We start from the raw sequence: 125,983 nt of genomic DNA on the forward strand, positions 1-125,983 counted from the left end.
TAAACTTCAGTCGGTACGGTCTCTACGGGGGCCGCCCCTTCCTAGGGTTCACGAAATAGGAACTTCATACGCTTAAGAGGTTATAACGGTAGACGACTTGGCTGTGCCCCTGGCATTGCTGATGCCTATGAATGACGTAAGCTATTTACTATAGGAGTGGGCTGTATGATCACAATAGCAATAAGAAAATCGAAAAAGTGAATATTGTTTTTTTTTTAATTTAGGGATATATTTTCAGAATTGGAAAAAAGGTCTTGTTTACTACAATAAAATACATTTCTTAATTAAAATATCTTTTTTCGCATCAATATTCATATCCACTACACTAAAACCTATTTTATATCTGATACTTAATTAGACTTACTTTAATAATTCTAATATTTAAACATTTTCTAAACTTAGTCTTTCTTTCGATATTCTATCGTTTCTGTGTGCATCTGTAAGCTGAACCAGGATTCATAGATTTCCGTATCAGGGTCGCCAAATCTTTATGTATTCGTCGCTTTATTTTAATTATTAAATTCTAAAAAGATAAGTTAGTTATACCCCTAATTTTAAGGTTTTTTTAAGGCTTGTATATAAGAAGTAAGAATAGAAAAAGATACCGTCAACGAATATGACATTAATCTGATTAAATTATTTTCAATCATGGTATTAGGCGAATTTTATACAGACGTTTAAAATTTAGTCTAGTGCTCATTGAATAGACATTAGTACTGGACATATTACTGATATATTACCGATATCTAATACATGAGTACTTGTGAACCAGTTTCGCGTTGCAAAGTTTAGAAAAGACGACACAATTGCTCCCAATGCCGCAGATTCTATGAAGCCCTGCTCTTGCTAGGGCTAGTGTTAATAAATTCTCTCAGGTTGAACCTGTGAGCTCACCTCCCTCTCTGTGCCTAGTTGGAATAGCACTCAGAGTACCAACGAAGAGGTAGGGGAAAATCGAGAAGAGACAACTGTAGACGCTGTTACCGAATTTGAAAAATCTTAACATGAATGAATCTATATCTATATAATATATAAATCTACAGTGGTTTTTACGGATGTTCCGTTATAACTACAGAACCATGCATCCGATTGACTTGAAACTTGGTATCCATGTAGAAAATACATGAACTTAATGGATAGGCTAATATTTAAATGAGTGTTGGACTCCCTACGCCAGTTGCGGGGGCGTTAATGATGAGAATCTTTGTGGGGGTGAGAAATAATAATGTTAATTTTAAATGCCTAGCGAAGCGAACGGGTACAGCTAGTACAATATATGATGGTGATTGTTATTACAGCATTTAGTGACCAGTGTGCTTAATGCGAGTTTTAACCCACAGACACAGCCCACTGAGTTTCTCGCCGAATCTTCTCAGTGAGTCGCGTTTCCGATCCGGTGGTAGATTCTGCGAAGCACTGCCCTTACTAGGGCCAGTGTTAGCGCCACTCTGGTTTGAGTCCCGTGAGCTCACCTACATGTTAGAGCGAAGCTGATATAGCCTCTCAAGGCTATCAGCATAGGTAGGGAAAAAAACGGGCGAGTTTTTTAACGTCCTCGATCGCGTAAAAGTTAACTCAAGTTTGTATGGAGTTGGAACAGCGCCCCTAGCGGTAAACGTAGCACGCTGCTATGAAGGCGATGTCGGCTGGAAGTCGGCCCGCGCCCCTCGAGAGCACATCGCACGACAACCCATTTATATTTTGATAATGATTTATCGCGTGCCATACAAAGTACATCAGTTTTAATTATTGTAAATTTTTGAGCTATTTTCAAGAATCATTTTAACGTACCCACGTTTTGATCAACGTTTCCAATACACCCTGTATACTTTTTTTTTTAAATAGACAAATGAGCATACGGCAAATGGTTATCGTTGCTCATAAACGTTAGCAACACCAGAGGCACAGCCAGCTTACATCTAAACACCGGTTTTATATTATTTTGTGATGCAAAGATTCAGTAAGTGAAAAGATTCAATGACTATCTTCAGTTTTCACAGCTGTAATGTGTGCTTCACAGCTGTATTACTGGTGGTAGGACCTCTTGTGAGTCCGCACGGGTAGGTACCACCGCCCCGCCTACTTCTGCCGTGAAGCAGTAACGCGTTTCGGTTTGAAGGGCGTGGCAGCCGTTGTAACTATACTAAGACTTTAGCACTTATATCTCAAGGTGGGTGGCGGCACTTACATTGTATATAGGCTCCAGTAACCACTTAACACCAGGTGGGCTGTGACCTCGTCCACCCATCTAAGCAACAAAAAAAAAAACGCTCCAAGTTCTAAGTATCTAACACCAGCTTGGTCGACTGAGAACTCTTGCATTAGTGTTTCAACGGCAGAGTCAGGCGGTTGCGTGGTGCGGCGGCAGCATCGGAGCCGGTTCGTCATCAGAATCGTCCGATTGCACCCTCGTGAAGCGACGTCGTTCGAGCAGACGCCGCAACTTGAACTCTCCCGACCCGTACTCCCAGCGACGACGGGTCGTCCCCTTGGGACCTGTCAAATTATTACATTCGATGATCCTTTTGTTTCCATTAGCGTCGATGGTCAAATAAACTAACGCTCCGAGGTTTCATCAGCTGTAGGAGCTCGTAGACAAAGCTAACGACACCGGCTCACTGTCACGTTTCGGGGTCGATTCGAAGGGTAAGGTAGACCTTAATTGTTTCTTAGTTATTTTTAATGTGATCCAAATTTCCACCACGCGTCTCAGTGGCCGGTGCCGCTAACTTTGTCGTGTCTAGCTTCCACAGCCAACACTAACTGGAGATTTTAAAGCTTATCAAATAAATATATAGAGCATTATCTACACGATAAAAAAAAGGTACTTACACTGAACTAAAAAAGGTGCGAAAACAGGCTTAGGTGCAAAAATAAAAATGAAAACACAAAAAGCTGCTTCAAATAAAATATATTTCGAGTTAACGTTAGGTAATATATACAGCACGATCACGATCGAACAAAATGAATCTGAAAGTTAGAGCCATAACGTCGGATCTAGTTTTAGTTAAAATCGTGTTTATACGTATTTATATATAGATTTTTTTCTTCTTTGAGTCTCAATTATAAACTTAGATAAAATATTTCAACCATACTCACCCTAAAATGGTCGCTTAGACTATTTTAATGCATTTATTAAAAACACTGGAAATGTTTGAATCAGAACTGTATGTCCGACTTTACGTCTCTAACTTTGAAAACCATTTAACATTCACTATACTATCGGGAGACATCATTCATGTCAATTATTAATGCAACTAAAAAAAAAACTTTTACAGCCACTGTCCCATCTCCTATTATAGTCGACACATTTTAAACTGAGTCGTCGGGCAATAAATGTCACTGACAGTAGGGATGTGCACGCAATGCGACCCGTTATCGATACTTAGCTACTTGCGCACGAGGGGTCGATGCGTCATCGTGACCATTCACTATGATCACGTCGAAAAAAACATTTTATCTTAAAAATTAAAAACTTTCATTTTCAGATAGCGTAAAATTATTCTTATTAATACTTAACATAATTTAGCGTATGGATAGTACCGATCTCTTTATCGATATGCATCTCTACAATTCTTACGCACGTCACTACAGCTCTCCGTAAGACCTGTAAGTGCGAGCGAGACAGACAGATAAATATGATTTATGACCCAAGGCCTCAGTTCATAATGCGTCGACTATAGTCTAGATATTACTGCGCTCTCTCATCGGTTCGTAAATTCATTAATACGTCTGCAAGCCTTATGATTAGAGACGACCACACTACGAACTCAAATTGAAATATGAAACTAATTATTATTTATGCTAATATTAAAATTGTATTAATTCAATCTGATCGACTACTAAATTGATAGTGTAAAAATTATCTTTGAGTAGTCAGTATATATTATATCCTTAAATTTTTTATCACCAACGGCTCTGAAACTTATACAACTTTAGCATTTACTTAAATCTCAATATAAATCACAACACAAGTTAAACAATAATAATAATCTCAGATCGATAGTTAATTTGAGATCAAAAACCAAAACTTCGATATATTGTAAATATTTGTAATAGAACTTAGCTAAAACAATAATAAATAAATTTTAGAAAAAATAAAAATTTACATAATTCAATTCGACACATTTTCAGGTGTATAAGAGACGTATAAAAAATTGTTTTATCAAATGCATTTTGGACCACATTTTATATCACATTTCTTTTATAATATAATCATTCATTCACAATAATTTTATTCTAGGAATGTTTATCAGCAACCGAAATCGTAGCAAACAAGCAAGAAGTTAAATGCAAATAAAAAAGAATAAGATAAGTAATTTGGATAACTTTGATAATTTAAATATGGGTAGTTCGAGTTTTAACAAAGTTAATGAAGACAGTGTTGGTCCCAATTTTGATATTAAATATATCATCATAATATAATATAAACAAGATTTTTAGTCTGTCTTTACATCAAATAATGGAAAATAATGTTTGTTGTGCTTGATGTAATAATCGACGGAAATTCACATCACTAAAATTTTTTTTAAGTGTTTTTCAGTTTAAATATTTTTTAATTAAATATGTATAAAAATTACCATAATTTCATAAATTAAATGCAAAATGTTTAAAATCAAAATGGAATAACCAGAAAAAATACCCTGATATATTCAACAAAACAAAGTTACCCAAATTAACTATACACTGCATTGTCTATAAATGATCAAATAAAAATAGGGTAAATTGATCTGTATGAAGGGAAGGTCAGCACTGTCTCGCGTGTAACTCGTTAGTGAACAGGCAAACATTCAGAAAATCTTAAAGACCTACAAGGATAATGTTTCAATATTTTAACTTCGTGTGATGTCAGCATCAGACTCAGGGTAATGTACTGCATGATTCTTTACATTCAAATGAAAATATTATATTTATTAAGAATAGAATTTCAATAATTAGTAGGCCGCCTATATCAATCAATAATTGGGTCGCCTTTGGATTTAATGCGCCGTATTATTATGATCTTTATATTTAGAAAAATAGTCATATATAGTTAGTTTATATTTAGGAGGTAATCTCTGGGATTGACTCTTTAAAGAGTGTTCTACTAAGCTAGACTAACGTTGGCACAGATGTAGTATATCTAATTATTTCGATGATCATTTTCCAGTTTGAAATCTCGTCATTTGTACAAGTGTATGTATAGCGCGGGTCAGTGGCGGGGCTCACCGCGCGCGCGACGCAGCGCCCCCCGCAGCAGCAGCGCGCCCGCACACAGCGCCGCGCCCGCGCCCGCCGCCGCGCCCGCCCAGCGCCCGCCGCGTGACGTCACCGCGCCCGCTGCACACACCACCGTACTTATCAACGCGGATGCCGTCATTGACCCCGAGACATGATGCCGTATCCCAAATTCACGATGCCATGACAACATCTATCTATATATAAAAAATTAATTGCTGTTCGTGAGTCTCGCTAAAACTCGAGAACGGCTGGACCGATTTGGCTAATTTTGGTCTTGAATTATTTGTGGAAGTCCAGAGAAGGTTTAAAAGGTAGAATATGAAAATTCTCGGGACTAAATAAAAATAACAATTTTGTTTTTCCTTTGATGTGTCCCCCGTCGGACGGATTTTTTTATGTTTGTTTTAAGTTTATTTTATACAAAAGTTTAGGTCTTAGTAGTACTCAATAGTATTTATCGATTGAGGCACTACGAAGTCTGCCGGGTCAGCTAGTTGCTTAAATAAAAACGTCACAAAGCATACAAACCTACTCACCGAGAGTGGCGGGCGTGGCGGGGGGCGCGGCGGGCGGCGCGGGGGGTGCGGGGGGTGCGGGCGGCGCCTCGTCGCGCAGGCGCTCGTCGACGAACTTGTAGACGGCGTGCGGGGCGAGCTGCGCGACGTAGACCGCGGAGCCGTCGGTCGCGGCCGCCACGTCGTGCGGGCTGGCGAGGCCGGCGGGCGCGTCGAACGTGCCCACGAGCCGCCCGGACGCCAGCTCCAGCACGTAGCCGCGCACCGGGACCACGCCGTTCGGCCCGTTCACCACGTACAGACGACCTCCTGTTCAACATAATAATATTAAACATTCATTAACAACGACAATGTCATCTATACTAATATTATAAAGAGGAAAGATTTGTTTGTTTGTTTGTATTGAATAGGCCCCGAAACTACTGAATCGATTTGTAAAATTTTTTCACTGTTTGGAAGCTACACTATTCCCGAGTGACATAGGCTATAATATTTTTTGAAAAAATTAGGGATCCTTACTAAAACTCCAATAATGTAACCCAAGGTGTAAAAAATTACCTAAAATATTATGTATAGTAATCGGCAAACTTCTTGAGCAAATGACCTTGACTGCGCAGAACCGAATTTTAGATCACTTTGGTGGTGAGGGTGAGGCGCGACGGCAGGGGAAATCGTATCGAGCGCGTTATTGGTAGATCAGTCGAACCTTGCGTCCCGCACCGCGCCCTCATTCCGCTTGCTCCCAAAAGTACGCTTGCGTACAGTGGAAAGTCTATCGTTATTAATCGTTAAGTTATTTGTTATAATTGCTTGTGGACTTTGTTGCCATTGCTATTTGTTGAGTGTTTGTTGATTTTTTATAAAACATACACTATACCGTGACAAACTGGTGTAGTACTTAAAAGAAAGGGTAGAAAATTTGTGTACGACGTATATTGCTTCATTATAAAACAGGGGAAGAATGATATGGAAAAATTAAAACAGACTTCGGAAGCAACAAAAACATCAGTGAGTACTGTTAGGTGCATTATTAACGAAGCTAAAGGCTCTGGCTTGCTCGCCGTGTTTCGGACTCCGGGTAAGAAAAGATCAGGGAAGAAAAAAAATTCCCGGAATGGATAGTTTCGTTCAATCTGTAATAAAAAGATGTAATCATAATAACTACATAACAAGCAGCGAAACTCCGTACCGTAGAAAGGCTTCGAACAATTTAAAGAAGATATAAATTTTAATGGCTCGGAATGAAGCTTACGACGAATTATGAAAGAGCTAGGCTTCAGATGGAAAAAAAGAACAGAAAATAATCGGAAGCTGGTAAATGAAAAAAGTAACATTCGATTACTACGAATCGAATATCTTCAAAAAATAATTAATTATAGACAAAAAAGAAGACCGAATCGACCGAGTTGTAAACTACGCCGATGAGCCCTATGTCGACTCATCACGATGATAGCGACTCGGGTGATGAAAACAGTGATGATGATGATGGTCAAGATTATGATAACGAAAAAAAAATTACAAATACCAGCTTCGCTTTAACTGAACCAAGACCTGGCAACAGCTCTAGTTTTGACTTAATAGAAGGAATATCTATTTTACCCCAAGATTAAATTATTACAATTATTAACCTATATGTTTTGTTGATGTTCTAATAAATATATAAATAAATACATATGTTGATTTTAATAATTTAATAGCATTATGACGCAGAGTAAGTAATGTTTTTGCACGTGAGTGTACCATGCGCAAACTTACCCCCACTACGTCAACAAATGCTCAAGAAGTTTGCCGGTTATTATACATCGCGTGCCCTGCGAAAACTATTGATGATAGAATAAAATAATGTACTACGGCTTTGTAGAACACAATATTATTTGCAAAAAGTGTCGCGACGGCATATGTCTAACTATTATAGTTATACCGCAATAAGTGTTCTTTTATTTAAAAATATAAAACAACGTCAAATATTGTTGAAATTTTTGTTAAAGATCCGAGCAGCGCCGGAGCGGGCCGCTTGTATTATACCTAGTCAGGTCATAAATTCTGTCACATGTTTAATGTAAAATAATTGAAACAAGTTTATTCATTATGTAACCATTCATATACCAAAATGAACTTAACAAAACATAGATTCTTATGACACTAAAGTTTATTCAAAATGACCTCCGTGATTTTGAATACAGGCCTTCAATCTGCGCGGCCAGTCGTCTATCGCAGCACGAACGAGGTCCATGTCAATATCGGCGGCTGCCTTAATGAAGGATGTCTTGAGTGACTCCAAATTGGGATGAGGCTTTGAGCACGCCTTTTCCTCCAAGTGTTGCCATATCTTGTAATCTAACGGATTCAAATCTGGACTGGAGGAGGGCCAGTCTTCGTGCCGGATGAAGTCGATTTCACGCGCCGCCAGCCAGTCTTGTGTGCTCTTCGCTCTATGAGCTGGTGCCGAATATTGTTGGAATACCCAGTGCCTGTTAGTGAACATGGTATGAGAAACAGGTTCCACAAGGTTCGTCAGGACTATATTTTGATACACAACTGCATTCGTTTTTACACCTTTCTCACAAAAATTTACCTCTGTTAAGCCCCAATAAGAAACTCCCAACCATACCATGAGCGAGGATGGAAAATGACCTCGTTGGACACGCGGAATACGGTTGCTCACTTCTTCACTACTGTGTGCGTACAACTTATCATTTTGTTTGTTGTAGCTCTCTTCTACGGTAAAAATTATTTCATCCGAAAAAATTATTTCCCGATATTTTTTTCCCGCGTACCGCTTCAACAAAGCGCGGCATCTCTTCAGTCTCAGGTCCATTAGACGAGCATTCAAACGATGTCCTGTTTTTCTTCGATATGCCCGAAGCCCTAAGTCTTCATTTAACACCCTTTTCACCGTGGTTCTGCTTAACCCCATCTGAAGGGCCAACAGTTTCTGCTTACGTTTGGGATTTCTTTGAATTCGCGCCTTCACAGCTTTTATCACTGCTGGAGTCCTAACAGACCGAGGGCGACCACTTCTTGACCTGTCATCTACAGTAAAGTCTTCATTGTATCGTTTGATGGTACGATAAATGAATCTTTTGGTTATATTCAAAATTTTCAGTATGTAAAAAATTTGAATTGGCGCGTAGCCGCAACGATGCAACGCAATAACTGCAACACGGTCTTCTTTAAGCGTCCACTCCATATTTAAAAATGAGTAAAATTCTAAAAGTATACATTTTTATTTTCATGAACAATTCGAAATTCGAATTCAATAAACTTTCTTGTGGCCAGCATTCTAAAAGAAAAGTTTTTACTGTGTGACAATACTTATGACCTGACTAGGTATATTACTAGCCGTACTCGCCCACTTCGCTGGGCATTTAAAATTAGCATTACTATTTATTGTCATTATTATTAGGAGTCCAACACTTCTATAAATATTAGCCTATCCATTAAGTACATGTATTTTCTACATGGATACCATGTTTCAAGTCAATCAGATGCATGGTTCAGTAGTTTTATCGGAACATCCGTAAAAACCACTGTAGATTTATATATTAGTATAGATAAATATTAACTATTTTTAAGGGATTTTATGACATGGTAACTAAGACCTTTAGGTCAAGTTTTATTTTAATTTTAATGAAAACTGCACTATATGAAAAATGATAATATGAAGTGAAATGAAGTTGATTAATATGAAACATGGCATGAAATTAAATTAAATGAGATGAGATGATATGAGATGAAATATAATCTCAGTAAAATGGTGGTAATTTACTGAGACTTTTTAGTGGACTATTTGGACTTCACTCCTCGCGTTCCCGCCAAAAAGTAAGTTCAAATATTCATTCCAAGTTTCTAGAATGATCTACCCACAAAATCTCTGCCAACATTTTTCTTAGTTTACCGGCAGACTTAGGGATTTGTAAGTCATTCTAGAAATTCAAGTTAATGATCTATCATATTGTCTGTACTCACCGGTATCAAAGGACACATGGTTTATAGTACAGTTGTTTTTTTTTATTGCTTAGATGGTTGGACGAGCTCACAGCCCACCTGGTGTTATTGTGTTAAGTGGTTACTGGAGCCCATAAACATCAACGTAAATGCACCACCCATCTTGAGATATAAGTTCTAAGGACTCAGTATAGTTACAACGGCTACCCCACCCTTTAAACCGAAACGCATTACTGCTTCACGGCAGAAATATAAATATCATGTCTCTAGATGACCGCAAACGTTCAGTAACACTCCATGTGGCCTCCGGTAACAAAGTAGTAAACAGTAGTAGTAGTGTAGCGGCATATTGTTAAATATAAGTGATCAGAAAAAATATTTTATCCAAAGCAAAAGTATTGTTTGTAATGACAAATATTAAAAAAATAAAAGTCAGATCTTAATGCTCCAGTGGCTCAGTGATAGGCGAGGTACTGTCACACATGCCTGTCGGTGATGGGCGTATCTGACTATTTAGATTCTCTCACAAGTATGTATGTACACGTATGTGAGGTAATTCGCATCCGGGGCTGCAATTAAATCAGCTGCAATTGTAAGCTAAATTAAAATGTCACAACAATATATCACCGTGAACCGGAGAATAGGCCACACTGAAGATCCTGGGTCCCATGAGCCAGCTGCTGTAGGAGGTGACGTAGGAGCCGTTGTCGTGCCTGAAGCTGGCGACCCTGCCCCTCTCCCGGTCCGCCACCAGCACCACCCCCGAGTTCTCAGCAAGCGCCAGCGCATGGGGCACGTTCAGAGAGAACGGCGAGTGTGAGTTATCTACAACAAATTATTATTATATGTGGCTTGTGGAGAGTATTAAGCGATAGGCAGCGGCTTGGGGCTCTGCCCCTGGCATTGCTGAAGTCCTTGGGTGACGGTAACCACTCACTATCAGATGCGTCGTGTGCTCGTCTGCCTACAGGGGCAATAAAAAAAAAACAAAATAGTTTTTCTTTTTTTTCTGATCTCAGATAAATCTATTTAACATGTCATCGAACTAATATTTTTAAATCAAAACAAGTAATTCAATATTAATCGAAAATCGCAGGACTATTTAACTAAATAAGATACTATGTTTGAAATAATGTTTGAAAATTCAGGAATGATACAAAATTTTCCATTCGTTATACAATTTTTATAATCGATGTGATAAAATCCAGAAATTATTTAATTAAATACACTCCTCAATTACTTTTTTAACCAATGTTAGCACTCCATATATAACAATACTACTCATATCCAATTTGTTAAAGTGGATGGAGAAGCCCAGTATACACCTAGCTTACGGATATACTTACGAGTACCCCACTGCAGTATGATTTGCCCTTTAGGGTTATATTTCAGGATCCTGTGGTTGCAGTAGCCGTCTGCTATGAAAAAGTCACCGGTCGACAACACGGCCACCGCGCTTGGCTTACAAAAATGATGGTCATCTGTTCCCGGTACAAACCTATTGAGGGTAACGAGTTGGGGTTTAGTTATTGTTCAAGAACATTTTATTTCCAACAAACTTTTTTTTTATTGCCTTTGTAGGCAGACGAGCGTAGGGCCCACCTGATGGTAAGTGGTTACCGTCGCCCATGGACTTCAGCAATGCCAGGAGCAGAGCCGAGCCGCTCCCTACCGAATTTAAATACAATTTTTCAATGCTCCCACAGGGAACATATTATACTAAGCGTAATTGGTATAATAGAAGACCTACATTTTAATATAAGCGCATACCATTTCTGATATAGTGTTTGTATTATAAACTAAAATAATTATTTATATATATTATAGATCAAGGTGATTTTTTATCAACAAATTTACTTCTGTGTATTGTCAGCATACTTAAATCATACCTCACAATACTGTTCATATTTTGTTCATTGATATTAACAATATTTGGACACGCGATATTGCCTGCCTGGACATTAAAATCAACTTTTTTGGTCCCTGTTCATTCTGTTTCTTTTAAGAAGCAAAAGTAATAAATATTGAAAATACCAGATATCACAAGAAAGCAACTACCAAAGATCTTTAACGTTTGTATATGTATATTCCCTACTTATGCTGATAGCCTCGAGAGGCTATTTCAGCTTCTCCTTGACGTGTAAGTGAGCTCATGGGGCTTAAACCGGAGTGTTGCTAACACTGGCCCTAACAAGAGCAGTGCTTTGCAGAATTAACCACAGGATTAGAAACGCGACCCCCTGAGAAGATCCGGCGAGAAACTCAGTGGGCTCTGTCTATGGGTTAATTCATTGTGACCAGTGCTTGTGGTACCTAAAAGCACCGTTAATGAATCGGGAGGATCCGTAATGACGTGTTTACCATTCGGTCCACAGGATCGGGTATGAAATTTGTGTAATAATTAGGATATTAACAAACCATTGCTTACGGTAGGGCCTGCTTGAATGTTTTTGTAATCTAAAATTGATAGCTGTAAATTAGGTGGTGGACAGCAGCTTGGCTGTGCCCCGAGCATTGCTGATGTTCATGAGTGACGGTATCCCCTCACCACCCGGTGGGTCCATGCCATGCCTACAAGGGCAATATATATTTATTGTTATACTTACTTTTCTCCCAGCACCATAGCAGGCACTCGTCGGTTGGTAGCATTAAATTTGAACACTTGATGTAGTGCCACATCAGTGGTCCAAACATTACCTTCAGAGTCCACCGTTATGCCATGGGGCATATAAAAACTGTTAAAGAAACATTCATTAGTGATATTAAAAATAACTATTTAAATAAAAAGGTTATTTGATGGGGAAAGATTAGGTTAATAAGTCTTAGTCTTATTCTCGTCCATGAGTTAATCATTAAAATGTGAAGTCGTCGTGGCCTAAAGGATTAGACAGCCAGTGCATTCGTATCAAGTGATGTGACGGTGTTTGAATCCCACTGGCAGGTACCAATTTTTCTAATGAAATACATACTTAACAAATGTTCACAATTGACTTCCACAGTGAACATCATGAATAACATCATGTAATAAAAATGAAACGCGCAAAGTTATAATTTTTGTGAAGACTGGGGTAGGACGTCTTGTGAGTCTGCACGGATAGGTACTGCCACCCTGCCTATTTCTGCCGTGAAGCAGTAATATGTTAAGGGTGGGGCAGCCATTGTATTATAAAAACTTGAAACCATATCTCAAGGTAGGTGGCAGCATTTACATTGTAGATATCTTTGGGCTCCATTAATCACTCAACACCAGTTGGGCCGTGAGCTCGTACCTAAGCAATAAAAAAAAGATATCCCACCCACATTGAGACATGAGGTCAAACTTTCAGACAGACAAACAAATCAATGTCAGATATATACATATGTAGACGCGAGATAAGCAAACTACGAAATATTTGAAATTTGGTCGTTGCAAATGAAGGACACAGACTGCGGGAAGAAACGATAAGAAGCGGCAGTTCTGCGTTAAAGGAAGGATGCACAATACCTTTATGTAGTCCTTGCTGCAGACTCGTACCACTTCGCGATGAGAAACACCAACGATTTCACTTATTTACGTATTTAACATAACAAAGACACGAAGCGCGCGCGCGGTTGTTCAGCCATATTTTTTCGTCTCGATGTCACCACACGATCTCGCTCGCACGCGTCCGTAGGTAAAGTGCCGGAGAGGGATGGGACAGGATTTGCAAAACCAAATTAAAATGTTGCTATTTTTCGAAACCTAAAACTAACTAAGTTTTAAACCAGCGCAACCATTCCCCCGGGCTTGAAGGGACGCCTTCAAAGTATTATCTAACTAAAACGTGTATTATCTAACTAAAAAACTAAAAAGTGTATTATCTAACAAACGAATAACAATAAATTCAAATAAGTACGCTACGTTTATCTACTATTACGCTATGTTCCTACAAGAATTAAGAATTTATACTATATCTATATACAACTAACCTAAATAATATGAAAAATCTAAATGTGCTACTGGTTGGGTAGTGGGCAGAGTCGCACCACGGGACGCAAATACGATCCGATCGCTGTCTTAACCCGTGCAATGCGTGTAACTCCCGTAGAGTCCGGAAACACTTCTTCCACGACACCCAAAGGCCAGTGTAGAGGAGGCGAATTATCGTTAATCAGAATCACCACCGAGCCGACGACGACTGGATCGACCGGCGTGTTCCATTTGCGGCGTGATTGCAACGTATGAAGGTATTCCCGTCTCCAGCGCTTCCAAAACGATTGAACTAATTTGTCTAGCAAATCGTGTCTAGCAAGAGTAGTTAAATTTTCATCGATTTCTTCCGCAGGCAAGCATTTCAAAGGCGTGAGATTCAAAAAATGCGCAGGAGTTAAGGCAAGCGGTTCTGAAGGATCACTAGAGAGTGTTCCACATAAAGGTCGTGTATTCATTACCGATTCGATCTGACTGAGAACAGTACATAGCTCTTCAAACGAAAGAATTGTATCACCTATAACGCGATATAGATGTGACTTTAAGCTTTTGATATTAGCCTCCCAATTCCCGCCAAAATGGCTAGCTGTCGGTACATTTAGGGACCAATCAATGCGATTTTCAGCTAAGACGTTACCAAACTCTGTATTATGATACTTTGAACTAAGAAATTCATGAAGTTCTGAAAGCTTGCGTTTAGCACCTATATAATTCGTTCCATTGTCCGAATAAATTCTACCCACCGGGCCTCGTCTAGATAGGAACCGCTTGAAGGCTCCCATGAAACTAGCTGTGCTTAAATCACCAGCCAGTTCTATATGTACTGCGCGCGTAGTCATGCAAACAAATAAACACACGTAAGCTTTGGTAGAACGAATACCACGCCCACGTGTTATGGTAACCTTGAAAGGGCCAGCATAATCTGTACCCGTGTGAATGAAGGGTTTAGCGGATTGAACGACACGACAAGAACGATGATCCGCCATTTCAGGGAATGTTGGCTTAGGACGAAGTCGAAAGCAAGGCATGCATTTGTGTATCCTATTCCTAATTAAATTACGAGCAGAAAGTATCCAATACTTCTGACGTAAGAGCGCCATCAGCAGGTCAGGACCGGCGTGACAATTTAATATATGATGATATTCGACAAGTAAATTCAAGATCGGATCTTTTCTCGGAAGCAAAATGGGATATTTCTCGTCGTAGCTCAAGTCAGAGTTTCTTAAACGTCCCCCTACTCTAATTAGTCCATCTTTAAGAAATGGTTTTAAGTGTCGAAATGCATGGCTACAAACTTGACCTTCCTCGAGCTTCGCGATCTCAGCGCGAAAATAAAACCGTTGAAGTTCACGAAGAATTAATAACTCAGCGAACTCATAATCCGATGCTGACATGCGATATCTGTGAGGTAACAATTTTACAAATCGACAAACGAAAACTACACTGCGCAATAGTTTAGACCAAGATGAGATACGATTTCCTAGTGATAATATAGGAGATTTTTCATTTAAAGTAGCGGCGAGAAAAGTCTGTTTCTTTTCTTCCGGCGGCTCCGGCTCTACGGAAGGATTAAAAGGAACAGCAGGCCACTGCGCGACATCCAAATGTGCCCAAAAGGGGCCACTAAACCAAAGCGGGTGATTAATTATTTGGGAAGGAGTGAGGCCACGCGACAAACAATCAGCGGGATTGTCTTTACCAGACACGTGATATAGATTTTGTGGAGATAAATAGCTTTGTATCTTCGTCACTCTGTTAGCCACAAAGGTGCTCCATCGATGAGGCGATGAATGTGTCCAACAAAGTGCGACTGTTGAGTCTGAAAACGCGAATATATTGCGAAAAACAATGCGATTTTGACAAGCGACTACTACATTTTTTATGAGCTGAGCGAGTATGAGAATCGCGCAAAGCTCAAGTCTGGCGAGCGACACAACCTTTTTAGGAGAAACCTTTGATTTTGCTGTTATCAAACGTATTGTACTATCATTGTTATTTTGAACGTGAAAATATATCACCCCCCCATATGCTTTCTCACTGGCGTCCGCGAAACCTAAGATAGTCACGATGCTGTCGACGTTCATACCTACGTGACGTGGGATCTTTATATGAGAAAGCAAAGGAAGTTCTTCTTTGAATCGGCTCCACATTTTTACTATATCTTCGGATGGAGTGTCATCCCAGTCACAATTGCTCAGCCACAACTGCTTAATAATAAGTTTAACGAACAGGACGACCGGTGCGACAAATCCCATGACGTCCCATATTTTAGCAACACATGACAGTATTGTACGTTTAGTACAAATTTCAATCGGAGTGTAAATTTTTATACAAAAACTATCCGACGTAGGAGACCAACACAAGCCGAGTACTTTATGCTGGTTCGACTCATCGAACTCCTTGACACCTGGCAGGCGATGCGACGGCGGGATCGAATCTAACACTACTTGTGAGTTACTCGTCCACTTCACCAGCTCGAACTGACCGGCCTTCATGAGACCTATCATATCAGAAGCGGTCGATATGCCGATGTCTTCAGTTGGAATTGAATAAACAAAATCGTCCATATATAGGCTAGTATCAATAATTTCTCTGGCCCGCGGGTAAGCGACACCTTCATCAGCTGCCAGCTGTTTAATAGTACGCAACGCATGAAAAGGACTAGACTTAAGCCCGAAAACTACACGATTAAATTCGTAAACTTGTAATGGTTGTTGAGGAGAAAAACGATATAGAATGCGTTGAAAACGCCTGTCAGATTCTCTGACTCCAATACTCAGAAACATCTGACGAATGTCAGCGGAAAGGGCAACCGGAAACAAACGAAAATTAATAATAATATTAAATAAATTTCCTTGGAAATTTTGTCCACGATATAACAGATCATTGAGCAAAACATTAGTAGTAGTCTTACAACTACCATCGAGTACGACTTTTAATTTGGTTGTGACCTTATCTTGTCTGATTACACCATGATGCGGAATAAAATAAGAAATATCTGAACTGTCACAATCTACAGCTGAGAGATAGTTCTTCTCTAAATATTCGAGAATGATGTTGTCGTACGCTAATTTTAGCTGCGGAGAAGCTTGCATCTTTCTTTCTAAGCAGTAAAATCGATTTTCACTTGCTTGACGCGAATTACCGAGAGTGTTAACATCATCTTTAAAGGGCAAAGCCACCACGTATCGTCCGTCACTATCTCGTGTGGTAGTACTGGTATAAAACTCCTCAGACATTTTGTCCTCGGGGCTGAGTACAGACGGCACGTCTACCTCCTCTAATTCCCAAAACTTCCGAATTGTGGAGTGTAACGGGTCTCCGGTACAGCAATATGAAAGGCTCTCGTTGCTAGCTACACGAACGGGAGCGTCACCAACAATAACATAACCGAGGATAGTCTCTAACGCGATCGGCGAGGCATGCGAAGGCCGTCCTTGAACCTTGTTCGATAAGAGCAGATGCGGGAAAATCGAAGCTCCAATCAACAGTTGGATCGGGCCTGGGTTAAAGTAAGTATCGTCTGCCAATGCTATGTCTTCGAAATTCGATAAAAGAGAGGCATCAACTGTGGTAGTCTGTAAACGTTCAGTAATTTTATCTACTACTAACGACTCCATAGTATAATTTACGTTACGATCGAAACGAGAATAAAATTTTATTTCTACAGAACCTTCAATTGTTTTGCTAGAACCTCCTATTCCCTTTACTACGGAACAAGCAGGTCTATTATTTATGTTCAAACCCAATCGTAGACAACAATCACGAGTGACAAAATTGCTTTGAGACGCGCTATCCAACAACGCGCGTACACAATGCTCCCTACCACGTGAATCAATAATAACTACACGTGCGGTCGCAATTAGTACCGTAGTAGGACTGCGTAAGATGCGGTTATAACCTTTCGATAAAGTGCACAGCGTTACGTCATCCGTGCTGACGCGAGCTGGAGCAATGCCCACATCATTAAAATTTAAGCCTACCGAAGAAGGCATGGAGGGCCGTGCGACAGCCGATGCTCGTGTACCCGGTGACTGCGTGCGTCTAGCATTCGAATGCGCTTTACTCGCGACGGGTTCATTTCCGAAACATAATAAAGTGTGATGCTTAGAATTACATTTTTTACATAAAGAGGACGACCTACACGCGGAAACACGATGACCGCTACTTAAACAATTTATACATAAATTGTTCGATTTGACGAATTGAAACCGCTCATTCGGTTTATAACTATTAAAAACCCTACATTTATAAATGTGATCATGTTTGTCACGACACAGACTACATACCGTTGACTCAGAACTTTTTTTTTTTTTTTTTTTTTTTTTTTTATTGCCTTTGTAGGCAGACGGGCATACGGCCCACCTGATGGTGAGTGGTTACCGTCGCCCATGGACTTCAGCAATGCCAGGGGCAGAGCCAAGCCGCTGCCTACCGCTAAACTAGATGTATAAGCCTGTGTAGATGACAACTTAGAGTCAAACTGCCTTTTGTTGGCAGCCTTGGGAACCGATGACGTGCGCTCTAATACTTTTATGTGATCACGAACAAAAGACACTAGATCTACAAACAATGGTATTTCGCATCCCTTATTATTTAAGCGCTGATAGGATTCAAACGCACGGGCAGTGTCTGTGTCTAATTTTTGAAGCGCTACATGCAAAAATGTAAAATCCGATAGGTCATTGACCTTCAAGTTTTTTAAAGCGGCTACTGACGATGCGAACTTGTCCAAAAATAATTCTAAATTACTAGGCTTTGCAGAAGAGATAGGTTTAAATTCAAATAATTGATCTAAATACGCAGTAGCAGATAGACGTTTATCTTCGTATTTGCTATTTAATAAATCAAAAATTAACGAATAGTTTTCGGCGCTTGGAGTAATTCCCGCGCATATGGAACGAGCCCTGCCGGTTAATTTGCCTATCAAATAATAAAGTTTCTCAGAGTCCGTTAACGATGTATTATTATGTACGACATTCCGAAAGCTAGAGATAAACAAAGGCCAGTTTTTTATATCGCCATTGAATTCGGGAATTTCTATTGGGGGTAGTTTCGGAATCCTATGATGACCAGCCAGCGTAACGTGATCCCCCGTTTGCGATTGCGATTGTAACCTTTTGGCAGCTCGTTTCACGCAGCCTAAGAGATCTTCAAACGCCGTAAGAGGTTGATAATTAACTAAATAATCGGGATTAGCCTTTAACTCCAACAAGATTATTTTATCGAGCACACCTTCAAAATCTTCACGCAATGAATCTACTGTTTCAAAGTCGCACAAAAAAGCGTCAGCGTTGAATGACTTTGAATCCATATCTCTAACTTGGCTAGAAATGCTTTGCATGCGGGAGAATATCCTATCTCTTTTGGCATATAACATCTTTAAATTAGTATCTGAAGGTGCCATTTTAAGATAAACGTAAAATAAATATTTCAAATTAACAAACTAACGATATTCGAAGCGGCGGGAAAGGTAAACACCTACCTACGAGTACAAATTTATGCGAATAGTACAAATGTTAATAAATATTTTATAGTAAAACTAAAGATCATATTCGAAGCGGCGGGTGTTATTAGCACACAGGAATACGCTACTACCCGTCGCCTGGCGTTTCCTATCTATCGCCTTTTACGATATCCCAGGAAGAGGCGGGAGTGGTGCTATTCTACGTAAGGTGCCCGACACCACACGGGGAACCTACACTGAATACCTAAAACTAATGTATGCGGCCGGCTCGAGGCGTACGCTCGACCGGTGATCTAACAAAGTAATAATATAAGAAACCAGAACGCGGGTTTTCTATCTAACTAATTTGATATTGTAAATAAGTGAATTAATTGTAAGAATGTAAACGAAAACGATATTTAAAACGAAAGCAGGAAAGCGATATTTTTTCGAAGTACCTACTTGGTACGCGGTTCTAATTATATTAAGTAAATTAGGTAACCTAGGCAATGGTTGGCGCTGATTTAATACGAATCCGGCTCGTTTGGACCAAAAAATGTAGACGCGAGATAAGCAAACTACGAAATATTTGAAATTTGGTCGTTGCAAATGAAGGACACAGACTGCGGGAAGAAACGATAAGAAGCGGCAGTTCTGCGTTAAAGGAAGGATGCACAATACCTTTATGTAGTCCTTGCTGCAGACTCGTACCACTTCGCGATGAGAAACACCAACGATTTCACTTATTTACGTATTTAACATAACAAAGACACGAAGCGCGCGCGCGGTTGTTCAGCCATATTTTTTCGTCTCGATGTCACCACACGATCTCGCTCGCACGCGTCCGTAGGTAAAGTGCCGGAGAGGGATGGGACAGGATTTGCAAAACCAAATTAAAATGTTGCTATTTTTCGAAACCTAAAACTAACTAAGTTTTAAACCAGCGCAACCAACATATTATATATAGAGATATTATATTGAGACCTACTAGAACTATAGATACTACATAGCTTATAGACCACTTTATTGGGCTTCCCCTCTTATTCCTAATCAGTGTTAATTCAAAATCTTTTTTGCTAGTTATTGAGGTTGAGTAATAGTGTGAAAAGAGTGAAAGAAACTTCTGAGAAACAGTAATTTGTAAGTACTCAGAAATTATTGTTCAATAAATAAATTCTCAATAGAATACTGATACTCTTGACAGTTTGATATATTATGAACCCTGTTACTTGAATTTATTTTAAAACAGCTACATATTTCTTAAAATCATATGATAGAAATAGCTGACTAATTAATTATTAAGAAATCTTACTCACAAATCATCACCCCACATATCAAGAAGTTCTCCTGTTTCATTGAAGATTAAAATAGTTTTGTGCTGTATGGCTGGTTTTCCAATTCCCAAGTATATATTTCCATTTGTAAATGTGTGCTCATCCCAAGTATGTTCACCTCGGTGGAAGACTAGCACCCTGCCTGCATTGTCTAATGTTACTCCGGAAACTTGGCCTAGTGTTATTGATATATTCGGCCAGTCTTTCACAAATTCTGGTGCTGCAAATCAGATTTACACGTTTTATGTGATGATACAATGATTTTGTTTAATTACTACACGAGGAAAAGTCCCAAAGTTTCTTATTACATTTAGCAAATCATGATATTGTGACCCTTGTTATGGATTAGATTGCATTACTCAATATTCATTTATAAACAATAAAAAAAAGTCCCAAAGTTCCTTATTACATTTAGCGAATCATGATATTGTGACCCTTGTTATGGATTAGATTTCATTACTCAATATTCATTTATAAGCGAAAAAAATTAAACTTTGAAGTTTAACATTGCTACTATAGACAGCCATTAATGTGTAATTTGACACTCCTTTGCCCATTTAATTTATTAAAGTAAACAAGAAACTCCTCTTCTAATTGTTTACAAGATAAGACACTTACAGCCAAGCTTGGGAGCAGTTATAGGACCTCATTAACAATTTAACTAAAATTTATTTAAAAGGTAACAGTGAAATTTGTAGTCAACTATGCTAACGCTAAGGACATGTCTAATTAAAAAAATATTTTTTTAAATAATTTATATTTTATAATAGACTAACCATGCTCTAGTTTTTGCAATGCAGGTGATATATAATATGCAGGATTATTGTCTTCTCGGTCTGAAAAATAGGCCCGCTCTCCAAACTAAAAAAAATATAATATCAAAGTACAGTACAATATTACACGAAGGAAAATTAATTTTAAAGGTGAGAACCTCCTTAAATATTTTTTTGAGGGATTTTCCCGCATCCTTATTTGTCGTTTTCGGTCGAATTTGATTCTTAATTTACAAAAGTTTGTGCGGAGATATCACGCAACCTGTTACGGGCCCACATCACATGCATTTTGTCTTTTAAACATCAATTTAATATTATAGACCTTCAAACATAATTTCAATAACTAGCTTGATGTTTACTTTTTAACTTATCAAATAAAATTCCACTTACTCCATTTACGTAAATTGATTCTCTTAAGCACAGTATCATAACGATCACTTTGAATAAGCATAATAAATTATTCATTGTAAAATTTAACTAAATAAAATTAACTAAGTAAATAGGTAGGTAGAGATTAATTTGTCTTATTTGTTGATTTACTAGTTTCACAGACAGCCTATAGATACGTGTGTGTTTTGTATTATTTTTTTAATCAACAAGTTCATAAGCAAGATTGATGGATAGCAGCTTTTTTTTTAAATGTTAGCGGCCATTGGCTACTCTATCTTTTCAACCAACTTAGTTGTGCATTATTCTCAGACTCAACAGACGTAATAATTACAATCCTCTTCTTGAATATGTAAGTGGGCATTCATTAAAACTTCAATACAACTTTTCGAAAAGCTCTAATGGCTTCTTGAAGTATCAACTTTCACGAATACCAATTTTAAAAAAATTGATCATTTTAATACTTTTAACTTATGATTTAGACAGTTTTAGATGTTTGTTCAGAAAAAATGATATGGACGAAATAAATCAACTTTACATGCCATGACTCTTTGCGTTCCGGTCAAAAAGCTATTGAACTTAGGGCCAGGTCAGAATATTATAAATCACCTAAGTAACATGCTTTGAAATTTATTGAAACATTAATCATCCCTGCCGGGAGGACTACTGACCGATGCCGATGCTTGTTCAAGTTAAGGGTTCCGCGAATGCTGTTGGGAAAGTTATCCTGCAGATAGCCACACTTTGATTTGATAAACAGGTGTAAGTAAACGTACTAGAGAGAATATCAGATAAATTATCACGAAATGTTTGTAGGAAAAAGTTACTCTCAAAATTACGTTACAAAGGAAATTTTTGGCTGAACATAGTTTTAAAATAATTAATCAAATAGCGAAATCGTCAGGAATTTAGTTTGTTTTGTTTGTTATTGTATTCCTCTGTATTTTGTTTAAACTATATAATATATTTGTGTTTAAAACATGTTTGAGTTTAACAAATTTCAATGCACCGTCCAATATTTACTCTGCACTACTTTTGGTTGACTGGTAGAGAATGCCTTAAAAATTAAGTCCGCCAATGTAAATAATACAGGTATTTGAAAAATAATGGGCGAATTAGGGAAACAGTGATTAGGTACCTACTCATTATTTTCCGAGATGTCAAATGGCCGACACACTTGTTCGTCGCGGTTTCCGGTGTGCTTAGTGCGAGTTTACTCAAATTAGAGTTAGCTTTTACGCTATCGAGAACGTTAAAAAACTCGCAAAAACTCGCAATAAGCGCACTGGACTCGACTTATTCGTAGTCACAGGGTGTCCACCGCAGCTCACTGGTCTAATAATTGTTTCCCGTCTGGCGTTCAAAGTAATAACAAAGGTAGTGATTGAAGGAACGTGAAATTTAGGATCCGTTGAAACTACTTTCCAAATTGATTAATTAGGCGTAAAGTTGCGTAAAACTCAGTATGCGTATATGATGTTAATCACATCAATGGAACTGTTGAAGTAGTTTGTAGATTATTAAATTAAGGAAATAAAACAAGATATATGCTTTAACACTAAAGAAGTTTATTAACTTCACACGCACAATTAAGTGCTTTAATACCAGACCGGCCAGTAGAAAAAAAAGTCAAATTGATCCCATAATGAGATTGGGACCAACTGCAATAAAATACTGCCGGCGGATGGCGCCATCCCGTCCCATTGCACGTTGGCGCCAATATTATTATCACCTAAACATTATTTTACACATTCTCCAAGAACACTTGCGCTTGATCTTGGGCCTTCTTCATTTTTTTCGCCATTTTTGAAGGTATCTTATCTTTTTGGTACGTTTTTGCAATGTACGCGTGTAGCCTTTGCACCAAATCGATACGCGTCTTCTTCAGTACTGTGTTTTCAGTTTTGGTATTTAGTAGTCTCTGATGGTAGAATACAAGTTTTTGCCTGAGCGGGCTCCTATTCCGGTCCCTCTTGCCTTTCAAATTCTCCCCGTTGTGGTGTATCTGCGCTGTTGGAATGCTGTTCACGTTTTTCTTAAAGTTTCTGCTTACGTTCGGACTAAATTTGAATTTATCCTTGTTCTTCTTTTTGAACTGCGACGGAGAGTGATAGAACTTTTTCAATAAATCTAAATAATCATTTCTGGGCATAGCAGCGAAAATCCTGCAATAGTGTTGCCCGATTTCTTTGCGCAACTCTATGGGTATGATCTTTTGGCTCGAATTCGTTAGTTTTTCTTGGATAGCGTAAAGCTCATTCAAATGTTGCGATCCGTCTGCAAGACCAGCTTGACCCAGAAGGACCATGTTCAGTTTCTTCAGCATTTCATTAATATGACATCTGTTATTGGACACTTGCTTAGGACTAACGGTTTTACGTTTCAAAAGCTGCTGGTGCCGACTTTGGAAGTAAGTTAACTCCTTATAAAGATATTTCGGGTCACCAATGTCTTTTTTTAATGAATTCAAAGCCTTCGTCAGCTGTTTCAGTAGATTAGTCCTATTTTTAGGTATGACACTAAAGTCACAGGGCGAACTATTATCCGCTGTCGTCAAATTATTCTCGTTAGTTTTGATAGATGAACTTTCATCGGGTAGAATAATTTTCGTCCAATCTCTAAGTTGGGATTGGAAAGCCTCTTGGTCAGCTACTTTTCCTTTTATACTCAAAAATGAGTTTATATCAGTGTATTGCACGGTTACGTTGTGTTTCTCTGTGGTCTCTTTCAACCACTCCTCGCCTTCCTTGGTCTTGAGTTGGTCTATCATTTCGTTAATGATATAGATCCTTGCGGAGGTGACGGCGTCGCTGGTGTCTGACACTTCATTGTCCTGTATAATGTGGCCCCTCTTGTCGTAGTTCGAGCTGATCGGAATGAAGTTAGGCGCTTTCTCAGCGCTCGGAGTCTTATTGGAGTCGGTATTGTTAGTTTTGTTTTGCTCTTTTTTATTCTTGGGATCTTCGATGCTTTGAGAGATCTTCCTTTGGGGAGTATTGGCAATGGGACTCTTCGTGTTACGTCGCATTTCTGTGTCATCAGACGCAGATAAATTGCGTTTCTTATTAACGTGACTCTCGTGAGCAGTAGGCGATTTGGATTGTCGTTTCCTGTCGTTCCTTGGAGTTCGTTCTGAAGACGCAGTCGAATCTTGGGATGTATTTTTATCTTGAATCTGTTTGTTCCTCAAATTGTTTTGTTTCCCCGGGGTCGGCGGATAGATGGCTCTGTACATGCACACATATGGTGAGTTTATCGGGAGACCGGAGAAGGGTATGGTGTTTCGACACGTGTGGATGAGGTGACCGCGGCGCGTGCACCCGCTGCAGAACAGCTGATAGTGTTTCTTTGTCTGCGTTGACTTCTCTAGAGGCGCGTCTTCATCGATCTGTTCAAAAAGATTTTTTGTGAGCATTTAACTTAATTTTGTTAAGTATTTGATTTTATGACCTGTTAACTAAGACGTTTAAGTCATGTCTTATTTTTATGAAAAATTATAATATGGAGGGAAATGAAATGAAGACGATTAATTTGAGACATTAATCAACTGGGATGAAATTAAATGAAATGAGATGAGATGATATGAGATAAAATATAATCTCAGTAAAATGGTGTTCATTTACTGAGATTTTTTAGCGGACTTTTTGGAGGATCTCGAGAAGTTACGTCCAGTGGCTTTGTTTCATTTTCCCACATTTGTGCACTTTCACAGATATTAAACAGTTAATAAACCACCATTATTACACATTTAAACCTGAAGAAACACTAAATAGACAAAATAAAACAAATCACACAATTTCACTCTTCGCGTTCCCGCCAAAAAGTCCCTTTTATGTTTTAGATTATGAAATGCCACAGATTATATTAATAATTAGAAACAATAGTAACATTCACTCACAGTGTTGTGGTATCTACGCCACATGTCAGGACAGTGGCTGGCCGGATGCCCAGACTGGCCGCACTCAGCACATTTGAGGCTATTCCATGAACTGCAGTTACGGCACATGGTCGAGTATATGTGATTCGGAGAGCCGCACTGTGAACAAAATATTTATTTCTTAATCGAAAATATTATTTTTAGGTTATTTAAAAACACTGACTTTCCAGACTGTGCTGGCTGTATTTTGACAAATGTTTTTTTTTATTGCTTAGATGGATGGACGAGCTCACAGCCCACCTGGTGTTTAGTGGTTACTGGAGCCCATAGACATCTACAACGTAAATGCGCCACCCACCTCGAGATATAAGTTCTAAGGTCTCAGTATAGTTACAACGGCTACCCCACCCTTCGAACCGAAACGCATTACTGCTTCACGGCGGAAATAGGCAAGGTGGTGGTACCTACCCGTGCGGACTCCCAAGAGGTCCTACCACCAGTGATTACGCAAATTATAATTTTGCAGGTTTGGTTTTAATTGCACGATGTTATTCCTTCACCGTGGAAGTCAATCGTGAACATTTTGTTAAGTACGTATTTCATTAGAAAAATTGGTACCCGCCTGCGGGATTCGAACACCGGTGCATCACTTCAACACGAATGCACCGGACGTCTTATCCTTTAGGCCACGACGACTTCAGACGTGTAAATGATGTGTAAATCATAATAAATAACGCTTATCGTAGTTGTTTTTAGTATCATTACAATCTGTCGTACAAACAGTCACAGCACAGTTAGTTTCTGTTTAATAATAATTGTTTAAGAAATTTTTTGTTTATCTAGTCATTAGCAGAAGTTTATGTGGGCTCCTGTATGCAATACTGATTTATATACTATACAACGACGTCTAAAGTCTGATGTCGGTATTCTCATATTAATTGATACCGGTAACCACAGCGAACAGTTGACAGTGGGCACCTCTGGTCATAAATAGCAATTAAATGGATGATTTTTATGACATAAATTATGTATAGGTTATTATTACTAATTATCTTTAGTACAATAATTAAGCAAATTAAGATTATAATTAGAATCTGAACACACAGTACAAACAGAATAATAATATATTTAATAAAATAAAGCAATTACTTAATCACTAAAACTGTAGGATAATTATATTTTAATTAGTTAATATAATAAAGCACTTATAACATAATTTGCCTAAAAGTATTGTGAATTTATTACTGCATTATTGATCTAACAGATGAAACTGTGAGGTGAATTCTGTCCCTCTTTGAGACACACATGAAATTAGTAGGGATACAAATTGCCCTATGGAGTGGAAGAAATGATTCACATAATATACCCTGCCGTTTCACTTAGAAAATATATCAAAAGTATTATAAAACCTGGAAATAAACTTACATTAACACAGATCTTGCGTGGGCAGCGAGGTTCAAAGTGTCCCATAGAACCGCACATGTGACAAATGGCTGGCTTCATGTGGCACGTGTCTTCCTTGTGCCCCGACCGGTTGCAATAGTTACAACTGAAACATTATAAGTTTGCGCATAAGGGACATTTTAAGCAGGTTTATTAAATTAAATAACCAGGTGATAATTTATGTTCATTAGATATTTGACATCACTATTTTAATATTTTTCATATCAAATGCTGATAAAAAATCAGTTCATAGAGACAATAGAACTAAATTCTATCTTGATAATTTTTATGTCATATATATATCTTGATTCAATTTAGTGTAGTGGTAGAAGACTGCATCCAGTTTGCTTTTGATTGCTGTGTAATAATAATACTGAAGCATTTGAGCTTGATGGGCAGGAAACTAGGCATTTTACAAAGTTTTTGACAACGCTATATAGAATTAATATTGATCACAATAATTAATTAAATGGTGAACTTTAAAGAATATGTTTGATAGATACTTACGTCATTTTCCTTCTGGCCATTGAAGGCATCTTGTCTTTTGGATCAATCGCCCACAAGCTCTTGTCACCTAAAACATTGTTCTACATTCAAAACTTCTACAAATAAAAATTGTTACGGATATTATGAAAACACTCGGAAATTTGTATTTGTATTCTTTTTTATAACCGAATTTAACATTGAAACTGATTGTGTACTCACGAGACATATTTTTTTGGATTTCACGATGATTGAAGTTCTCTCCGCCCCAGCTTTCATTGTAGAATTTTTCCATTTCAGCTCGTAAAGAGGTCAAGGAGTACCTTCGCTTCCTGCAAACTTTGTCTTTACCTTTCAAATTATCAAAATCTAGGTCCTCATTCAGAATAGGCGGTACTTTGGTTGAAACATACATGGATATGTCCTTGTTGGGTATATGCACATCTCCATAGTCATCAGAGACACTAAAGCCCGTGACATTGGCCATAACTATGTTCTCACAGATGGCATTTGCAACTGGCACATTTTTATCATTTATAGTCAAATCAATGACATCTATTTGGACTACGGTCTCACTGATTTCCTCCGTGCGATTGATTTCAGTCACATCAATGTTTTCAGTTTCCTCTAAAGGTTTCTCTAGAGAAGTGCTGCTGTCAGAACTGTCTAAATCAGTGTTTATCTTTGCAGGTTTCTCTTTCACATTCTCAGAGTGGCTTGAATCCGATTCATAAACATCAGCATTAGGTAAACTTTTTTCAGTGACGACATACGAAGTTTTGCTTTTGTTTGATTCAATCAATGAATGATTGCTGTCGGAATCGTAAACATCGGCTTTTTGAATGACTGCATTGGTTGCAGAGTTTGATTTCTTTTTCTTGTTTTTTGCTTTGCTCTTTGGTGTGGCAAAGCATTCATCAATAGTTGATTTCTCTTGTGCTGCAGCAGTAGGTGTTGATGTTACTGCATCCTTTGATTTTTTCTTTTTTTTCTTTTTCGATGGAGTGGCCTGATCAAGTAGGTCTGGACCGTGTAGGCTAAAATCAAAACTATGATCATCTCCGTGTCTCGAGGAGATGTTCAATGCTATGCAATCTCCACGGATAAACTCATCTGACACAGAAGAAACTACAGAAGGTACTGGACTGGCTGACACACATCTTTCTCCAGAGACAGGTTTGGTCAAGATCTTGGCGGGTGAGGGGGATTGAATGACTTCTAGTTCATCTTCATCAGAGCTTTCAATGGTTATAGTCGGCTTTGGTGGTAGAGCCACTTCCACAACCTCATCCTCATCGCTTGATTCCAGGATCACCTGTTTTTCAATTTCATGCTCGATTACCTCAATGGTTCTTTTTAAATTTTGGGGCGGAGATTGAAAAAAGGATAAGTCAACAGAAGGCTGGGGATTCTCAGCTTTTGGTACTGGTTTTTTGGCTGCAGTATTGTTGTTGGCAGGTGGCGACTCTTTCTGAATTATTTTAGTGTTGGAATCGGCACTGGTGCGCCAATAACGACGAACAGTGCTGCGCGGGGCATTTTCGATAATCTGAGCTGCATTTTGGTTATTTTCGTTTTTCTTGGTCTGTGTTTCGTCTGCATAATGCAGCATAGCATACAACCTGCCCTCCAAATCATGATCGTTAAGTTCCTAAAAGTTATTAAATAATTGATTTAATCAATACATGTTTGGTAAGATTCGATTACAGACAAATATTACACACAATCTGACACAATGTTAAACAGTAATAATAACCCTACCTCGTCCATGTTTCAGCTGCGAATTAAAGCAAAACAAAACATCACACGAACTTAACATAATAGCGAATGTTAATTTGATATACTGTTAAATTACTGAGAGCATTACGATAAAAATAAAAGGATATTTTTATTTGTTATGGACACGTCCAACACTCCATTGCGAAAGGTGACAGCTTTTTTCAATTTTTAATGCCCTAGATTCTGATCTTTTTGCCAGATTCGCAATAATATTATAAAATACTTTGTTACTAGAAAAAAATATCACAACTGAACCAAATAAATTAATTAGTCTGAAATAGTAATCGCTTGGTATGAAATTGAGTGAAATAAAATGAAACGAGGTAAGAAGAGATAAGACAGCACATATAGCTCCATTTACACCTAATACATTCACATCAAATCACTTGTTACGCTAGTGATATTTTCCCCGATCACCCTCTCCGGCCAACCAAAACTCTGGGCTGTTGGAGTTGATAGATATAGAAACAATTTATCAAAAAAAAAACATGTCGGTTCGTGAAGTAAAACAAAATAACAAAACTGTGATTTCAATAAAAAATTCTAAAACATTCGCGTAATTAATTCTAATTTATAAAAGTTGTGGCGTTTATGAACGCACATTTTTATGATGCGTAAGCCGGAACGCACGAGATGTGGGAAAAAGAATATACCATGACATGGGGTAAATTGGGATCCTGGGGTAAATTGGGACAAACCTGCGAAAGATTCTCAAAGTACCTGTAGCACGGAATCTACCTAATTTTGTTTATGTTAATATTTATCAATGCATAGAAGAAAAACCAAGTTAACTATGGAAGTACTAAATATGAGTTAAGTTGGTCCCAAAAATTCGTCAAATTAAATTGAAAATAGTGGTTGAAAAGTGCGTTTTAAAACAGCTTAAAGAACTTTTAAAAAAAGGAATATTATCGTTGTTTTTTCAATAAGATCACAGTTTATATAAGTTTTTAATACACCTGGAAATACCACAACAAACGGTAAGTTGCAATATTCTTATTTTAAATACAATATTTCGACAAAATAAAAAATGTATATTTTTTCCTTTCTTTTTGGGGAAAATTGGGACGTATGTAGGGTAATTGGGAACGAGACTGGAAAAATTAGGGACGAAAAAACACAAACTTGGAACGCCAAAAGACAAAATAGGGATGGCTTGTTAGGGTTGTCACTGATATCTTATAATAGATTTTTTAGCCTATACTATCACTTAATTGCGTGATGTAAAGAAGGTTAATGTGTTTATCAGTTAGTTTATGTAAGTATTATAGGTAAAAGAAAAGTATATATATAATTACTTTTTTTTCGCGACATTTACCTTGTAATATCTGCCCGGTCGTATGTTCTTTATAGCAATAAAAAAAAAAAAAAAGTTAAAAGAACTCAAACGAATCAAAACTTTTGTTATTTCAGAATCTATTCACGCGTCGAATCATGATTTTGTTAACATTCAAAACGCACACACAAATAAAAACAGGCCTCAGATTTTAAATGTAACATTAATTAAAAATCCGAGATATCCAATTATGAGTGAGTGAATTAATTGAGTTTAGTTATTTAGCTTAGAAAGAATTTCTTTTATTTTTGTTATTATTGGCAGTAATCAGATAAAGCTGTTTTTTTATCTTATTCACCTGATATCTTACTCTTGCTCAAAGATTATTTTGAAAATGTTGATTAAATAAAATTGTATTATTGCATTTCCAGTCCTTTTGTTTTCTATTTTTTATTCTATTTTATCATTTTGTTTCAGAGTTGTGATTTTTAAGGAAATTAAAGAATAATTTTCTAAAATATAACATGCACATACTTTTTTTGATCATTGTATTGTTGATTATCATTCACGTCACATCGCTTCGGAATAGAAACCAGCTTAATTTACACTATGTTGTGTATTGTGCTTAAATTATGGAAATTATTCATCATTTCGGTCCATATAAATAATTATATGGCACCTACCTATATATCGCAGTACTGCGAGTTGACAACCCTTACAAATATCCCAATTTAACCCTTAACCGTGTCAATTTACCCCGGACGCTGGGTAAATTGGGACGGCCATTATTTTACCGATTATTTCTTTAAAATGAATAATTAAAATAATGTAACGGTTTTTATCACCTAGGTACGTTCAAGATTCAACTTATTTCTTTGGTTGAGCAGTGACTATTTAATTGGAACTATTTTAAAATTCAATCTGAAGGTCGATTTTGTCCCTATTTACCCCATTGTACGGTAGTCTGTGCCACGGGACCTTTTTACCGCCAAATATTTAAAACGTAAAAATAATTTATAATGTGTTAAATAAGTAATATAATGTAATTACTTAGAATTATTTATGCCGTTACAACAATAAAATTTATATTGTTCCAACTGTGATGTTAATTACATAGCACACGACTTTACGGCGAAATAAAGAAGGGACTCTATATGAACTCCCTTAAAGTGTTAGTATATTATTTCGTAACTGCCTGAACTCTGCGATTTAAAGATTGGACTCTGCTACCAAGAACTTTAAATTGTATCATGGGCCAGGAAGGTCAATTACATGGGAGTCCCCCTGGATTCGATGAAATATCACCCGCATATAAAATCAATCAGCGACAGCGCCGCATTTATTCTCAGCCAACTTAACCCTATAATCTGTAAGCGGAATAAAGTGTCCCTTCGGAACAAGGTGACACTTTACCAAGGTTGCATAAGGCTCGTCATGACTTACGCGAGTGTGGTGTTCGCTCACGCGGCCCGCACGCACATAGACACACTCCAGTCCCTACAATCCCACTTTTGTAGCTTAACCATTGGAGCTCTATAGTTCGTCAGGAACGTTGTCCTACGCGACGACCTGGGCTTCGAATCAATCCGGAAATATATGAAGTCGCGTCGGAACGGTACCTCGATAAAGTTATGCGTCATGATAATCACTTTATCATTGCCGCCGCTACTCCTCGAATCCTGATCATGCAAGAGCCAGTCACCATCGACGCTCCAGACACGTCCTTATGGATCCATCAGATCCAATAACCTTTACATTAGACGCCTTCAGCTCTAACACTAGGCTGCTCTTAATTGCTGCTTAGGGAACCCGGTAACCGTACTTGTCGAACTCGAAAAAAAATCTATGTTCAACCTAACCCTTGAATCAGACCACCGAATTTCTCGCCGGATCTTCTCAGCGGGTCGCGATTCCGACCTTTTTTCAACACGCCCCCATGACAATTCTCCTCTTATATGTATTATTATAGTTTTCCTTACCTCTACCCTCAATTTTTTTATGAGAGCTAAAATGTATTTATCAATGTTTTTTTTGTTTCTATCAATTGGTTACTTGATCTTTTAACCTAGAAATGTTGTATCAACTCTTTTCAATTTCCTCTTCGTAAAATGGCGATAATTTAAAAAGTAATTTGGGAGATGAACGCGTAGAGCGAAGGTGGGTGAACTGCTTTTTGTTCAAGTAGGGTTTCTTCTGGTTTAAATGTGTAATAATGCTAGTTTATTAACTGTTTAGCATCTGTGAAAGTAGACAAATATGGAAACTGAAACGAAGCTGCTGGAGGGCTCTTGCAAAAACTCCACTGATAAAATTTCAATAAATAACCACCATTTTATTGAGATTGTATTTCATCCCATTTTAACTTGTTTCATTTATTTCATCCCAATTGATTAAAGACTTAATTTAATAATCTTCATCTCATCTCGTTTAATATAGATAATATATATAAAAGATTTTTATATTTTAATTGTTGTAATATTAGTTTAAAATATAATAGATAAAAAAAAAGATAAGACTTGGCTCAAAAGTGTCCAGGCCATATATTCTTTTTTTTTTTATTTGGGCTGTTGTTCTTCAGCGAATTTTTGCTTTTTAATTTGTATACTTAAAATTAGTTTAGTTCTTAACCCTTTGACTGCCATGTAGGTCATCGGTGTCCTACGTGGCGCACTGAAGTAATTATGTTGATTTTTCTTTTAGATCTTCATGCCAAGGCGTCGGAATATTTAGTAGACTGGGAATCAGGAATCCGAAGTTACTGAGAATGAATCTATTTCTTAGAGGCCTAAAAGACTAAAATATACATTAACAAACAAGAGAATGCAAAGTTAGAGAATTCAGGCACCATAATAACAGAAATCGACATCATTACTTGTATGCTCCGCGTAGGGCACCGGTGACCCACATGGCAGTCACAAAAAATGTCATAATCTATGAGCTCAAAAGTTTTAACTGCCCAGTTTGCGGTGTAGGTACCTAAAGTAACATTCTTAAGAGGCATATAAATATGCTACTAATCTATAATAGGTATCTTATCCCTTTAAACGAGCAATTCTTGTATATTAATATATGTATATATAATCTGAATCTCGGAAACGGCTCCAACGATTTTCATAAAATTTAGTATACAGGGGATTTCGGGGGCGATAAATCGATCTAGCAACGATTTATTTTCAGAAAATGTTGTTTTATTCGTGTTTTCAATAATCAGCTCTTCCCGACATCTATTGGCGAATAATAATACTATTTTTCTTAATTGAGGGCAACTAACCGCTTTAAAGACACAACAAGATGGCGTTATAAAAAAAAAAAAACGAGTAAAGCTCGGTCATCGTCTAGTGATTAAATAAAACACAGTAGATTTCTCTAAAACTTTTATATTTTATTTAAATTTAAATGTTAATGGATGATATAGACCCACCGATTGGTAGAACTCTTACTACGTTGCGATCTTAAGCCAACGCCCAACACGTTGACTCACAATATTTGCAGCGTTTCTGGAATCACAAACTTGCTGAGTAAATGTGACAATTCTATAACAATAACGAGTAAAATAAGAAATTAAAGTGAAATGTAGAACAAAGCATTTTCATTTTGGAAAATTAAGTACATCATTAAATTTAATTAATTTAAAATTAAAATTAAAATTAAAGATTCAATTAACTGTCAGCTTGAAACTCGACTATCATAGTAGAAGGCGCGCTACTTTTTTCACAGGTAGGGCGAATTTAATGAAGTGGGCTTAGTGCGAGTTTTTTAAAAGCGGAAAAGCGCTCCTAGCGGCAAACGTTGGCAAACGTTCCAACTCCATACAGATTTGTGTTAACTTTTACGCTATCGAGAACGTTAAAAAACTCGCACTACGCACACTGGGCGAATGGAGTGTGAAAGTGAATGAAACATGATGGACGGATCGTATCGATCACGTTATTTCATAATAACGTCCCACTAAAGTCCCAGAGAGAGAAGAGAAGCAACATCCGAGGACATTATTCCAATTCCAACATTTGAGCACTTCTAAAAAGTTATAATAGGTTTTATAGGTTAAAAGCTAACTTTTTTATCTTTATATTTTGATTAATTTTAACTTGTTGATTATATTTATGTCAAGTTTTATATTTTATTGACGAATGACTCTACGATCAGTAATGTTTTACCTCACGGAATACCTAGATGTGTGGCTGTTTCTGTTCGTGTCTTTTAATATCGTTGCGACAAGTATATCGGCGGTTCGTTGGGGACTTTCACCTCGGCCGATCCATACTGGCTCGCAATGAACTCTGCAAATAATAAAGAAGTAAATGTTTATTCTCAGGTACATATTAAGCCGAAGTGGAGTGAAATGGAGTCGTCGTGGCCTAAAGGATAAGATGTCCGGTGCATTCGTATGTAGCGCTGCACCGGTGTTCGAATCCCGCAGGCGGGTACCAATTTTTCTAATGAAATACGTACTTAACAAATGTTCACGATTGACTTCCACGGTGAAGGAATAGCATCGTGTAATAAAAATCAAACCCGCAAAATTATTACTGCATTACTGCTTCACGGCAGAAATAGACTCACATGATGTCTTACCACCATGTTTATTGTTTTCTATTTAGGGATTTGTCGGCTAAACATCTTTATTACTTTTATAAACATATAATAGCTTGATCATCGAGTACATCATTATCATAAGAAACTTTAATTTTTTACCGTTTTATAATTATTTTTAATGTTTATTATTATAAAAAGAATACTTAATACAATTTGTTGGTTAGTTAAAGAAAAGAAAAAAACATGTATACGTTTGATCACAAGTTGATTAACATCATAGACAAATCTTACAGTTTAGCTGTATGTTGTAACGTAGTTTGTAGCACTGAATCGAATGCTCTTTCCGCTGCCGCGAACGCGCCCCGCGTCGCGCTCGCTTCAGCTCCCGCGCAAGCCCATGCAATGTAGCCACCTTCTTTTACCAACGGCGAAAATGATTCTAATAACTGGAAATAAACGAATCGATTGATTTTTTTGTAAATTACTAGTTGATTAAGTGGGTTTTTGTCAGTAAACAATGTATGAGTCGGGCGAGTAAATCTATAGTAGTATTTTAATGTAGTTTGATTTTTAGATGTAAATTTACCTCGAGTCCTGTAGATTCGTTCAGTACCTACAACAGTTTTTGTTTAAATAAAAATAATCTACTATGACCGCTAATTTATCTAGCAATGGTCTTGGATAAGGTTTTTAGGATTAAGGAAGGTTTTAAGGAAACGGTGTTTCCCGAGCGCTATGACATGAATCAGGCAACGGTAGGCAGTGGCATTACTGACGTCCATGAGCGACGGTAACCACTTACCGTCAGGTGGGCCGTATGCTCGTCTGCCTTATGCGGCGATAAAAAGAGAAAAAAAAAACAAAATGTGTGCAATTCACACGTGGTAGAAGTGAAACCTTCCAAAATTAAAATACAATTATCCTAAACGTCTTAAGTAGATGTAAAATTTTGTCATTAGTAAATAATTGTAAGGTAGCGCCCTCTGTGAATTGATATTTTAATTTCACGTATAATCCTAAATTAAAATTCACTACAAGAGCTTTCATACACACGTTAGTATTAAAAAATCTCACCGATGGCGCTGTATTAAATAGTATGTATATTTTTGTCTCATTCTTTGCTGGCTTCATCCTACACATTTTTGTATTTGTGTCTCTTACCTGTCGTTTTTTCCGTTGCATCCGGTTTGAAATCACAACGATTCTAAAGAAGTTTTCACTTCAAAACTTTTAAGCTATTATACTTGCCTTGATATTATTATAAACATCTTCCGTCACAAGTCCCGTGAGGCCATCTAGTCCTTCGGTCTTAGGTTCAGCGCCGACCACGACAAGCGCGTCGACTCGTCGCCCGCTTCCCGCTCCGCTCGTCACCGTGCACCCGCACAGCTCGAACTTCGTTTTCAATTCTCTTCCTAATGATTCATTCGTATTCGTTACCTGGAATGTTATCGAGCAATATTAAAAACTCATTGAAACGTCTAAAAGTCTAAGGCAATATCAAATCCGATTTATTGATTATTATCTTAAATGACCTAGGTACTGTTATGTAACAATAAACGGATTGTCTTCAAGGAGTTTTGAAGGTTTATTTATTGATACGACAACCACGAATGCGGACGGCAACTTAAGACGTGAAAACGAAGTTATGATATCCAGCTTCAAAATGTAAGTGGAAGCTCCAGTACTACAACCTGCCGGTGGTCCGGCGGTGAATTAGGTACGACCGTGGCGCCATTACGAGCTAGACTCAGTAAAACAAGACCCACTCCAATAGAATTAAATAACGGCCGGCCACCAAACCGTTGGTCAGATCAGATAACTGCGCTCACTGGTCTCTCTGTTGCGACAGCCCTGAGAGAAGCCGAAAACCGAAGGAAATGGAAGCTGTTTGTACAAAGAGCCACGAAGGGCTTTCAGGGACACGACCCTCAGCAATGAAGTATGCGACTAAGAAGAAGAAGTTGTATTTTAATATAACATACGAACACCGTTTTTTTTTTTTTTAAGTTCGAGCTCTTAAGGGCCTAATGAAAAACCCTTTACAGGTTTGTATATTTTCCAATTTGATTTTCATTACACGATCCATTAACATGGAAGTCGTGCGTGAGCACGTGTCAAGTGCATTTTTCCTTTGTAATTTGTTTCGCGGGATTAGTACCGCGGTTGCATCGTTCGATATAACTAAACCGGGCCTTTTATCCTTTAGGGCAAAACGACTTCGTTCTTGACCCTTGTTTAACACATTAACGAACCCAATCGTTTAAAGGTACATTGTCTATGTTAGGGGTATTCATTCTTTGCATTTGTTCTCTGGAAGCTTCTTTGATTATTTTACTACAATTTGCACATTTTAAAGATATAGTGATTGGGTATTGGCGCTGGTGCCGTAAGATAAACTTTCTTCGTCTGCTGATCAATCAATACCTTTAGATTTTTTAATTTCTTAGATGATTGGACGAGCTCATGGCCTACCTGGTGTTAAGTGGTAACCGGAGGCCATAGACATCTACAACGTAAATGCCGCCACCCACCTCAAGGTATGAGTTATAGGGTCTCAGAAAAGATACAACGCCTGCCCCAAACTTCAAACCGAAACGCATTGCTGCTTAGCGGCAGAAATAGGCGGGGTGATGGTATCTACCCGTGTGGGCTCAAGATGTCCTACCACCAGTAAGCTACTTTTCTAAAATTCTATTAGCTTTTTTACAAAGATAGTGGAATTTTTGTGACCACAGCGTTGTAATAATAAAGGCGCGCTTCGTACAAGGTTCGGCAGAACGTAAAATCGCGATGTTTATGATTCTGCGACCTAGTTAGTTTAACAGAAACATAAACAGCATTTTAATTTGTTGCAGTAAAATTTATGTTTGACTGAGTTACAAAATTTTAGTTCCGACATTTCGGGACCCTTATGTCCCCTGACGGAGGCATAATGCGGGCCTCGGGGAATCCCCTCTGCCCGAACTCCCCACCCTCTCGGCTGTGGTGATGTTTCCTGCTGAGTGGTGATTTAAACAGATCGTGGATTAAATTGATGCTCATGAATGGAAGAATGAGTGGCTGGATCGATGAATGACAAAGATGGCTTTGCTTTTTTAAACTTCCTTCCTAATTTCAGTTTCAGTTCGTTCTATTGAATTTTGACAGATTCTTTTTTCGATACTCACTAGTACTGTTCTGATTGGTCGTTGATCTGTTCGGATCGAGAGTCGGTTGCGGGCGGTGTAAGCGAGGAGAGCCGACGCTGCTATAATAATCGAACCTCCCTCGAGGGTAGCAAGCAGACGCCAAGCCAAGCCGGCGCCGAATTCCACCGCCTCTGTCATGCCTGAAAAAAAGTAGTCAGACCTGTCAAAGTATTGAAGTCGTCGTGGCCTAGATAAGGCCGTGGATAAGACGTCCGGTGCATTCGTATCTAGCGATGCAACGGTGTTCGAATCCGGCCGTCGGGTACCAATTTTCCTAATGAAATACGTACTTAACAAATGTTCACGATTGACTCCACGGTGAAGGAATAATATTGTATAATAAAAACCAAACCCGCAAAATTATAATTTGCGTAAATACTGGTGGTAGAACCTCTTGTGAGTCCGCGCGGGTAGGTACCACCACTCTGCCTATTTCTGCCGTGAAGCAGTAATGCGTTTCGGTTTGAAGGGTGGGGCAGCCGTTGTAACTATACTGAGACCTTAGAACTTATATCTCAAGGTGGGTGGCGCATTTACGGTCTAGATGTCTATAGGCTCCAGTAAACACTTAAGACCGGGTGGACTGTGAGCTCGTCCACCCATCCAAGCAATAAAAAAAAGGTTTTATACTAAATTTACGTTACTTAATAAATACACTCGGAACGTAGTTTTGGTTATCAGAGCCCATAGGTATTGTTAGGTATGTAAGCATCGGCGGCTGCGTCCGCCGTCAATATAATAAAGTAGTGCGTAAACAACCGGCCTTGTCATTACACGCGTCCTCGGACACACTACTGGCGACGAGCTTTACGTATACCCACACGTGACGAAAAAAAAAAAAAAAAAATGTTCGGGACGTCTTCTTTAAGTGTTTTGTCGAGTTTTGATCATCAAAATCAAGATTGGAAGACATATAAGAGTAGATTGCAGCAATGGTGCATAGCTAACGGCATCGATGAGCAGTCTGATAAAGCCGGAATCAAGAGAAGAGCAGTACTCCTCAGCGCACTCACAGAGAGTACCTACCAGCTCGCAAGCAACTTAGCGTTACCCGACGATATTGCGACAAAGAGCTATGAAAGCATTTTAGGTATTTTAGATGAACACTTTATTCCAAAGCGGTGCGGATTCGCAGAGCGGTATAATTTTTACGCAGCGATGCAGCAAAATGGTGAAACTCATGGGCAATGGGCCGCACGCTTGCGAGGTTTGGCCGCACACTGCGCTTTCAAAAACCTAGAAGAATCTCTGCTAGATAAATTCGTCATGGGAATGTTGCGAGGACCCGAGCGAGAAAGGCTTTTCGCACAAGAAATCAGAGAGCTGACGTTGAGCAAAGCTGTGGAGCTGGCAGAGAGCGTGCGGTGCGCACGAGAAGGTGCAGCTGCAGCGGTAGTGCCGGAATCATCCGGTCGGGAAGGCGTTTTCAAGATTGCCCAACAAGCAAAAGGGAGCGCGGACCGAACAGCCGGCGTAAAATGCTTAGTATGTGGTTACAAAAATCACAAAACGTCAGAGTGCCGATTTTCTAAATTTAAGTGCAGAATATGTGATCGTAAAGGTCATCTCCGTAGAATGTGCCCCAGGAACAAAGTGAAGCACTTGGAGCAAGGTAACGACGATGACGAGGGCGATGACGGTGAGTTTTTGAAAAATATAAGTTGTCCAAATGGTGAGCCTTTGTACGAGACCGTGTGTTTAGAAGGTCGTAAATTTAGATGCGAAATTGACAGTGGTTCCCCTGTGTTCTGTTATATCCGAAAAGACATACAAGCGTTGGTTTTCCGGGGTTCCGTTGTCACCACCAGCGAAAAAATTATTTACGTATGATGGGGGTACCTTGAACATAATAGGGGTACTTAATATGAATGTCGAGTATTTGAAACACTTAGCGTTATTGAGTATCTACGTTGTTCGGGATGGGGGACCTCCCTTACTAGGCCGCGACTTTATGCGTGAATTTAAATTAGAACTCATTTCAACCATTGGTTATTGCAAAAACGTTGATGTTACTACGGTAATGGAACTGACAAAACTATTTCCAAAGTTATTTTCAAACGAACTAGGTTGCTTTAACAAATTCGAGATCAGTTTAACATTAAAAGATAACGCGAAACCGGTTTTTATAAAGTCGCGACCGGTACCTTTTGCATTAAAAGATAGAATTAATGCAGAACTCGAACGGTTGGTTTCCTTGGATATTTTAGAACCAGTAAAGTACTCAGACTATGCCTCACCAATAGTCCCGGTTCTAAAAAATGACGGCAGCGTTCGTATTTGTGCGGATTATTCTTGTACAATCAACAAACAACTACTCGTGGAGAGATATCCTCTACCATCGGTTCAAGAACTGTTTACTAAACTTCATAACGGTGAGGAGTACAGTAAGCTAGACTTGTCTATGGCGTATATGCAATTTAGAATTAATAAAAAATCACAAAAATTAACATGCATTAACACCCCGCGTGGCCTATTTAATTATACTCGGTTAGTGTTCGGGTTGTCGAGCGCGCCAGCTATCTTTCAACGGGCCATGGAATCGTTGGTAGGGGACATGGAGGGCGTGTATTGTTACTTGGACGACCTGGTACTCACTGCTGAAAATAGGGTTCTGCACGAACGAAAATTAAAAGAAGTTTTGTGTCGTCTACAGGATGCGGGCTTGACCCTGCGTAAGGACAAGTGCGCATTTTTCCAAAACGAAGTATCATACTTAGGCTACACCATAGATAAAAACGGGATAAGAAAAAACCCAGACAAAGTAAAAGCAATTTTAGATGCCGCTATTCCAAAAAATTTAAACGAGCTACAATCATTTTTAGGGCTTATAAACTACTATAGGAATTTTGTCCCAAACGCATCGTCTATATTAAGCCCATTACACTTCTTATTACAAAAAGGCGTCAAATGGCATTGGAACTATGAGCAAGACGCGGCTTTCACTTGCGTAAAGAAAATGTTAGCATCGGAACAGGTGTTAGCACATTTTATTACTGATGCAAAAACAATCGTGACTGTAGATGCGTCCCCGGTCGGGTTAGGTGCTATCCTGTCACAGGAGGATCGGAACGGGGTCGAGAGACCGGTGTCGTACGCATCTCGCTCGCTAACGCCTGCAGAAAAAAAATATTCACAAATCCAAAAGGAGGCGACTGCTATAATATTTGGTGTGAAAAAGTTCCACCAATTCCTTTATGGTAGGTCGGAACCTTTTACTTTGCGTACGGACCATAAGCCGCTTACGGTAATTTTCGGAAATAATAGAGGTATACCAGAAGTAACAGCTAATCGATTACAACGTTATGCAATTTTCTTAAGCGCATATAACTATAATATAGAATATGTAAACAGCGCATCGAACACAGCTGACTTCTTATCGCGGGCCCTACCCGTAGCAAAACCGGGTTCCGAAGGTGAGGAAGGCGTGCGGGACGAGGTAGCAGCGTACGAGCATATCAGTTTCGCAGTGGAGGGATGCCTGCCAGTCACGAGGCAAGATCTGCAGCGAGAGACGGCGTGCGACCCCATACTAAAGAGCGTAGCTAAGTATGTAGCTAACGGCTGGCCACGTAAGTTATCGATACTATCAAATCAGAGTCTTAAGCCTTATTACTTATGTCGAAACGATATCGCACTAGAAAATGGTATTCTCATGCGTGGTCACAAAGTAATTATTCCACAAAGTGTACGCGGCAGAATATTGGAAGAACTACACAGCTCGCACTTTGGTATCGTTAAAATGAAGGCAGACGCTCGCAGTAGATTGTGGTTTCCGGGTATAGACGCTGAGCTAGAGAAACTGGCAGGGACGTGCCGGGTGTGCGCACAACTGCGCCCGTCACCACCGCGCGCGGCCCTTGCACCTTGGCCCTATCCTGATGCCGCTTTTCATAGGATTCATTTAGATTTTTTCGGTCCATTAAATAACAAAGTTTACTTAATAATAGTAGATGCACACTCTAAGTGGATAGAATGCTATGACATGAATAGCAATAGCTCCTCTAAAGCCGTAATCGCGAAATTATGCGAATTCATGTCAAGGTTTGGGGTACCTAAAACTATAGTGAGTGACAACGGAACCGCTTTTGCTTCCCAGGAGCTTAGCAATTTTTGTATGTTAAATGACATAACACAATTATTTTCTCCAGTATACCATCCGTCGAGTAATGGACAGGCGGAATCATTTGTTAAAATTGTTAAAAAAGGTATCAAAACTATTTTTTCGTCTGGGTGTAGAACTGATGAAATTCCGATACGATTAGCGAAATTCCTTTTTGATTATCGTAATTCGGTAAATAGTACCACGGGAACCTCTCCGGCTCAGTTGGTTTTTGGTCATCCACTCCGCTCGCGGTTAGACTTGTTAACGGTAAACACATCGCCCTCGCAATCCGAGTTACCCTTGCTAATCAGTAACAAACAGTCCTCACAGGCTAAGAATTATGGTGGCAAAATTACCAGAGACTTAGAGCCGGGGGAACAAGTATGGTTCAAACAATATATTAATAAGTCGAAAAGTTACTGGGCAAAAGGGGTTGTGATAAAAAAGACAGGCAAAGTTATGTACGACATCAGTTTTCCAGATCAAAATAAGATTATTAAAAGGCATAAAAATCAACTATACGTGTTTAAAGGGGAGAGTGGACCTTCAGAAAACTCTCACACATTCAACGTATGGGATATACCAGATCCACGGAACAGCGACTGCGGGAGCGAGGCAACAACAGCTGGATCTAAAGGGGCTTTAGTGACAGCAACAGGATCAGCTCCACCAGCAGAAGTAGGGTCATCGTCATCATCGCTTACCTGCCAGCCAGCAGGAACGACGCAGTCTGTGGAAGCGGAGACTATGGGCAGTGCTGACCAAGATCAAATTACTGCCACTATAAGCCCACAATCAGCAGAGCCCGTAACTCCCACCAGCTGCTCACCTTCCAGTGGAAGAAATAGCCCACAGTTTAGTACGCCACAGCCAATATCACCGACACTAGATAAGCCGGCTCCCGGCCGACCACGCCGGAATAAGCCACCCATTGATTTCAGGAAGTTCTTTTAGGATAAGGGGTACATTTGGGAGGGAGAAATTGTTAGGTATGTAAGCATCGGCGGCTGCGTCCGCCGTCAATATAATAAAGTAGTGCGTAAACAACCGGCCTTGTCATTACACGCGTCCTCGGACACACTAGGTATCAATAACGTAAATGCGGCCATCCACAAGAGTCATAAGTCTCAATTCTATAGTACAACGGCTATAGTAATAGGCAGAATAGTGGTACCTACCAAGTCGTCTTACCACCAAATTTAATGATCGTACTTTGTTTTAAAGAAAATTCGAGCTACTCTCGAGATCATGAAGGTATTAGGTATGTCCGGTGACGGATAAAGCCAACGCAGGGCTCGAAGTAAGGTAAACAGCGGGCCCTTAAATTGCTTTCCAGCATTATTAGCATTGGTGATTTGAGATAAGCTAGCTTTTTGGGCACAGGGATGCGGCCCCTCAAAGGCGCGGGTCTGTTGTAGCATTTGCTGCTTCCAACTTCACGGCTAATCCGGCACTGGGTATGCCGTCGCGATAGTTCTACGGCTTGTCGATATCGTAATAAGTAGTAGCTTATACTTGATCTGTGGCCTTATTTACAGATGTAATAAACGAAGGTGCTATTTTTTTATCTATGGTAATGCTTAAAATTATGTGTCAAGGTTTTTTTTTTAATAGTACGGAAATTATTTAACACTTTTGAACTTAGCTAAAGAAACTGATGGCCTTAGATAAGTTTGTAATTTAATGGATCTAATTTGTTGTTATAATTGTAGGTTTAACTTATTCTGTCTACGAGCTTGTAGACAAATTAAGACAGAATATTTTTTTCCTAGCTATGCTGTTAGCCTTGAGAGGCTATTTAGGCTTCACCCTAACGTGTAGGTGAGCTCACGGGGCTCAAACCAGAAATGTTGCTAACACTGGCCCTAGCAAGAGCAGTGCTTCGCAGAAACTACCGCTGGATCAAAAACGCGACCCACTGAGAAGATCCGGTGAGAAACTCAGTGGGCTGTGTCTATGGGTTAATTTACTTGTCGAGCTCTTTGTCGCAAGCGACGGGTTCAGCGACAATGACCAAGTAAAGTGTGAAGAACCACCTGTAAGTGTGGAAGAATAAACCTTCGTATTTATTCTTAAACTTTTTATTATTGTTTAATCATGTGATTCTAGCTCACGGCCAATTTGGTGTTAAGTTTTCCATATTACCACAGACTTCACAGCGTGAATGCCACCGTGAAAACCTCCATGTTCTCGGTCTCAACGGCTGCCCCTCCCTTCAAATATGTACACATCACTGCTGAGCTGCCGAAATAGGCAAGGCAGTGGTTCATATTTTCGAGATGCCATTAAATAAGCCTACAACAATGTAACCAAATCATAAATTGAGGATGACTACCTACGGTCGAATTTCTAACGGACAAACACTAGTTCTTTTAAATACACCAATAGAATCTTCACTAACTTAAAGTGTAAAAACAAGTTTAGTGCTTTAAACAAATTATGATAGAAAAACCAAACCTGCAAAATTATAATTTGCGTAGTCACTGGTGGTAGGACCTCTTGTGAGTCCTCACGGATAGGTACCACCTTCCCGCCTATTTCCGCCGTGAAGTAGTAATGCGTTTCGGTTCGAAGGGTGGGGTAGCCGTTGTAACTATACTGAGACCTTAGAACTTATATCTCGAGGTGGGTGGCGCATTTACGTTGTAGATGTCTATGCGCTCCACTAACCACTTAACACCAGGTGGGCTGTGAGCTCGTCCATCCATCTAAGCAAGAAAAAAAATATGTATAAAGTCATTGACCCTGGCCCTAAATATTATCAAACATAATACGTAATATTTAACATCTTAACAGTAATTAACTAGCACGTGTTTTGTTTGTTTGTTTCGTCATCGAGATTACGTATAACAGAACCGATTAAATCGACTATTTCGTAATAATAAATAAACTTGTTTTTTTTACGATATTTCCTGACTTTTATCGAGGATATTAGACTTTTAAGTCTTAGTCATAGTTCCTTGGGCGTTTTAGAAGCTGTTTAAATTACACTGATGCGCTTGGCCCATCTGAAGATGAGTGATCGCCAATGTCATTCATATTGGCAATGCCAAGGGCACAACCATGTCGCTGGATCGGGTCTTCAGTACCCTCCTTAAGCTTGTTTAGCGATCCTCCCGCTCTGTAATCGGTGCCTTTAGACATTCCAAGACTGACTTTCTCGCCAGATCTTCTCAGTGGGTCGATATTCCGATTCCGTAGTAGAAACAGCGAAGTACTGCTCTTGCTAGGGTAAATGTTAGCAAAGTCTCTCGGGTGAAGCCTCGTGACCTCGCCGTGAAGCAAGATTACTCGTAGTAGGTAGCCTGAAGGACTGAACAAAAAGGGTAAAATAGGGACAACGGAAACCAGAAATAAACGGCAAAATTATTGCTCTTTCACTAAACGTAACCTAATAAAATTTAGATAAGATTGAGAAATTATTTGTTTGACACTACGTAATATGGGAAAATAAATTACAATGTAAACGTCACGCCTTTGCGTGAAGAAACAATGGTATTGTTAAGTGAATTATCTCTCATTGTCATAACTGTTTTGCGTCGAGCGTTTGTTTGGTGCCTACAGCTGTTAACATTGTGATGTTTGGATGGTAATATACTTTTTATTGTCTTTATAGACAGACGAGTCACTTAATGATGAGTGTTCACCGTTGCTCATAGATGCAGCAAAGCTAGGCGCACAACCAAACCCTTATCTATCGCCCAGGAATCTCCTCAAAGCTCGTTCGACGAAGAAACTGTCATGGCGCTCAGGAAGCATTATTGGGGGCAGTCGATTTCCAATCCGAACGGGACGTGGTACAAAAGATCTCTGGAAACCCATGAATCAACAGTTCTGGGTAGTAAGGATGAATTCCGGTGGTAATGATGGTGCGATCATCAAACTAAGATGACGAGAACATCTCAAAAAGTTCCTCAAAGCACTTCCCACGGAACATACAGAAAATAGGGAATTGAAATGTCGTCGTAGACCCACAAAGGTTCCAAACGGCTCGAGAGAACGGGATTTTCGCTAACCCCAATGGTCCTGCGGCCGTAAACAGCAGAACTTTGCAATCAATTTTATAATATTTCTTATACTAACTAGTGTCTGTTTACTCTTAATACCGGAGTTCGTGAAGCAAATCAAAATTTCACCCAGCCCCCGATGTACCTCAGTCTAAAAAAACCTTCAAATAATGAGATTTTCATTTCAGTTATAATGATTCTTTTCCCTTCAACACGAGTAGAAAATAATCTAAAAAAATATATTTTAAATGTGATAATTTTAAAGATAGAAAATATGTCGGTGGTTGTAAATATTATGAAATATTAGTTTTATAATTATTTCTAATAAAATATTATGAATAATCGATCAGAGAATTTCACATTCTGAAATCAATGTTAATTATATCCCATTGTATCCCGTGTATGTATTTTATTTTAGTATTTCCGATGTTTCGAATACTTTTCGACAAAAAAACTCCGAATTTTTTTATATATTTACAATGCGGCCTCACCCCAAGGTATTTTGCGCATCAACGTCAAAATCGTTGACGTCTCAAGAGCAAACTAAATACCTTTGCAGTTCCGCGTACTTTGTACCTGTGACCTTTACAACACTGTGTGAAATAAGATGCTTCTAGAACGGTCATTATTGATGACGATATTCATATCCAAGCTATTATATCCACCATAATATGATATTTTCCCGCCGTAAATACTTGTTTAAATCGTTTTAAAAGTTGTGGTTCTGCAAGGTCAATGGCCTGATCGTGGCGAGACTTGGCTGTAATTTAAGATTTTTTAATTTATCTTTAGTAATACTATATTACAGACCAGAGATGGACTGCGAAAGTTACATCTCGGAGCGGCCCAACGGGCAAGAGAAGTCGAGGGAGACCACTAATCAGATGGGAAGACGATCTTAGACGAACAGCTGGCCCAAACTGGATAGACGTAGCACAGGATAGAGACGCTTGGGCATCTTTGGAGGAGGCCTTTACCCGATCCGGCGTTCTTGCTAACTAAATTTTACTGATTCATTACAAAACTTTTACATCCTAAATAGTAATACATACATTTATATTTTTTAAGCTTTGTAAAGCAAGAAATAAATGGCTTATTATTATTATTATTAATACTATATTAAAAATTCTCGAGAGCTCTTATATTCTCTAAGAGCACTTTTCTAAAGACACTCGTGTCCTAAGAAAAGTTCGCTTGTATTAGGAGAAACAATTTTTTTTTCTGATTTTGCTCATAAAAAATAAATTGATTAAGAATTCTTCTTTACAATGTCCGATTTTAAATAATAATCCTAGGAACGAAATGAAATTAAATAATTACCCTACGTACTGGTGGCAGGACCTCTTGTGAGTCCGCGCGGGTAGGTAGGTACCACCGCCTTACCTATTTCTGCCGTGAAGCAGTAAGTAATGCGTTTCGGTCTGAAGGGTAGGGCAGCCGTTGTAACTATACTGAGACCTTAGAACTTAAATCTCAAGGTGGATGGCGCATTTTAGGTTGTAGATGTCTATGGGCTCCAGTAACCACTTAACACCAGGTGGGCTGTGAGCTCGTCCACTCATCTAAGCAATAAAAAATAAAAAAAACCTAAGCAGTTACATTTATTGTGGATTTATCGGCGAAAAGTCGTAGATGAAAAATTAGTATTTAGCGCAAATAAGAATATATTTTCATTAAGTAGTTGTTTGTAATATTTTAAGTTTCCTCGCGGCAGCCCAGCGGTTAGGCAATAAGACCTCGAACTAGTGCGGGAAACCTTGCGTTTTTTTTTTACTTCCAGGCTTCATTTTAATTTCGCAATCTCGTGAAATCAATGAAAACAATTGTGCGCTTTTTGAACGATCAAATCGATCATTAGTTCATCGAATCGAGCGTTACTTTGAGAATATTTCCGTTGACATGTTTGCAAATCGATAATGAGCTGACGTTGCAACGCTGCTACCAAAAAGAACAATTTTTAGGTGAAACAATTCAAAATTCGACTCATTCATCGGGTTCGAATGATTCTGTGAAATAGATCGACTATTTCTGTGAAATAGATCTCGTAGTCTCTCAACCTCATGCTTCATAGTGTATTCCGATCATAACACTATCATATCTACTTCTTTTGTTTTGTTCTTTCTACCCAAAAAAAAAGTAATTTGTCGTTTTTAATCCGTCAAAATTTTATTGCCTTCGAAGCCAGAAGTGCCCTCTTGGCGTTACTCCTTCGCTGGAGACCTCAAGGTTGATCAGCCACGCCACGAGCATTATCAAACCGAAAATAGAAGTACCGACTACACTTCGTAAATCCATGGGAGGGATGTGAGTTGTTCCGGTGCTCAAATCCGCAGGCAAGTACTAATTCTTCTAACTAAAATATATGAAACACATACTCATAGATAGGACGACTTCCATAATGATGGGATGGCCTACTGTACAAAGAAGCAATGTTACAAATTAAAAAAAAACGCTTAATATATGGTTTAAGCTGCCGTTATACAATTCAATTGAGACTATAAGTCACACTTTACGCTGCGATATTCACGTAGTGATGCCTACGGGCTCCGGTAAACATCAAATGGGCAGTAAGCTCTTACAATATTAGTGCAATCAAATATAAATGTACATCAAGTAATTAGTAGGCGTAGCAACCACTTCACATCCAAACGTCAGTGAGTGCTATTCATATCAATAGTGAGTAGTGATTGAACATTCTAGTTCACCAAGGGATGAATTCTGGGAGACGGTCGGTTTTGAAATTATTTATCAAGAAACCGCAACTTGAATAAATTAAGTCTACTCTGTAACGAATTACGACGGAATTTCAAAACTTAAATGCTAGGTTTAATACAACGCAAATGTATATTATTTTGTTCAAACTAGATCGAAAATTGCGTGATATTTAACTGTGGTCCTTTAAAAGTTCATTGAACCTAGAAGTTGAACTATAGTTTGGATTTATTGTCATAAACAAAGAATTGAGGTATTGCATCCATCTCCAACCGCGACTGGGCAACGCAAGGCCGGCGTCACCCGAAACATGTCTTGTCTGATCCCCCGGATTCACTCTCGGTACTCTTAGGTCTATCAAGCACCGGTCACCGTTATCGTCGAACTCGTCGGTTAATTACGACGAAGAGTTCGATGAGCCAATTAACCCAAAGGCACAGCCCACTGAGTTTCTCGTCGGATCTTCTCAGTGGGTCGCGATTCCGATCCGGTGGAAGATTCCGCGAAGCACTGCTCTAGCTAGGGCCAGTGTTAGCTCACGTACCCGTCCGGGCGTAGCTGGAATAGTCCCTTGAGTACCAGGGAATATATAGGGAAAAAATACAAAAATTGATACCTATCTGCGCGATTCGAACATCGGCACAGTTGCATCGCTTGATACGTATGCACCGGGCGTCTTATCCTTTAGGCCACGGCAACTACTCATTTGGAATTAACTTCTAATATTCAGAGGTTTAGTCATGCTTAGACAGGATTGGTATCTATAGCTTCTTTTTTTCTTCTATCTGAATAAAATACAGGGTATTTGACAAAAACTTAAATTGCGGTGGCGACTTTTTCAAGACAAGTCCCGAATGATGTTGTCATGTTCTACCGAGCAATAACATCCGCTCAGCGGAAGATCGTCCCTATGTTGTTCACCCCAAACTTTATTGAACTATTATTCACTGCGTAGCAATTGCAACTGTTATTTAACGGATTCTTGACACAATTTTCCGTTACAAATTGTATTTTAAAAAGTATACACATTACTTATTTGACAGGTAATAAAAATCGATTAACTAAAATCAAGCTGGAGTCAGAAAACATGTCTAAATCTAAATACCATAATATATTTCTTTAACGAATTTACTTTGAATTTCTTGTCAGTAAATTAACCAAAATCAAAATACTTGTCCATAAAATTTAAGCGTGTGTAAGTATATAAGTATGTAATTTATTAAAATATTTAACCATAAGAGAGAGTGCCATTGTCTCCATTGACGATAGGAAGCGAAATATTAATTAAGTTTACGACGTGTGGTAGATCATGATATTTGATGTCATGTCAATTAAAACGTATGAGACTCTTTTTGTCATTTGAAATGTTAGAATTTTCCCCGGTTTTCGCGGGTTGTGGGCAATATAATTAAAACTGCTGTTTTGGTTTAGTCTTGTTTTTACCGTCAGTATAATTATTATATTATTTTTATCCGACGTCTCTTTTAACGTAACTCTTTTAACGTAACTAAAAGATTTCATGGTCAAGGACGACCAAGGCCTTAAATATTAAAGTTTATTTATTATTTAAGGCTAAGGTGTTTTTAATTCGTCGACATTTGAAAATTGTGTTAAATATCGTTTTTTTTTTTTTAATAATTAAAAAAGTGTTTACGGCGTTTTAAAGATTTCTCATTTTTAATTTCAGAAAAATGTCTGCAAATAGATACCTATGTTTGTATATGAGAGATCTGACATCACCGGACCAGGCTCACAGAAACCATTGCAACTTTATGTTATGTCATTAGTAGTGGTAGTACAAAGAATTTTGTTACGTTCCATTTTACGTTATTGTGTAGTCTCGTTTTATTTATTTCGCTTAAAGAGGTTACGTTCGGTAAAAAGTGTAATAATAGCTTTCGCCTTGACGGCACTGCGTGTTTCTGCTACAGAAGGTCGAGTAATGTTAGTAATTGACATCGCAAACTGTTTGGTTCACAATGTCGGTACTGTGTGCGGAAGGTGTTAGCGTTAAGAAAAACTAAATGAGCATACTAAATATTATTCGAAATAATTCAGTATTGTGAAGTTCTTACACATGGGTTGCTCATTTTTTTCATGAGCTTGGATCCATATCTTGTGACATGCGTTCGGAGTATCAATTGTAAATACAAACTGTCCTTGTCGTCCTGCTTTGTGCCTGCTTTGTAAGGAAGGTAGGAAGATAGTAAATAGCCGTGTGGGCCTACAATATAACTTACAAAGAGTAAACAAGTCTTGTTTTCCCTTTCAAGTCTTGTTCTCTTTTTGTTGAGGATTCCATTCGACATTAATGCCAGATCGGATGTTTGAAAACCGCCATTCATAGCCCTCTAGTATAATTGGAGAGTATTTTATTATATTCGATGGCAAACTAACCACTATAGCCCGTAGTGATTGAGAATACATGAGGGTCAACCACTTTGATCATCACGTCTATAATCTAGCTTATCACATTACCAATTTATGTAGCTTGGTTAGATGGGTGTGCTCACAATCCATCCCCGCAAAATGGCTGCTCAAGTCGACAGTCAAGACACGAGTTGATCTGATTACCGCTTAATCTCAAATCGAAAAGCACGATTGCTTTATGGCACAAATTTAGAGGGTGAATGACATGTAGGATGATACGGGGATGATGGTGCCAATTTACAGTCTTTGTTTCTTAAAATAAAAACTCGAACAAGCCCTACCTCTAAGCCCATTTTATCGATAGAACCTAAATTTCTTCATGTTACAATAAAAAACTGGTCTAACAATAAATGACATATATTTCTCATTACATCAATTTATTACGCAAATAATCTCCGATACGAGCCGTAGAAACTCGTTAAGAGTGTGGCATGGAATTTACGTTACTTAATTCGAGTACAGCTATTTCCATTCTGGACCTGAATTTAATTGGAATGTACTTTTTCTTCAAGCCACACTCACACTTAAGTAATGCCTACATTTTTTATCTTATTTTATAAAAGTAGGCAGATCATACGGCCCACAAATCACCACATAAATATATCTAAATATTGTCTTATTCATTATGTAATTATCGTTTAAAGGTCAAATAGAGGAATAGCCAAGTCACTCCCTAATACCAAATAATTATTTGTTAAGCATTTCATCATCGTCATCATCATCAGTCCACAGCCGTCCACTGCCAATCCACACCACTGAGCTCGGTCTTCGGCTCTCCTCATCCACATCCTTACTTACTGATTCGGAGGTCATCGCACCACCTAGCCAAGAGGCATTTAAAGTCATTAAAAGTCATCGTACGCCGCAATAGGTACCGTCGACGTATTTGTGATTTTAAGCTTTAAATGCGTTATGCAAACGGACATCATAATGTTTTCTCAGAACATCCGTCCGTTGTACAAAATAAATATTTTCTTTGCAAACAGTACGTGCATAAAGTATTACGGCCATCGATAAGTTAAGATATATGGCATTGGTGTCGTTTGGAATTCTTAACAGATAACAGTAGAGTTGTTAATTAGCTCCAGTGCACTATAGTCTATAAATTCGGTGACAACAAATGTAACGCGACCTATTGACGTGAGCAGCAAAAGAGACAAGTACAACTTCATTATACAGATTGATACACAACACGATGTACAGATGTAGTGAGAAATTATTTTCATTCGGGAAAACTCGGATTTTTATCGGAATACGATGACACGAATTGTCAATGAATGATCGTATTAAATGAGTGACATGTTCATATCCAATTATTATGGAACTTTATTGTTTTGTGTCAAATGTCAAAATGAATAATGTCATTGTACTGAAGCTATTTAAGAGAGCACGATAAATACGAACTTTTCCGAAAAAATACGAAGGAAAATCTTTTCTCACTATATCTTTAAATGAATAAGATATATGTAGTGTAGTCTATACATGAATTGGATAAAAATTCATTTTTTTTTCATGCTTTCATTCTTTTAAAAGTGTATCTTGGAATACACAAATAAAGTTTCATTCATATTCCATTATAGTTTCATTCATATTTTATATACCTCTTAATATTTTTTTTTATTGCCCGTGTAGGCAGATGAGCATACGGCCCACCTGATGGTAAGTGGTTACCGTCGCCCATGGACTTCAGCGATGCCAGGGGCAGAGCCAAGCCGCTGCCTACCGTTAAGTACCCTCCAGAAATTTCGTCTGAAGAAATTTTTTTTTTTTTATTGCTTAGGTCGTGGACGAGCTCACAGCCCACCTGGTGTCAAGTGGTTACTGGAGCCCATAGACATCCACAACGTAAATGCGTCACCCACCTTGAGATATAAGTTCTAAGGTCTCAAGTATAGTTACAACGGCTGCCCCACCCTTCAAACCGAAACGCATTTCTGCTTCACGGCTGAAATAGGCAGGGTGGTGGTACTTACCCGCGCGGACTCACAAGAGGTCCTACCAATATTGATATTATATCGCTTTTTTTACATTTTCTCATCGCACCACTCTCCACTGTAGCATGGTTCATCCTCACTTCCACTGCGCTATTGCGTATAATTTACTTAAGTAATAATATTATTAAATTTTATTTTATTTCAGTTTACTTAAGAGAAGTCATCGGCTCATACGGCCATTTTAAATGTATTACCAAACGATAAACATCACGCGATGTATGTAAATGGTAAATAGCTTTTAAATTTTGTAATCATTATTTAACGTTTAGTGATTTTACTTACAAAACTGAACAACGCATTTTCTTTGAAATAAACATCATCATGGCTATGTAATCGAATTCAGTGTTAATAAATAAATAAATGACCGAAAACAAATCACACATCCGTGTGCTGAGTGCGAGTTTTTTAACGTTTTCGATCGCGTAAAAGTAAACTCAAATCCGTATGCAATTGAAACAGCGCCCCTAGCGGTAAACGTAGGCAAACGTTCTAATTCATACAAATTCGAGTTAATTTTTACGCGATCGAGAACGTGAAAAAACTTAGCATACAGGCCCCAAATTAGGATTCCTTGTGTTATACATACCAGGGATTGACATACATACTTATATACGCCTTAATATACTAACAATCCAGACAAGGAGCAAACAGACATTAATGTTTTCCCGATGTGAGAATCGAACCCACGACCCTAGCTACATCAGTTAGGCGCGCTGACTCCCGCAACACTGAGTCAGTCGGTATGAGGGTAAGTTAACATATCGTAGCTTGCGCTGACTGAAGGATGGCACACGGAAGCTTGATAGCAAGCTAACAGTAACAGCTTCATGAAGCCGAGCTCTGATACATATGTTTGATTTAATAACGTAAACGCAAAATTTATTTTAGATCGATAATAAATCAATTTAAATATGTTCTCTTGATTGTACATCACATTTTTTGGTCTAAATGCTGTACATAGGATAACGGAATGGTTTCTTTCGTAAGAACAATTTAAAACTGACGTGAGCTAAGTGAATAATATAACGTGTTATGAGTTTTTATTGTCTCAACGTTGTCTTAACGACATCAGCCGGGCTGGACAATTCGTGCTGAAGTCAAAGGGTCAATAACGTTGAAGTAACACAATTTCAACATTACAAAACAAAAAACAACAAATTCAACATAAATAAATATCCCATTTTGCTACGGCTTGTCCAGTGATTGAAATCTGTGTGCTTAGTGCGAGTTTTTTAACGTTCTCGATAACGTAAAAGTTAACTCAAAGTATGGATTTGGAACGTTTACCGACGTTTGCTGCTAGGGGCGCTGTTCCAACTGCATACAGATTTGAGTTAACTTTTACGCTATCGAGAACGTTAAAAAACTCGCACTAAGCACAATGAATACGTTCGCGGAGACCTCAATGTTTTAGTATATTTTATGTAATACATTTTCAACATTAAAGAAAACTAAGAAAAACCACAATGGTTGTTAATATCATCATCCGCATCACCGTCTTAGGCCTTACAGCTTAGCGCGGGCTTTATATATGTCTCTCCAGACTCTATTTACACTCTATTCAGGGCTTTCCCCTTCCATACCATTTTTGATATCGATTCCTTTAAGCGCCTGCTCTATGTCATCTGAGTTTGCGTCTGCCAAGTCTTCTGCGACCATTCGGTTGTTCCGCCATATTGTGTGCTTAGTGCGAGTTTTTTCACTTGTCGATTGCGTAAAAGTTAACTCAAATTTGTATGGAGTTGGAACAGCGCCTCAAGCCTCAAACGTAGGGACGCTGTCCAGCTCCATACAAATTTGATCTCTCCCATTAGAATAACACAATATCCTGCCCGTGCTCGTCAACAACTAGCAGATCCGATTGTTGATCCTATTTTTTTTTTATTGCTTAGATAAGTGGACGAGCTCACAGCCCACCTGGTGTTAAGTGGTTACTGGAGCCCATAGACATTTACAACGCAAATGCGCCACCCACCTTGAGATATAAGTTCTAAGGTCTCAGTATAGTTACAACGGCTGCCCCACCCTTCGAGCCGAAACGCATTACTGCTTCACGGCAGAAATAAGCGGGGTGGTGGTACCTACCCTTGCGGACTCACGTGAGGTCCTATCACCAGTAATGAATGAATTCCTAATCGAAAATCTCATGTTTTTATTGTATGCACATCCATCATATACAAATAGCCTTACACAAATGCTCGTACTTTTTGCATGTAGAACGCCAAAACATAACGCATTTGCAACTACCACGCTCTTTACATGTTACGTATTGTTTTAATTTCCTAGCGTCTGTCGTAATATTTGACCTTAAACGAAGCGAAGGTCGCCGACAGGCGGACGTGCAAGTTTATCTAGAGCTCATTCAATGTCATTCAATCAGGTTTTTTATGTATATTTCAGACCTCCTTAAAACATTAAACACGTAATGCACCTAAATGTCTATATACAGGGTGTAATAATTTGTAGTAAAGCTAAAATGGTGGCCTAGTATCCCTACTGGTGGTAGGGTTCTGTGTAGAAGCCCGCCCGGGTTGGTACCACCGTCCTGTCTATTTCTGCCGCAAAACAGTAATACTGTGTTCCGGTCTGAAGGTCAGGATAGCCGGTGTAACATACATAAGGCTGCCCATCCAGGCCAGGATAGGCAGCGCATCTGAGTCACTGATGTAGTTTGGATGTCTATGGGCGACGGTTATCATTTCCCATCAGATGAGCCGTAAGCACGTCTGCCTATCGAAAGCAATAAAAAAAAAAAAAAACTTCAACGGGATTAAATATTCACTAAATCTATACATATAAATAAAATTGGAGAGTGTCTGTTTGTAATATTGAAATAACCGCTTTTTACTATATGCATATGAATTTATATACGGTACATACACCAACATAACATTTTTTATAATTTTTGTCCTGTGTCTGTCTGTCTGTTTGTTTGTTCCGGCTAATCTCTGGAACGGCTGGACCGATTTTGATGAGACTTTCACTAATAGGTAGCTGATGATATAAGAAGTAACTTAGTCTACTTTTTTTAGACTAGCTTCGCCCCGCGGCGGCACCCGCAGTTATTGTCGTACCGCCCGCAACATGGCGGGACTCGCCTATCAATAATAAAAATTAATGTTTCCGAAGCGAAGCGAGGGCGGGTCGCTAAGTAATAAAAAGCAAGATTGAAGTCTCTAGACGCACCCCGTCTGCTCTCTTGTTTCGGGAATCCATGCGTTAAAACATATATGATTTTTTAAAGGCTGTCTCGATCTTCAAGCCAGGTTGCAACAATATTTTCGCGGCAGAAATAGAAGGGGTAGGGGTGCCGATCTCACAATACATCCTACTATACGTTGGTGATGTATAAGTTTGTAACATTGTATGTAATGTAGAGAACTATTTTAATCCTATTTATATTTGTGTCTTTTATTTATTGATTGAGGCACTACGAAGTTTACCGGGTCAGCTAGTTTAGAATAATTTTGACAATAAAGTGAAATTTCATAAGATTTGTTCATTCTTATTTATTAATGAGCTTAGAGAAAGAATCTTCATTCTTTTCACGAAGTGACCACAATGACACGCGGAAAACAACTTCATGTAAAATTCAATGGCCACTATTTGTATTCCGAATGGTATTTTGTCTTAATTCCGATAGATCTTCTGTATTTGATTAACTGGGAAGGAATTTAAGTATTACGTCATAATATGATATACCTACATAATATTGCGCAATTAATGACGTATTGTTATACTAAAACTACGATAATCAATTTAGGTATTAAGAAAGGACTTAGAAGCTACGATGGAATAAACCATTGAATCACATTGAACACTGAGGTCCGATAGAAACATTGCGAATCCATAATTCGATCTTTTGATTTTGCCTAGAAGAACATAGTGTGAGAGAGAGAGAGAGAGAGAGAGAGAGAGAGAGAGAGAGAGAGAGAGAGAGAATATAGTTTATTGCACACCAAAACATAATTAACATTCAAAACAGATAACAGGCAGGTATGTTTGTACAATAGGAGGTCTTATCGCTAAAAGTGATCACTTCCAGGCATTTTATTTACAGAAATTGTGAAAAACATAAAGTATTTTATATATATAATCTCAGTTCCAATGTTCGATTACCTACCTTTATAAAAACCTTACGATTTTATAAAAACCTGTTGGTACTTGTTTCTTACCTTGAGCCTCATACTACTTGTAGATATTAAATGCAGTTCGATTTGAGATTGTAACAATGTGTTCATTCGTGACAATGAATTCGAGTGCTTGTATTTTGTGGTTCAAGATTGTGAACGTGCCAATCGGTGACAATGTTGTCATTAGCCACATAATGACACAGCCCATTGAGTTTCTCGCCGGATCTTCTCAGTGGGTCGCGATTCCGATCCGGTGGTAGATTCAGCGAAGCACCGCTCTTCCTAGGGCTAGTGTTAGCAAATTATTTTAGGCTGAGCCCGTGAGCTCACCTACCCGGGCGTAGTCCGGGTCCGGTAGTACGGGTCCGGGCGTATCTGCAATAGCCTTTTAGGCTACTGGCGAATAGGTAGGGGGAAAAACACGTAATGATAATATAATAACGAATAAACGTCCTCTCGATCCACTAACGGTGCTTTTAGGTACCTCAAGCACCGGTCATCGTTCTCGTCGAACCCGTCGCTTGCGACGAAGGGCTCGACGAGTAAATTAACCCACAAATACAGCCCACTGAGTTTCTCGTCGGATCTTCTCAGTGGGTCGCGTTTCCGATCCGGAGGTAGATTCTGCGAAGCACGGCTCTTGCTAGGGCTCGTGTTAGTAACGTCGTCAGGTTTGAGCGCCGTGAGCTCACCTACTAGTTAAGGTTACGCTGAAATAGCCTCTCAAGGCTATCAGCTAAGGTAGAAAAAAAAAGAATAAACACGTTCATTGCTTCCCCTTTCAAATTATTGTCGTATTGTTGAGGTTTGGGATTTTATTTACTAAGTTCGGATTATACGTAGGTAATTGGGAATATGTAAATTCAGCTACGAAGATTCTGCGAATACTCAAATAATGCGACCTCTTGTAATAGCGATGTTTCGATAATGGCCTCTGAAACTTTATGCTATCGATTTAGGGATAAAGCTGTTCTTTCGTATTGACACTGATCCTTTGTGGTAAGTATGGATAAATGTAAAAGTTTTACGTTCGATGGTCAACTACGAAAATGGTAGAATGAATTTTGATGAAATAAAGCAAAAAGATAGGTTATCACCCGGATTAAGCTCCTTTCATAATGGTAAATGAAAAAACCCGGATAACGATCGCGTCAGCATATTGAGGTTCGATAACAGGGAGAAGGAAATAAAAAAAATAAACTTAAAACCCGAAGGACATGCATTGATCATTTTTCTTTTCAATTTTTTTTACTTTAAAAGGCCACTGTCGAATGAATATAGAATGACTATAGAATGTAGTATAGATAATTATGGTTTGCTGACATCATCTAGCGGAATAAAAATCGTTTTTTCCAACTTAAGTTTTTGTTGTCACAAAAACTGCAACACATTAAAGTTTCCGAATCACATTAATCAAAGGTGGTGCGTCTCGGCCTGACTTGGCCAGATTTCTTGTTTAGTTTTTTTTGCTTGTGTCGATCAGTGACGTCATTCTTTGAACAAAAATATCAATGTACGCGCTTCGTTAAATAATTTTGTACGTATTGATTATTTATTTACTTACCAGTGACGTTCGGTCAAGCTCCGAAAAATAAAAAAGGCTCCGTTTTGACCATCGGGTTAATTTACTCGTCGAGCCCTTGGTCGCAAGCGACGGGTTCGATGTAAACGACGACCGATGCTTGAGGTACTTATAAGCACCCTTAGTGGATCGGGACGATTCAAAATGACGTGTTTGGGGCGACGTCGACTGGTTTCCATTCTGTCCGCAGAATCGGGAATGTAGTTAACGGCGGCCACGCTGAGAGGGTTCTCGTGTCGTACCGCTTTGTCGAAGTGAAGGGTACGGTTACCACAAACTTGGCTATTTCTGCAGTCACAGTAGCTACCTGCGGCTGTTCGCCTCGCGGATGGATCTGAACTACCCTAATAATGCAAGTGTGCATGTTGAGCACTCTGCATCCAAACCGGCTTATACGTTACGGTGGTTTTGTTTTAATTTTATTCCGAAACTTAAGGCTGTTGCTTTTAATTTGTTTTTGTATTCTATGTGAAGTCTTTTTAATGTAATGTCTGAAGTAAATGAAATTAATATGTGAATGTATTTGAAATGTGGGACAGCTGTTTTTTAATGAGCGTTTGACTTTATCTCTCTTTATGGACTAATGCAGTTACGTTCTGTTGTCTATGGTCTACGGATGTGACTTCGTTCACCCATCAATGTAAAAAAAAAGAAGCAAGACTGACTTAATACGTTTCCATTTATGTAACTATTTTCCTTTCTACCTGTCTCAGTAAATTGTTATATCTAAGTAATCTATGTCGTGAGTTGGTCAAGTGAAGTACCGTAGCTACCTACAAAAACGGGTTTATAAACTGGTACCACAGACTAGGAAGAGATATTATCGGTTGCTCTAGATATAGTTTTAGCTAGCGGATTCGCTCACACCTTAATATACGATATTCTTGTTATAAAGTTGAGGTGTTGTAGATGCTTGTAGATCAGCGGTCGAGGAACTTTTTTAATTATTACCCCAAAATATTTTTGTGTAAGTTGATATTAGGTATTATATTTATTAGGAATTATAAGTTGATATTGATATTAGGTAGGCAGCGGCTTGGCTCTGCCCCTGGCATTGCTGAAGTCCATGGGCGACGGTAACCACTCATGGCGAAGAACAAAAAAAAACGAAATCGCTTCTTTTTAGCATCTTTCTTAATATAGCCCCCATGATAATTTGAAATCACAACGATTCTAAAGAAGTTTCAGTTCAATATATAGTTTTTACTCACAAAAGTTTCATTTTTACCCCCCAAAATTTCATTTTACCCCATTTGGGGTAATTTAATCCGGTTCCCCGACCGCTGTTGTAGATTGTACCTTTCGAAACAGTTTGACCTTTGTTATTGATGATGTATAAAAAAGGTTTTATTGTCTGCCTTATCGATACTAAAATACATTATCTTATATTTGAATTTTACACTATGTTGAAATTCCATAGCGTTGTCAGTGGCCGAACAATAGTAACTCTTAGTCCTAAAAAAGTCTTAAATATTTTTATTTCAATTTATAATACTCGTCGTTTTTAATACGTAATTTATAGGTTTTGTAAACACTAATAAAAATAGTGAATACATGATAATCTTTTGACAAATGATTCCCCTTCTTATAACGGATAATAGAACTGCCTTCTTGTTACCCGCTTTAAAAGTCCCATCTAGTGAAAAATAAAGCTGTGTCTACATAAAATTACTATTACAATTCAGGGTCTCATTTAATGTTAAATCGATCGCATTCTCTCGACCATCGGACAATAGTAATGTTACTACTTCAGATAATGCAGTACCAACAGATCGAGGAGGCTGTATCCCCCAAACATATCTCTAATTCTATCCTGTAATCTATTTATTTTACATATAATTTTTGTAAACCTTCGAAAAGTAAATAAATAAATAAAAAATCGTATTATTTTTTTGAATATTTCACATCCTTAGTAACTTACCTTCAAACTCGAAATCCTTCACGATATTCATCACACACTGACCAATATGATCTGAACTATTTTACTGTAAATTGTCATTTTTTTTAAATCAACTTCGGTGTATATAAAAAAATAAGTATGTATACAGTTCGATTTTTAAACACACAAAGGTAAAGCTGAATTTGAAAAGCGCGCGAATCGAGATTCCAACTTCAAATGTCCGAAGCTACAATGTACACTTTTTTTTTTAATTTTATGTAGGCAACGGCATATGCGTTTTTAATTTTGTTTCGATTTTCCAGCCTGCGAATAATCCGCTCCGGTGTAAGTTTGTAACGAGAATGCGCTCGCTTGTTTTAATATCATTGTGTTCGCGAGGCGGCGTTCGACCGCTCACCTTGATTTTCCACGCGGCAACTACTTTTGGTTTATTTGGTTGTAAGTATACGATTTATTCGAAAGAGGTGCATATCTGATCACCGTTTTATTCATTAATCATTAATGTTAACAAAGTGTTTTAATGATGTTAAATATTATAATACTTAATTTGATATACAAGTAAAAACTTGTCCTTAATTATACAGTTTTATTGCCTTCCTTTATTAGTTATTTCAATTTTCTGAAGTTTCAAACACTTTTTTTATGTATGGCGACTTAATTATCGTCAGGCATTGTAAGATAAAAATAATCAATAATTGAAGTAAAAATGTTTCTTAAACTTTTGACTTATATTTGAATATTATACTCGCAAATATATTATATTGATTGGTTGTATGTAATAAAATAATTTATTAGAAAAATAATTCGTCGACTACGTCAAATGCTGGTCGTCATACATTGAATATTGAAAACAATATTTACCATAATGCTAATTCGCGTAATGCGCTAAGCATAAACAAACGTGTTAAGAAAGTCATCCATTAACTAGGCTTTCCTTTGAGTAATTGGAATTAATTCTGAAAGTAAAGTAAAGTATTACACAGTAAGCATCTTATAAGCGTAGCTGGAATAGAACCTTAGACTACCAGCTATAAGGCAGGGAAAAAACAAAAAAAAATTAATGCCTACGACTATGAAAACTATCGCATGCCATGGTTTCTAAAATATTTATCTTCAGCTCCTTCTGAAGTATAAGCCAATTCCCACTAATTATACCTACATGAATTACCCAAATATCATGAAAGATGCTCCATGATTTTAAAATAACATCTTATTCTTTTTTTTTTTTTTTTGTAATTCTCATTATCACTAGATACTTCAACATCTTCTGGACGTATTCGTTTCCAAATCTTATTAACCTGATACGTTAGCGAGGGATTAATTTCTATCCTGCTGTGCAATTCTCAATCCTATTTATTGGCGGAGAAGGCTTAAGCCAGAACGACGACTATTGACGGTGACGGTTAGTGAACTCCTAACATGCAAAAAGGTCATATTCCGTGCGAAATCAACTCATTACAAAAAAAAAATGACTGGCAGATAATTTAGCGTTCAATAAAAAGAAAATGTTTGTTTTGCACTAGAATTTTAAAAAAACAGGCATAAACGTGTTTCGCGCTAACGAGAATTTCAAGATTATCTTACAAATGCAAATTGTTGATTTGCATGTGTGTATCATTAAGATGATACTAAGTAGCTATTATTATTTCAGCAATTGACAAAATCGGTGGAGTAGTTATTAGTTAGTTAGAGGATTAGCGCCTCTAAAAGTTGCGACTTGCGCCGTCGGTCGTGGGGCTCGTGGGTTCGATTCCCAGATTCGTGAGATGAACGGCTTTTTTTGCTCTTTATCTGGGCGCTCATTGTCTTTAATAAATGTATGTGGGATGATTGCTATTTTTAATAGGCTTTTATTAACTTCAGACGTACGTATGTTAGTATGTAACGGAATCTTTGAATATGATTTTGACCCCCTTTAAAACGTCGGATTAACTCGAAATTTGGTATACATATGGGACCGATGAAAATTCAATATTAAAAAAATTAAAAAAAAAAGAAATTTAATTTTTTTAAATTCAACTAAAAAATGAAAAATAAATAATAGTTTAAAAAGACTAGCATAATACGCTTTTATAGAAAACCCAACTAAATAATAGAAAATAAATTTTAATAAATTTGAATTAAAAATAGTGTAAGAAAAAAATATTTTATTGTCGCCTTACCATCATGTAGGTATATTATAATTAAATGTTTATAAGTATGCATTTCAGTCTCTGCTTCCCCATAGTACAGGGAATCGTAATTTGGGGGCGGATGACCATTGGTGACCTTAGTTATTATTATTACAATTATAAATTTAATTCCCTATGATTTTACTTTTTAGAATACTAACATCAGTATTCTTTAAACAGAATAGGTTTTATTAAGGAATTTTCTAGTCTGCGCTACATGTCTAGTTAAAAACCCGCGCTCAGGACGAGCTAGTAGAATCTTGCTTAATTAACAGCAATTTTTAAAGAAGTTTCCGCTTCGTGCAATTCGTCACGCTTCATAGTCACCGTAAATACACGACGTATGTCCAAGCGCAGAGTGCATACAAACCGACCGCGAAATTGCGAAAATAATATTAATTCATTTTGCATTAATATGAATTAATTTCGCAATAATTAAGTTCCTTTGTAACGAAATTCAGATGTTCTTATCTAACACCAAATTCAACTTACACGACGAAACCAACTTGACATATAAAGACAAAACATTGTTTATGTAATTTTTATATAAAACCCTGTTTATGTATACTCTAAGATAAAACCTTTTTAGATTATTTTTTTTAAGTTTTTTTCTTATATAGATTGACTGAACTCTCTGTCATTGAAAAAAAAAAGACTAGTTCAGTTTTATTTAATTCAAGAATACTGTATAAAGTAATTTGTGGAAAACAAAGTCTTTAAATGTTGTTTTTTTAATATTGTACAGAAGACGCAATCATGTCTTTTATTATTGTTTAACCACTTTGAAAATATTCCATTGTGCTTAGTGCGAGTTTTTTAACGTTCTCGATAGCGTAAAAGTTAACTCAAATTTGTATGGAATGGGATCGTTTGCGTACGTCTGCTGCTCCTAGCGCCCCTGCGCTGTTCGAACTGCATACAAAATTGGGTTAACTTTTACGCTATCGAGAACGTTAAGAAACTCGCACTAAGCACACATATCATTATAGATACTAGAGGTCCCACAGTAGTCGAAATTTGACTATAATTAATTGGAATTGTAAGTTTGTACACAATTATGATTGTATTTTATACTTTTATAATCACAAATTTCGCCAAGGCTACACTATAAAAAAATATTAATAAAGACAAACAATATTTAATCTATTCTCAAATTGACCACAGACGTCAAGAACAAAAGTTTGACAATAAATAGTATGCATGCGTGTGTGCGTCAAATACATGGTTTGTAGTGTGTGTAATGTTTTCTTTATTGATTTAATGTATCTTTTATGCATTATTTTTAAAAAATATTAGCATTGTGCACTTCTTCTCTATATTCTCTATAAGTGTGGAAAATTTCATACTACTCCGTCTGCGCAATTTTCGTAAAAAGGGACACAAAGTTTTTGCTTCACGTATTAATATATAGATAAAGGATCAATAAAAAACCCAATGAACGTACAATTACCTAAGTCTTTTATTATTGTTTAACCGCTTTTAGAATGTCCCATATAATTATAGATATAAAAGATCAATAAAAAAACCCTATGATTGAACGTTGCAATAATTAGCCTAATACTACGCATTATTGCGTCACACGCGAGTCATCTGTAAATCGTCGAAGCAATCGCGCTGGAAGAAAACAATACATTAAAAACGTATCAACTTTTTTTTTCTAGGTTTTTTATCTATATAATTAATTACAAAGCTGCTGATTCATTAATAGATCGAGTCTATTTGCAGTGTTTATTTACTGACTTTTAATAATGTCGATAATAAACGAGTATGTTGTATTTTTTGTCTTTTATTGCTTAGATGTGTGGACGAGCTCACAGCCAACCCGGTGTTAAGTGATTACTGGAGCCCATAGAGATCTACAACGTAAATGCCGTCATCCACCTCGAGATATGAGTTCTAAGGTCTCAGCTTTCAAACCGAAACACATAACTGCTTCATGGCAGTGGGTAGCTAGCACCAAATTATTAGTAGTTAGTTTTTAGGTAGTTTTTACTGGTGGTAGGACCGCTTGTGAATCCGCACGGGTAGGTACCACCACCCTGCCTATTTCTGCCGTGAAGCAGTAATGCGTTTCGGTTTGAAGGGCGGGGCAGCCGTTGTAACTATACTTGAGACCTTAGAACTTATATCTCAAGGTGGGTGGCGCATTTACGCAGTGGATGTCTATGGGCTTCAGTAACTACTTAAAACCAGGTGGGCTTTGAGCTCGTCCACCAAGCTAAGCAATAAAAAAAAAAATTGATACCATCACCCTGCTTCAAAAGTTATTGTTAATACCTGTTATTTTTATACAACGGCTTTTCCGCTTATTCCACAAAAGCTCGAAGCGTGAAACAATGTGTTATGTTTGATCAAAGGAACGTCCTAAGTGTCACATTGTAAACGAGGAATAATCGGCCTTAAAGTACAGGTAAAGGCTACTTTCAAGCCGAATCCAACAACCGACCATACAATTCTAATTTATCAGTGCATGTGTTACGTCTTGAACCGGCTAGCCGTTTCTCAACTGGAGCTATTATCGTGATAACTGTAACGTGATAAGTATTAGGCGACAGTAATTCACGTAATGTACTTACTCATGTTGAATAAGGTATTCATTTAATATGTTTGTATTTACGTAGGACATACTTGATCTTAATCAATAAACGGAAAATGAGTGTAAAGGAGCCTTAAAAATAATTTTATTTCTCATACTTACTATGAAGGTCTGGAATGGACTCCCAGTCACTGTGTTCTGTCACAGTGCTACGACATGTCGCGCTTCAAACGATGGATACCTAAGTAATTTATAAGTCAGCGGCATGGAGGTACTCTTTGCATTGCTGGGATCTATGGGCGGTGTTGGGGGCATACCATCACACTCGAGGTAGAATATAGATAGAAGCTGTTTCACGAGGACCTGAATTGAATTGAATATTTTGAAGTCGTCGTGGCCTAAAGGATAAGACGTCCGGTGCATTCGTATATAGCGATGCAACGGTGTTCGAATCCCGCAGGCGGGTAGCAATTTTTCTAATGAAATACGTACTTAACAAATGTTCACGATTTACTTCCACGGTGAAAGAATAACATCGTGTAATAAAAATCAAACCCGCAAAATTATAATTTGCGTAATTACTGGTGACAGGACCTCTTGTGAGTCCGGACGGGTAGGTACCACCGCCTTGTATATTTCTGCCGTGAAGCAGTAATGCGTTTCGGTTTGAAGGGTGGGGCAGCCGTTGTAACTATACTGAGATCTTAGAACTTATATCTCAAGGTAGATGGCGCATTAAGTTGTAGATGTCTATGGGCTCCAGTAACCACTTAACACCAGGTGGGCTGTGAGTTCGTCCACCCATAAAAGCAGTAAAAAAATAGGTATATTATGTTAACAATCTATTTGTTCGCAGAGAATCGCTTCCCAATGGCACACTCTGGTTGAGTCCGTTCCTGGCTGAGCAGTACCGGAGCGACGTACATGTTTCGGTATAATTTTGCAATTATCACGTTCAATATTCGCAATTAAGATCCATAACACAAAACAAACAGACTAAAAGTCTTTCATTATCCATTGGTGGTATGTACAGGCTCTGTTTACTGGGTTAAACAAATTGACGTTACGTAAGCATTTCAATGTCGAATAAATATTTTACGTAAAAAAATATTTAATGTGGGTTCATCTTTATGTTCTCTGGGCCTTTGGCCCTTTAATTTTCCAGACGATACTAATACTAATTACTTAACTCAGTCACGGATATATTTTTTGCGAAGCAGTTTTGGCTAAATAAAGCTACATAATGATGAAAATGTTTTAGCGAATCTTTATCTACGCGATAAAACATAATAACATGACGAGGCTCTAACCTGATGACGTTGCTAACACGAACCCTAGCAAGAGCCGTGTTTCGCAGATTCTACCACCGGATCGGAAACGCGACCCACTGAGAAAATCCGGCGAGAAACTCAGTGGGCTGTATCTGAGAGTTAATTGACTGGAGTCCTTCGTCGCAAGCGACGGGTTCGACGAGAACGATGACCGGCGCTTGGGGTACCTAAAAGCACCGTTAGTGGATCGGGAGGATCCGAAATGACGTGTTCTGGGCGATATCGACTGCTTTCCATTCTGTACGCAGGATCGGGAATGTAGTTACCGGCGGCCACGATGAGAGGGTTCTCGTGTCGTGCCGCTTTATTGAAATGGATAGGCGAATAATTGTACCGTTAAATGACATACTCATTTAACGGTACAATTATTAGAACAACGAGGAAATTTAATGAGGGAGTAACATCGTACAATTGTTGTTCTTTATCACTGGTCTGGTCGCTACCAATGTCCTGTCTGGTTTAAGTGCAAAACAATTGTGCGTTGATTTTTTGACGTTATTCCTCGTGCATGGTATTCATGTTGCCCAACTGAGAGCAAAAACGCCGATAATAATTGAAAAGGCTCATAAAAATATTTACGAAGTTAGTTTTGTATGACATAATATTATTATGTAGAGATTAGGTTAGTTAGCGAAGACTTTTTGTAAATTGTAGAGTGGACCAAAAAATATTCTTAAGGCTTAGCTTGTGGCGTTACTTAGATTGACTTCCTCGCTTAATCTAAGTAAATATGATTTTAGACCATCTTAACTTAGGAGTTCTAAATATTATAAAGAAGTATCGAAAGACGAAGTAGTTTCAAAGTCGTCGTGGCTCAAAGGATAAAACGTCCGGTGCATTCGTATGTAGCGATGCACCGGTGTTCGAATCCCGTCGGCTGGTACCAATTTTTCTAATGAAATACGTATTTAACAAATATTCACGATTGACTTCCACGGTGTAGGAATAACACCGTGTAATAAAAATCAAACTCGCAAAATTATAATTTGCGTAATTACTAGGGTGAAGGTTACTTGAAGGGTGGGGCAGCAGTTATAACTATACTGAGACCTTAGAACTCATATCTCAAGGTGGGTGACGGCATTTACGTTATAACGTGTAGATGTCTATGGGCTCCAGTAACCACTTAACACCAGGTGAGCTGTGAGCTGTGAGCTCGGCCACCCATATAAGCAATAAAAAATAAAAATCATGTTAAATAACATGAATGATAGTGAACAGTTAAACATAAAAATTACGAAAGGCTAAACCGATTCATTGTTGAGATTTTGTACAATTAAAGCAAGAGTATCTTATGTATAATGAAAATAATTCAAGTCTAAGTATATTTGAATTTCCAGTACCTTATCTGATTAATCGTTAATCTAAGGTAAAATAACTACTTTTGAATGTCGTTCTGTTATACCTATTAGATTTTTACTGGGAACAAATCACGCATCTGGTCCCAATTTAAGATTCTAGGCGTTATGGTTTTCAGATCGTGATAAACATACTCATATTTAAATATATACATCTATAGATAATAAATACCCAGACAAAGGCAAAAAAGCCTGTTCATCAGACAATGTTTACACGATGTAGGAATCGAACCCACGACCCTAGGCGCAACAGTCAGGGACGCTAACTGTTACACCACCGAGTCAGTAATAAATTATTGCAATCAAATACACCGAAGATTGCACTTGTACTGGAATCAGATCGATTCATACAGCCTCAAATTGAATTGGCCGTTTTATAACGTTCCGTTGCACAATAAAAAAAAAAGAATCTTTAGAGGTGAACGTTCCGAATTTTGTACCTACCTATATAAGATTACATAATACGGTTATACAATCATGACATAAATTACGTACGAAAATAAAAGAAAAACATCAAGTTTAATTTGTACGTAAAATTAAAATTACTTTTAGGTTTAATCTCGCTTACCACAGACACAGGCTGCTGAGTTTCTCGCCGGATCTTTTCGGTGGGTCGCGATTCCGATACGGCTGTAGATTCAACGAAGCACTTCTCTTGCTAGGGGAGATGTTAGTAAAGCCTCTTAGACTGAGTCCTGTGAGCGCGCCAATGAACCCAATATATCATCGCGAGTTAATTAAGTAGGAAAAAAAAAGATGCGTCGGAAAAACATACAGATTTGTAGAGAATTTGGTTCTTTTTTAGTGTTTGCTATTGATGGTAGTGGTGGTTTTAGCGAAATCAATTTAAAAGTATTGCTAAAGACCGAGAACATGACTTTACTTACTCGCAAATTTTGTAACTCCATTTACGTATCTAAAGCAAAAATATACATTTGAAGTTTACCATTGCTTTTGCCTGCACATCAACTACACCAGGGAAACGAAGCCAAGGTGCCTCTATAGTAAAATATTGTCTAAATATAGCCATAGTTTGTTAGTCAATCCTAACAATAATCACACCATTTGTATTCGTAACTGCTTGACAAATATTAGCATTGCTGACGTCCATGAGCGACGGTGATCACTTACCATCAGGTGGGCCGTATGCGCGACTGCCCACAAAGGCAATAATAAAAAAAATTATGAACCATGATCACCGCATTACAAACGCCTGTGTATATTTATCAGCAATCACAAAATATAAAACGAACTTGTTCGTTCAGGCGCTAAGAATTTAATTCTGCTATTTGGATTATTGATCGTAGCTTAATTAAAATTGATTAGGACGAGTAAAAATGAAAAGAAAATTGAATCTTATGAAGATACGGTAACGAACCCGTTCATCGTGGCGTCGTAATGTGACTTGAACATGCGTGTCACGACTACAGAATCAATTCCTCTGAATATGCTCTATCTATTTTCTGTTCCTTTTCAAGGTATCATCATTGTTTAAAACAAAGAAATTAAGTGATATGCCAAACATTATTTAATGAACAAAAATAGTTGTAATATAATTATGTATAAAGAAAAAACCTTTATCATTAAAAACTTTGTTTATAAAAATGATTTTTCTTGGACGGAATTACTCACCTGTCTGTCATTCAGTGCAGAGTTTTGTGTTTTGCCTAATTTAATAAGATTGTTTAAATCTTCTTCTTCTTTTTCTCCACCTTATCCCACTAGGTGGGGTCGGCACAGCAAAATTTTCTCTTCCATTCTCTTTTATCAGCCGGCATATCGACACTCACTTCTCTCATATCGTCATTCACACACTCCATCCATGTCTTCTGCGGTCGACCTCTTCCCCCTCTACCTTGCACTACCATTTCCATACATCTCCTAAGATTGTTTAAATAAAATATTAATTAAAATTCATTTTCTTATTAAAGTACAGAAAACGCAATTAAGGCTTTTTATTGTTAATTCATTCATTCATTCTGGGGTATTCCATATCATTATAAAATGATATTTCTATTATTATGTAAAAATAAATATTATTATATAATCTTTTGTATTTTTTGAATCTTACATTTTACCATATTTAGAAAAATGTTATTAGTATTTAGTATCATTTGTAATGAAAAAATCTCAATAGAGAGCGTACAAATCAAAAAATAAAAATGTGATAGAGATAGAACAATGGAGTTTTAATGGATGGATATGAATTAAAAACATTGCAATATGCAGCTATTGGAAGTTTAAATTCTTTTATTTCTGTTCTGTGTTTGTTCACCCAACTTAGTCAGGAAATACTTTTAATGACTGTTTACAAATATAAATAATACCATACTGTTGCAATAAAACAACTTGCACATTCCGCATAAAAACATTGGATTTCTTTTTTTAAATATCTTTACATGTAAGCTTCGATAGACTTTGTGTGGCCATGGGTAATGCATTGCTACCTACAATGCTTATAAAAAACAAAAACAAAAATAATAAAAAAAATAGTAGTTATAAAAATCCCACTCACATGAAATGTTTACAATTCATTCTATATTTAATCTACATCTACAAAACTCGCACTAAGCACAGATCAAATGCAATTATGAGTCCAGATGGCCTCAATTGTCACATGAAGTTGGAGTTTCAATCACTTGTATGGTTGAAACTCCAACTTCATGTGACAATTGAGGCCGTCAGCGCAAAAGTGGCCAAAGCTTACCATAGTTATTATGGAGCAGAGATATTTAAATTTTCACGAGTTTAAATTTGAGTACGCAAAAAACAATAGGGGCAAAAATAATGTTTACAGTCATCTATTACCTATGGGTGAAACTATGAATATGCCAGTTTTGCATCAAAATTTATTATATTTTAAATAGATTGCAATATACATAATTATAAACATGATTATGAAAAATTGTGGGTTAGGCCACTTTTGCGTTGACGGCCTCAATTATACTCCTGTATGCCTTAGATATTGTGAGAAACATACTTCAGTGCTCTTAATTATAGTTGAAATTATTTGATAAAAGTGTCACACAACAAATAGTTTGAGATGGTCCATGAAATGACAATTACTTTTAGATTACACCAGATCAAAGTTTTAGCAATATAATTTATAAACTTTCTGTTATTTATTTCACTTTAATATTTGAAAAACTTAAAGTAATCATAAGTAATACAAATTTTAATTGCATAACATTTTGATTAACAAACAACATGCAAAGGCAGAATTCTATCATTTAATGACACAATCATCAATTTAATGACACAATTAAATGATACTTGACGAGCACAATATTTGTAAATGTTATTACATTTCATGAAAGAAAAGAAACCAATTTGTAAAATTAAGTTAATAAAAATAACCCAACGCCAGAATAGGCTTATTGGCACAGATTAGGAGACACTCAACATTTGTTTCTGTTTAAATTCTTCACTTTTCTTCAGTCTGTGAATTTGTCCCTTAGTGTTTGTAGTTCCTGAAATTATAACATTTGAAGATTAAAATCACGATCATCTAGTTTGCTAAATTATTTAAAACATTGTGCATCCACTAACAGGCCACTATTGGTGTATTGGGAATGTTGTTATGTTTTAAAATAAATAAATAAGATTTAGTCTGTAACATTCGAAAAATCACTGCCAGGGTTGATGAGTTAGACTTCTACATCAAGTAATTCCAGTGTAGTTATTTACTTTTTTAGGATCTTTACATGTAATTTTTTTCTTAAATATATTTGAGAAAAGTATTTATGACTACACGCATTTTAAAACTAAATTAGTGTATTAGTCCTTAAATTAAATTATTTATTAAAATTTAGTAAAAATTTAGTAAATTAAATTATTCTAACTTACAGCTTATCACTCTTGTTCATTGTTACTGGATGAGTCTTCACTGCTGTCTTCACTGGAGTCTTCACTTGAATCATCACCGTTCTTGGCAGCTTTCTTGGCCATCATCTCTTTGAATTGACGCACAGTGATCTTTCGAGGCATGATCTCTCTGAGAAAGTCTAAAGTGTCATCCTCTTGAACAATATCAGCAATATGTTTGTATTCTAGGAAGTTGGCATTACTGTTTTTGTGTGCCCTCTTTGCTAGATCCATTACAAACAATTCCTGGAAATTAGTGTGATTATAATCTTTATCGGAGTCCATAGCTATCACAATGTGATTGTCACCACTCTAAGAACCTACGAAATAAGATCTAAGTCTCAGTTGTACTATAAAATACTGTCCAGACTATTCAAAATAGAATATCATCAATCATTGGAGTAATTGGTGTAATAAAAATCAAACTCATAAAATTTTAAAAAATTGCATAAAACTAGTCATTACGGTAGGGCGCACATCGGTATTTCGGCTGCGAAGCAGTAATGATTTTCGGTTTGAGGGGCGAGGCAGCTGTTACACTATACAATTGAAACCTCATGTCTCATGTTGGGTAGAGACATTCACACAGTGATGAGGTCTATAGGCTCCAGTAACTACTTAACACCAGGTGGGTCGTGAGCACGTTCAACCGTCGAAGTAATAAATAAAAAAAAATCGCCTTGGGAAGTTTAGGTTAGTTTAACTTAGGTTAACCTCTAGAAAACTCACTGTAACTTTAGTGACTAAATATAGTGGTTCTGGACCAACTGCTTCTACGTCCGGTGAGCTTTTCATTATTGTTTTAACCCTGGACAGGGGCAAATGCAGATCTTTTTCACTTTTTGGGGTAGCCATCGTTTTAGTCGAAAGGAAATACAAACTAACTAGAAATATTTTATAGGTGAACTATTAAAAATTCATTTCAAATAGATTATTTAAAACAGACCGCGAATCTCTAAGCATTTTAAACTGAAGTCAAAACTAAACGTCAAAATCAAAAACTTTGTTTTGTTTCATTTGTAAATCGGAAAGGCATGCGGAACATTGCTCATTAAATATTTTAATTTTCTGTAAGATTTGTTGGGTCCAAAGTGAGTGAGCGTGAATTTCCGCAGATCTTTTATCTTGAAAAAAAAAACAGTCACTGCTATGTTAGCCACAGTTTTATTCCAATTCCTCAATAATCGTGAACAACGATTATTGACGTCTAATACACAAAACAACACCCAATTTATATATTATACATCACAATAAACTATTAAAAAACATTAAAATAAAACTTCAAGTGACGCTTCACTCGGGTTGCCGCCAAAACTCTCTGATCATATTATTTAATAAGAATAGAGTAATGGTAGGCCATTGAGATTTTTACTAATGGAATCATTAATATCTAAAAATAATTATATAAAGTAATAATTATTATTACAATATATAAAAATTGAATTGAACAAAAATAAACTAAAAAAGTCTGTGAATTATAACCATTAGCTATTTTTTTTAATTTGTTGTTCAAGTCACAGACAACTCTTTCGTTTGGCAGCATATAGGTTTACTATAAGGCTGTATGGGCTAAGCCCTTTGCCTATTGGCGAATTTAAAAACTGTGCCATACTCAGTTTTGGAGATGAATGAAGTTAGCCCCTCAAAAAAATTTTTTTTTCCTATTTTCTACTTATTTTCTATTAATTCGTTTGTTCATCATTTGTTCATGATTGTTCACTGTTAATAATTGTTTGTTCTGCAGTTATTTATTTAAAAAAAATATTTAAAAATATACCTACAAGTTAGCCCCTCTAATGCAATTTTTAATATTTTTTCATCCTTAATGACTCGTAAATATTTATTTTCGATTGTTCTTATATAAAACACGTTTGTTATCTTTCGAAATTACTCGTTTTTTGTTTAATTTACTATTTTTATTAGTTGAATAAATGTATGCAAAATATGTGTACTGCGCATGCGTCAACTATAATGCCTAAACTTTCTACGTGGTTTTAATGGTGAAAAAGAAAACAAATATAAATCCTGAAGGAGCAATTAATTGGTATACAGTTTAATTAAAAAAATTAAAAATTAAATAAATGAAATAATGTGCATTGGCGTTAAGTTAGACCAAATACATTTTTTCCATCCTCTTACCTATCGTATTAAAATGTTATTTTACTAATGTTAGGAATATAATTTCGACTGTGTAAAAAAGTTATTATAATGTATACCTATATTATCTCTTGAAAGATAAATAATGAACATATTTACTTATTTGTTTATATTACCTATGTGAACTCCCTATCTTTTTTATACCTTCATAACGATAAGTAGGAGGATGGAAAAAATGTATTTGCTCTAACTTAACGCCAATGCACATTATTTCATTTATTTATTTTTTAATTTTTTTAATTAAACTGTATACCAATTAATTGCTCCTTCAGGATTTATATTTGTTTTTTTTTTCACGATTAAAACCGCGTAGAAAGTTTAGGCATTATAGTTGACGCATGCGCAGTACACATATTTTGCATACATTTATTCAACTAATAAAAATAGTAAATTAAACAAAAAACGAGTAATTTCGAAAGAGAACAAACGTGTTTTATATAAGAACAATCGAAAATGAATATTTACGAGTTATTAAGGATGAAAAAATATTAAAAATTGCATTAGAGGGGCTAACTTGTAGGTATATTTTTAAATATTTTTTTTAAATAAATAACTGCAGAACAAACAATTATTAACAGTGAACAATCATGAACAAATGATGAACAAACGAATTAATAGAAAATAAGTATAAAATAGGAAAAAAAGAAATTTTTGAGGGGCTAACTTCATTCACCTCAGTTTTGGGGTGTTATCAAATAAGTATTTTTTTTTTTTGTAAAACAATGCCAGGGTGAAAGAAATGTTGATACATAAACTAAAACACGTGAAAAAATAAGGCATAGTTTTTCAAGTACAAAAAGTTTAGACATAAAGTTGGCCCACTTTTGGGCATTGTCCTTTTCGGTTACATTTTTTTTTATTTCGAACCGTTTCGAATCGAAAAGTTCGAATTTACTCGTAACAACTATATAGGTACCGTTTGCCCCTTAACCCAATTGTTTCTCCAGACCACTTACAGATGTCGTTAGTATAATGTTTTTGCATTTTGTTTAGATCTCATAATACGCTGATAATAGCTTCTAGATAGTATGTAACTCTAGATAGTATGTAACGTAATCTTTGAACATGATTTTGACCCCCTTCAAAACGTGGGATTATCTCGAAAGGCATAATTGTTAATATCCGATGACAATTCAATATTAAAAAAATATATTGAAAAAATTTAAATTCAACTAAAAAGTGAAAAATAAATAATATTAGTTTAAAAAAACTAAAAAATACGCATCTATAGAAAATCAAACTAAAAAATAAAAAATAAATTTTAATAAATTTGAATTAAAAATAGTGTAAGAAAAAAATATTTTATTGTAAAAAAGCGAGGGGTGTGTGTGTGTCAATAGTTTTAAATTATTTATTGACAAATATGAGCAGAAGGATTATCACTTTGATAATATGTATCATATAAAGCACACCGCGCTTTTTTTACAATTCATTTATTTTCTTTCTTTTTAGTTAGACTTTCTATAAAAGCGCCTTTTTTAGTGTTTTTTTTTGTTAATTATGATTTATTTATAATTTTTGGTTTTAAGTAACATTAAGTATTACAAATTATTTATTAATGAATACATTCAGGCAAATACAATAGTTTCCCATTTGCTAAGTGAAAAATAGAAGGCGCTCAAATGAATTTGTTGTTTTGACTGCTAAAAGTAAATAACGGGTCTAACTGTTTAAAATATTAAATTGTCTTTTTTTATGATTGACTAGCTGATCCGGCAGACTTCGTAGTGCCTCAGTCGATAAATAAAAGGTCTAAACTTTTGTATAAAATAAACTTAAAACAAACAAAAGGAATCTGTCCGACGGGGGACACATCAAAAGAAAAACAAAATTGTTATTATTATTTAATTAATTATTAAGTAGTATCGCGACCCGCTGAGAAGATCCGGTGAGAAACTCAACGGGCTGATACTTAGGTTAGGTTGGACGTCGAACTCTTTGCTGGGTTCGACGACTACGGTTACCGGGGTCTCTACTCCTGCTAACGGACCTAACGGACGGCATCTAATACAAGGGTTATTGGATCTGATGGATCCGTAAGGAGGTTTTTTTTTTTTTTTTTTTTTTATTGCCCTTGTAGGCAGACGAGCATACGGCCCACCTGATGGTGAGTGGTTACCGTTGCCCATGGACTTCAGCAATGCCAGGGGCAGAGCCAAGCCGCTGCCTACCGCTTAATACTCTCCACAAGCCTCGTTTGAAGAAGGACATGTCATAGCGCTCGGGAAACACCGTGGAGGGGAGCTCATTCCATAGCCGAATGGTACGTGGCAAAAAAGATCTCTGGAAACGCACTGTGGATGACCGCAGTGGCTCCAGGTAGTACGGATGAACTCTGCTCCGATGGCGGGCGGTGCGATAGTAAAAACGAGATGCCGGTATCATCTCGAACAATTCCTCAGAGCACTCCCCATGGAACATACGGTATAAAATACAGAGAGAACCGAAGTCCCTCCGCAGACCCAGAGGTTCCAAACGATCCGTGAGACTGGGATTATCGACAATCCGAACGGCCCTCCTCTGTATGGAGTCAAATGGAAGAAGCTGGTATTTGGGAGCCCCGGCCCAGAGATGGGAGCAGTACTCCACGCGAGGCCGGACTTGTGCTTTATAAAGCAGAAGCCTTTGTCCAGGCGTGAAGTACCGCTTCGCTCTGTTGAGGACTCCCAGCATTTTGGACGCCAACTTGGCTTTGCCTTCCAAATGACTCCGAAACTGGACATCGCTCGAAATGTCGACCCCAAGTATCCCAATACTCTCGGAAGGTTGCAGGGATACTCCTTGGAATTGCGGCGCCATGACAAAGGGGTCCTTCTTCGCAGTGAACGCGCAAACTTGTGTCTTTAACGGGTTGAATTGAACCAAGTTCAATTCACCCCATTTGGAGACTCGCCCCAGAGAGTTCTCCACTTCAGACACAAGTTTTGATCGTCTCTCTTGCACCACGCTTCGAGAGAGACTCTGATGGCCGATATATCGCGCATCCCCCGTGCTGTCATCCGCATAGCAATGCATGCTATCAATAGACAGCATGTCATTGATATACAGGATGAAAAGCGTGGGGGAGAGCACCGAACCTTGTGGAACGCCAGCGTTAATGGTCATGGTATCAGAACAGTCACCGTCTACAACGACCGTGATGCTCCGCCCATCCAAAAAGCTAGCGATCCACTCTAGGGCGACGATGATGACTGACCCCTGCGTGATCAGGATGCGAGGAGTAGTCAGCGGCGGCAACGATAAGGCGATTATCATGACGCATTGCCTTATCGAAGTACCGTTCCGACGCTGACTTCATGTATTTTCTGATCGATTCGAGGTCCAAGTCGTCGTATAAGTCGACGTTCCTCACGAACCACGGAGCGCCCATTGCTAACGTGCAAAAACGAGTTTGTAGGGATTGGAGGGTGTCTATGTGTCTGCGGGCCGCGTGAGGAAACACCACACTATCGTAAATGATGACGGGTCTTATGCAAGCTTTGTAAAGCGTCACCTTGTTCCGAGGGAAGCGAAGAATAAACGCGACACGGTCGCGGACTGATTTTATATGTGGGCGGAATGTCATGGATGCATCCAGGGTGACACCCAGGTACTTAACCTTCCTGGCCCAGGGTATGAATTGGCTGAAGAGGGTGTAATTGAATTGTCATCGGTCCTTGAGAAGTACGTCAAATTTCGAGTTAAACCGACGTTTTGAAGGGGCACAAAAACATGTTCATATATTCCGCTACATACTAACATACGTATAACGCTCATAAAAGTGTATTAAAAATTATAATTTGTTTTATAAAGTGTTGTCAATTTGACCTTACATGTGGAAGTGGCAGACCTATATCAAAATCGATTCTGCATCTAATAACAAGAAACCATACGGGGCCAAAGGAATGGACGCACGTATATCGTGCATTCGTATTATGTGGGCTTTGAATCTCTCAGGCGGGTACCCATTTTTTAAATTATATACGTACTTTTTTTCTTCTTTTTTTCTCTACCTATGCTGATAACCTGGAGAGGCTATTTCAGCGTTACCCTAGCCTGTAGGTGAGCTCTCGGAGCTCGAACTGGAGAATCTACCACCGGATCGGAAACGCGACCCACTGAGAAGATCCGGCGAGAAACTCAGTGGGCTGTGTCTATGGGTGAATTTACTCGTCGAGCTCTTCGTCGCAAGCGACGGGTTCGGCGAGCATACGTATTTAACAAATGTGTACAAAGGACTTCCGACCTACATTTAATAGAACGAAACCTCAAAATATACAAATTGTGTAATTACTATACAACTGGGGCATAGACCTCAAGTATCAAGGTGGGGACCGGCATTCACGTTGATGTCTATGAGCTCTGGTTGAAACTAGATGAGCGGTGAGCTTGTTCACCTGGCTACGTGATAAAAGAATTTAATAATTGAATTTCAATGAATATTATTAGTACGATACGGTTGCATCTATGTATGTGTGTGGGAGGTACAGAACAAAGGCGTAATAGTCTTAACGCTAGATGTCTTTATTTTCCATTTCCTTATAGAAAATACGTTTTACAATAAAGAGTAGTAGTGGAGGAGGGGCGGCCCGCTGACTAGTGCCCGGCCTCCGCGGAACGATAAATAAATACACAGGCGGCTCGCGGCGGCGCCTACAGAGACTTCTCGATCTTGATGAGCTCGGCGATGCCGTCGTACATCTCCTTGACGGCGTCGTACTCGGTGAGCCCCATGCGGCGCTTGTTGGAGATGTCGTACACGCCGCCCTCGGCCTCCGTGTGCTCGCCGCGCGTGCCGCGGACCTGCAGGTGGTACTTGGACGCCACCTCCTCCAGCTTCTTCTTGTCGGCCGCCAGCTTCGGCAGCTTGATGTGCACGGAGGCGCGGACCGTGGTGCCCAGGTTGGTCGGGCAGAACGTGAGGAAGCCGAGCCGGTCGTGGTGCGAGAACGGGATCTTCTTCTCGATCTCGTTGACGGCGCTCACCAGCCTCTTGTATACCTGCTGCAGGTCGCCACCCATCTGCATCGAGATGATGCGGAGGTGGTCCTCCTCGTTGCACCACACGAGGAACGTCTTGTTCTCGTTGTGGTAGATGCCGCGGCCGGTGGGCCAGAAGCGGCAGGCGTTGGCGGCCTGCAGGAAGCGGTCGCCCTCCTTGAACAGGAAGTGGTCGTCGATGAGCTGCTGCTGGGTCTCCTTCGACATGCCGGTGAGGGGGTAGAACGTGCCCTTGAGCTCGCCCTCGAGGCTGGACAGGGTGCCGGAGACCTTGTCCTCCATCTCCTTGTACTGGGACTCGGTGAGGCAGGGGTTGAAGGGGTACCCCTCGAGCGAGCGGCCGCAGCGCACGCGGGTGGAGACCACGAACTCGCCGGCGGGGTCGAGGTTGCCGAGCGTGTCCACGTCTCCCCAGTTCTTGGGCGGGTGCTTGTCGGTCTTCTTGAAGCCATTGTGGTAGTCCTCGATGATCGGGTCAAACAGCTCGGCGAACACGGAGTACGACTCGGCGTCCGGCGCGTAGATACCGACGCCGGAGTCCAAGTTCTCGACACCTGCACACGATAAGTACTCCAGTGATTATTATCGAAACTAAATAAACATTCTAATCAGTTGCCCTCGATAAAAGGTAAGCTTACGGCCCACCTGATCGTCGTGGTTACGTAGAGATGTTAGCCCTATTATATATTATGTAGTAGTTGCAATAGAAGAATCTCCAGAATTAAAGGCAGTATTATTTTCTTATCTGTTTTTTTCTTCGTAATGTATAATTTACACGGTGGACCGATGGCAAAGGCAGGCCGGCGGGGCGGATGTGAATAAGAATGGCAGACGATAGAACATTGTAAAATAAAATAAATGAGATTTTTTCTTTTGCAACTAAGTCTGTCGGCTGTATTTCAGTTCACTTACTTAGTGTTCAGTCTAAGCGTACTTAGCCTTCCGTAATTAAGCAGACAGTACACAAAGTAGTCATATTTTGGAAAATTGTGAAGTGTAAAATAATAATTAAATCGAATAAATATTTTCGATCAATCATTGTGTCGCCGAACATTTCATTACAATCTTCGATTCTCAAAACCTGCCGGGTACGTATTCAAAAATACCAATAAGCCCACTTGTAACTGCAACATTATCGCGTGTAATCTGTGATAACAATAATCGACTAGCTATTGATACAGAATGCGTTTAAAATTATCTAAAGTTGATAAGTGTATGTGATGTACCCCTTTAATAGCTTTTAGTAAGTTTCTAGAAGTTTTATTTATTACGTTCACAGATAAAAAGAAAATATTCCCTTGTAAGCAGACGAGCATACGGCCCACCTGACGGTGAGTGGTTACCGTCGCCCATGGACTTCAGCAATGCCATTAGCAGAACCAAGTCGCTGCTTACCGTAAAATATTGGGTACAAACGTGATGGGACAGCTATGAAGCCCTATAGCTACGTCAAAAAAGAAGGTAAGGTTCCCATACTGCCGTGAAACACGGGCCTTAGTTCCGATTTGATACCAGTTATATAATACTTATAATGAAGACATTAGTGACGGGCCACTACTCAACCCCAGATGGGCCGCAGCTCATCCAATCATCCTCTGCCAATAAAGAAAACTGGGTTAATTTAAATTTAAAATCTCGCATTTTATATAGTACAGGACTAAATGACTGGGTGAAAATAATAATAAAACGCACCAAAATTTTCTAAAAATCCGAACTGGTACAAGGAAATAATCGGTATTGAAGCAAATTCGTAATTATTTTTTTCTAAAGCGATGAGGTAACACATACTAAAAAAAAATTTGCAAAGTACCTACAGCTGTGAAAAAAAAAAAAAATTACCCGATTGGATGCAGTCAAGGAGGGTGGATCCGAATGAGGTCTTTTTGTTCTTCAGGCTGTCGAATACTTCCCTGGTAAGGTACTTCTTCAGCAGCGACTTAGAGTCGGATCCCTGGAGCTTGCTGAAACCAGCCTCCAATTTCTCGAGGGTTGCGGCGTCGACCATTGTTGCGGCTTTTCTGTAAAATAAAATTAGACATTGCTTTTTTTATCGCACTGTTCCCATTAAATCAAATAAAAACAACGTTTCTAACGCTTTCAAAGCAGCACACGTAGCTCTTGTACACATTTTCGTGAAAATCGTACGGATTTTGTAATAAAACGCAAATGTATCTCTGTTGAAAAAATCTAGCAGTAACCGCGTAGACGCTGTCAATTTTTTTTTTATTTTCAAATTCAAAATAGTGACGTACCGTGTATCAGTTTTTGATTCGAGCGATTCCAACGAAAACCTACATAGACACCACAACCTTTTAAATGAAATTATTTTATAGAAAACGACGCATTCGTGATTTGATGAGTTTTAGCTAATTCGAAATTATAATTATGAAATGAAACGTAAAAGCGAAAATGTTCTATCATTAATTTTTACAAACCGCCTCATGATGTAATAAGCTAGGACCGCACCGCCGCAGACTACAACCGGAATCGTTACTTTTAGCTTATAATTCATCTTGAAAGATCGCTAATACCAAGATTTAAAAGCTGCTACGGAAGAGGGTGCTCTACGCGGACTGTCGGATACAGGAATATGATCACACCCCAGGATCGGTTGTGTTACGTAACAAATGTCGCCTTGACCGGCGCGCAGGGCAGATCGTTGTGTCAGCCGCGCGCACCGGGCCACGCGCATCGCAGCCGTCTCCCGCTAGCGCCCGAAAAACACCGCTGCACTCACTCGTACAGACAGTATTCCTAATCGCAAGTTTCACATTACCTACCTCGCATTTGTTTCCATTAAGAACACCGATGACGTCTCATAATACGATCGTCGTTTAACGTTTTCAAGTACAGCGATATCTGACACGAGTTTATATGATTCTAGAATGAATTGAGTTTTTTTTTTTGAAATTTAATGCAACATGGCATGCATGCCTTTGATGAAATGACAAAATTACTAGTCAATTCAATGTAATTGTTGTTTATACAGATTGTAAGAAGTCTTTAAGATTTTTTTGCTATGAATTTAACAAGAAATCTCACGAAGAACACACCGTTCTGCTCGACCAGATTCCACGACTAATGCACCGATAGTTTCGTCATTTTTTCATAAGTACATAAGAAAAGTATTGATACAAAATTACTTTTAACTAAACTGAATTCGAAACGCAATTTATTCGGACTGCATTATTTTGTACAGCATTTACTAAGTACGGTATCCCTTGTCGGTTCAATGGCCGGGGTTGGTTTTTAATCACGCGACAATAGCGAGCTCACAGTACTATGTATAAAGGGGATAGTTGCAAAAATAATTATTCGATATGTGCAAATACTAGGTAGGTAGTAATAATAAAAATGGATTATTGCAGCGGACGCCGGATTTGCCGGCCGCCATACGCACCCGTCCGAGCCCTCTTTTGGTTTGTTTTCTTTATTTTCTTTTGTTGCACAGCCACCCATTATCACAATTTACGTAATAAATTTATATAAAAAAAATACTAATAAATGCACTATAACACGATAACTACAGCAAATAAAAAAAGGGAACGGAAGATACTAAATGCAATGATGGAATGCTATTTTGTCGAAATGAATGTATAGGAGCGCCGAGCGAGACGAGGGGTGGCCCGATCGATGCGCGGCACGCACCACGCACGCGGCGAAATCTTCCCGCCCTTCTGTTCCCGCTTTAAAACTTCGCGAAGGGAAAGTTGTTAACTTCCCCGAAACCGATTACATTGATGGTCAAAATTTGAATGAATTTCAGTTTCTCTCTCACCATCTTATCTTATAACTGGCACTCTCGAGTTTATCGTAGCACATCTCGAAGGGCTTAAGTTGTCGCGTGTAACTTTGAAAAACGCCGGTTGAATATTAGAATATTGACTTGGACATTTTTTTAACGTCGGTAGAATTGAAATCGCAAAGGACTCCGCTTACCTGGCACTTGAACAACCGTCAGAACCGACTGCTAGGTGCAGAATGGTTGGTGCGGGAGCGCGCAGTACGTTAAGCCCGCCCGCGTCATCGTCCCGCGCCCCGCCACCCTCGCGTTCAACCTTGGCCTTCCCTCCCGATGCCAGCCTGGATGGCAGATCTCGCGCCAGTACGGATTCAGCGATTTTGGCTATGTCAACTACAGTAGATCCAGTCCCGCTGTCACTATTACGGGAGACCACAGTCGCTACAGCGGCCTACGGCTCATAAAAGTTTACGACGTTGTTGATAGACAACGACCAGTTTTATTGTTGAATAATTGGTTAGAAAAATTCGTGTAATTGGTATAATATTATCGATTTTTAAAATGTATTTTAATATATTATTGATAGAAATACTCGGTGAAAATTTTCGTCCATATTACGCTATTTTAAAATTAAATTGAAAAGTATAACTACTTATCTGTATTTTTTTCGTAATCGATCGATTTCATAACTCCGTATCAATAGTTGCAACGTTACTCACTACAAGATAATATGTATCGCAGATAATTTATTTAAAATTTAAAATAAGAACGGTGCCGCCGGTACTTTTACTGGCTGGATCTTTTCCAATAATAAATATCGTCCAACTCTAATGTCAAGTTTGTTATTTTCAATTTTAACTTTCGTTGCATCACAACTTTTTTTTCACAAATATACATTTATAAGTACGAGATATAATTTTAATTAAAAAAGTAAAAACTTCAATGAAATAATATTCGAATAAACCAAGTTATTTTTAATTAAACCTACTTCGATTTTATTGAAGTCGCGGATAGATTGAGTTTATCTGATTAAAAACAACAAAAAGGTGGCATGCAATCAATTATTAATAAACGTACAATAACATACTGAATCGATTTTCTTGGTTGTGTTACATAACCTTCGAGAACCTTGACCCAGAGTCCGTGAGATTAACATCGGGGTGGCGCGTGCGGGGTGTTCACCCTCTTTCAGGAAGCCGTAAAAATACAAAACCAATGTAGAACGATTTCACTGTTTAAGGGTGTTTGATTTTAATTGCCAATAAGATTAACTTTGTGTTTAGGAACGGAACAATAGTTAATATGGGTGAGTGAACTCCCGGCCTATCGTAGATGCCGCCTAAGTCATCGTGGCCTACAAGGTAAGACGTCCGGTGCATTCGTGTTGAGCGATGAACCGGTGTTCGAATCCCGGAGGCGGGTACCAATTTTTGTAATGAAATACGAACTTAACAAATGTTCACGATTGACTTCCATGGTGAAGGGATAACATCGTGTAATAAAAATCAAACCCGCAAAATTATAATTTGTGTAATTACTGGTGGTAGGACCTCAGGTAAGTCAGCACGGATAGGTACCACCACCCTGCCTATTTCTGCCGTGAAGCAGTAATGCGTTTCGGTTTGAAGGGTGGGGTAGCCGTTGTAACTATACTGAGACCTTAGAACTTATATCTCAAGGTGGGTGGTGGCATTTACATTGTAGATATCTATGGGCTCCGGTAACAACTTAACACCAGGTGGGCTGTGAGTTCGTCCAACTATCTACCCCATAACAAAAACCTACCTTGATACATGAGGTCGAAATTTCGATTGCTTTGTATAGTTGTTGTTTTACTCTTCTGAGCGATGCGCCATTGATTGTCGCAATAATTTTTTCTGTTGTTTGCGACGAAATGCCCATCCGTCACTAAAACGCTCCCATCTAGGATTCATCTACTCTGTAAAGCTAGTTTGTTCCAGTTATGCATGCAGTAGGTATTTTCATTCAATATTAGGCACTAATCTTGCCTATTTAGTATAATGATTTATGTAAAACTTTTGCTACGAATTTCACGTTTTTTTTTTAAAACGAATTTATGTAAGCAGCCTAGTGAAAGAAAAAAATAATTGTCAGCGATTTGTTATTTTCGCTCCAATGTACTATAATAGACAAGGCCACGAGCGAATGTCATTGCCAAGGTTTTCTAGAAAATTCACTTGTCTCGTTATTTGTTTTCATATGCAAATAACAAAAAAAATAATTTACGTCTTTACTGTTACCACATTCAATGCATCTCGGTACAAAATGCATGAAAACCAAAGGAATTTTAACATATTCTTTTTTTTATTGCTTAGGATGGTGAACGAGATCACGACCCACCTGATATTAACTGGTTACCGGAGCCCATAGACATCTAAAACGTAAACGCCCCCACCTAGTTTGAGATATGAGTTCTAAAATCTCAGTTTTAACAGTACAAAGGCTACCCCATTCTTCAAACCGAAACGCATTACTGCTTCAAGGCAGAAATAGGCAAGGTGGTAATACCTACGCGTGCGGATTCACAAGATGTCCTACCACCAGTAAATACGTCCTACCACTAGCTCAGACGTTCACGGTTGAATGAAACATGAGATTTGAATATTTTTTTATCTATGGCTCAATTATCTTTTTTTTATTATCTATACACCTTTAAGACCGTCTTAAAAGTGCATTTATTTTAATCATAAACAAAACGATTACCTACGATATCACGCCTAATTGTGCATGCCTGCAATTTTTACAATATTTTTTATTATGAATGAATATCATATTCAACCTATATTATTTTACATCGCTAATGAAGTGACCGAAAGATATACTGCAGATTCATCAAAATGTTTTTTTTTTTCTAATTAAACACAACCAAAGGTATTTTTTCGCGCCAATTTGCATAAATTCTTCATATTTTTCACCGATTGTGTATTGAAATTGTTTTTTTTTCTAATGAAGCACAAGCAAACGTATTTTACGCGCGAAACTGCATAAATTCTTCATATTTTTCACCGATAAATTTACTGTGTATTGAAACTGTTGCAAACCACGTAATGTTTGGATTTCGCCCACGTCGCGTCGTGCATGCGGTGTTTGCGATTTGCACTCGTTTGCTGACGTAAAGATGTTCACCGGTCATGTGAGTTTAGGGAGTTGCATCTGGAATCCCATCATTTATAATTTAAGCTACATACATTCACGGTTTAATCTCGCATTTTTTATTCTCATCATATTATTTCCGACTTCCGAATAATTTATAGGTTACGTGTCTACTGACCATTCTATTGTTAAATTTTAGGAAAATTCTATATAATTGAAATTTAGATTTTAAAAAATTTATTGCTTTAAAGTGGGTTGGTGAACCCACGGCCTACCTGGTGTTATCGGAGCCCATAGACATCCGCAACGTAAATGCCGAAACCCACCTTGAGTTATGAGTTCTAAGGTTTCAATATAGTTACAAGGGCTGCCCCACCCTTCAAACCGAAACGCATTTAGATATAACTTTCTTAATAGTTTAATTTAAAATATTCAAAGATCGAGGAAAAAATCTAATAATAAGTAAAATGAAACCCTCAAATTAAAATAAATAAAGATCAATTTAAAAAAAAACGAAGTCATTTTTCTTCCATAAACTTTTCAGTTATATTCAATCTTAAAGAAGAAGCAATGGAGAAATCGTGTTACATTGCGTGTAGCGCAAAAATTCCTTTGCTTTTTACGGGTATATTTGTTTTCGCAAATAATTCGAGTAGAGTTTGTCAGAATATCAAATTATTATGATCGTAGCTTGATGTCTGGTGCACGAGTGCTCACGACTGTCAACGCAGGCTCAACAAGAACTGGTAGCTTCGTGTGCTCAATGATCGATTTCAAATAACAATAACTATCCGGTTGCGTTTCGCATCAATCGTAAATGACATTGCGTAACGTTTTCATAACGGCGCGCATCCGGTCGCGCCCTATTTCCGTGACAATGTCACTGCCAATTCATCGCCAATCCCCTAGACTTTTGTTCATTTCCTATGATTACTTTTGATGTGGACAGAAATTGGGAACCAACTGTCTCTCTCGTAGTTTAAGTACTACTGTACCGTTTAAATGTGCTTATTCGTTCAGAGTTTGAAGGAAACACTAGATTGTGCTTTGGAAAAATATATGTATTAAAATTCGCCTCACGGATGGATCTGGACTGCCCAATAATGCAACACTGGACACGTGTGCATTTTGAGCACTCTGAATCCAAACCAGCCTTTAGGTTAAGATAGTTTTCATGTTAATTTTGAGTTTTTGTTTTATTATTATTATTTGTTTTTTTTTGTTTTTATTATTATTATTATAGTTTTGGTTTTAGTCCGAGATTGTAGTTATTATTTTTATTTAATTCTAGTATAAATGAAATGTTAATGCAGTGTAATGAAGTGTAATAAGGATGCAAAATCTGAAGTAAATGAAAAAAAAAATCTGCCGCAACCAATATTACAGTTGTCATCGGTAAAACTTTAAAAACATCATCATCTTATATTGCAGACTAGAAACTTTACTGGTGGTAGGACCTCTTGTGAGTCCGCACGGGTAAGTACCACCACCCTGCCTATTTCTGCCGTGAAGCAGTAATGCGTTTCAGTTTGAAGGGTGGGGCAGCCGTCGTAACTATACTGAGACCTTAGAACTTATATCTCAAGGTGGGTGGCGTATTTACGTTCTAGATGTCTATGGGCTCCAGTAACCACTTAACACCAGGTTGGGCTGTGAGCTCGTCCACGCATCAAAGCAATAAAAAAAAATTTGTAAGGAGGCTTCGTTTGAGACACAATTATCGACGGATCAACTCGTGCTGGAACATCAAGCCTGGTATCATACTAATATTGGCTTGTGTGTTCGTTCGCCTTCTATTCGTTATATACATTTTTTTATGTGCCTTTAAAATACCCTAAGGAATATGTTCTATAAATTTCAAAGCTTCGACTAGGTCGTATCCAGTCTTTTGAGTCGGTCGGTCACTATTTCCGTAAGTATATTTCAGACGATTACAAAAGAACGTTTCTCTTATACAATGTTGCTTTAAAAATTAACAGATGCGTTCGGCGGCTGTGACGTACGAGAAAATCTAGACTAATTATAAATCTTCGGCACGCTTACATCTCAGTTTCAAGTCTAGATTTTAGCAAACGTTTTACTGCTGGTTCGAAGCTTGCGCCACAGCCATTGACTGTTGTAGATCGTTCGATTCGATTATACAAGTTGATGCAGCTGTACTATTTTTTGTGTCTTTTTTTTTTATTTTTTTATGTTTGACTCTTTTGTGTCACAAGACATTGACGCGTTCCGGTTCGATTGAGACTACGGCCTCATGACCCAAGGCTGCCGTCTGCATTCAGGCTTGTGCTTATTAACTTCAGTAGCGAGGTGAAATGTCACCACAGGTATTATTCATCGCTCCTCAAGCTTTCCCGAGCAATTTTTGAGGTCGACGTGGCCTAAAGGATTAGACGACCCGTGTACTCATATCATGCGATGCGACTAACATCTCGGTGTTCAAATCTCACCCGCAATTACGAAAAATCAAACCCGTAAAGATTAAATGTTGCGTAATAACCACATAATTGACACACTCTTAAATTTCATGGTGCATTGACTTTGTAATGCTTATGGCTTCAGGTGAGCACTAACATCAGCTGGGCCGTGAGCTAGTTTTATTAGCGTGATCTGTAATAATCTATCTTTGAAGGTAATTTTCACAAACTTGAAGAGGTTGATTAATTTGCAGGCGTAGCATGGTTGGGTGGATGACAATAGTTTTTTTTTTTTTTAATTAGGCCCTTCAATCGATTTGGTCCAGCAGGTTAACAAGTGATTACCTACTATAATTTTTCGAGTTACATATTTCGGTGATTGTCTTTAAAAATATATATATAAAAATCATAAAGTGTGTTTGCTAGATACCTACCTGAAAACTGCGAAAAAAATGCACTATTTTCTTAATTATCAAAATCTTTGATTTATAAAAAGGAAGAAGAAAACTTTGAGAAATGTCAGAGATCGATATTTGTGTGGATCGTTGAGACAAAGACAATTTGCTCTATTTGTCCATTGCCTAGAAAGGAAATGGAAATACGTTTTTTTTTTACTTTCTTTTTTTTATTGGCAGACGAGCGGCCCACCTGATGTAGAGTGGTTACCGTCGTCCATGGACATCAGCAACGCCAGGGGCAGAGCCAAGCCACTGCCTGTATCATTTGTTCCTAATTAGACGGGGGCTGAATAGTCACAAATACATATCTGTCTACTATTTAGTTATATAAATAGAACTATCTAACAGCAATGATACAGTCTAATAAAATTATACTTTGATTTTTTTTTTTTTTTTTATTGCTTAGATGGGTGGACGAGCTCACAGCCCACCTGGTGTTAAGTGGTTACTGGAGCCCATAGACATCTACAATGTAAATGCGCCACCCACCTTGAGATATAAGTTCTAAGGTCTCAGTATAGTTACAACGGCTACCCCACCCTTCAAACCGAAACGCATTACTGCTTCACGGCAGAAATAGGCGGGGTGGTGGTACCTACCCGCACGGACTCAAGGTGTCCTACCACCAGTGATTATGTTTGGTTTAGCATTTAGAACTGCTGAAAAATCGGAACTACTAATGCGACAGTACATAATCGCATTTACCGATGCTTACAAAAAGACATTGGCTTTACCAATGTCCATTTTACTGTTTATGTCACTTATTTATACAAAAAACAAGGTATAAGGTATTTATTCTACAATTAACAGTAAAATTTAAAATCCCCGACCACACCATCGAAGTTAACTCAATTTCAAATGACCATTAAACTTTATGAGTTAAATTATAAAATTGCTCACTCACCTATTAGGTGTAAAGTAAACTACCCGCAAAATAAACAATGTGCCGAGTAAGAAACAGCAAAACGCGTATAATCTTATCCACTTACGGCCGATCGGCTTCAGAACGTACTGTATCATCGTGGAAATTTCACGAAACGAAAGCAGATATATAATCGTCGATAGGTAACAAGATAAATAAATGGGCAATCGGTAGATATGTTATCTTCTCAATTTCGAATTTTCTCAATCGTGCGGCAATAATTCTCGTTGTTGCAACATTCTTTAATTTATACAGAATTTTTTGGATATTATTTAGATATAGCTCTTTCAATCACTCGTGCCGGATGTCTAGACCCGTTGACGGTAAAATTAAGGAGTGGGTTTGCTCCATAGAATACTTCAATGGTTAGCTCCAAACATCGCTTTAAAATAAATCTCCAACGATAACAAACCAACCAAAGCGAAGGTCGGCGAATTTTAAATGAAAAAGAAAAGTTATAAACGAACTAGCATGCCAAAATAATGGCTTTCAAATACTCCTATATGAAAACTCAAATTGTGGACAATCAAACGAGATATTTCTTAATATATTATTAGGTATAATATATAATAATATTATATATCAAAGACAATTTCAACTGATTGTTTTGTTTGATATTTATCCGAAGGTTGGTACTGTTACGAGAAATATATTAAAAATTCTATCTCTTTGATGTGAAATTCCGATTGCGTCAACTACCTAAGATCTTAATTTTACATTTTATAGCATCATTAAATCATCTTCAACCTTTTTTTGGTGCTAACTGTACAAGGGTGTTTCTTGTCTATGTATTATTGGTAAACGCGTGGCCGAGTTAAATAGATAAGCTTAAAGTTTTATTCCTCAGGATTATGAACTACATTAATAGGTACATAAACAGCGTCCTAGCGACCTACTTAACCTATAAAAGGCAGGAAGTCGCCGTGGCCCAAAGGATAAGATGCCCGGTGCATTCGTATAAAGCGATGCGACTGTACTGGTGTTCGAATCCCGCAGGCAGGTACCAATTTTTTGAATGTAATATGTACTTAACACCAGTTTACACTAACTTTCACGATAAAAGAATCAAATCGTGAATTAATCATATGAACCGGCACAATTTATATTTTTCGTTATTACTGATGGTGAGGTCTTCCACACGGGTAGGTACCACCGCCCCGCCTATTTATGCCGTGAAGCAGTAATGCGTTTCGGTTTGAAGGGTGGGTCAGTCATTGTACTATAAAACTAAGACTTAAAGCTCATTTATCAACATTTCAACATGTATGAAGGTGGGTGGCAGAATTTACGTTGTTGATGTCCTTAGGCTCTGGCGACAACTAACTACTAACCATCAGGTGAGCCGAAAGCTCGTTCAGTCGAGCATTAAAAAAAGATTAAACAAAAAAAATTGTCGGTAAATTCTGTTGTGATCCAGCATGATTTAACCAAGGTCGTCGCATTGTGATTTAAAGAGGATGGGCGCAGTCAACGTATAAGATGAATACGAACAATTTCCGGTAGTCGGGCACGGTTATTAGAAGCGGTGTTGCTAGATTTTGCGGGAAAATGTATTGCAGGACTTTTACGGCTAGCAAGTGAATGAGCTGTCATTTCATTCCCACTGCCTTTAAAATTTTACGATTGTATAACTAACTGTATAAGCGAAATTACAACAAAAAGTTGAAATATAAGAGAGAAAGAGAGAGAGAGAAATGTTCAGTCAGTCAAAAGAAATGTTCTCAAAGAGCTCCATATCTGAATGACTTTTTTAATATAACTGATATTTCAATGGAATTAGATCTTAAATAGAACTATTTTCGAGTATCGATGAAGTCTCATTTTCTCTCATAAAAACAGCTGACGAGCTTACAGCCTACCGTTTCAAACCTCGTTCGAGAAACATCTCATCAGTACATACAGTAGGCAGCGACCTAGGTAAATTTTTTTCCACTAGAGTCTGTGATACGGTCAGGTGAGCCAAATATCATCAAAAGCAATAAATTTGTCTTTTTACAATTTCATTAATGGCAACACTTTGTGTTTGGGTTGTGACGTTTTCATTCAGCAGTCATTATTGAACTTTTTTTTTTTTTTTTTTTTTTTTTTTTTATGATTGAAAGTTTACTGGTGGCCCGAAGGCCTTTCCAGTTTCACCAGGACAGGTGGGCGAGCAAAGGCTCAGCCAAGAGGGGTGGGATTTGCTAACAACTGCCCGAGCGCCTCCGAAGGAGACCTAACAACTCAAGAGCAATTGTTTCGCGAATGAATCTACTACCGGATCGGAATCGCGACCCGCTGAGAAGATCCGGCGAGAAACTCAGCGGGCTGATGCATGGGTTAGGTTGCACGTCGACCTCTTTGTCGAGTTCGACGAGTACGGTTACCGGGGTCCCTAAGCCTGCCCCTAGTATTAGAGCTGAAGGCATCTAATGCAAAGGTTATTGGATCTGATGGATCCGTAAGGACGTGTCTAGGGCGTCGACGGTGACTGGCTCCTGCATGATCAGGATTCGGGGAGTAGTCAGCGGCGGCAACGATAAGGCGATTATCATGACGCATAGCCTTATCGAAGTATCGTTCCGACGCTGACTTCATGTATTTCCGAATTGATTCGAGGCCCAGGTCGTCGTGTAGGTCAACGTTCCTCACGAACCACGGAGCCCCGACAGCTAACCTGCAAAAGCGGGATTGTAGGGATTGGAGGGTGTCTATGTGTGTGCGGGCCGCGTGAGCGAACACCACACTCGCGTAAGTCATGACGGGCCTTATGCAAGTTTTGTAAAGTGTCACCTTGTTCCGAAGGGACATTTTACTCCGCTTACAGATCATGGGGTAGAGTCTACCGAGAATAAACGCGGCACGGTCACGGACTGATTTTATATGCGGGCGGAATGTCATCGATGCATCCAGGGTAACGCCCAGGTACTTGACCTTCCTGGCCCAGGGTATGGGTTGTCTAAAGAGAGTAATCGGGGGTGTGAGATTCCTCCTCCTAATCCGGGAGGAAATCCGTGTGGAGCTTCCCCTCTGAAATAGCACCGCAGTACTTTTCGCTGGGTTGATGTCTATGCGCCATTTTCGGAACCACTGTCCTAGGGCTAGGGCTGCGCTCTGAAGCTTCTTCGCGATTAGGGACTTATTTCTACTAGAATAGTAAACAGTCGTGTCGTCGGCGAATAAAGCTAAATGGGTCGGCGGCGACCGGGGAATATCGTTGACGAATAAGCTAAATAGGAGGGGTGAGAGGACAGAGCCTTGCGGGACTCCAGCTGTGAGAGGTCGTGGGGAGGAGCGGGTTCCCTCGACTCGATATCGAAAAGAGCGGTTCGACAAGAAGTCCCGTATGATGAGCACGAGACTATCCGGCACGCCCATGTTGAATAGTTTGAAAATCAAACCATTGTGCCAGACTTTGTCGAACGCTTTTGCGACGTCGAAGAAGAGAGCTCCCGTGTATAACGGTTTTGGTCGATTAAGCCCCACAAGAATGTGCTCCGTGAGGCGGTGCACCTGTTGAACGCATGAGTGATTTGTACGGAATCCGAATTGTTCATCGATAAGAATGCCCTTGGATGAGACGAAGTCTCTGAGGCGTTTGTAGAGCAGACGCTCATACAGTTTGCCTAGAGACATGAGGAGGCTAATCGGGCGGTAGCTCGTCGGATGATTTTTTGGTTTACCGGGTTTATGTATGCCGATAACGTCCGCTTCTTTCCACACCGCGGGAAAGATACAGTTCGCCATAGCGGCATTGAAAATAGATGCCAACATCACGATGAGTTGGACGGGTAGAAGTTTAATAACGCGGTTGGATATACCGTCGGAACCGGGAGCCTTGCGAGGACGTAGGTCTTTGATCAAGTCTTTAACTTCCATCGGGGTGACGGGTGGTAACGCATCAGAGGGTGGCAAGGAGGCTCTGCGTTCTACCTCACTGTCTACTAATTCTACATGAACAGGGTCCACGGATTGAGTGCTGGGCGTGCACTGGGTTTGCAATGTATCGGCCAGCAGCTCTGCTTTTTCGTCATCATCGAACGCCGCGAGTCGGCCTGAGGGGCCTACGAGGGGGGGCATAGTTACTACCGTATCCGATTTGAGAGTACGAGCTAAGCGGTAGTAAGACCTTTGGGAGGGCGCGAGTCCTTCTAAGAAATCAGACCATCTGGCATCTCGGACTTCGGCGATGCGAGACTTTACGTCGCGTTGTAGGGCACGCATTCGAATACGATTTTCCGCGGTAGGATACCTGTCGTAGGCGCGTATCGAGGCGTTCTTAGCTCTAAGGAGTTCCCTAATATCGTCGGACAATTTGAAGCGGTGAAGGAAGTCCTCCGCTACAACTTGTTTCGATGACCTATCTAATGTCGAGGTGATGTGTGACGTTAAGATGTCTATGGCTTCAGCGGTATCCTGAGGAGACGGGATAGAGTCCGGGTTAAACGGGAGCGATGGTGGATCAGATTCAGCCAGGCTGATGCCCAGCGTGTGCCAATCCACCACAGTCCTTGTGACGGGAACGGAATCGGGAGCGCGACCGAGCTTCATAACGACGGGACGGTGGTCTGAATCTAACTCTGAAACTACTTCGATCGAGTGTAAGCGCAGAGTTACGTTTTTTAATAACGCTATGTCGAGTATATCCGGGCGATGCGCGATATTTAGCGGGTAGTGAGTCGGGGTTAGCGGAGCGACGATATCGAAGGCGAGATCATCGACTAACGCGTCAAGCCGCCTGCCATTCGGGGTTGTGGTGTGTGAGTTCCACCTGATGTGTTTACAATTTAGGTCGCCCGCCAGAATGACAGAGCTCCCCATACCGAGCAGCGCCTCGATATCACTGCTTAGAACGATCTTATCCGGTGGAAGATAAACGGACGCGATAACGATCGGCGCGTGTCCCGTCAGTGAGATTCGGCACACTGATGCTTCGATATTAGCGAGCGCGGGAGGATCGAGCGGGACGCAATGCAGGGCTCTTCTATAGTAAATGACGGTACCACCACCACGGGCAGAGAGCCTGTCGTTCCTGACCATGTTATAGTTCGCGATTTTAGGGTCACGGCGCGCGGGCTTAAGTAGGGTCTCCTGCACTAAAAAGATATCAATTTGGTGGTCACGCAAAAAGTCAGAAACCTGATCACGTTGATTTGCGAGACCGTAAGCGTTAAAAAATCCTATCGTTACGGATAGGGGCTTTATTCTACTTATATACGCCATTGATTACCGGCGGAGTGAGGGGAGGACGTACGTATTTAATGACGCGTATACGTCGGCGTATTCCTGCACAACGGCGATAAAGTGTTGTGCAGTGGAGGCAGCGCGAATGGCGTCGCCCAAAGCGTTAACGCGCTCAAAGTTGATCGACTGAAAGAAGTCGATCGCTAAAGCGAGATTGTCGGACGCGGTCGGAGGGCAAGTCGCGGGAGAGGGACGAGTCGCGGGGGCGGGACGAATCGCGGAGGAGGGAGTTGTAGCCGTGTTCGTGTACGGCAGCGGTTTTGCCCAGGCCGAGACACTGGGCACCGCCGCCGGAACGAATGCTGGCTTAGCCTGCGACGCAGAGGGTGCCGAGGCTTTGATGTCTGGGCCGGAAGCTCGGAGGCGGTTTTGGCGGGCGACGCGGCGATTTATTTTAGGGGCTCGGGGGCAACCACGGTAATTGGCGGGGTGACCCTGTGTTCGACACAGGACGCAGCTAGGCGGTTCCGTCGCGGTTTTTTGGTCGCGAGCGCAGAGGGCCGTGGCGTGATCGCCCAAACACTTAACACATCGGGGGCGCGCGTGACAGTTACGGGAAGAGTGCCCGTACAATTGACAGTTATGGCACTGGCTAGGAGTGCCTTTTTTATGGGGGGCTTCGACAGCGATACCAGAGAGCCTACAGACGGTCTGTGTGTTGAAGATTTTCTTACCCTCGGGGGTAGGCTGGAGAGCGACTAGAACCATATTATATGGCTCCCTACCGCGACCGGTGTGCATACGGTGCACAGAATTCACTGGTAGGCCTTGTTCTAACAGGTCGGCTTTTACGAGCTCTACATCTAACTCTTTAGGGATTCCGCGTATTACAACGCGGAGTTCGCGCTCCTCCTGGAGCGTATACGTATGGAAACTTATACGCTCCTTACGGAGGTAAGAAGAGAGGGCCCTATGGTCGTCGGGTGTTTGAACCTTAATTTGAATGCCGTTCGCGAGGTTACGGGCATTCGTGAAATTTATATTTTTGGCCTTAAGGGCCAGGCAAACTCGATCCCAAGCTGCCTTCTCCTGAAGGATAACCGGGGGAGGGGTCTGGGTTTTATTTTGTGCCACCGGACGCGGCGACGGAGTGGCACGGGCTGGGGGCGCAACGGGAGTCTGAGGGCGGGGGCGCGACGCGTTCACGGCTTTGCTAATTTTAGCGGCCGCGGGAGCTCGAGACTCCGCGGCACGCTTCTTACCCTTCTGTACCAGGGTGAATCCATCCGTCGATGAGGCGGGGGCGAGGTCGACCTCCATGTCCGAGTCAGAGTCGGAGCACGAGGAGGTGGGTGCAGGCGACCTACGAGCAAGCGTAGGTGTTTTAGAGGGCGCGACGGAGGCCGCGGATGATCGCTCAGCTGAAACGATGGTCACGGCGGACGACGCAGCAGCTTTTCTCGCCAGTATAGGCGACACGGGAGCGGCAGGCACGACAGAGGCTGCGGTGCTCAATGCAGAAGCTCTGCACGCAGGTACAGGCGACGCAGGAGCAGCGAGCGCGGCGGAGTCCTCGAGAGGGCTCGCAGTGTGATTGGCCTTGAAGGCCAAAAACTCCGAGGCGAGCTGTGGGTGGCGAAGTCGGAGGAATTCCGCGAATACAGCGTCCATGATCGCTGAGTACCCAGGTGGGGCGGCCCCGGGTCTTGAAAACACTCGCCTTGCGGCGAGGCCCCAACTTCTCGGACCTGAGCGGTTCTATTGAACACAGGTGGCAATGCGGCGCGATTACTACAGGACAAAGAAAAAGCACAACAAAACAGAAATTACGAAAAGAAACAAAACAAATAAATACTTGCAGGAAACCACTTTGTCGGCAGATGTACCACGAACACAGAAACAACAAAAGGAAACAAAACAAATAAAAACTTCCAGAAAGAGCACTTAGTCGGCAGATGTACCACAAACACAGGCCGCGCGAACAATGGCCGGGCTAACAAAAGCCGGGCGAACAAAGACCGGGCGATCGAGTGGACGATGAGCACGTCCGCACGTGACGGGTGCCTCTATCGGAATGAGATTATTGAACTACCCACATGCTCTGGGTACATCGTAATGATGTCTTTTTGCAATCATTATAAATTAAGACCGACGACTTCTGGTTTCGCTTGAGTTTATTGGTGTTTAATTACGTTTTCTTTAGTATTTCCATAACGTGCATATTTCTAAGAAAGTCTACCGTTTGGATTTGATATACAATGTAATTGTCTTTCTTAATTATAAGAAAAGGCTCCACGTTGTTATTATTACCACACAAAATTAAACATAAAAAAATATAAAAATAAATAAAATACAAATATAAAAGTACAGTATGTTTTAAAAAAAAATCGTAAGAAATTGATGGTCAAGATACAACTAATATCAGAGAATTAGGGACTTTTTTATGGAAAGACAATAATGTGTATTTTTTTTTATATTTCATTATATTCATCATGAATCATCATTATATTCATTATATTTTTTATATTTCTGGTGGCCTGAAGGCCTCTCCAGTTTCACCAGGACAGGTGGGCGAGCAAAGGCTCAGCCAGAAGGGGTGGGATTTGATGACAGCTGCCCGAGCGCCTCCAAAGGAGACCTAACAACTCAAGGGCAGCTGCTTCGCGAATGAATCTACTACGGGATCGGAATTGCGACTCACTGAGAAGATCCGGCGAAAAACTCAATGGGCTGTGTCATTATGTGGCTAATGCAAGGTTTATTGGATCTGATAGATCTGTAAGGACGTGTCTAGGATGTCGACGGTGACTGGCTCTCGTGTGATCAAGTTTCGAGTAGTCAGCGGCGGCAACGATAAGGCGATTGTCATGGCGCATAACCTTGTTAAAGTACCACTCATAGCTTTCGGATAGATTCGAGGCCCAGGTCGTCGTGTAAGTCGATGTTCCTCACGAACCACAGAGCTGTCACCGCCGCTTTTGTCAGGTTTGATACACGAAGACGAAGTCCTAATGGCATAAGAACATATGTTTACTAGCTGGACTGTTCTGAATGAAACCGAAACATAAAAGTAGTGTTTCAAGGTGGCTAGGGGCATTTACCTCGTTCACATCTGTGGGCTAAAAATGAACAAATACTTCAGGATAACTTGTTAACCGCATGTCCGTGCGATCCAGCCAACCTAATTTGTATTTTCTAAACTGGTACATTTCTTGCTTTGCTCTCCATCTTTTGTATTCTTCAGCATTTTGACCATATTTTTCATCTAATTACAACCAATTTCGATGTCGTCAAGTCAATAAGTATCTAGATGCTTACCATGCAAATTCGTATTAACTGTTAAAAATTAAATTGAATTATAAAATTGTGCATATTATGTTGCTTACTCCGAAAGAAGAATACGAAATCTATAGGTATATATATGTATTTAATAAATTAATTGCTGTTCGTTAGTCTCGCTAAAACTCGAAAACGGCTAATTTGGCTAATTTTGGTCTTGAATTATTTGTGGAAGTCCAGAGAAGGTTTAAAAGGTAGATAAATATGAAAATGCTAGGAATTAAATAAAAAGAACAGTTTTGTTTTCCCGTCGGACGGATTCCTTTTGTTTGTTTTAAGTTTATTTTATACAAAAGATTAGGTATTTTATTTCACTACGAAGGCACTACGAAGTCTGCCGGGTCAGCTAGTAATGTTATAATTAAGAAAAATTTAAACAATAGAGTTCTTTATCGCTCTGCCATAGTTTTATTAATTGCACTCAATGTGCAGAATTTCAATATGGCGTGCATGAAACACAAAGGAAGTGACTCCCGCGCAGTTTATGGTTGGCACCCCTATTCTTGGTTACCGTTAAATCGTAATTACATAACCAATTGCATAAGTCTACTACTTAGCTCGAAACCTAAATAATATGGCATAAGAAAACTCAGCTGCAGATATTTTTAACATTTTTTTAAGATTTCTTCAACGGTTTTCAACAACCTAGCTGTTAGGCTTTAATTAAAAAAAAAAATAGCATCCTTAATATGCCCGCAGTTATAGACGTGTAATTTTATTCCAAACTAGCGACCCGCCCTCGCTTCGCTTCGGAAACATTAAAACACACATGAAACCAAAAAAATAAAATAAAAAAAAAATTAAAAAAAGTAGCCTATGTTCATCAGGGACAATGTCGGCTTCTAATGGAAAAAGAATTTTTCAAATCGGTCCAGTAGTTTCGGAGCCTATTCGAAACAAACAAACAAACAAATCTTTCCTCTTTATAATATTAGTATTCCAAACAAGTGAATTATTAATTATAAAATAATTTTTATTTATCTAGCATACAATCTGCAGCCGTTGAGTTCATCCATAGTGAGTTTCCAGAGATCTTTTTACCACATACCGTCTTCCAGGGTGTTTCTCGAGCCGACGTAGAGTTGTCGTCCAAGGTGTGGCGCCGCGAGTCTGGTGGTAGTGTTGACCGCGGGAACCCCCCTACTCTGCCTGGGTTGTGACCCCGGGTGGAGGTCGGACGAGGGAATGGTGAGAGAGTGCAAGGAGAATTGTTTGGTGGGTAGGGCCCTAAAAATCCTTGGATCCGCGGTCTGCTCTCAACATCTGCAAACCGTCAAGTCCCATATACCCCGCGCACCCCCTACGAAGCCTCGTATGAGGTTAGGCCCCGGCCCAAAAAAAAAGTTTTGTTTCCCGAACACTATATCATATATTATATTTATGTACTCAAATATGCACGAAATACGTCTGTATTAACAATTTGGAACGTACGAGAATCAAGGGAACATACTACTAATACAACGAATAGGCGATGTAGAATTAAGTCGTAGCAGATCTACAGACCAGGCTCGCATAAACCGGTCTCTTCTGAAAAACTATGTAGTAACATGTTTGAAGCTTTGGACTAATGTAATTTGTCATAGACCATATCTATATATTAATTCTTCTATATCGTTCCCTCACTGCTGGGGATCGCGACAACATGTGACGTTCCTCCAGTGTTTGGTCATGGGTGGAATGGACCGCATGGTACAGACTATCACCAAGCGCTTCCCTTACTAGATCTGACCATCTGGCTCGTGTTATGCCCAATTAATCTATGTATTAATACGTGAAGCAAAAACTTTGTACCCCTTTTTACGAAAATTGCGCGGACGGAGGAGTATGAAATTTCCCACACTCATAGAGAATGAGTGAGAATGAGAGAGAAGGAGTGCAGAAAGCTTATATATTTTTTAAATTATGCATTAAAATTCATTAAATGAATAAATAAAACATTACACACAGTACTATGCTTTTTTCTTTATTGTTACATTGTTATTGTTACATCTCTAATTGAGAATAGTAGCCTTGTCGCCAAAATCTGTGATTGTAGAATAATGTTAATAGAAATGTGACCATAAATCCATAATAATGTCAAACTTATAATTTAAATTAATTATGGTCGAATTTCGACAAACGGACGACCACTAGTTTTTATAATTTTTTAACAACATGTCGACACATTTTAATTTCAATTATATTTCTTTATTGCAAAAAATACATTGTAACGTTTTAAAAATCTAGTAATAATATACACTAAATAACTTGCGTCGAAAACTAACGTAAACTATGAATCACATTGTAACGGCTTCTAAAAGTGTTTAACTTTGTTATTTCCTAAACCATTCGGGATATCTTAAATGGTTTTTAAAATGGTGATTAAAAATAGCTCGTCGACTATTCAGCATTCGTAATAGCCACCCCGTGAGTCAGGCGACAAGCTCGCGGTCAATGAACTCCTTGCATCGCGCGTCCCATTGCATAAAATTCAGTTCGGATTTCGATATATGTAAAATCGCAATCGTACCTGTAATAAGACCAACTATTAATTACACTATCAACTATTAAATACACTGATACATTTATTTGCGTAGTCTACATGGGTTTTCTTGAATCATCAACCGGAAACTGTAATGTATTCAATAGATGAGTGGACGAGCTCACAGCCCACCTGGTGTTAAGTGGTTACCGGAGCCCATAGACATCTATAACGTAAATTCCGCCACCCAATTTGAGATATGAATTCTAAGGTCTCAGTATAGTTACAGTATTGGTAACGTCGGAAATAATAGAACTAATAACAATAAAAAGATGAGACTTTTTTATTGCTTAGATTGGTGGACGAACTCACAGCCCACTTGGTGTTAAGTGGTTACTGGAGCCCATAGACATTTACAGCGTAAATGCGCCACCCACCTTGAGATATAAGTTCTAAGGTCCCAGTATAGTTACAACGGCTGACCCGCCCTTCAAACCGAAACGCATAACTGCTTTACGGCAGAAATAGGCAGGGCGGTGGCACCTACCCGTGCGGACTCACAAGAGGTCCTACCACCAGTTTATATTGATTGAGACACTACGAAGTCTGCCGGGTCACCTAGTTACAAAGATAAATATCAAACGTATTATGCGAATTGTGGCTCAAACCAAATAACATTTCATCCTTCGATATCGTTCCAACAATTGTATTGAACAAATTGAATGAACTGGTGGTAGGAAGTCTTGTGAGTCCGCACGGGTAGCTAACGAAAACCTTCAAACCGAAACGCACGAATGCTTCGTAGCAATAAAAATATGACTGGCGCCTCCTTCCCCACCATGCGTACCTACTCTGCATAATAATTTCTGCCAGGCAATAAAAAAATTCAACTTGGTGATATTATAAATGAAATTTCCTTTTCTATTAAGGATGATTTTCGATTTTACAAAAAGAGAAAACTAGTTCTTAGGACACTCGTGATAAAAACAAAATTTGTTAAATTGTAAATTAGAAAAATCAACTAAATGTAAATTCGTGATTCTAATTATTGAAGCAGAGTGAGGTTAAAAACTTTTCTTCGAGGTATCCAATGTATCCATTACGGTTTGCATTCGTTTTGGTCACGTAGTCTGCGGTATTCGTGTTGCATTACAAGATTAGGGTTCCGGACCGTTCGTGGTCTATTGAGTAAGACGGCCAGTATATTGATATTACGGAAATTCAAGTAGTATTGCCAATCCTATTGATAATTTGAACAAAGGGCGAAAAATGCATAGCGGTAGTGACGTTGTGATTTGTGACTAATTAATCTTATATTAATCTCTCGTCTTATTAATTTTTTTTTTTTTTTTTTGGTCAGGAGGAAATCGCCGGACTTCCGCCCTTTTCTGGGGATACTGGGCGGGGTATGTCAGAGTCGAACTGACTAAAACCTCCTGTCGCTCAACAACCAACGTCCAAACCTCGCATGAGACAGAACTCATGACAAGGCAAAGGGGGGAAAGTGAAGCGTTTAGTGCGGAGCACATCTCTCCCATCACCCTCCCCCTCGGGACGCCGGACTGGCGGTCGTCGGCGCCACGACCACCAGCCCTCTCGGTCGGCAGACTGTCCGAAGCCCGCCTAGATAGACGAAAGTCGTCGTGGCCTAAAGGATAAGACATCCGGTGCATTCGTATCGAGCGATGCACCGGTGTTCGAATCCCGCAGGCGAGTACCAATTTTTTTAATGAAATACGTACTTAACAAATGTTCACGATTGACTTCCACGGTGAGGCATAACATCGTGCAATAAAAATCAAACCCGCAAAATTATAATTTGCGTAATTACTGGTGGTAGGTCCTCTTGTGAGTCCGCACGGTTAGGTACCACCGCCCCGCCTATTTCTGCCGTGAAGCCGTTGTGACTATACTGAGACCTTAGAACTATATCTTAAGGTGTGTGGCGCATTTACGTTGTAGATGTCTATGGGCTCCAGTAACTACTTAACACCAGGTGGGCTGTGAGATCGTCCACACATCTAAGCAATAAAAAAAAAGAACATTAGTTCTATTATTTCCGACGTTACCAATACTGTAACTATACTGAGACCTTAGAATTCATATCTCAAGTTGGGTGGCGGAATTTACGTTGTAGATATCCATGGGCTTTGGTAACCACTTTTATTGCGTTTTGTAGGCAGACGAGCATACGGCCCATCTGATGGTAAGTGGTTACCGCAGCTTATGGACATCAGCAATGTCAAGGGCAGAGCCGCTGCCTACCATTACTTAACACCAGGTGAGCTCGTCCACACATCTATGTAATAAAAAAGAATACAGTTTAGATTCAATCGTAATGTAAAGGTTTTAATGAAGCCTACGATCGACGAGACAATTCTATATAAAATATAATAAATACTACATATCTACCTACAAAATTTAATTAAAGAAATATTTAAATGGTAGTTAAAAGGTTACTAGTGATAGGAACTCTTAGTTTCTGCTAGTTTCTGCCGTGAAACAGTAATGCGTTTCGGCTTGAAGGGTGGGCAGCCGTTGCAACTATACTGAGACCTTAGAACTCATATTTCAAGTTGGGTGGCGGCATTTACCTTATAGATTTCTATGGACTCCGGTAACCTCTTAACACCGGGTGGGCTGTGAGCTCGTCCACTCATCTAAGCAATAAAAATACAAAATTTGAATGTAATTACTCGCCAGTGTAAAGCTGTGTTGGATCATCTTCAGCAGTAGACTCATCTTCTTCGTAAAGTCTTCGTATAGTGCATTAATTGTCGCCAACAATGTCAATCAGAAGGCAGTAGCTAGTCTGTCATCGTTGTCACATGTTCCGAGAGACTAAACAATTTTTTTATTACTTTGAAATTTGTTAAAAAACCATAAACGCCAACTCATACTACTAAATATGATTTATAATTTAAGTTGATGGTTTATAAAAGTAATAAATAATACAAAACACTAAGATCGAAAAATGTTGAGAATCTATTTCCTCAAGTAGCCAATAAAAATGAAACACTATTATTATAATCATAAAATACTGTTTACATTTCTGTATTACACAAAAAAACTCCCTGCCTCAAGAATTCAGATCAATGTAGAATGTATTTTTAAAGCCAAAGGAAATGCAGTTAGGTGACGCGTGAATGTTTGGCGGGAAAACACTGATTGCAATATACTTCGAATCTGCTACCGTGACTGGAGTGAATGAGAATGGTTGGTTTATTTAGCAGTGGAAGTATTGAGGCTGAAATAACGATTTAGCATCAAAGGCAGATAAGAAGGATCCTCCGACTCCTGATTGTGCGTAGCAGCGCAACTTCTGTTTGTAGCAACAGAAGAATACTGAACCGTGGTGGACTGAGCATTTTTTTATTGCCTTTGTAGGCAGATGAGCATGGGATGGTATGGAGATGTGATGAGACAAAAAGGTTGGTAAGAGAGTGTTAACTATGAATGTGGAAGGATATAGAGGAAGAGGTAGATCTAAGAAGAAATGGATGGATTGCGTGAAAGACGATATGTGTAAGAGGGGAGTGAACGAATAAATGCTATATGATAGAGGAGTATGGAAGGAGAAAACATGTTGCGCGACCCCAGGTGACTGGAAGAAGGGCAGGAGAATGATGATGTAGGCAGACGAGCATACGGCCCACCTGATGGTAAGTGGTTACCGTCGCTCACGGACGTCAGCAATGCCAGGAGCAGAGCCAAGCCACTTCCTACAATCTCCCTTGTTTTTACAGCTGATCGCGGGAAATTCTCTACTTCTCTCAGTCCAAATCCCACATCCCCCTCGGGACCGTCGACTGTCACCACTTGAGTTTTAAATAGAATTATAGTAACACTGCTGTGATTTATTTTAGTTTACGTTAATTTAAGTATTATGCTATATCATTGCAATACTGGTTTTTACTCGTAGGACGTCTTGTGAGTCCGCACGGGTAGGTACCACCGCCCTGCCTATTTCTGCCGTGAAGCGGTTATGCGTTTCGGTTTGAAGGGTGGGGCAGTCGTTATAACTATACTGAGACCTTAGAACTTATATCTCAAGGTGGGTGGCGCATTTACGTTGTAGATGTCTATGGGCTCCGGTAACCACTTAACACCAGGTGGGCCGTGAGCTCGTCCACCCGTCTATGCAATTTTTAAAACTGACTATTGTTATTGCATCTGGTATCTCCAGTGCTGAAGCAATATGTCTAGGTTTTTTGGGTACAGCTTCAATACACCCTATAGCTTGAGCTATATCAAGAACTTTCATTACGTAGCTTGATTTATATATTAGATTTCGTACAATACATATCATATACTGCATACATTTACCTTGTGGTTTCACTGTTTTGGCAGTGGTGCGATCTTGTCCGTTGGCTGAAGCGGGTACGGGGAAGCACCTGGATCCTGTGGGGTTGCGGGCTGTTGCATTTCAACACAGGGTAGGGTACCGCTGTTAAAAAAAAAATATATAAAAAAAATGGTGCGCGTGCAACTTGGTGCATGTGATAGAAGTGAAACTTCTTTTGAGGTGTGTAGTATTGTGGTTTTTTTTATTTTTTCATCCTTAAATCAATCATTTTTATTATAACAGGGGATACTGTGTATAAGAGAAACGACCTCCTCACCATTTTATACCCGAACCTGCGGACCGAATGGTAAACAGTCCCCCTAAACACGTCATTTCGGATCCTCCCGAACCATTAACGGTGCTTTTAGGTACCTCAAGCCCCGGTCATCGTTCTCGTCGAACCCGTCGCTTGCGACGAAGGGCTCGGCGTGAGTAAATTAACCCACAGGCACAGCCCACTGGGTTTCTTGCCGGATCTACTCAGTTGGTCGCGTTTCCGATCCAGTGGTAGATTCTGCGAAGCACTGCTCTTGCTAGGGCCAGTGTTAGCAACATCGTCAGGCTTGAGCCCCGTGAGCTCACCTATTAGTTAAGGCTACGCTGAAATAGCCTCTCAAGGCTATCAGCTTAGGTAGAAAAAAAAGGTATTTAAGTAGAAGTGTTCAAAAGCTGACGTTTTTTCAACTCGGCTGGGCCGTAGCGACGTACATCGAAGGCCGTGTCTGGACACGTGAAAATTATCACCGATTAATACTAAGCTGTAACGACTGCATGTGCTAAATCTACGACACGATCTCAAACAAACGTACGGCCATAATAAATTCAACTTTATTCCATTTCCGTTAAAGGCTACATTTGAAAGCGTTATTGCCTTAGTTGCATTCATATACGAAAGAGATGCAAAAGGTTATAAGTGCAAAGACGCTACGAGCGAAAATATACTCTGAATCGTCGACAAATGAGCTGTAATTACCTTGAATATAGCGTTTATGTTTAGGTCGTAAATTTAGATTCGTATCAACAATGCACCTGTCAATAATGCGGAATGGTAACTATGCAGTTTGTCATTGCAAAGACCTCTGAAATGTTTACAAATTGTGTTACATATGTTTTCAGAAGCAAAATGTTGAACGTATGGTTTTCATTTTCAGTAAAATCGTTTCGGTCACAGAAGGACTGTCACGATATTAGCCTGTCAATTACTGTTGTGATGAGCGTGGACAGGCAAAAACTTAGCAAAAAGCAATGCCGAGATATTTTAACATTTAAATTAGTTAAGTAGGGATCAAAAGCATGCAGTATTTCATATTACATATATGTACGTACATATTTAGATTATACGGATGCAAACACGCAACAGTAATTAACAGTCCTCGAATCGTGTTCCTCATGTCTGAGGGTCGTGACCACCATCACCCATGAGCTTCAATCTTAAGATGTTTTTCCACTTTCCCCTGTCCACGGCGTCATGCAGCGCGCTGTACACTGTACTGTCCAAAGTGGTGCGGATCTGATCAGACCAACGAGTCGGGCTGCGGCCTCTAGATCTGTTGCCTTCAACTTTCCCTGTGATCATAAGTTTTTCCAGGATATCGCCGTCTTTCCTCGCAATGTGACCAAAATATTCGAGGATCCGCTTCAGACATACAGTAGACAGTCTGATTTTGATGCCCAGTTGCTTCAATATCGACACGTTAGACCGGAAGGCTGTCCACGGAATTCTTAGCATGCGTAATTAACAGTAACAAACTATAGATTCGAAAAAGAAAAAAAACGATTCAAACATCTTTCAGTTTATAAGCTGTAAAATGGAAATTGCAACATAATGAAATATTAATCTTTTAACTTTAAATGACCAATTCTTGTATATATATATGTTAACGGAAATGTATGTAATCCGTCATTGTATACAATTCCTAGGAAATGTATGTAATTCCTAAAATCGCACGGAAATGTGTGAAATAAATTATATTATACTTACACATTACACATTTCCTAGGAAATCTATACATTTCCTAAATAGCAATCGGAAATGTAAAACATCTTTTTTTTATGATTGAAGGAATACTGGTGGCCCGGAGGCCTTTCCAGTTTTACCAGGACAGGTGGGCGAGCAAAGGCTCAGCCAGGAGGGGTGGGATTTGCTAACAGCTACCCGAGCGCCTCCGAAGGAGACCTAACAGCTCAAGAGTAGCTGCTTCGCGAATGAATCTACTACCGGATCGGAATCGCGACCCGCTGAGAAGATCCGGCGAGAAACTCAGCGAGCTGATTCATGGGTTAGGTTGCACGGCGAACTCTTTGTCGAGTTCGACGAGTACGGTTACCGAGGTCCCTAAGCCTGCTCCTAGTGTTAGAGCTGAAGGCGTCTAATGCAAAGGTTATTGGATCTGATGGATCCGTAAGGACATGTCTAGGGCGTCGACGGTGACTGGCTCCTGCGTGATCAGGATTCGGGGAGTAGTCAGCGGCGGCAACGATAAGGCGATTATCATGACGCATAGCCTTATCGAAGTACCGTTCCGACGCATACATGAAGTATTTCTGGATAGATTCGAGGCCCAGGTCGTCGTGTAGGTCAACGTTCCTCACGAACCACGGAGCTCCGACGGCTAACCTGCAAAAGCGGGATTGTAGAGATTGGAGGGTGTCTATGTGTGTGCGGGCCGCGTGAGCGAACACCACACTCGCGTAAGTCATGATGGGCCTTATGCAAGTTTTGTAAAGTGTCACCTTGTTCCGAAGAGACATTTTACTCCGCTTACAGATCATGGGGTAGAGTCTACCGAGAATAAACGCGGCACGGTCACGGACTGATTTTATATGTGGGCGGAATGTCATCGATGCATCCAGGGTAACGCCCAGGTACTTGACCTTCCTGGCCCAGGGTATGGGCTGTCTAAAGAGAGTAATCGGGGGTGTGAGATTCCTCCTCCTAATCCGGGAGGAAATCCGTGTGGAGCTTTCCCTCTGAAATAGCACCGCAGTACTTTTCGCTGGGTTGATGTCTGTGCGCCATTTTCGGAACCACTGTCCTAGGGCTAGGGCTGCGCTCTGAAGCTTCTTCGCGATTAGGGACTTGTTTCTACTGGAATAGTAAACAGTCGTGTCGTCGGCGAATAAGGCTAACTGGGTCGGCGGCGACCGGGGAATATCGTTGACGAATAAGCTAAATAGGAGGGGTGAGAGGACAGAGCCTTGCGGGACTCCAGTTGTGAGAGGTCGCGGGGAGGTGCGGGTTCCCTCGACGCGATATCGAAAAGTGTAAAACATTTCAGATATTGGTGGGTACGCGGGGAGAGCGGGACGAGTCTTGCACTACGGTCAGTTGCCAACTTGCAATCCACTGGAACCGGCCAGGGATTTAAGAAGTGCCTTTGCAAGAAAAACTGTGCTACATCAAGATGTCTGTGTTTTAAAAATAAAGTATTATGTACTTCCAAATGCCATTCGAGCTTACCCTGCAGAAATAAATAGCTATATGGACTGACAAAGTATTATAATATAAAGATTTACTTTTATACGTTGACATTTATAATTATTTAATTATCAGACTTGCCAAATGAAAATTTGATTATAAAAGAATAACTATAAGTTGATTTTGTGATACGTTAAAAGTTAATAGATAGTTGATTTTAGAAGTTTTAATTAGTAAGATAATATGAATATATTATTATTATTATTTTACGGTATGACTGTTACCCGATTGTCTTAATAAGTGTTATATTAAAAAAATATTATTAACAACGTGTTTTATTACAGAAAGCATTTACTTTATACATTTCCTAATACGATATTGGAATTATATACAATTCCGAGGAAATTTATACATTTCCTAGGATATCTATGCATTAAATGGTTTTTCAAACAATATTTTATACATTTCCTAAATAGTATCGGAATTGTACACATTTCCTAGGATTTGTATACAATTCCTTGATTTCATACATTTCCGGTAACATATATAATCTGAATCTCGGAAATGGCTCCAACGATTTTCATAAAATTTAGTATACAGGGGATTTCGGGGGCGATAAATCGATCTAGCTACGATTTATTTTCAGAAAATGTTTGTTTTATACGCGTTTTCAATAATCAATTTTATCCATAATCAACTTAAACATAAACATTTTTTTTATTGAATGAATGAAAATAAATAATATAAAGTAATATCAATATGTAATTCGTATTTAAATATAATTTCTAAAAAACACAATTTATCAAAAAATAAATAACTTCTGGTTACTAGGTATTTAAAAATAAAACAAACAATCTCTTCTTAGCAATTTAACTTTTAATTTATAAATTATCAAAAATTTGCATTTTCATAAAAATCAAAAAATTTGCATCTACATAATAATCAAACAATATTTCGGATGCATGTAAAGTTAATTCCAAAAACGAATACATTGATGTCTCAAATTGCAAATGGCGGCATTTAAAAACCGGTTTCCGACTCAGGCGCTAGATTCATCCACATCCACTACGTCCGGTTCCACTTCCTCAACGTCGAACTCCTGATGCGACGCGCTATCATCCGCAGCGATGCTGATCGTCTCTGAAGCCGGCACGGTGCTCCCACCGGAAGCCGGTATGAAATTAACATCGGAAAACTCAACAGAATTCATCATTTTATTTACTACAGGAGATTCTGAATCTGGTACGATTGTGAAAATCTCATCCAGTATGTTTCCTTCATCAGACTTTTGTTCATATGGAACACGGGTATCGTTTGCTTCGTCACCAGAATCGTAAGATAAAGATGTAGAGGAAATTCTCTTGTTAATGCGCTCCCTGAAATTAATAAATATAAAAATAAATACCTAATCAACTATTGAATTTAGTCGAACTGGAAAAAACGCACAGTAAAATAATAATAATATGTAATATATACGATTATGTTCAAAAAAACAAAACAAAAAAGAAACAAACCTTAAAAAATTCAAAAAAACAAACACTCGCGCTGACGAAAAGAACAAAATTGTCGGCTTTAAAGCGATACTTTTAAAATGTGGCTTAAATTATACACCTCCTGAAAGTTTAAAAAAAAGGCTGTTTAAAACAACCATCTTGGATATCCATAAACTTTGTAAATAACACATAATAAAAAAGTGCTTCATTATTAGCTCAGATCACGGAATGTGAAGAGAAACTACCACTCGGAGTGAAATACAAATAATTATGAAAATGAAGGCGGGCGCTGACTCCTGACCTGATGTTGGCCAGGGCTTGGCTGTGCTCCTAACATTGCTGATGTTCATGGGCGACAATAACCACTGACCATCAGGTGGACCATATGCACGTCTGCCTACAAGGACAAATCAAAAAGATAGTTATCCAGTAGTGGTAGGTAGACACCAGTTACGTTCGTAACGCCATAGTTTGATAAACTACGAACCTCCTAAAAGCAGTTTCTTTATTACTGGTGAATTAGCTCACGGCACAAGGGATGTTCAGTAATTTTCGGAGCTTTTTAATAAAAAAATGAATGATATCCCACTTCGAGACATGGGGCTAAGTCTCAATTATATTGTATAGCTTTTTTTAAATGAATGAGGGATTACTGGTGTCCCGGAGGCCTCCCCAGTTTCACCAGGACAGGTGGGCGAGCAAAGGCTCAGCCAGAAGGGGCAAGATTTGTTAACAGCTACCCGAGCGCCTCCAAAGGAGACCTAACAACTCAACGGCAGCTGCTTCGCGACTGAATCTACTACCGGTTCGGAATCGCGACCCACTGAGAAGATCCGGCGAGAAACTCAGCGGGCTGATGTTTAGGTTAGGTTGCCCATCGAACTCCTTGCCGAGTTCGACGAGTACGGTTACCGGGGTCCCTAAGTCTGCTCCTGGTGTTAGAGCTGAAGGCGTCTAATGCAAGGGTTAATTGTATAACTGTTGTCCCGCCGTTCAAGCCCGAACATGTAACGATAGAAGCAGGCTAGATTCTACTTTAGAATCATTAAAATAAAGTGACTAGGCATTGCTATCTATTGTATCTTCTTCTTCTATATACATAAAAATGAATTGCTGTTCGTTAGTCTCGCTAAAACTGGAGAACGGCTGGACTGATTTGGCTAATTCTGGCCTTGAGCTAATGCTCGGAATTATAATAAATAAAAATAGCAATTTTGTTTTTCCTTTGATGTGTCCCCCATCGGACGGATTTCTTTTGTTTGTTTTAAGTTTATTTTATACAAAAGCTTAGGTCTTTTATTTATCGATTGGGGCACTACGAAGTCTGCCGGGTCAGCTAGTATCGTATAAAAGATGAGAATATCTACTGTTCGAAATTGAGTGTTTCAAAATGATTTTGTTTACGTTCAATGTTTTCGTTACGCGATGCCAAACGATCTCCGTATTGGCAACAATAATTCTTATCGAGCTTAGTAACGGTAATACAGAAATAATAATATTGGAATGTATCCAGGGTTGCTTTCGTGTTTAAAACAAGAATTATTAAAGTCGGCCTAGGTACGATTTGTACTGAAAACTGAATCGTTGAATCTTATAAGCCTCCTCATCATCATCATCATCATCATCATCATCAACAGCCCACAGTCGTCCACTGCAGGGACACCCCCTGGCTAGGTGGTGCGATGACCTCCGCACGGTGGCCGGCAATAAGTGGATGAGGACAGCCGCAGACCGGGCTCAGTGGTGTGGATTGGGAGAGGCCTATGTCCAGCCTCCTCGTCTTGAACATATAGTTGCGGTCATCATGGTGGCCTTTTACTGCCCTTCCCAATACTCTCAGGCTGGAGCAAAACACGAAACGACCAATGAGGCGGGTAGCGTTGGCTTACACATATATTTATATTTCTCACATATTGTCGCTTTTATGCAATCCATGAATTTCAATTTAATTTTTGTCTAATAATTTTCAATTTTCGTGTATCTGAAGTATAGCTGTTGTATTCTTTGTACGTAGAGCACTGCTGCTTGAGATACAGGTTTTATCACCTAGTTCAAGCACAGATGCAAAGTATGATTAAGTTTCTATTTCTATGCTAACAGTAAATAAATAAATAATAGTTTAACGCTTTTGAAGTGAAAACTTCTTTAGAATCGTTGTGATTTCAAACCGGATGCAACGGAAAAAACGACAGGTAAGAGACACAAATACAAAAATGTGTAGGATGGAGCCAGCAAAGAATGAGACAGAAATATACATACTATTTAATACAGCGCCATCTGTGAGATTTTTTAATACTAACGTGTGTATAAAAGCTCTTGTAGTGAATTTTAATTTAGGATTATACGTGAAATTAAAATATCAATTCACAGAGGGCGCTACCTTACAATTATTTACTAATGACAAAATTTTACATATACTTAAGACGTTTAGGATAATTGTATTTTAATTTTGGAAGGTTTCACTTCTGCCACGTGTGAATTGCACAAATGTATTTTTTTTTTTTTTACAATAGAATCATTTTTTCTTACACTATTTTTAATTCAAATTTATTTTCTATTTTTTAATTGAATTTCCTATGAAAGCGTATTTAGTTAGTTTTTTTTAACTATTATTTATTTTTCATTGTTTTAGTTGTAGGTACTTAAATTTTCCAATTTTTTTTTAAATATTGAATTGTCATCGGTCCTTATTAAGTATACCAAATTTCGAGTTAATCCGACGTTTTGAAGGGGGTCAAAATCATGTTCAAAGATTCCGTTACAAACATACATACGTCTGAAGCTAATAAAAGCGTATTAATAAATAAAAAATAAATTTATCGATTCGCCCAACCGTATATCGGACCGGGACAGTGGTCGGTGGCTATTCGACCGTAAGCAATCTCGATTGACCGTCGCTGCGTCGCTAAAATGCCCCGCTCCGCTAGGCAGAGTAACTCTGCGGCATATTGCGTATTAGCTGCTGACGCAATCGAAGAAAGTTGAGCCTGATTTGATTAGATGTAAAAACGATTATCTTATCATATCATATTATTTATCATGCAACCTTATATAATCAATGGAACGAATGATGAGTAAGTAAATAACAAGTACATGTTTGACACTTAGTTTCGGTCATATCTCACGGGTACTGGAAACATAATATCGTCTTTAGTGCTTTAAAGGTTTAACATGTGATATTTTTAATATTAATCATCTTTGCAACATTTATTCTTTATTTTTTACCAGATACATTATCTGTATTTTAAAGTAAGAAAAAACGATGTTAATTTTGTTAATAGTAGTCAAAATATAGGTAAACTAAAAAAAAAAACTAAAACTAAACTACGCTCTTTTGACAGTATTTATGAGAAAAATACAGGTGGTACCAAATGATTCCGCATATTAACTCAATTTCGAATATTTTTGGAAATTGTACACTTTTAATGCGAAAAGACGATAATAACAAATAAGACAAGAAGTAACCTAATTACTTTAAAAAGAAAATATCCGCTCCGCTGGTACATAGGGCTCTGACAAGTTGTCTCCAATGGTAGTAATTCCAAAAAATTAAAGTAATTTAATTCTTAAGCTGATTCAGCAAACGTGACGGATTACTCAATAAGTTTCACTGTGACCATAATAAATGCTAAATTGCTAAAGTGGGCTGACAAGCTTTCGTCCCCATCACTCCCATCCAGTGCTTAGTACCGGCCCATCTTGAGATATGCATAGTCTTATTTGTATTGCATAGCTATTTTCCCATTTTTCAAGCAATCTAAGAACGATACGACGGTCATCAATACCAATTCTCACGCTCGCTGAGTTTCTTGCTGGATCTTCTCAGCAGGTCGCGATTCCGATCCTGTAGTAGATTCATTCGCGAAATAGCTGCTCTTTAGTTGTTAGGTCTCCTTTGAAGGCGCTCGGGCAGTTGTTAGCAAATCCCACTCCTCCTGGCTGAGACTTAGTTCGCCCACCTGACCTGGTGAAACTGGAAAGGCGCCCGGGCCACCAGTAATCCTTCCTTTATAAAAAAACATAACTCTCACATATATTCACATTCACATATGAAATATGTTTATTAAAATCTCTCTCTCTCTCTCTCTCTCTCTCTCTCTCTCTCTCTATTTTTACCGTCAATTAAAATTTATATAGGTCGAGAATAATTCATAATAGCTTTGTCACCGATGCCCTTGGTGGCAGACCTCGTCGTCTTCATAACGATCGCCAGTTATTAATAAAGCCCTTATGGTTTTTACATAACTTGAAGCTAAGCCAATTGTTTTACGCAACGTTTTCAACATTTCGAAGACACATCAGTCAATATGCATTTCAATTAACTAGAGGTCCGCTGGTAGTCGAAATTCGACTATAATTAATTGGAATTGTAAGTTTGTACACTATTATGATTGTATTTTATACTTCTATAATCACAAACTTCGCCAAGGCTACAACTACAAAAAAATATACACAAAGACAAACAATATTTAATCTCAATTTGACAACAGACCTCAAGAACAAAAGTTTGACAATAAATAGTATGCATGCGTGGGTGCGTCAAATACATGGTATGTAGTGTGTGTAATGTTTTCTTTATTGATTTAATGTATCATTTATGCATTATTTAAAAAAATATTAGCATGTTGCACTTCTTCTCTATATTCTCTATAAGTGTGGAAAATTTCATACTCCTCCGTCCGCGCAATTTTCGTAAAAAGGGATACAAAGTTTTTGCTTCACGTATTAATATATAGATAGCATTTGTTTACGAGTACGTTTTTGAGACGAACACGGTAGCGTTGCTTCATTTGTATTATGCAGGTGCGAATTGCATCACAGAACAATATCAGCGGCGTCTGGCGTCCGTAGGTAATTAAAATTGCTAAATTCATATCAAAAGAATAACGCGGCATTTTTTTTTTGAAATGTCTATAGACATTATATATCTATAGATATTATTATAATAATATTGTTCTTTTCGAGCTCAAGGGACCAAACGTGAAATATGAAGTCTGAGTGAACTTCACTAGGATTAGTCTTTTTTATCGCTTAGATGAGTGTCGTGCTCACAACTCATTTGGTTTTAAGCATTATCGAGCTCTATAGACATCACAACATATGTAGATGGTTACCTGTCTATCTTAGTGTATCCAGTTATAGACTAGATTTTTTTTTGTCATTTTGATTTAAGTCCGCCTGGACTCAGCATGATCCCAAAATACCCGGCTGCGCTGCATAAGAACCAGCCTGCGGTCATCCATTACCCGGTTGATATTCCACAAGACGCGTGCGGGGCAGCTTATACGGTTCTTCCTGGGTCTTCCTCAAAAGTCGCCAAACCGGCATACCGGAGAGGACTCAAGACACTTAGAGAGCTAAATTCAGTTGAAATTCCTATACCGAACCCCAGCTGGATCGTGACATATTGGTGCGGAGAAAGTGCTGCCCTTAACGTCATGTAGGACATTCATTACACCTAAGACCCTCGCTACGGACAAGCTGGTTCCAACTTGTGGCACTGGGACACGGCGCCCACCCTCCCATGTCGGCAGACCACGAGCAGGTATATAGACTAAGGTAATCCACTCAGGCGAATATTTCCCGGTTGAGAATGTACTCGCCCACCTGTTCTGGTGAAACTGGAAAGGCATCGGGGCCACTAGTAAACCTTCCTTCCTAAAAAAAAAGAAAGACGAACAGTACCACACAAGGAGAATAAACAAAGAAATAAATCTATAGTAAGCATGTTGACACTGGTCATTACTTCAAGTTTCATAATTCCAATTCAAAAGCTTTTATATTTGATAATGAGATTATCTCATTATTTAAGAAAAGCCTTCCCCCTTTTTTGAAAGAGCATGACGCTCTTTTCTGTGCCCTAAACACGTCATTACGGATCCTCCCGATCCATTAACAGTGCTTTTAGGTACCACGAGCACCGGTCACCCTCCTCGTCAAACCCGTCGCTTGCGACGAAAGGCTCGACGAGTGAATTAACCCTCAGACACGGCCCACTGAGTTTCTCGCCGGATCTTCTCAGTGGGTCGCGTTTCCGATCCGGTGGTAGATTCTGCGAAGCACTGCTCTCACTAGGGCCAGCGTTAGCAACACACCCGGTTTGAGCACCGGGAGCTCACCTACACGTCAACCTACACCTCAAGGCTATCAGCATAGGTAATAAAATAAAAAAGCTCTTTTCTGTTCGTAGCTCTTCTTCGTGGAAAAGAGTGGAGTCTTCTTCCCATATTTATTCCTGTCGTCCTTTCTTTCTCCTTTACGAGGAAATCACATTATTTCTTTGACTACTTTTCAGTTTCACTTCTGATCAAATAAGCTTTATCATATGATCAGGTGACGTTTATATACACGTAAGTATAATTGTGATATCATTGTGAGTAATAACAAAAATAATCGACAAACGCCTAGAAAAAATTATAAAGATAAAACATTCCTTTCGACAACGGATTACAAAGCTATTATAACTCAATCCGGCAGAATATCAGAGTGCTGGGAAGTATCTAGTCTCCGTTTTATTGGCACTAGTCCAATTTTGTTACTGCAAATATCTAGTGCTCAAGATATAAATCTATCTGAAGTATTGTTTGGGCATACCATAAATTCCGGTGATATCCGTTTCCACTAGGGTAGATACATAATAGTGGTAAATCAAACATATGGGCAATTTGTCGTTCGATTGAAATGTTCCAATAACACATATTACATTTAATGCAAACTACTAATTATATTATCCATCGCTGCGTCGCTAATTCGTGTTAAGCGATATGTCTTGTAAACGTTCCGAAAGATATGTAAATAAATCTATACTATCATTTAAACAGAATATCATGATTGCTTTAACACTGCGTCTTAATATTGTTTCATATTTAACATTTAACTTTATACGCAAGTGTACTTTTCACACCAAAAAGTGATCTAATTTAACTTGTAATATGGATAGCCATGGTAGCAATCTCGAGAGGCTGATCGTGACCGGTAAGGTGGATGGATAGGAAAAGGCCTGGGTGCGTTCCTCAATACGTTAATCCAAGCAGATCCGCACCGCCCTTGATTCTTCGTTTCTCAACGCCCTCCACACCAGACAAGAATACAGAGACAAGAATATATGGAGAAAGATCGTGCGTGCGAAGGTGATACAAAAGGGTGGTCACGACCTTCAGCAGTGAGGAATACGACGCAAGGGCATGGATACCAAATGTTAGCTCGTCTTTTAAGATCTTGAATATTTCTTGAGACTAAAGACACTAACACGACGTTTCGAGGTTTGAATTGAGCATCAAAGAGCTACTATTAAATTGTTAATCGCAAACTTTGTGAGTGCCACGTCCTAGCGAAGACCAGAATGGATATGGAAATCGATGACTTCTCCAAACAATTGGTCTACAAGCTCCTGCGATATGGACGCAAGCGATTTAATGCGAACTGCTTGGACTGAGTATTGAAGGAACGGATCTATTTATCACAAAGCATCAATAGTCGTCGAGGTGTCGTCCACTTCGGTACTTCAAGTATGGGATAATATATTGTTACACCGATAAGAGTAACGCCATATATCGCCGAATAGCCGGACGAAGGATCTAGTAACATCTAGAACGCTTGGGAAGTACAACGTCATCTCTTGTCCAATAGCTGAAACATAATACTAGAAATTTGTGGAATATTCTCGATAATTCTAGGGATGTGGTATCGGCTATAATCGGATCTATAATCGGATGGCACGCAGTCAGTCAGTAATCGGAACTACTCGAAGCGAAACAGTGAACGGATCATCTGAAGCCAAGCGGAAGAAGCGAATTGAGAGTTTTAAAGTGTTTGTTGAGTGTTCTAAGTGTTGAATGCAGTTTTTAAGTTTTACTTCGGTGGAATTTTGTTAATTCCGAACCCCAACACGTAAAACAATATTATTGATTTGTCTTATAATAAACCCGCATCTTCCATTGGTTCCCGTGCTCACTGCGAATGCATCGTACGTACGCGCGTACGTCGCCCGTAGCGACCCAAAGTCTCCAATGTGACATTTATTTATAAATACACCAGCTCGAACTCTCGTTCAATAATAAAGCCCTGGCTCGTCTAGCAAAAAGACAAATACTATTTATACATCGGATACGAATCGCCTAGCCGTGGCCATGGCGCAGCGTGTACTTGTGTGTGCATTGTTTAGGGAACAAACGGGGTCGATGCACTTTGGCGGTTTAGTATTGCACTTCTATTTACCTGTCGCTTTTATTTTTTAATTCCGAATTCGAATATCTGCCATTGGGTGATTTGATAGCAACGTTAGGCTATCCGTTATCATTTTTTTTTCCTACCTAATCTGATAGCCTTGAGAGGCTATGTCAGCGTAACTTTAACTAGTAGGTGAGCTCACGGGGCTCAAACCTGACGACGTTGCTAACACGAACCCTAGCAAGAGCCGTGCTTCGCAGAATCTACCATCGGATCGGAAACGCGACCCATTGAGAAGATCCGTCGTGAAACTCAGTGGGCTGTGTCTGAGGGTATCATTAATGTGCTTAGTGCGAGTTTTTAAACTTTTAACAGCGCCCCTAGCGGCAAACGTAAGCAAACGTTCTAACTCCCCACAAATTTGAGTTAACTTTTACGCGATCGACAAGTTAAGTAGACAGGTGACGTAACTTATGTTCAGTGAAGCAATGGACAATGAGATATGATAAAAGAGCTACAATCGTCACTCATTCCAATAAAAACATGTGTCATTTTATCGTGATTAATAAATCGCTAACTCACGAATAAGATATCAAATTTTAGACTAATTTCAAGTTATGAACACGTTAAATTTGCATTAGGAATTTACTTAAAATCCAACATGCTCCAATGATGAGTCCATTATATTAAATACAATAGAAAATAACAAAATATGATAGAGACAGTGCATGTCCGGTCTCCAACGTGAGGGTTTGATGTTTCTTAATCTAGAAGCTAATCCTAACAAACCTAAGCAGCCTTTTCAAGGGGTTCTAACGAGGATTTATTGACATCGAACCGCGCAACAGTGCGAGGGATTGTGTCCACCCACATTAAATCGAAGCAGCAAATAAATCTAGCGCGGCATTAAGCGTTCTCATAGTTACGAATTCATTTCTCACTGGACTTATTAATAAGCATCAAAAACGCTCAAGAGAAAAGTAAGAAACGCTCGTATTGCGAACTAATAATTTTCCACCAGACTGGTATTTTGTGATAAAGACCGGTGACCGTTCATATTTCTTCTACCGTTCTTACTGGTGACAGGACGTTTTGTGAGTCCGCGCGGGTAGGTACCACCACCCTGCCTATTTCTGCCGTAAAGCAGTAATGCGTTTCGGTTTGAAGGATGAGGCAGCCGTTGTAACTATACCGAGACCTTAGAACTTATATCTTAAGATGGGTCGCGCATTTACGTTGTAGATGTCTATGGGCTCCAGTAACCACATAGCACCAGGTGGTCTGTGAGCTCGTTCACCAATCTAAGCAATAAAAAATATATATATTTGTAGGATATTACAAGTTAACATACGAGCTATAGTGTAGTAAAAGAAGAAAAGTCTAAACTGAGCTATCATCAATTTCTTCTTTTTTTTTCCTCTATCTATTTGCTAGTAGCCTAATAGGCTATTCCAGCTACGACCGGAGGGTGAGCTCACGGGCTCGAGCTGAGAAAATTTGTTAACACTAGCTCTAGCTAGAGCAGTGGAATCTACCACGGGATCTACCACTGAGAAAATCCGGCGAGAAATTCAGTGGGCAATTTCTTCAAATTATTTCTAACGCAATACAAGTTCCTTACGGTTAATAATATGTTATCACTACTTATTTCTATACTAATTTTGTTGTTCATATAATAATTTCAAAGGGGCTTTAAGCTGGTATCGAATCAATTATGATGTGAGCGCCACGTCGTAAAAAATCCAAGTATAACTTAACCAAATCGAACAAAATAGCTTGTCCATTTAAACGCAGCGTTTCCCAACTTTATTGTTGCTTGTAGCCCGGGACAACGCATAACGAGTGCGCTCTATTAGCATGTCCCTGTCCTCCCTGTGTCCGCCCCCGGCCACGATACAGCCTGATATATACGAGACCGTAACAGAATTTCACATTTCCTTTCTTAACTTTCTATATTCACATGACGTTTAAATGCAAATTAAATGTCTACATGTATCATGTTTTCCCACTGAAGTATAATATAAAGGTGCCTATGTGTTTTCCCCGTAAACAAATCAAATCACTCTTGTCCTGATAATTACGAACGCAAAGCATATGACAGAAAAATATTAATTGTGTAGATTTTGAATTGTTTTATTTACTTTTTTTTCATTGCTTACATGGGTGGACGAGCTCTCAGCCCACCTGCTGTTAAGTGGTTACTGGAGCTCATAGATATCTACAATGTAAATACGCCACCCACCTTGAGATATAAGTTCTAAGGTCTCAGTATAGTTACAACGGCTGCCCCACCCTTCAAACCGAAACGCATTACTGCTTCACGGCAGAAATAGGCAGGGCGGTGGTACATACCCGTGCGGACTCACAAGAGGTCCTATCACCAGTAAATTTTCACCACCTTTCATTTGTTTTATTTGAATCTTTGAGTAGGACCTATAAGACTTCGTAGCGTACCTTCTCAGCTAGATCACATCGTATGAACCGGTCATCGCTGGACGCATGGATTTCGGAGTTAATCATTGGATTGGGTTTCACTAAAAGCCATTATGTACTGAGTCTGGTCAGAGAAGTAATTGAAATAATCAAACATTAAAGCCTTCAATCAGGATTCAAGTTTTTCATGAGAATGGTTTCTAGTATTAAGTCTAGTAATAAATAAGTAGTTCTCAAGATATCCTTAAAAGGGTGATACTGTAAGTGTATTTTGTCGGAACGAGTAGATTTAGATGCAGTGGTGGCAGCCAAAAAGAACTAGAAAGAGATTAGACGGATTTGTCTGTACCTAATATCCTACAAACGGGCTGGGGTCGTTTTCAATTTTGCGGCCAAAAAAGTAACGATTTCATGAATTTAAACTTTTTCTAATTTACCAATTTTTTTTATTTAGGCGCGTTCTGAATAAAAAATGCTTCATCAAAATCAAGTCAATAACTCATTTATGGATAATATTATATAATATTCATTTATATTTTTCATTTTACGCATTTGATAACGCCGACACGGATGACAAATTAATTAGGAACTTTTTTTAAAAGCTTACAAATCGTACTTATTGTGTTTTTAATAGTGTTCTAATATCCAGTTAGTTTTCCTTTATTATTGTATTATATACTGATTAAATAAAATTGCCGAATTTCAACACACACTACTGGAAAAATAGCAAACAAGTTAGAATTTGAGTTTCGAACCAGTGATACGAATGAGATTTGGGCTAGTTTTTAATGTATAACTCCTAATTTAACAATGTTTAGGACCACGTGCCTGTTGTCATGACAACAAATTTACTGTACTTATAATTACGGTAACATTAAGGTTATGAGAATTAAATCAAATAACTCGCTTTTGGCGCCAAATTTGAAAACGACCCGCTACAGTCTATCGGTCATAATGGCGCTTGTAACAGGACTGAAACATATAATAGGAAACTCAAAAATCAAGAAATCGTAACAAAAACCCGCGAATTAAACATTTACACATTATACATTTAATATAATAATATAGTGTATCATAATTTCATTTTCCTCTACATCTTACATGGCAAATGGACTCCCCTCTCAATATCCAAAACGCGACATACACAAATTAAAATCTCTAAATTCGTAAAAACAAATCCAATACACGATCCAACGTCCTTGCTCGACAAAAACAAGTATATTCCTTTCGATTATTATTATTACTATGCAATTAGTTTTAGTCGTTGTTGGCAACAATGACGATGCGTGACAGACGGTCTGTCAAATCAGCCGGATGCTCTGTACAATATCTATTTGACGTCATTGCACAGTCATTAAAAATATTCATCCACAGGCCGGTGAACGTTTAAAAATCGGATGAAAAATCGGTGTTTGTTGAGCACTAAATTGAGATTAATATTTATAACATTATGCATGGATTCTTTAAATGAAATTTATATTCGATATTAATCAACGACACTTTGATTTGTATTGTTCTATCTATTGTTTCATGATTACATCTATTTATTCTTTCTATACTAATTGAAAATACGACATCTTAACACCAAACTAAAAATAGGACACAGAATACAAATTTAAAATACTCTTAAATATGGACCTCCTTACTTTTTTACCTTTTTGTATTGCCTCAATTTAACATTACGAAACACGCCACTTGCATAACACTGCCTGTTAATGTGACTACTTATCTATACTTCTTAGAACCACTATATTCCACTATCCATTTTTATACCCGTACACTGTCTTTGAAAATTAAAAAAACTATTAATGTCCCTCTTTTCCAACCGCTACGGTGGGCTAACTAGGGTCTCGAAATCCATTGAGCACTTTAGTTCTTGTCTCCTATCAATCGAAAAGCTATTCTTCCTTTTGTATGCTATTGATAAAAAACCTTATATGCAGATGCGATGCAACCCAATTACTTTAAAAGCCGGGTTACGTCTGGGCGCTGTGGACTGACTATTAAATGAACTTGGAAAAAAGAAGGAAGAAAGAGAAAAGTTCGTAGCAAGCAAACGCGTCTTTCTTTCCATTCCCCTTTGCCAATCTCTTGGTTATAAAATCAAATGTTTTGATTCATTCATTGTTAGAATGTTGCCATGGGGAGTTTATATTTAACAGGGATGTCGGTCTAAATCCAGTGTTGCCTTATAAGGAGCGCACGAGCGACTCGACTGGAATAGTCCTGCGCATCGTTTTAGGGTTAACATGAATGTGACAACAAGAAAGTTTTCGTTGGTAAATCTGAGATTTTGGCCTGTCGGGTACGTGGAAAGACGTTGTCTGAAAAAGTTCTGTGGGAGGGCGCAGTGTTGGTTCTAAGTTATTCGGATTTACTAGAGAATTCATTCATATGGGATACTATAAGCACAAGCAGTTTCTCTATATCGTTATTTGTAGCTCTGTAGCGTCAGTTTCTTCAAATCGTCGTGGCCTACAGGATAATAAGCTTAGTACATTCGTATCAAGCGATGCGACTGTCCCAATAATCGAATAAAAAAAGTCAAAAACGTGCGAACGACCTGTGTGAGCTCACAGCGTTCCCTGGGAGAGAAGCAAGATAACATTAGATAACAGCTAGACGGACAAGTGTCACTAAGTAAGTCATGTTGTAAAGTCTATAAATTCCGATTATTACTTAAAACCAGGCCGAAACGTCATTACAAAAATGGTACTTCCTATTAATTTGGTCCAATCTAAAACCATAACACATAATATTATATTTTCAACATAACTCGAATAATTGCGGTCAACATCCTTTTGTCAGCCATGCCAAAAGTGAACTTTTCGGGAAATTAGCTTCAGGGTGAATAAGGTCATCCATATACAGTTTCTTTTTACTAATTAAACAGAGGCCAGACAGTTTCGAAAATGTCAACAATGGACTGTAACATAACTTTCGCTCGAACAAATAGTTCAAGCTCCATGTACTGACTGCCTAAATTCTGTGATCCGCCATTTTGTTTCGGACGCCATTTTGATTATGGAATGTTTTCTTGGTGTATTGTATAACCTACTTACTAGTTTAAATCTTTTTCATTTCACCCCTTTAGTTGGGGGGCTTAATAAAAAAATGTATTTCGCCATATTGCGGCGGTGGCTATCTAGAATTAACAATGATATTGAATATAAATATTTGTATAGACAGAAATAAGGGTGCGCACCAAATTTCAGGTGAATCGGTTAACAAAGAACGAAATTATTATTTTAATTACAAGATTTTGCTTACACAAGATAAACATTCGAATCTACAAAAACCGATTAAAAACATACAAGAGTTTAAATTTAATATTATTATAATCTTTGGTATGTCAAATATTTCGTGTCAACGTTGGTCAGCGAGGGTCAACCCTAGGCCGTGTAGAATGCAAATACTATTTTCGCGTCAGTTCGATGCGCTTAAGCTTTTAAATAAAGCTACACTAAAACCGGCGCACCGTTGCCAAGCTCTCTGCCACCCGTGGCTCGATAGTGTGTCGAGTCTTTAAAATATCGAGTGAGACATTTGAAGTTCAGAAAGTACTAAGCATTCTATCGATTTTTGAGCTGATGTGGACGGCGTCAATGAAAACAAAACATGTTTCAGTCCTCGTTAAGTCATCAAATATATCAACTGATTTTTGTTTATTTAAAACAGGCCGACGAAGTGTTATAGTATTTTTTATATTCCGTTTATTTTTCGCTTATGTATTATTATTATAGTATAGATATAATAAAAAAGTTCCGGTAGTTAACTTAATATCCAAATATCGACAAATAAAAACAACTAAGGCTTTCGACACCACGCGAAATGTCAAGTATTTGTAAATGTAAACAATGAAAATTGCAAAAGCGAGATAAAGCCGTAAAAGTGGGTTTAATTAAGACGAGATGTTGTTAATGTGGAGTTCATAGACATCACAGTGTACTTACTATACAATGGCTGTTCAAAACGCATTGACTGCAACGCGGCAGAAGTAGGCGGGGCGGTTGTAACTGCCCGTGTCGGCTAGTTAAATTTTTAGTTTCATTAGACGATATTATACCTTCCTCGTGAAAACTTGTTACATATATGTAGTTACGTTTTTCCTATAATAGGTATCTACCTGCAAGTTTTTTTTAATTGTCTTTATAGGCTGACATACATACGGTCTATTTGATGGTGAGTGGTTACCATCGCTCGCGGTGATCAGCAATGCCAGGGGCAGAGCCAACCCGCTGCCTACCGCTGACTACTCTCCCCAAGATATATTTGAAGAAAGGCATGTCATATCCCTCGGGAAACGACGATGTGAGAAGTTCCAAAACCGGATGGTACAAGGCAAATATTTGGGCCGGGCTTAGCCGATGTGAACACTTTTTTACAGGCAGACGAGCAAACGGTCCACCTGATGGTGAGTGGTTACCGTCGCTCAAGGACATTAGCAATGCCAGGGGTAGAGCCAAACCGCCGCTTGCTGTTAAGTACTTTCCACGAGCCTCGCTTGAAGAAGGACGTGTCATAGCGCTCGGGAAACACCGTGGAGGGGAGCTCATTCCAAAACTGTGGCAAAAAGATATCTGGAAACGCACGGTGGACACAGGGTGTTCTATTTTTAACCACGAACGTCATCTCGTGTTAAGGAGTTTTTGGAGACTGGACGCATCTCTTTAAGCTTGCTGCGTCCATCTTGATAAATAGGATAAAAGTCTCTTTGGGATCCCAGTTGGCTCGTTTCTTCATGTTGAAGCGCATGATCGATTCCAATCAGAAATATATAACGGGATAATAGTTTTCCTAAGCCATTAAGATTCATTGCTTTGTAGGCTGATGTCATCACAATACCAGTCGAGCTATTTGGACTGTTGGTGCCTGGAGATCCTGAGTGACAATGATACGTTTGAATTCTTATTGTAGATGCTCATCTCGTAGCTTTCATAGATTTGTAGGGGAACGTCAAAGTGGAGATATTCCACTGAACAGGTGTCGGAAAGGGGACTTTCCACGGAACGGGGACTTGTAAGAAGACTTATCATGGAAATGTCATCAGCGCGATTCAGATTTTTGGGCGGAATATTTCAGTGATTTCAACATG

The 125,983-nt window shown here is 38.9% G+C and overlaps 6 protein-coding genes and 2 long non-coding RNA genes across 15 annotated transcripts; 3 read left to right on the plus strand and 5 right to left on the minus strand.

Moving 5' to 3' along the window:
• Positions 1-2,894: 2,894 nt before the first annotated feature.
• LOC105841291 (peptidyl-alpha-hydroxyglycine alpha-amidating lyase 1) lies at positions 2,895-21,919 on the minus strand. 2 transcript variants are annotated; one of them, XM_021346457.2, is made up of 8 exons: positions 21,576-21,919; positions 21,189-21,273; positions 20,395-20,632; positions 12,290-12,418; positions 11,030-11,181; positions 10,311-10,508; positions 5,757-6,044; positions 2,895-5,319 (listed from the first exon to the last, which is right to left on the minus strand). In XM_021346457.2, the coding sequence occupies exons 1-8, from the start codon at positions 21,648-21,650 to the stop codon at positions 5,192-5,194; spliced, it is 1,293 nt and encodes a 430-aa protein (XP_021202132.2). In that variant the 5' UTR covers positions 21,651-21,919; the 3' UTR covers positions 2,895-5,191. The 2 variants fall into 2 exon arrangements, with proteins under 2 accessions (XP_021202132.2, XP_062524814.1); XM_062668830.1 differs by lacking the exons at positions 2,895-5,319; positions 5,757-6,044; positions 10,311-10,508; ... (2 more) ...; positions 21,189-21,273; positions 21,576-21,919 and adding an exon at positions 13,168-19,996 and having other exon boundaries at positions 20,395-20,533.
• Positions 21,920-23,118: 1,199 nt separating this feature from the next.
• Positions 23,119-29,581, minus strand: LOC101741379 (uncharacterized). The gene is made up of 6 exons (XM_004923836.5): positions 29,137-29,581; positions 27,598-29,026; positions 27,400-27,466; positions 26,875-26,998; positions 25,471-25,608; positions 23,119-24,960 (listed from the first exon to the last, which is right to left on the minus strand). Exons 1-6 carry the CDS (start codon positions 29,143-29,145, stop codon positions 23,317-23,319), a joined length of 3,411 nt encoding a protein of 1,136 aa, XP_004923893.1. The 5' UTR covers positions 29,146-29,581; the 3' UTR covers positions 23,119-23,316.
• A 352-nt stretch (positions 29,582-29,933) lies between these two features.
• LOC134198962 (uncharacterized) lies at positions 29,934-30,854 on the plus strand. Its single transcript, XR_009973266.1, has 2 exons — positions 29,934-30,134; positions 30,568-30,854. It is a non-coding gene; the product is annotated as an uncharacterized LOC134198962 (long non-coding RNA).
• Positions 30,855-32,437: 1,583 nt separating this feature from the next.
• Positions 32,438-35,514, plus strand: LOC105841295 (uncharacterized). The gene is made up of 2 exons (XR_009973267.1): positions 32,438-32,587; positions 34,746-35,514. It is a non-coding gene; the product is annotated as an uncharacterized LOC105841295 (long non-coding RNA).
• On the minus strand, positions 33,792-61,456 carry LOC101741240 (uncharacterized). The gene is made up of 6 exons (XM_004923835.4): positions 61,039-61,456; positions 38,137-38,297; positions 36,215-36,406; positions 35,258-35,412; positions 34,588-34,710; positions 33,792-33,927 (listed from the first exon to the last, which is right to left on the minus strand). The coding sequence occupies exons 1-6, from the start codon at positions 61,067-61,069 to the stop codon at positions 33,870-33,872; spliced, it is 720 nt and encodes a 239-aa protein (XP_004923892.1). The 5' UTR covers positions 61,070-61,456; the 3' UTR covers positions 33,792-33,869.
• Positions 38,862-43,306, plus strand: LOC134198963 (uncharacterized protein K02A2.6-like). Of its 2 annotated transcripts, none has more exons than XM_062668832.1 (2): positions 38,862-39,796; positions 41,509-43,306. In XM_062668832.1, exons 1-2 carry the CDS (start codon positions 39,004-39,006, stop codon positions 41,550-41,552), a joined length of 837 nt encoding a protein of 278 aa, XP_062524816.1. In that variant the 5' UTR covers positions 38,862-39,003; the 3' UTR covers positions 41,553-43,306. The 2 variants fall into 2 exon arrangements, with proteins under 2 accessions (XP_062524816.1, XP_062524815.1); XM_062668831.1 differs by having other exon boundaries at positions 38,894-39,796.
• A 9,189-nt stretch (positions 61,457-70,645) lies between the features above and the next one.
• Positions 70,646-73,720, minus strand: LOC101740858 (chromatin accessibility complex 16kD protein). Its single transcript, XM_004923833.5, has 3 exons — positions 73,007-73,720; positions 72,260-72,523; positions 70,646-71,883 (listed from the first exon to the last, which is right to left on the minus strand). The coding sequence occupies exons 1-2, from the start codon at positions 73,130-73,132 to the stop codon at positions 72,266-72,268; spliced, it is 384 nt and encodes a 127-aa protein (XP_004923890.1). The 5' UTR covers positions 73,133-73,720; the 3' UTR covers positions 70,646-71,883; positions 72,260-72,265.
• A 5,196-nt stretch (positions 73,721-78,916) lies between these two features.
• Positions 78,917-90,185, minus strand: AK (arginine kinase). Of its 6 annotated transcripts, XM_062668455.1 has the most exons (4): positions 81,850-82,135; positions 81,508-81,705; positions 81,254-81,432; positions 78,917-79,968 (listed from the first exon to the last, which is right to left on the minus strand). In XM_062668455.1, exons 1-4 carry the CDS (start codon positions 81,924-81,926, stop codon positions 79,067-79,069), a joined length of 1,356 nt encoding a protein of 451 aa, XP_062524439.1. In that variant the 5' UTR covers positions 81,927-82,135; the 3' UTR covers positions 78,917-79,066.
• Positions 90,186-125,983: the final 35,798 nt, after the last annotated feature.

This window comes from Bombyx mori, chromosome 5 (assembly GCF_030269925.1).
Source record: "Bombyx mori chromosome 5, ASM3026992v2".
NCBI lineage: Eukaryota > Metazoa > Arthropoda > Insecta > Lepidoptera > Bombycidae > Bombyx > Bombyx mori.

Bases quoted from the DNA above. Each gene is read 5' to 3' on its own strand.
- AK (XM_062668455.1), bottom strand. From the start codon at position 81,926: ATGAATTATAAGCTAAAAGTAACGATTCCGGTTGTAGTCTGCGGCGGT. The intron at 81,706-81,849 runs GTTTGTAAAAAT...GTGTCTATGTAG, and splicing joins GCTTATTACATCATGAGGCG to GTTTTCGTTGGAATCGCTCG. The intron at 79,969-81,253 runs GTAATTTTTTTT...TATCGTGTGCAG, and splicing joins CCTTGACTGCATCCAATCGG to GTGTCGAGAACTTGGACTCC.
- LOC101741379 (XM_004923836.5), bottom strand. The intron at 25,609-26,874 runs GTAAGTTTATTT...TTTTGTTCACAG, and splicing joins CACGCAAGATCTGTGTTAAT to TGCGGCTCTCCGAATCACAT. The intron at 24,961-25,470 runs GTGAGTGAATGT...CTTTTTGAACAG, and splicing joins GGCGTAGATACCACAACACT to ATCGATGAAGACGCGCCTCT.
- LOC134198963 (XM_062668831.1), top strand. From the start codon at position 41,810: ATGCGTGGTCACAAAGTAATTATTCCACAAAGTGTACGCGGCAGAATA.
- LOC101740858 (XM_004923833.5), bottom strand. From the start codon at position 73,132: ATGGCTACCCCAAAAAGTGAAAAAGATCTGCATTTGCCCCTGTCCAGG. The intron at 72,524-73,006 runs GTGAGTTTTCTA...ACTAATTTCCAG, and splicing joins ATTTAGTCACTAAAGTTACA to GAATTGTTTGTAATGGATCT.
- LOC101741240 (XM_004923835.4), bottom strand. From the start codon at position 61,069: ATGAATATCGTGAAGGATTTCGAGTTTGAAG. The intron at 36,407-38,136 runs GTGAGTATCGAA...ATAACATTCCAG, and splicing joins GACCAATCAGAACAGTACTA to GTAACGAATACGAATGAATC. The intron at 34,711-35,257 runs GTAAGATTTGTC...TATTATTTGCAG, and splicing joins TTACAACATACAGCTAAACT to AGTTCATTGCGAGCCAGTAT.
- LOC105841291 (XM_062668830.1), bottom strand. From the start codon at position 17,627: ATGCCTTCTTCGGTAGGCTTAAATTTTAATGATGTGGGCATTGCTCCA.